Below are 144,179 nucleotides of genomic sequence, written 5' to 3'. Positions count from 1 at the left end.
AATTTATGTGAATTGTGAAACACTCGATCCCATTTCCCATGGCCAACTTTCTGCTGTCACAACTTCTACGACTGTACAGTTGCTAGTCTTAGCACTCTTAAAATTCTATTCTCGTCGTATCATGCTAGTTTGAGACTACGAACTGCCAGTGCGAGGTTGGCCAACTTTCTGCTGTCACAACTTTTACGACTGTCCAGTTGCTAGTCTGAGCGCTCTTACAACTCGTTGTGACATATTGGGCTTCAACATACAATCCATTAGTTGTTAATCTGAGCGCACTCGAAAGTTGAGAGTTGAGGAAATTATAACGAGTCCCAGGATACCCGTGAAAATGTATTATGTGAACTGTGAAACACTCGATCCCATTTTCCATCATGTAACCCCCCTCCCACCCCCAAGATGCGATCGATTATTACTGTATGCTATGATTGCCCCCTTATGTGCATTAAAGAGAAGACCATTTAAAATTTAGAGTTTTAAAAACAAAATAAGGACTGACAGAAAGATAGTTTGTTGAAATAAGGGGCGAGAGGTGACGTAACGTTTGCTCACTGGAATGCTGGTATTAAATATGAACCTAGGACCTTTTGTTTTTTTATAGTGTACAGTTGGCCATCAAACAAAAGGCGGGGTGCCTATGCCGTGCCCTCTTTCCCTCTTCTTGGGTAGGTATAGGCATAAGCGTACGAGACAGGGGGCTGGGGGAGCACAACTCCACCCCCCCCCCCCCCCAGTGCTGAAGCAAAACCTTTAATTCAGGCAAAAATTATCAAGATATTGGGGCAAAAATTGCTACCCTGAGACATTTTCGCGATGCCTTTCCATCATTCTACCCTCAAAATTAGTTGTAATCTATGTAAAAATGCGTAGTGATTCGTTTGCAACCCTATATAACTGTTTGGCAATAATGCTAATATGAAAAAAAAAAATAGTTTTCCCAATTCGGGAATTTTCGTTTAATTCGGGCAAAAACCAACCTGCGCCCCTACAAACATGGGGTTACGTACGTCTATGGGTATAGGACAGCGCGGCAAGAAGTGGGCACATGCCACATGCATATACGCAATTACGCATGCATACCTTAACACACCTTGACTGGATGTCATTGCTTGTCTGGTCATTTCTTAGCAATAATGTAGGAATATATAATATGTAAACTCAAAGATAAGAAAACGCTTTGTATGTTTAATACTTTGCTTATATATTTAGACACCATTTGCATATACTACATAAACGTTGGATGATGGGACGCCCCAGAACACAGGAAAAAGTTAAAGTTTGTATTTTTGAACGACACCACTAGAGCACATTGATTTATTGATCATCGGCTATTGGATGTCAAACATTTGGTAATTCTAACATCTAGTCTTAGTGAGGAAACCCGATATATTTTCACTTTAGTAGCAAGGGATCTCTTATATGCACCATTCCAAAGACAGGATATCACACACCACGGCCTTTGATATACCAGTCGTGGTGCACTGGCTAGAACGAGAAATAACCCAATGGGCCCACCGGCTGGGATCGATCCTAAACCGACATGTCAAGATGATACAAAACAAAGGTGCATGCTGATGCCCACTAGGATCTGTTTGAATATATCGAAGGATAAACGTTCACGTGCATATGGTAAACCATTGAGACCTCTGTAATAACATAATTTATTGTTATATTCTTTAATGGTGTTTAGTAAAGCCGTATTAGTTTTGTCTGAAAGCAAATAGTCGATGGGTATGTTTGTTCTGTGTCGTTAAACCATTTATTCATTCATCGATGGGGCGGGATTTACCTCCCGTCGGATGAGTGCTCGCCTGAGATGCTTGCGTCGCAGGATCGAACCACCTCGGTGGATTTATTCAACTGATTAGGGTGTTTTTCATATTCCAACCAGTGCACCACAACTGGTGAAAGGCAGTGGTATGTGCATATAAAAGATCCTTGCTGCTAATGGGACACGTGCTTGAACATTAAATTGATATAAGCACGTTAATTCCCGACATCTGACCTGACAGTCATTTGTGGGCATACATACATACAATGGGGAATTATAGCGATTTCCTCTAATGACTATGTGTCAAAATTACCATATGTTTGACATCCAACAGCCGATGATTAACCAATCAATGTGCTTTAATGGTGTCGTTAAACAAAAACAAACATTAAACTTTATAATTGTATACTTGGCATGGCCAACTCGTTATATCAGATTGGCGAAAAAGACGTTATTGGCAGAGTGGTTAAGGTCAAATGTCGGTGTAGTAGGTTCGAATCCTGCCAGCTGACACTTTGTGGTTTTAATAATAAATTATATGCCCATAACAGCGTGCTTCAACTTTAACTGGAGATGAGCCCGATTTAAAAAAAAAAAAAAATGAATGAAAGAAAGAAATGTTTTATTTAACAACGCACTCAACACATTTTATTTACGGTTATATGGCGTCAGACATATGGTTAAGGACCACACAGATTTTGAGAGGAAACCCGCTGTCGCCACTACATGGGCTACTCTTTCCGATTAGCAGCAAGGGATCTTTTATTTGCGCTTCCCACAGGCAGGATAGCACAAACCATGGCCTTTGTTGAACCAGTTATGGATCACTGGTCGGTGCAAGCGGTTTACACCTACCCATTAAGCCTTGCGGAGCACTCACTCAGGGTTTGGAGTCGGTATCTGGATTAAAAATCCCATGCTCCGACTGGGATCCGAACCCATTACCTACCAGCCTGTAGACAATGGCCTAACCACGACGCCACCGAGGCCGGTCAATAATGAATGAATGCATGCATGAACCGGTCTGGTTAATTACTTTCATTCGATAATTCTAAAGACGACTCCCTTTAATTTTTTTTTTTTTTTTTTTAAAGAAAAAAGAAGAACAATATTTCATTCCCATCTCAAGTTGCGCCTACCGCTCATTACACCTAAACCTGTTGGTCTACGTGTGCGGCCTGTCGATTCCTAGTCGACTTCCTGTCTTACAAGCAGTACGGAGGCAAATTATATCAAGGTTTTTTTTTATCAATGACACCACCTTCGTATCCCTGTTACATGTAATATATGAAGTTTCTTGATTGCTTCCTGTCATATCACTGCATTTCGTCGTGTAATCGTGCTGTGCAGGGTGTCGTATAATGTGATCTTTCATAACAAATTCTGTTCTGCGGAATTATAACATCTCTTTGTTATGGAGGGTTTTTTATCACTTCCTGTAAAATAATGCGTTCATGGACCCGGAACCAACGCAAGCGCTGGAAAATAAGGCAATTTCACCCCAACCGAACGAAAACACAAAATCTTTTCATTTCAGAAATTGACCGTGAACAATTAATGGAAACATGCAGAGATCGGTGCATTATCAATAATGTTTTTTCATAAAGCCCCGGACATCGATTGGTATAAAGCAAATTGCCCCGGGCAATTTCCGAACAATTGCATCAGACATTTCTAATCTCAAGTGGGAAATTTATGAACTTGACACATTAATTTGGCGCCTTTACTTGTCAGTACATTCATTCATTCTTTCATTCATTCATTCATTCATTCATTTATTCATTCATTCATTCATTCATTCATTCATTCATTCATTCATTCATTCTTTCTTTCTTTCAGTAGCTAATAAACTAATGCTGAGTTTCCTTCACCGAGCTGGGCGGGACGTAGCCCAGTGGTAAAGCGTTCACTCGATGCGCGGTCGGTCATGGATCGATCCCCATCGGTGGACCCTTTGGAATATGTTTCGTTCCAGCCAGTGCACCACAACTGTTACACCAAAGGCCGTGGTATGTACTGTCATGTCTGTGGGATGGTGCATATAAAAGATCCCTTGCTGCTATTCTAAAAGAGTAGCCCATGAAGTGGCGACAGCGGGTTTCCTCTCAATATTTGTGTGGTCCTTAACCATATGTCTGACGCCATATAACCGTAAATAAAATGTGTTGAGTGCTTCGTTAAATAAAACATTTCCCTCCCTCCCTCTTCACCGAGGTGACGTGTGTTGAAGCCCAAAATATCCCAACTGCCCAAGATTTCCTAATTATGACATATTGGGCAGTCGGGACATCTTGGGCTACTACACGTGTGCCTGTGTGCACAATTAACTTAAGAATGGTAAAATTATAAAGCGCTGCAACTAGGCGTAAACAATGGTTTCCTCAAGAATCTTTGGCGAAAAAATATATAGTGCATTGAGTGTTTTCATGACGTATCCTCTAAAATAGGAGCTAGCTCGAATTTAAGAATGAGTTGCCTACGACAATTTAAAAACAAATTGCCGTGAGTGAAACAACCCATCGATGACAATTTGAGCCTGCTACGGCATTTGGGTTTTTTTAAAGTGAGGATTCCTGCAAATAAACATGACAGAAATATTATTTGGCTGTATGCAGAATGTGTTGCTTACAAATACATTATTAACTTAATTTATATGGCAGATAACGCACAAAAGTGCTACCGACCTACGGCAATTGCCGTCGCTGCCGTCGTTAAGATCAAGTCTTCGAGACAGCTGTCAGTATAGAAATACAATCCAGATTCAAACTGTGAAGTCACGTGTTAACCTGTCGGTCACCGGGCGGGATTTAGCTCAGTCGGTTGAGTGCTTGTTTGAGGTGCTTGGGTCACAGGATCGAATCACCTGGGTGGATGCATTCAACTGATTGGGGTTTTCCTGTCCGTTGGAAATTGCATATAAAAAGACCCCTTGTTACATATGGGAAATCTAGCGGGTTTCCTGTTCACTACATGTCAGAATTACCAAATGTTTGACATCCAATAGCCGATGATTAATTAATCAATGTGCTCTAGTGGTGTCGTTCAACAACATAAACTTTAAACTGTCGGTCACCCTTATCAGGAAGGAAGGAAGGGAATGTTTCATTTAACGACGCACTCAATACATTTTATTTACTTTTAAATGGCGTTGGAAATATGGTTGTTTGAAACATATTTTATTGCATATAATATACAAAAGGATTGGGCACAAGTTATCCAAGTTACGAGGCCCTCTCCTAATTACAAATATTATAACATTATTGGCGGCTACTATTACTACAGATAATTGAAACAAAGTAAATACACAAAACATCAAGCAAGGCAAATTAACAGTGCAGATAAAGTGAAACCGGAAGAAAGACTACAATAAATATTCAGAACAAAGTTAATACAAGCAAAATAGATTTGATGTGTATCTTTCTAATCAGACGGCTCGGCTTTGACGTGGGATAGTCAATAAGTTCCGCACATTTTGATATACGTTTATCGAGCCATCATTTATTAAACCATAGTTTATTTATTGAATCTTTCTGTTTGTTTAATATATTTTTAACATAACGAAATTTTGGTTGTTTGTGTCGTCACTTAATGTGGTTCTACCGTTTAGTACTAACTGGAGGTTTATTGGTACAAATGTACTTAAAGAGTCTAATAGATGTTGTCTTTGCTGGGTATAAAGTTCACACTGAAAGAAGTAATGGAAGCTGCTCTCGTAATGATACCCACATTTGCAGGATGGGTCTGTAACTAGTACACAGCGATATAAATAATCATTTAAGATACTACAAGCGTGCCTTAATATTATATGTAAGATATTTTCCTTTCAATGTCCACATAAGTGAAACGAAGGCATCTTGTAACCTTCAGATGCAAATGGTTTTTTAAAGGTTGAAATTTGCTCACACTTTCTACTTTCTAATGGCAAGGTGTTCCACTGGTTAATAGTCGACTGAAAAAAGGACAGCTTTAATATATTAGTTCTGGCAAACGGAATAGATATATATGGTTTTGGTTTCTTAGTCTATAATGAACACGTTGTTCTACCCAAGGCGGAATGCAGTTTGTTAAAAAGTCATACTATTAAGTATTTTAAACAGAGTACATACCTTTTTTTTTTTTTTTTTTTTTTTTTTTTGCCTTTTGACGTTCAGAAAGGGTAACTAAACCAGTTTGTAAGTATAGAGCATTACGTGATACAAACAAACGTAGGCCTGTTATTATTCTTGCAGTTTCAATTTGAACTTTTTCTAGATGTTCCTCGTCTACAACAGAGCATTCGTCCCAAACTTCAGATGCATATTCAAGTACTGGACGTATAAATGCATATTTACATATTATGTTTTGAATATGATTTTTTTTTCATTTCCAATTGTTTATAAACGTTAAACCTAGATATTTCTGTGTTTGTGTTAAATCAATACGCGTGTTACCAAAATATAATTTAATTGGAAGAGGATCATTGGTATTTTTTGAGAATACAACTACGCTGGTTTTGTTAGGATTAAACGTGACAAGCCACTGAGATGACCAGTTATGGAGTTTCTGTACATTTTCGTTGAGATTAGATTCTATAATGGTCATTTAATGAAGATGTTAAACTAGTATCATCGGTAAAGAGTCTAGTTACACAATAAAGCTCATCGGCAATGTCGTTAACGTAAACTAAAAATAGGAACGGATCGAGTACTGAGCCTTGGGGTATTCCAGCCATCAGTGTACTATAATTGGACAAGGTACCATTAACAAAAACCCTTTGCTTTCTACTTGATATATAGTTTGTTATCCAATTAAGTAATCGACCTGTTATGCCGTATCGCTCCAACTTATAAATTAACCCTTTATGCCATACTCTGTCAAAGGCTTTAGACATGTCACAGAAAACTGCACAGAAATGTTTTATTTAACGACGCACTCAACACATTTTATTTACGGTTATATGGCGTCAGACATATGGTTAAGGACCACACAGATTTTGAGAGGAAACCCGCTGTCGCCACTACATAGGCTACTCTTTCCGATTAGCAGCAAGGGATCTTTTATTTGCGCTTCCCACAGGCAGGATAGCACAAACCATGACCTTTGTTGAACCAGTTATGGATCACTGGTCGGTGCAAGTGGTTTACACCTACCCATTGAGCCTTGCGGAGCACTCAGGGTTTGGTGTCGGTATCTGGATTAAAAATGTCATGCCTCGACTGGGATCCGAACCCAGTACCTACCAGCCTCTTGACCGATGGCCTAACCACGACGCCACCGAGGCCGGTCGAAACAAAAAGAAGAAGAAGTTATAAAATATAAATACAGGTGATGCGCCAGTTCCGGATCACTTCAAACAAAATTGTGAATTCTGTCAAAATGCGCGCGTATGACTTTAAAAGAAATTCTTGGTAATAAAGATAATCAACCATATAAATAAACAGTGATATAAAATGTAAATTTAGGTAAACATTTGGCACCAAAAACAGTGTTGTTCGAGCTGGCGTACTTACGCCAGTTGCGGATCACTTTGTCCAGTTCCGGATCACTTTCGAAAAATAGAGGCTTACGCCTTCAAAAACACTATTTCCAACATGTTAGCACTTTCAGCACGTTCGTGGATCCTGCCGGACATATTTTATGATCATTTGCAACTCCATAGGGTTCCCACCCACCCTGATTACGCCCCTAATTAACAATTTCTAAAAATCGATTGAAAATCAACGATGGCGTCCCATGACGTCAGATATACGGGGCGTGTGTCAAAAGTAAAGGTGCGCGATCCTTATTATTTTCGTTGTGTACTTTCATTGTTTCAACAAGTTGAATTATATTTGATTTCTGGCATTCTAGTATATAATAATAATAATAATTAATATTATTATTACTAATAATAAATAATTGTTTTTATTTATTATCGTATATATCAATAATAATAATAATAATAATAATAATAAATATTATTATTATTATTATTATTATTATTATATTGATGACTTTTAAAACTGAAAGGAACAAAGGCTTGAAAATAGAAAGAAATGACATATCAGCAAAATATCAACTTTGGGACTGTTTAGTATTTATCATAATACAGGGGCGACTTATGCTTTAGGTGGGGGTCCGAAACAATATGTAAATGTTTATAATTTGAAATTATAATTTTTACAGGTTATCTACGTGGTGGGGGTGTGGGTTTTTTTTAGCCGGATATAGGCTAATCCGTTCCTGTTTAAATATTAAAATTAAACAAATAATTTTGAAGCAGGACGGTTAGACCCCTTGTTAATAATGATACATTTTAATATAGTGACACACACTAAACAGTCACAAAAGTGGATTATTAATTATTATTTTTGACGTGTTGTTCCATTTGCCCTTTTCTGGTTAGTCTTCTCCCCCCCCCCCCCCCCCCCCCGCAAAATAATTCCTGGATCTGCTCCTGAAAACAGAATTATTTTCAACGACGGTCTAAAGGCTAGGGCTAGCTCAGATTGACCATGTGAGTACACAGATCAGTGGCCGACTGACTCTCCTGCATCAGAATGCGATTGTGTAAAACAAAAATTCCACTGAAAAAACATAATCCACCCTATAGTGGTACAGACTGTTTAAATGCGAATTATAATTAAGCCGAATAAGAGATTTTCACTTCGTTGACAAAACCAAATAGAGGACCCCTTCCCCATCTCTCCCAAAGTCGAGCAGTCGAGTAGTCGAGTATGCGAAAAGCACGTGCAATGGCACATGCGAAACAGACCACTGGCGGTGGCATGGTTTTATAAAGGTCCTCATGTCAAACTTGTGCCGATTCTTTTCTTTGTACAGTAAACTTTTTTTTTTTTTTTTTTTTATTCAATCAATCAAGCAATGGGGTGGACGGCTCTCACACTGAGGGGGGCGGGCAACATTACTGAATAGTCTTATGGGGCAAATACAAGACACGTGTGCAGCGATTTTAGCGATTCTAGACTGGCGATGTAACAGGTCACACGGGCTCCTATTTTTGTAGGGGGCAGGGCACACTAATTTTTGCCCGAATTAAACGAAAATGGAATTTTAAAAAACTACATTTGATTTATATTAGCCATATTTGTGAATGACTGCGGCTGGTATTTGTACGAATGGCTAATTACACGTAGGCCTACAAATGCAACGTGAGAGACAAGTGGACGAACACTTAAAATCGTAGTTTCAGTTTATAAAATACGTGTCTTTACATTATATACATATTGTCATTACCTGTAGAAAACAAAAATAATACAAGAAAAATAGGTGGAACTACAACGATTAATATAATATTTTGTAGAGGATGACTGTCCATGGGACGAACAGTCTAGGGCTACTATGACATGGGCCCCGAGACATACAGAGTCGAATTATTATGAACTAGTGGTTAAAATGATGAATCAAGAGAGGTTTAAGAAGAAAATAATAATAATAATAATAATAATAATAATAATAATTATTATTATTATTATCATTATCATGGAGAAAAAAAATCCACCGTGTTCAACGTTTTTGAGTCTTGAGATAAACCCTGCGTTCATCGCCCTATCTAGCGGCAATTACAACGTAAATACTTCCGTTTTGTGAGTGATCCGCAACTGGCGTATCAAGTGTGTCCCCTTTGAGGAGTTACAGTAAGTCGTTTACAGCATCACTTTTAATAAAACTAGTCATACACAATCTATATATGTTTCCCCTACTCGTACTATAAAATTTCAAAGGATATAAATAGAAAAACATCAAAAACTTCATCTCTTTTTAAAATGCCTTCTTTTTTTCATGTCGTCTGCTCGTGTAAAGTTTTAATAGTCGCCGTCCAAAATAAAACCAAGACTATATACTGTTACAGTTATTTTACGTACAATTTCAAGAAACATGTATTATTTGTTTCTTAGAATATTTGTTTAATGAAATTTACACAGAAATTACTAAAAAAATTAATATACCGACAGACTGATCGGTAACTACAGGTGATCCGGAAGTGATCCGGAACTGGCGCACCACCTGTAGTAGTCGGCATGTAAAAAAAGAAAAGAAAAAAAGTTTGTTTTGTTTAACGACACCACTGGAGCACATTGATTAATTAATCATTGGTTATTGGATGTCAAACATTTGGTAATTCTGACTCGTAGTCATCGGAGGAAACCCGCTACATTTTTCCTAATGCAACAAGTGATCTTTTATATGCACTTTCTCACGGACAGGAAAGCACATACCACGGCATCTGTCAAGTTGTGGTACATTGGTTAGAACGAGAAAAAAATAATCAGCTGAATGGATCCACTGAGGTGGTTCGATCGTACAACGCAAGCATCTCAAGCGAGCACTCAAACGACTGAGCTATATCCCGCCCCCAAATAGTAGTAAATGAATTGGGAGGGGGGGGGGGGGGGGGTTGGGGGGGGGGGGTGTCGGCATGTAATTCCGGATGTAATTGTTATATATACTGATACACAATGAAAACGCAAAACAGATATTTTTCAATATTTTGTTGTGATTAATGAAAAATATATTTATTATATTATATTATTAAAATAATAATTTATGAGAGGAAGCCATTGATTGGTACTTTTATCTGGGTTTTAATCCTGGTTTTGTTCTCGTTACACATACAATAGCAGAAACACACAAAATGGTGTGAAATGCGTTCACTACATGCTCAATCATGCTGCATGCAATGCACGTGAAGTGCCAGTATGTGGACACATAAAAGTCACGTAACGGTGTCATATTCCTCGTCACATTAAGAATGCCACAACTCCGAGAAGAACAAAGAGAGCGAGCGTTGGGCATAGTTCAAGAGGGTACTTCGCAAAGCCAAGTTGCTAGGACCTTCAGAGTCCATCCATCAACTATTGGACGACTTGTTGAACGTCATCAACAGACCGGGAGTGTCCGTGATCGACCTCGACCTGATCAACGTCCCGTTACGACCCCACGTCAAGATCGGCAGATTCGACGACACCACCTCCATGACCGGTTCAGAACTGCGACGATGACAGCAAGCAACACGATAAGACGTCGTGGAAGGCATATCCATCCGATGACGGTCATCCGTTGACTCAGAACGGCTGGACTCCGATGCAGACGCCCGTGCAACGGTAACATCATGACACCGCGACATCGTGCTGCGAGACTACAGTTTGCTCTCCAGAATGGTAATCATCCACCAGCCTTTTACCGGAGCATTGTTTTCTCAGATGAGTTCCGTTTCTCTTTCTCCTTTGCCGATGGAAGAGCACGTGTGTACATGAGACTCCATGAACGGTACGCTGACGGATGTGTGAGGAAACGTGATCGGTTTGGCGGCGGTTGTCTGATGGTATGGGGGGCAATCAACTGTGATTTTAGGAGTGATCTCATCATTGTCCACGATGCCCTTACAGCCCAGCGTTATGTTGACGTTATTCTAAGACCAGTTCTCCAGCCACTTTTGCGCCGTCACCGAAGACCAGGAGGTCCCCTTCTGTTTCAACAAGACAATGCCCGTCCACATACTGCAAGAATTACCCAGGCATTCCTGCAACAAGCCGGTATCACCGTTATGAACTGGCCCGCCGTTTCACCGGATTTGAACCCAATTGAATACGTGGGATGAGTTAGGACGTCGTGTACGTCACCGCCAGCCACCACCGCGTAACGTCGCTGAGCTTGCACAGGCGCTGCATGAGGAGTGGAGGAACATTCCTTTGGCTTATTTGAGATGTTTGTGCCAATCCTTTCCCCGTCGTGTTCACGCATGCTCACGGGCCAATGGTGGACACACCAGATACTGACCTTGATATGGGGGGGGGGGGGGGGGGGGGGGGGGGACTTTTCGATTACGAATGCAACTCGATTACTGATGATAACCGGCCATGTTTCCATGTGAATGTATCTCATGAATACCAGTCATTAATGTCATATTACATTATCTATCAATTCATTAATAGTTTGTCGTTATTTGCAATGAAAAGTAGTTTTTTTGCGTTTTCATTGTGTGTCAGTATATATTTCACAAGAGAAAAGAATACAGAGTTTTTGTCTTTATGCAACTTTGGGACTTATCCTTTTAAAAAAATAATAATAATATGCACAAGAAAACATGATTTTGTATCGATTATTGAATTGTGGTTTTGCGGTTAATACATAAAACATGGTAAAAAGGGCCATGTCACTCCAATCTCGACCTGGACGCTTTACGACACAAATGCTTCATACAGTATTTATAAACCTGCTTGTTTTTTTAAAAATGCATATGCATAATACACTCGCAGGCAGAAGTTTTTGTGCATCAAATAAAATGGTCACAAATACCAACTGAAATGTTTGTACATGTTTGAAATTTCACAAAATGATGACACGAACGTAATAAACTGTGCGAATCTTTTCATAATGTTTATGAATGATAAATAAGTACATGTTTTAAAAACGATTAGACTTTTTCTTCATTACCATCAAACGTATATCGTAATCAGTAATCGTAATCAGTAATCGTAATCGATTGTAATCGATTACATGTTTTCATGTAATCGCAATTGTAATCGATTACATTGTTTGAGAATGTCATGTAATCGCAATCGTAATCGATTACATTGCTAATGTAATCGTAATCAGCGATTACTTTCATGATTACTCATAATTATTTACTAAACTTAGCATCAACTCCAGTAACAGTGCCTATAGTACTGGTCAGTCAGTAGAACTGATCTCCCATTGTCTACTACTCTCATAGTAGAACTATTATTTGCCTTGAGAAACAGGGGATCATAACGTCTGGATTATCAAATGAATGTTACCCATGGTATTACATAATGGTATCTTTCGTGTTTACGTTTACTATAAAACCACTTGAATGGAAAAAAAAGTAAAGTTTGTTTTATTTAACGACGCCGCTAGAGCACATTGATTTTTTATGTTATCATCGGCTATTGGACGTCAAACATATGGTCATTCTGACACTGTTTTTAGAGGAAACCCGCTGTCGCCACATAGGCTACTCTTTTTACGACAGGCAGCAAGGGATCTTTTATTTGCGCTTCCCACAGGCAGGATAGCACAAACCATGGCCTTTGTTGAACCAGTTATGGATCACTGATCGGTGCAAGTGGTTTACACCTACCCACTGAGCCTTGCGGAGCACTCACTCAGGGTTTGGAGTCGGTATCTGGATTAAAAATCCCATGCCTCGACTGGGATCCGAACCCAGTACCTACCAGCCTGTAGACCGATGGCCTGCCACGACGCCACCGAGGCCGGTCCACATGTATGAATACAGTGTTCTAGCTAGCAATATATTAAAGGGCGCTGCACCATGCCCCAGTTTTGTGTCCTAATTCATTGCCGTAAAAAAATGAATAATATATATATATATATATATATATAATAAAACACTTGTGTTCCTCTGAATCCATATACAGCGTTATCACGGGTCTGAATTCAACTAAGAAACGCTTGACAATATCTCGTTTTGTCACAGGTGTGAAAGTCCACCAATGGTACCGTGGCAAACTTTCTTTTATTTTGTTAGTGGTTACGACTGCAGACGGGCAGCCAGCCAGTCGTATCAAGCTTGATTCCATGGGCAGTCATCCTCACCCTGTCGCAGACACAACCACAAATAACGTAACTAATTAAGCAAACACTCAGTTGAAAGTAGTCTATCACGATAAACCTTGGTTTATTTTCCTTTAAAATAGCTTAAAATATTAATACGTCTAATAAAAATTCCCGAAAGCTGATTTTAATAGATGTTCTACGAAACGCGGCGCTTCTAATGATACCAAAATAAATACACCCAGGCCAATATACTTGTAATTTTCACCGACACAATTGGATCCTTATAATATGGCACAAAGCAAGTACGACTGCAAATCGATTCATTAATAATAGTCATTTTTAGAATGTCAACAATTAATTGCAATGAGCAACTTGTGCACATGTATATGTATGCAGATATCAATTTAATTATTTATTTACTTGTTTGTTCTTTTCTTTCGTTCTTTATTTCTTTATTTATAGATTAAAAAAAAAAAATGATTTTAATTTGTGGATGGTATTAAATGGTATACGTTCTACAAACAATAAAAAACCAACAAGTAATAGTGATCAGACAGTTTGCAATTACTAATTATGGCTTATTTCAATAATATAACAAAAAATATATGTTATTCATTGATACAATAATTATACCTATGGTACCTTCAATAATCCAAATTTAAGAATAATAAATCTGGTTTTGGAAACTGATTCCCTCCCTGCAGTATACATAGGTTTATAAATGTTTGAAATAATTTAATAAATAATCCAAAATTATCCATTATGTCTTTCAATGAATGAAATCGGTATGGTTGTAAAATAAAGTGCATAACTTCATGGTGGTAACATTTCATTATTTGTGTAGATTTGTGGAAATGTAATCACGATTGTAATCATGATTGCTAGACAATGTATTCGCAATCGTAATCGATTACTTTCAATTATCTTGTAATCGTAATTGTAATCGTGACATCCTAAAGTAATCGTAATCATAATCGATTACTTGTGTCAAGTAATCGCCCCATCTCTGTCTTATACAATACCAGAGGCCCATGGGCTCAACTGGTATTATACTAGCTGTACCTCTGGAAAATGAACCATAGCAATAATGCCCGGACAGATGCCATTCGTCAGCCTTGGGAGGCAAGACATCTAGGAGAGGGACACTCCAAAATCAAACAAACCAACTGGACAGAATGGATTCACCAACCCTGTAAAGCAACCATGCTAAGAGAAGGGACTCTAAAATCAAACCAATGCTGCCTTGCAGGATGGCTCTAAGGGTCAAAGGCTAAGAGAGATAACTCTACAAAAATCACAGCTGAAGTCGGAAAGCCCTAGCCGAAGTGGCGCGAACAAGAAATAGGGGGCTTACGAAACACCTTTTAAATGATGATCACGGAAGAAGAAGAATTCATCACAGATGGCCGTGTGCTGACCGCTAATTGGCATTAACATAATACATGTGCATACGTATGTATTGTAACCCATATCAATAAATGATGCACTTTTATCAAAGTAAATGCCTTGGAGTTTGTAAATTCTAAATTTGCTTGTGACATAATTACGGAATAAATGAAGATGTAAACTGGTCATGGTCAGAGTCATGACAGAATCATTTGTACCAGCTTTGGTTGAAATCTACGTGGTGGAACTTGAGAACAAGTTGAAAATATCTCAGCCAATCAGAGACTAGGGCAGTCATATTAGATTTCTAATTGTCACGAAAAATAACAACAATTGGTCAGGGCCATGAGAGAATAGTTTGTACCGAATTTGGTTAAAATCTGTATGGTGAAAAACATGTCTGACATATTGGATTTTGAAAACTCCTTTTAAAAAATAACACTTGCAGGGTCACAAGACGATTATTTGAAGCAAGTTTGGTTGAAATATGCCAGGTCTAACTTCAGAAGAAGTCGATTTTTTTTTAGCCAATTAGAGGTCAAGGTGGCCATTTTGGATTTTGAATCTGTATTGTTTTCACGGAGGGGGTGTAACAGCCCTCATCTACCCTCAATACTTACGGCCCTGTGGTCGGTGTGCATATGCCTTAAGCTGGACCACTGGGTTTACTGCAGTCCGGAGGGACGTAGTAAATGTGGTTTTTACTACGTCCGGATCTTGTTACATGCACTATATATAGCCTGTATTCAAAACTTGTGGCACCATGTTTCAACCGTTTCTCAACCGAAATAGTGCAACAAATGGACATACAAACCAAAAATGTATAACCTACCGTATTCACAAAATCCCGATTGAAGTAAGCCACTTGCATCATTATTAACCAAATAAATCTTCAACAACAACCTTAAAAAATATCCCCGCCATGTTAAAGGAAAGTAGAGGGAAGCAACTAGCCGTGCACGTTAAGAAAAGTATCGACTTGAGGTTCCCCGTGCACTAGGTTTACCCATGCATTCGTGCTCGTCTGGTACTTGGTATTCAGTATCTGCTAGACTTATGCCGAGTCTAGCCAAGTCACTGCATCATCGTTTGGCTCAGAAATATTTAAATGTAGAATGAATGACTACTTATGTCAGTGTCGCGTTCAGGAGGCCGAGCGCTCGCGAACAGTTTGACTGGTACCATCGTCTTCTGGCATATCACATTCATCCAACTGTAGTCACAAAAACACATTCTAGCGAGCGACTGCGATCTCTTGATTTCCTCAACATGCCAACTAGTCGTGAGGTGTGTTCAGGAGGCCGAGCGCTCGCGAACACGTTTACTGGTACCATTGTCTTCTGTCATATCATATTCATTTAACTGTAGGCACTAAAGCCAGTCTAGTTAGCGACCGCGATCTATCGCATTCTGAACATGCGCACTATTAACTAGTTGTGTGGTGTGTTCAGCAGGCCCAGCGCTCGCGAACAGTTTAACTGGTACCACCGTCCTCTATCATACCGCGTCCATCTAACTGTAGGCACAAAAAGAGTCTAGCGAGCGACCGCGACCACTCGACCTCCTGGACATGCGCACTGTGAACTAATTGTGTGCACGTGGCGTGTTTAGTAGGCCGAGCGCTCGCAAACAGTTTGACCGGTACCACCGTCCTCTATCATATTATCACATTCCTCTAACTGTAGGCACACAAAAAAAAAAACAGTCTAGTGAGCGACCGCGATCACTTGACCTCCTGAACATTCGCACTATTAACTAGTTGTTTGTCGTGTTCAGTAGGTCGAGCGCTCGCGAACACTTTAACTGCTACCACCGTCCTCTTTCATATCACATTCATCTAATGGATGGACTCAATTTACACCTTCGGGCTTGGTAGCGAGAACATCCGTTAAAACCCAGTTTTCAAGTGCATGTAACTCAATTTATCGCCATTAACCTTGATGTAACAGGATAGATGAACCCGGGTACATTTAGTTCAAAGCCGCTGTGTTATTTTTCACATTTTTTACTAATGCATCAGGCGTTCGCATTTGGTTGTCAACAACAATATAACCTCGCCATTTTAAAATACTGTTTTTGTACTTCAATTTCCCGTTTATGTATTTTAGTTGTCCACTGCAGAAGAGAGGGGAGAGTGGTGAATTTAAAAGTAGCACAAAGGTAGGGAAATAAAAAAAAATAAAAAATGAGAAGAGCAGATTTAACTATAGCACAATCTGAGATCTCACTATATAGATGCCATATGCCTTTAAAGTGTCGTACCCTAGATTTCAAACACACGGCGTATGTTTAACTATTAAAGTAATTTTTTTGATAACTGAAATCGGACATTAGTTGGATGTTATTGTTTATATTAATCAGTTTCCTACATCTGAACTGTTTTGGTCATCCTGGTGTTTCTAATACCACGAAATACATTTTCTTTCTTCATATTTTATAAAACGCACGTACTTCTGAGAAATCACGGTTATAGAGACAAGCTCTAATCTATATCTTAAGAATATTTCTCCATTTCAATGTTTCAAACTTTTGTTGTTTCTCTGTTGTAAGGGGTGGGGGGGACGTCTGTGGAATGGTGCATATATAGGATCTCTTGCTGCTTATGAAAAAGAGTAGCACATGAAGTGACGACAGCGGGTTTCCTCTCTCAATATCTGTGTGGTCCTTAACCATGTCTGACGCCATATAACCGTAAATAAAATGTGTTGTATGCGTCGTTAAATAAAACATTTCCTTCCTTCCTCTGCTGTATATTTATCGAAATGTGTTGCATGGTTGAATATCAAACACAATTAGTCCATTTTCACAAATTTGAAACTAGGATCTGCAATTTATTCAACAACATATGCTAATTGGAGGACATGTTACATCTTTACAATGACAGCAAAGTAAAGTCGGATAGTAGCTTTAAAACATCGTGTAAAAGTGTTACTAAATCACTTTCCTCTTTCGGGTGGGTAAAGTTTGTCTCGTTTAACACCACCACTAGATCCCATTGTCGTGTTAATCATTGGCTATTAGATGTCAAACATTGGCTACTTCTGACATTTTCTAGAAGAAAACCAGCTAAAAGAAAATTCCATTAGCAGGAAGGAGTCTTTTTATTATGTACTTTCCTATTGGTAGGATAGCATATACCATAGCATTTGATATACTAGTGGTGAAGCATTGGCTGGGGGTAAAAAAAAACAGTGAAGGAAGGAATGGGTTTATTGAACATTACGGCGAGCGCGCCCCTGCGCGTGCTGTAACCTCACCGTGGTGCAGGGTGTAACATTTTCTTTGAGAATGGCCAATACAGCACAAAATTGAAGTTTTGAGTAAAATTCAGTATCCGTAAAATTCTGTGATATTTGTGTTTTTGCATGTTCTTTACACTGTTCTTTACACTGTTTTTGTTTGAACCTTGAATTTTTATATTGATGTTGATCATCACTTTATTTATTTGCATTACCATAGTTTGACACCCAATAGCCGATGTATTTTTCGTGCTGGGGTGTCGTTAAACATTCATTCATTCATTCATTCATACGGCGAGCGCTATATTCACTGAGCTCGACCGCGCCTTGATCAGTCTGGACGAACTCATTCTATAGTGTTTCTGACTTATGTTTAAACACTACTGACACTATATCGTAACGGTCAGTAATGAAGGAAACCATTTAAAATCAATGTTCGTTCCTCTATATCTCTTCACCCCGAAATACCTATTTCTTCCGACCGTCTTCTTAACATCAAATCTCTGTACAAAAGAACAAAGCTTAACCTAAGGTATTAATAGTTGCAGCAATATGGCTGCTTGTGACGTGTTTCGCGGTCAGTCGTGCCAATCCGGCCATGTTCGGCACGGTCCGGAAACACCCAATACAGGAACTAGAAGTGACGGGGTCTGGGAATAACTCAGACTGTGGCACACATTTGACCGCACGCCTACTGGACAGCCATTAATAGCACGGCATGAAATGATAGGGCTTTTGAAATAGCGTGTCTAGCTGGAAAGATGCAGGGACACAGAGGGCAAAAAAAGAGGGACCAGAGTCGTGAATAATCGTCTGGTTTTATACGTTTGCATGCATTTTTACAGATATTGGAAGTCCAAGAATTGTTTTTATGACTCTAACACTGCTAAGCGCAGTTCCGCATCTGAGGTACAATGATATTCACAACGTGTAATGCATATAGCTTCTAGATGGATAAGATCTGTCGCTTTAATATTCCAATTCTCAAGCATTAAGTTAAATATTCACGACTTTTATCATTTTGTTCCAGTCGCATAATATTATTTAAGTGTCATGTCTGTGTTCTACGATCCCCTAAACACTATTACTGATATATTACACAGGGGAGTAAGCTCTAAAACCTTACAAATACAGTGGAACCTCGTTAGTCCGGACTCCAATAGTCCGAATCCTCACCTTATGGACGTTTCTTTTGCAAAACGAAACGACCACTCAGTAAAGTTATTCATTAATCCAGATATTCAGCTTCCGGAACCGGACGGTCATAATTCTGAACTAAATGTAAAAAGTAAAGGCAAATTGCTTCGTTTGACCGGTCGCCGCTGAGTAAACGTAGAAACTTTAAACTAATAATGAATGTATATAAATAACGTACCCACTTCGTGGAAATGAACTCAACCACGTGGCCTAGATTTACAACATTAACTGGTACGACAAAACACGACTAATACAATTTAAAACTTGTCGCTAGTAATCGAACATTTTGTATCAACAATGCAACATGTCTTAAACAGTATTTCATTTTATTTAATCGCATTTTCTAACTTTAAGACAAGCACCTGGCAGTACACTACTGAATAGTAGACTGGCCTCACGGACATGCAAATAGCGCTTATTCACACCACGAGGCGGATCAACAGAACAAAACTGGTTGAAGAAATGTTTGGTTCTAAAAATCAAATGTGTCGTTTTTAATATTGTTTGTGAATCAAGGGAGGTTACTCATCACGTACATTTCAGTAATCCGGAAATTCAATAATCCGGACTTTTTTTTAATAACCATACTGTCTGGACTAATGAGGTTCCACTGTACATGAGAAATGACTAATTTTGGACGCCATTTTGAATAAATTGCAGTTCCAGATATAAAAAACATGGTTGCAGACAAAAACGTCCACTAGAATAATTATGTGAAAACAAAGCGTAAAGAGCCGGGGGGTGGGGGGGGGGGGGGGGGGGGGAGAATACAATACAATACAATACAATACAATTATCCAAATAGCAAGGTAAGTATATTTTATAATTTTGTATAAAAATCAAAATGTTTTAAAAACTTTAAAGTTAATTCTGAGTGGAATTTGAAAAGATTCCATCACATTTTTGTTTTTGTTTTGTTTTTGTTTAGTTTTTTTAGTCTGCATCGGGTGATTATACACCATCAAAATGTGACGCCCAGTCACTGAACACTGGCACTTCTCACGTTGAGGAGAGTCCTTCTTTAAAACACACGAATATAACCACAGACCACAATTATTAATGCTATATGTTTCTATATAGCGTTAATGGCTATATCACTTGGATTAATATCAGTACGCCTGTCTGAGGCCAGTGTCAGTTATACAGCTCTTTATCCTAGAATATTGCTTTATTTCATTTCATTTGAACTTATTTTCGTGCTTACATCCAATTATAGTTCAAGCACGCTGTCATGGGCACACACCTCAGCTGTCTGGGCTGTCTTTCTGTTATTGAGAGAAACCAGGGTGAAGTGGTCTTATACCTACCCAATGAGTCGTTAAAACTCGCTCTGGGTGGGAGCCGGTACCTGGCTGCGAACTCAGTACCTACAAGCCTTATGTCCGATGGCGTAACCGCGACCCCACCGAGGTCGGTATATTGGTTTAAACTAAACTGAACGGTATACACCTATTTTACACAAAAGGTACTACATTTGCATGGTCTGGAATTACGACAAAATCGTTTGTTTTGTTTAACGACACCACTAGAGCACATTGATGTATTAATCATCGGCTATTGGATGTCAAACATATGGTCATTTCGACAGTCATAGAGAGGAAACCCGCTAAATTTTTCCATCCGTAGCAAGGGATCTTTTATATGCACCATCCCACAGACAGGATAGCACATGCCACGGCCTTTGATATACCAGTCGTCATGCACTGGCTGGAACGAGAAATAGCCCAATGAGACCACCGACGGGGATCAATCCTAGACCAACCGCGCATCAGGCGTGCGCTTTACCGCTAGGCTACGTCCCGCTCCTGGAATTACGACAAAGAAGTTTTCAATGTCGACAATTTACACATGTCTGCAAACTACATGCTCTTCCCTGTTAACTTCAGTCTAATTATAGTAGTTATTTAAAAGACACGATGAAATGATCATAGTCAAACAGTAGACTACTTGCGCGGATATATTTCCGGATTTCCATATGGGGAGATAACTGTGATCGGTGGCCATGTGTTAAATGTATACAGACGACGTGAGCAAGAAAAGGGATCGGCCTGGATGGTGTCGTGTATAGTGTATAGTGTATAGGGTTCGCAGTCCGGTTCCGGCTCCCACCCAGAGCGAGTTTTAACGACTCAGTGAGTAGGTGTAAGACCACTACACCCTCTTTGTTTCTCTCTCTCTCTCTCTCTCTCTCTCTCTCTCTCTCTCTCTCTCTCTCTCTCTCTCTCTCTCTCTCTCTCTCTCTCTCTCTCTCTCTACTACTACTAACAATTAACCCACTGTCCTAGACTGACAGTTCAGATAGCTGAGGTGTACGTCCAAGACAGCGTGCTTGAACCTTAATTGGATATAAGCACAGAAATAATTTAAAAGAAAGAAGAAAAAGGGTCATTTCACTTCCTGTAGGAAGACTGCCACTCATCGAGGACTAACTGGATAGAATGAAGGAAGGTAATGTTTTATTTAACGACGCACTTTTATTACCATACAGTGTTGCTCCATCTGGCTACTAATTTGTTTAATTGGAATTTAATTAGATTCTGGTGTAAAATTGTCGTCGATGGGATTTGTTCGAAATGAACAAATGGCATGTCATTATCATGCTAAAGCTGTCTTTCTTTGAAATGGTACCTTCTTAACCCTTTTACAGTTGCATACACAATTAATCAGACAATAATTTTGTCTCACATTGCTTGGATACAGGTGAAACAGATAGAATAAACATAATATCCTTTAACAGATCGCAAACATTTTTCTTAAATTTGTTTCTCAAAATTTTGCAAAATTATTAGAAAAAAATTAGGAAGAAAATTAGAATTGATCATTATTTCAATGTTATTTACCATTAAATGTAAGAACCACATTTTCCAAATCACTAGAAAATAATTAATATATTTTTAATTTGTTGATTTGTGTGATGTATCTAGCCGGGTTTCGACTGAAACTGCAATCCAAGTCCGGGTTTTGTAACCAGTGGTGTCCGAAGTTTGTTTTTGTTAACGACACCACTAGAGCACATTGATTTATTAATCATCGATTATTGGATGTCAAACATTTGGTAATTTTGACATATAGTCTTAGAGAGGAAACAAGCTATCTTGTTTTTATTAGTAGCAAGGGATCTTTTATATGCACCATTCCACAGACAGAATAGTGCATGCCACGGCTTTTGGTATACCAGTAGTGGTGCTCTGGCTGGAACGAGAAATAACCCAATGGGCCCACCGACGGGGATCGATCTCAGAGTCGATCGCGCGTCAAGCGAGCGCTTTACCATTGGGCTACGTCTCACCTCTAGAAAAACCATAGACAAAGTAATCCTATGTTTGCAATTGGTTAGTGACAAATATGTTAGTAGTGCGTAAATTACACGCACGCACGCACGCAATTATTTAAGCTAGGTACAGACCGTAGGCCCACTGAGCTAGCCGCGAAAATAGGTTACTGTACGACCTTTTGCAGACAGATTCTTTCGTATTGTTAGACGATATTATGTCTTTTACGATCATAAAGATAATATGCATGACCCTTTTTTCCACTGACGCTGTGTTGGTCGACAAATATTCCTACCCGCACTTATTATATGCATTAGTTATTACCCCCAAATTGGTTATAACGTTTATCACAACGTCGGCGCGACGAGGCCTTGGCTTCTGGTCGTTTGCCACTTTGAACGGCGGTGTGGGCGGCCTCCTCGGGGAATAATCGCTCAATGAAAAGTGCTTGGATGTCAGGCGACGTTGACGTTAATTCAAGAACCCTATCACCATAATCTTATATTATGACATTTAAGTTAAAAAGCAGACAGGAGTTCGCTCCCTTGCGATCCTGTAGGGCTGCAAGGAATCGATCAGAACTGAGAGAGAAAACCACTATTTCCGGTTAACTTATACTGTGTTTTGAACATTAGACAAATAAAAGTTGGTTTTGTTTAACGACACCACTAGAGCACATTAATCATCGGCTATTGGATGTCAAACAGTTGGTGATTATGACTCGTAGCATCAGAGAAAAACTGCTACATTATTTTCTAATGCGGCAAGAGGTGTTTTATATGCACTTCCCCACAGACAGGACAAGACATACCATGGCCTTTGTCCAGTTGTGGTGCATTGGTTAGAACGAGTAAAACCCAACCAGCTGTACAGTATGGATCCACCGAGATGGTTCGATCCTGTGACGCAAGCACCTCAAGCGAGCACTCCACGGACTGAGCTAAATCTCGCCCCTAGACAATTGTTGTTAGTCTTGTTAAGTTAAGGCTGAGCAGTGCATTGTCATTAACCTTGTTGACTATTGCTGAACTGATTTTAATACAATTTACAGAATCAAAATTGCCCCTGCGCGTGCTGTAACCTCACCGTGGTGCAGGGGTGTAACATTCTCTTTGAGAATGGCCAATACAGCACAAACTTAAATTTTGAGTAAAAGTCAGTATCTATCTGTGATATTTGCATTTTTGCACAGTTCTTTACATTGTTTTTATTTAAATCTTGAATTTTTATATTGATGTTGATCATCACCTTATTTGTTTGCATTACCATAGTCTGACACCCAATAGCCGATATATGTTTCGTGCTGGGGTGTCGTTAAACATTCATTCATTCATTGATTCAGAATCATAATTGAGAGGTAAAGACCACTCATTTGGTAACATTTTCCCATTAATAGCAAGATATATTTTATATGCACCATCCCATACACATGATATCTTATACCACGTCCTTTGCCAGTCGTGGTGCACTGGCTGGAATGAGAAATAGCCCAATGGGCCCACCGACGGGGATCGTAGACTTGTTAAGTAAAGGCTATGCAGTGGTAAAACTGTGTTTACCTATTAGAAACATACAAAGGAATATTTGCTTGACGAATGAATGATTGAATGAATGAATGAATGAATGAATGAATGAATGAATGAATAATTGAATGAATGAATGAGCAAGCAAACGAACGAACGAATGGCACAACAAACCAAAAATAAAATCATCAAAAAGACCAAAAAAACACATTATTGTTGTGGTCAGACAAAGTAACAATGTTTAACGACCCCACTAGATCACATGGGTAAAGTGTATGGAGCTGTGGTAAACATGATATAGAATTGAAAAACATTATTATTGATGCTCATAGAACTTGTTCGGAAATATTTAAGAGACACTAATGGCTCATATAGACTTAATGCGGCGTGTGCGTGGTGCGGTCCGGCTAATAAAATTCGAAATACGTTAGTTTCAACGAGAGCGTGCGATGCGTGCGTCTGCAAAACGCGTGACACCAGCCGCAATGAAATAATCGTGTATATGGTATATATGCCCAAAACGCGTGACACCAGCCGCAATGAAATAATCGTGTATATGGTATATATGCCCAAAACGCGTGACACCAGCCGCAATGAAATAATCGTGTATATGGTATATATGCCCAAAACGCAAGCCGCAGACGCACCAGACGCAACGGTCGGACCGCACGCATTCACAGCATTCAGTGTGTATGAGCCTTTAGTCTTATTTATGTCTGCTGTATTAGCGACTTTCAAGAAAAATCCACTGGAATGTTGCCACCCCTGCACGTCGTCGTTTGTTTGTTTGTTTGTTTGTTTGTTTATGTTTTTGTTTTTGAATTGAATTTGTTTATTCTTATTATTACATACATGTATATTATTATTATTATTATTATTATTATTATTATTATTATTATAAACACTACAGCTATTTGGTGTCTTACTCATGCTTATGTTGATGCTTGATCTAGATAGAGTGAGAAATCCGCGGCCGTACCCTCCGGGGGGCGGGAGGTGCAATTGCTCCCCTGAGAATCTCACCTTTTTTTTTTCTCTTTTTTTTTACTCCAGAAAATAGCATACACATCTGAGGGTTTAATTTGTATAGTGTTTCATTTGTTTATAAAAAGTAGTGCCCCCACCCTACCCCCGGATTTTGATCAAGGTACGGCCCTGCCGCCAATTGATTTTATATGTATTTCCAAATATATTGGACAGCACATACCACGACGTTTGATATACTGTCGCAGGACACTGGTTGGGACAGGGAGATACCTTAGCAGGTCAAATGAGGATGATCAAGCTTATGACCTATTGCACCTCTAGGGGCGGGGCGTAGGCCAGTGGTAAAGCGCTCGCTCGATGCACGGTCGGTGTGGGATCGATCCCCGTCGGTGGGCCCATTGGGCTATTTCTCGTTTCAGCCAGTGCACCACGACTGGTATACCAAAAGCCGTGATATGTATTACTCTGTTTACGGAATGGTGCATATAAAAGATCCCTTGCTGCTAATCGAAAAGAGTAGCCCATGAAGTGGCGACAGCAGGTTTCCTCTTTCAATATCTGTGTGGTCCTTAACCATATGTCTGACGCTATATAACCGTAGATAACATGTGTTGAGTGCGTCGTTAAATAAAACATTTCTTTGTTGCACCTCTAGCGAGCGCTCTACCACCACCACCCCCCCCCCCCCACCCCCCGAACCCCACCATCACCACCTTACATTTCTGTGTAAATAGCCAGTCCTCATTAACCGAGGCTATAGCCACTTCTAGGCAAAGATGGCCGCGTCCACTGATGTTTCATTTATGGAATTCATCTGTGTACGTAGTATTTAGGACGATATGTGTAGGGTAGCCAAATGGACCTGAGCGCAAAAATATCCTTACGAAATGAAACATCAGGTAATTACATAAAAGGCAGTCCGCAGTGCAAATCAAATGAGAATAAGCGATCAGAACAATCGGAAAAAGTCATGTTTATTATATTATGGATAATATTGTCGTGTTTATGGCCACTTTCATCTCGGACGTTGATTATGCACTGATTAACTGATTTGTTGTTATACAAAGGTTCAATGACCGTTAGTCCGATATATCTCCTGTCAACTGAAAATTATACTTCAAGTTTGACGACAGATATATTGGACTAAACGACCATGTTTAGTATTCATTATAACGTTATAATATCTGGGTTAACACATGCCGGGAATTGAGTGTCCTTGATACGTGAAAATAGCCTGTCAACTTTGTTCATCAACAGACTCATCCCATTTGTCATTTTCTGTAAAATCATGTTCAGTTCCAGTGCCAATATTTAAAGGTGCAATCTCGCATCCCCACCCTACGTCGTTTAGTAATGCAAAATACTTACACCAGTACATTTTTGTAATTAATGGATATGCGTTTGTTTTGTTTTAACGACACCACTAGAGCACATTGATTTATTAATCATCTGTTATTGGATGTCAAACATTTGGGGTGTTTTTTACATATAGTCTTAGAGAGGAAACCCGCTACATTTTTTCCATTAGTAGCAAGAGTTATTTTATATGCACTTTCCAACAGACAGGAAGGCACATACCATGGCAAAGGACAGTACATATCACGGCCTTTGATATACCAGTCGTATTGTCATATGGCAACTCACAATATAATTAGGATTGAAATTGCTATTTCAAAACTGCAAAATGGCGGCTTCCCTTTAAAATTATTTATTAACTTTTTCTTTGAAATGTGACCTATAATCAACTATATACCCATACAACATTATAAATAAATAATCTAATTAATAGTAGTAAAACAAAATATTTGAGATTCTTTAGTAGACGGAAGCCAGAATTAGACGCGTTCAGCTGAGGCAAACACTCTGGTAACGCTATGCCAGAATGATGTTGCCGTCAAATATGCTGTCTTCGTGCCACGATTCTGTTTCTGACGATTCTGTCCATTGTCTGTTTTTAGTCATCTAATAGAACAAAAAAGTATCTCAAGGCCTGAAATCATTTATTATTATTGTTATCATTATTATAATAATTATTGTTGTTATTATTATTATTATCATTATCATTATCATTATTATTAATACTATTATTATTATTATTATCATCATTATTATCATCATCATTATCATCATCATCATCATCATCATCATTATTATTATTATTATCATTATCATTTTATCATCATTGTTATTATCATTATCTTTATTATTATTGTTGTTATATTTTTTTTTTTTTTTTTTTTTTTTTTTTACTCTGATTATTCGTCCGATTTTACCGGCCTCGGTGGAGTCGTGGTTAGGCCATCGGTCTACAGGCTAGTAGGTACTGGGTTCGGATCCCAGTTGAGGCATGGGATTTTTAATCCAGATACAGACTCCAAACCCTGAGTGAGTGCTCCGCAAGGCTCAATGGGTAGGTGTAAAACCATTTGCACCGACCAGTGATCCATAACTGGTTCAACAAAGACCAGGGTTTGTGCTATCCTGCCTGTGGGAAGCACAAATAAAAGATCTCTTGCTGCCTGTCGTAAAAGAGTAGCCTATGTGGCGACAGCGGGTTTCCTCTAACAAAACAGTGTCAGAATGACCATATGTTTGACGTCCAATAGCCGATGATAAGATAAAAAAATCAATGTGCTCTAGTGGCGTCGTTAAATAAAAACAACCTTTACTTTACTTTCGACCGATTTTGTTAAAACCTATCAGGTTTGAGATATTTTGTTTAAAGAGTTTTAATGTGGCATGACCAGGGGCGTAGAGTTGTCTGGACCGGGGGGGGGGGGGGGGGGGGGGGGGGGGGGTGAATATGACCCTAGCAGCCCCTTTTGTTTACATTTTCCCAGAACGCCTATATCAATAACCTAAAAATGCACTGTTTCAGTTTCGCACCGGCCTCGGTGGCGTCGTGGTTAGGCCATCGGTCTACAGGCTGGTAGGTACTGGGTTCGGATCCCAGTCGAGGCATGGGATTTTTAATCCAGTTACCGACTCCAAACCCTGAGTGAGTGCTCCGCAAGGCTCAATGGGTAGGTGTAAACCACTTGCACCGACCAGTGATCCATAACTGGTTCAACAAAGGCCATGGTTTGTGCTATCCTGCCTGTGGGAAGCGCAAATAAAAGATCCCTTGCTGCTAATCGGAAGAGTAGCCCATGTAGTGGCGACAGCGGGTTTCCTCTCAAAATCTGTGTGGTCCTTAACCATATGTCTGACGCCATATAACCGTAAATAAAATGTGTTGAGTGTGTCGTTAAATAAAACATTTCTTTCTTTGTTTTAGTTTCCGCGGGGGGGGGGGGGGGATTCATCCAACCCCCGAACCCACCCATCCCACCCACCCCCAACCTGAATCCACCAACCTACGTCTCTGATAATAAGATTAGTTCTAGTGACACTTTGATTATTACCGAACTGACGTTAATAACATTTACAGAATATATACAGCAGATGCCATCATCTCAGGAAGAACTAGATGAATTTACTTTAAGGATTTGCCCGAAGGAAATGTCACCAATACGCCAACGCCGAAGTTTGGACAAATTCACTTTGGCAGGTCCACAGCACTCATCCAATTATGTCTGCACATGCGCGAGTTCTGTGTTGCAGGCGTGAGGACATCTGTACCACCCCCACCCCACCCCACCCCCCACCCCACCCCCCAACCCCCTTCTATTATGTTTGAAAAATTTACTTATCCAGTGATTAGAAATGCATCAATTTAAGCACGGTAGCTATAGAGTGTTCGCCTGAGTCAGGGCTTACAACATTTTGGTTCAGCCTGTTTTTAGATATGTACAGAATATCCTTGGAAATTATTAAAATATGGTTAATTGAAGGAGAATTGTATTAGCCAAAGACTAAATGTTGTACCTACTAAATAGAAATTACCAGCTGGCTAATTTGGCTATCGACAGGATGAGCCTTGCTGACGTACTGGCGTCGTAAAGTTAATGTTTGTTTTGTTTGACGACATCACTAGATCACATTGATTAATTAATTAACATTTGGTAATTCAGACATAGTCTTAGAAAGGAAACCCGCTACATTTTTCCATTAGTAGTAAGGGATCTTTTATATGCACTTTCCAACATACAGGAAAGCACATACCACGGCTTTTGACCAGTTGTGGTGCACTGGTTGGAACGAGAGAAAAATCTAATTTGTTTAATGGATCCACTGAGGTGGTTCGATCCTGTGACGCAAGCTAAATCCCGTCGTACCTGCGTCGTAGGATTCAACCACCTCAGACGACCCATTCTCGGGTGTTTTTTGTTGGGTGGGGTTTTTTTTATTATTCTCTATCCCACCCAGCGCACCAAGACCGTGGTATGTGTTGTCCTGTCTGTGGGATCTTGTATATAACATACCTTTGTTGCGAATAACCTTTGGAAAAAAATGTAGCATGATTACCTCTGAAGACGACATGCCGAAATTACCAAATGTTTGACATTCCAATAGCCGATGATTAATTAATCAATCTGCTCTAGTGGTGTCGTTAAACAAAACAAGCATAATCTGTGAACATAAGACAACTACATCTGCCACAAGCTACAACAACTAATAATTAATGCCCTTTCGTGCCCAAATAATCAGTCAATCAGTGGATCAACCATTTATACCATAGATAAATCATATGAAAATACATAACATATAAATATACATCTTGTGTAATATGTAGGAAATAATTATCATTAATACTATAATAGGAAACACCCCTCTCTCTCTCTCTCTCTCTCTCTCTCTCTCTCTCTCTCTCTCTCTCTCTCTCTCTCTCTCTCTCTCTCTCTCTCTCTCTCTCTGTGTCTCAAGTCTCTTTCTTTCTTTCTTTCTCTGTCTCAGTATTTGTCTCAGTCTCTTTCTCTTTCTCTTTTTTTTTCTCTCTCAGTCTCTCTCTCTCTCTCTCTCTCTCTCTCTCTCTCTCTCTCTCTCTCTCTCTCTCTCTCTCTCTCTCTCTCTCTCTGTGTGTGTGTGTGTGTGTGTGTTTCTCTTTCTATCTCTCTCTTTATATCTTCTCTCTGTCTCTTTGTCTTTCTTTCTTTCTCTCAATCTCTCTCTCTCTCTCTCTCTCTCTCTCTCTCTCTCTCTCTTCCTCTCTCTCTCTCTCTCTCTCTCTCTCTCTCTCTCTCTCTCTTAATGGCGCAATATGATTTGGGCAAATGAGTGAATGAACTTTAATGGTTGAGTGGGTTGCTGGGTGGGTGAATGAGTGGGTGTCTGGGTGGGTGAATGAGTGAGTGGCTGGGTGAGTGAGTGGGTAGGTGTTGGAAAGATGGATGTGCATGTGAGAATACGACAAACACACAATAGTGACGTGCTCCATGTTTGCCATACGAGGACTCAAGCTTTATAGTCATTTTGCGTTGATCCCACACTGACAACAAAATTAAATAATTCGGAGTTTAAGCGACAGTGAAAAAAGCTCAAATGTCTCAAATCTTTTTTCTCTAAATCTGATAATTTCTAAGACAACTCTTTGTTAGATTCTAATATAGATTATTAAAGTCGGAAGTCATTAGAATTGAATCCCGTAGTTTTTTTTCCCTGTCCCAACCAGTGCCCCACCACTGATGCACCAAAGGCCGTATTATGTGCCCTCCTGTCTGTCGGAACAGGTATATTATATAAAAGATCCCTTGTTGCTAATGTAGCGGGTTTCCTTTGACTATGTGTGACAATAACCAAAGGTTTTACATCCAATTAGCCATGATTAATAAATCAATGAGCTCTGGTGGTGTCGTTAGACAAAACAAGGGGTAAGACATAGCTCAGTGGTAAACAGATCCTTGATGCGCGGTCGGTCTAGGATCGATCCCAGTCGTTGGTCACATTGGGCTATTTTTCGTTCCAGGCAGTGTACCTCGACTGGTATATAGCCGATGATTAATAAATCAATGAGCTCTAGTGGTATCGTTAAACAAAACAAATTTTGAACTTTAATATTGTATACATACAATGGTTGCCATAAAAATTGTATTGTATTGTATTGCATTGCATTGTGTTGTATTGTATTGTGTTGTGTTGTGTTGTGTTGTGTTGTGCTGTGTTGTGTTGTGTTGTATTGTATTGTATTGTGTTGTGTTGCGTTGTATTGTATTGTATCGCATTGCATTGTATTGTATCGAAATGTATCAAACTACCGGCAGTGGTAATAACTTAGTTATTACTCAGGGGAAATTTGTAAACTCATTTTGGTATTGGTTTACCGTTAATTCCACGGCGTGGTGCAGTGGTTAACCAGACATCGTTGGTGATTAAATCACAACCTCCAGACACAACCTGCGTACAGCTATCATGTCTGGCTGTCTGGCTGGCAGTAATCGGACACCTCGGGGGTCCATGTAGTCTTGTAAGTGGCCGAGAGAGCGCCGCACAGAACAGAGATGTAACTCTTTGATAATTTACTTTTATCAAATTAATTTTATTAAAATCAAAGTTGAGCACAGACATGATATTGGGTTTTTTCTGGGGCGAGACGGAGCCCAGCGGTAAAGCGCTCGCTTAATGCGAGGTCGGTTTAATATCGATCGCCCGTCGGTGGGCTTTTTGTCGTTCCAGCTAGTGCACCGCGACTGGAGTATCAGAGGTCATGGTATGTGCTAACCTGTCTGTAGGATGGTGCATATAAATTAGAGCACATTGATTTATTAATCATCGGCTACTGAATGTCAAACATTTGGTGATTTTGATTCGTAGTCATCAGAGGAAACCCGCTATATTTTTTTATTAGCAGCAAGGGATCTTTTATATGCACTTTCCCACAGACAGGAAAGCACATACCACGGCCTTTGACTAGTTGTGGTGCACTGGTCCGCTAATGGATGTCAAACATTTGGTAATTCTGACATTGAGTCTTTGAGAGGAAACCCGCTATACTTTTTTCTGTTATTAGCAAGGCATCTTTTATATATGTACCATCCCACAGACAGAATAGCACAAACCTCGGCCTTTTAACAAACTGTGAACAGCAGACTATAGTGTAATCATAAACGCAATGCGCATAGGCACTAGTAATGAATGAATGTATGTGAAACCCCTGATAAACTAACCCTCAGTAAACTGGAATCCCCTCCAATCCGGACGTTTGTAACGGTCCCTTTTTAAATATCAATACAGAATTGAACCCCTGTAAATCAGATACCCCTAAAAACCGAACATTTTACATGGTCTAATGGGTGTCCGGTTTAGAAGTGTTTTATTATATATTCGTGTTTCGTTTTGGGTTTTTTGTTCAGTATTCATACATTCTTTTATGTTTTATGTTTTGATACTAACTTCTAGTTAAAATATCTACGTCCAGGACTTCCTTAAACAAACTTTGATATATCGACTTTAGACAAATGTTCTGGTACTAATAGAAGTTAAACTGTCTACCCCTGGACTTGCTTAGCCCAACTCTGTTACATCGACTTTAGAAAATTGTTCTGACACTAATACAAGTTGAACTGTCTATTTCCTGCATTTGCCTAGCCCAACTCTGATATATCGACTTTTGACAATTGTTCTGACACTAATACAAGTTAAAATATCTACGTCTAGGACCGACACCTCTTTTCCCAACTTGCTCATGATCAGCCCAAACTCTGATATATCGACTTCAGAAAATTGTTCTGGTACTAATAGAAGTTAAACTGACAACTCTATATACTTGCTTAGCCCAACTCTGATATATCGACTTTAGACCATTGTTCTGGTACTAATTAGAGCTGGGCGGTATACCGTATATACCGTTCGGTATCGATATTATGTCAATACTGATTTACTAAACCGAGCAAATTTCAAAATACCGAAATTCCGGTAATGAAAAATATTTCCCGGAAAGCACTAATAATATATCTGACGAACGCAAAATGGGTTGGCATAAATCAGACGAGAGCCTTGTGTATGGAATTTAATTGTATTTGGATAAAATTAGCGGGTGAACCTTAACACAGGCATGCATTTAAAGCCGATTATACCGAAAATAGCGCTCGATATCGGTATCGTGTCAATACCGAATACCGTACCGATACCGAGGTAAATCACCTCAAAAATACCGATATCGATACCGAACCTCAGATTTCAATACCTACCAGCTCTAGTACTAATACAAGTTAAAATATCTACACCCAGGACCCATACCTCTTTTTTCTAACTTTACTCAGTCCAAAAACTCTGATATATCGACTTGAGAAAATTGCGTTTGCGTTTCTGCATCGTCTCGGCCAGTATACTGGCGATTATGGTTTTTCTACTTGTAACTTTTCTCAAATGTCGGTTCCTATTGACCACTGGGCGGCTTGCTTGTATGTTTGCCTCTTACAGTTTATTGCTTTCATTCTGTGAAGTTCAAACCCGAGTGACCCCCGCCAGCGTCACGGCTGGACAAGACTGTTGCCCGTTACGTATGAGTCATATTTGTCTGTCACTGTGGAAAAAGGATACTCCTCGCGCCCATCGATTTCTGGCCGTTCCGACAAATGTTTGTATATGACCAAACACTGGGCGCTTCTACTACATATAAATACTTATCGGTGATAAATGCCCGATTGGCTTCCGTATCGACCCAGACAGAAGCGTTTCTAAGTCAGAGTGCGCATAAAACAACCTTGGGAGGAAAAATCGTTTTCAAAATTCTTGGCTTGTGATTGTAAAAAAAACACAAATTAAAATAAAAATAAATAAAAATCTAGATTTAAAACAAACTTAAATAGATCCAATGGGAATGGGAATGGGGATGGGGATGGGGCTGGGGATGGGGATGAGGATCAGGGAGCAGGGGGAAGAGGGACGATCGAGGTTACCATGACCCTTTATGCGTCAGACAACCTTGGAAAAAAAACCTCCTTGTAAATCTGAAATCGTGTCTTGAATCAAGGCTAAAACAAACTTAAGAGTCCGACATCGTTAGATTCACTGGGGCCTGGTGGGAGTGGGGAGGTGGGGGAGAAGGGAGTGGCGGGTTAAAATCTATTACACTTTACATACCAGACAATCTTGCAAGAAGGGTAGTTTCAAAAGCTCGTTATTGGTTTGTTAATAGCAAAACACATTTTATGAGTCCAAATTTGAAAACGTTGTTAGATCATATGGGTCCGGGTAGATATGGGACGAAAATTGTGTCTTGAAGACTCTATAATCTTGGAAGAAAAATCGTTTCACAACTTGTCCGAACTGAGATCAAACGTAATGTCCCAGGTTTGCTGAAACAGGCAGGTGTAAGATGATGGGAAAGAAATGTTTTATTTAACGACGCACTCAACGGTTATATGGCGTCAGACATATGGTTAAGAACCACACAGATATTGAGAGAGGAAACCCGCTGTCGCCACTTCATGGGCTACTCTTTTCGATTAGCAAAAAGGGATCGTTAATATGTACCATCCCACAGACAGGGTAGTACGTACCATGGCCTTTGATATACGAGTTGTGGTGCACTGGCTGGAACGGTGATGATAGGAAGATGGGAGGTAATGATTATTAACTTCTGCATATCAAACAATATTGGAAGAACCTTTTTCAGAACTTCTAGACCAGTGCTTCTGAACTGAGATCAATCTTAACATTCCAGGTTTGCTGAAACAAATGGGTGTGGGGTTATGGGATGATGGGAGGGTTGAAGATCATTAACTTCTGCTTATCAAACAACCTGAGAAGAAGAGTCTGTTTTTTTTCTTCTGAACTTCACGGCCCATGATTTCAAAAAGTCAAAGAGTGTCAATTCTGTAATAGTAAAAGTTACATTTCAAAGCAAAGGTTAATAATTAATTTTAGCAGGAAGTTGTCACTATGCAACTTATGATAATAGAACCTGCAGAAAAACGAAGAATAGTTGGTGCCGATGAGGAAAGATTTGCGGATTGGGCCCCATGATCATCTACACAAACCGATCTTAGTGCTAAGATCACCTTAAGTGCATAAGATAGCTCTTCTTTCATTTTATTTTAACTTTATACAGCTGTGCCGAAACTCTGTTATGCGGCTTAAATCTGTACAACCTTGAACGAAAAAAATTTTATGTTAAAGAAAAGTATTGGTGGTCCATACGCCGGGTTGTTAAAGTTTATTTTGTTTATCGATGCCACTAGAGCACATTGATTAATAAATTATCAGCTATTGTGTGTCTAACACACGGTAATTGTGACACGCAGAATATATTCTGTGACAAATGCAACATTGAGAAGAACATGTGACTAATGAATGAATGAATGTTTAACGACACCCTAGCACGAAAAATACATCGGCTATTTGGTGTTAAACTATGGTAATGGAAAAACAAAGTGGAACATGTGACTACTAGTTTTAGGGAGTACTATCGCTTAATAACTACCATGCGAAAAATCAACTCTTGTTGACCACGAACATTTTCAGTTGGTGATCCTCATGCCAGAGCACAGCCTCGTGTTGCTGTTGTGCATATCATAGTATATCACCAGGGCCGTAGCTAGCGGGGGGAGGGGCAAGCGAAAAAATCCGGAAAGCATTATAGAAACTTAAAGAAAATTCTCTTCTTAACCGTTTAAGGAGTTTTAGACTATTAACTACTCAGATGCCTCCTCCCCAAATAAAAAACAAATTCTCGCTACGGCCCTGGCCACTTGAACAATTGTCATTCGTGAGTACTAAATATTACAAATAACATCAAAGCAATGGGCAGGGAACATTGTGTTCACAATCACGTCGCGATTTGCTACGCAAGTTTTAGAGATCGTTTTAGAGTAATTACTAATCAATTTTCAATTGACTAGAAATATCACTAATCAAAATAAAATTCAGTTTGCAGGTAACGGTTCAAAGCATATTTCATACTGCAACTACTAATTCTGACCCTACTGATTATGAATATTAAAGGATGCAAGAATTTATTTGCCATTTAAAACGAGATATTGGCGTTTAAAGTTTGTAAAGAGAAAATGGTCCGCGCGGCCACCCATAGACTTTTGACGTAAGCGGTGCTTGTTTTGAACGTAAGTTTACCTGGAATGACGACAGTTTATTCCATACTTTCGATGAATCTACCAACTAAAAAGACTGTGGTGTGCATTCTATTTTAGCAGGTTAAATATTACAGCTTTGTAACATGGTAAATGCAGTACTACTAATAATAAGACCAGCCGGGAAGAAAACAACACAAAAAAATGTCACTCGATACGATGTGTTTCCGGTCGGTTCGAACTTGCCTATGAAACTGAACTTTGTTCATTGTTTCGCTAACTGGAACTTAATTATACTTCTGTATTTATTTATTTATTTATTTCATGTTTTATCCATGTCAGTTATTTTATTTACACTAAATTATGCCGGAATTAGTGGTAACTGGGCAAAATTAAGATGTTTATCTGAGGTGTAAATCTATGGCATACCGTTAGTGTCAAAAATCCACCGTTTTGTTGTTTCTTTGTAAATGTGCAATGCATACATTTTAAATAGACGTTCTTTGGTGAATAAAAACAAGAAGGAAATTGTGTGCGTGTAGTAAGCATTGTGTGTCTGTGTACGTGTGTGAAAATTCATTTGGGGGGGGGGGGGGGGGGGGGCAATGACATTTGCCGAACAAACATTCCCGAAGGGTTCTCTAACGTAGAAAATGGAGAAAAAAATTGAAACATTTACGGGAGGTGTGTGGGGGGGGGGGCTCTTGGGGACCTCTTATATCCGCCACTGCGTGTGTGTGTGCGCGCGCGTCCGTGTGTGCGTGCGTGCGTGTGTGTCAGTGTGCGTGTGTGTATCAGTGTGAGTGTGTATGTGTGCGCACATGTCGGTTAATTCCCCTGAAGAGGTTACTCTGCTTTTGATAAAAGTGGAAGAAAAAACACTTCTGTATAACGTTTTCCATTTGCCTATCTCCTTTTACAGATACCATGAAAAGAGCATATTGTGTTCTACACCCCTCTAATGATCCTTCCGCCGTGCATCAGACATCTTTATCAGCTTCCTTTAGAGATGTAGATTGGAATATATGTATTATCTGTCAGGAAAAATCTAATGAAAAACTAGTTTCCCCAACACAGGGTGGACATGGAGGGTCTGGGTATCAGTTTGTGGGAGAAAAACTTCAAAATTTTCTTGAACTGGGCCATCGGTTTTCTGATGTTGATTTTTCAAAATTGGATGATGGACAAGGTATTGTTGAAACATTTCGAAAACGTGGTGCTGTGTGGCATAAAATGTGCAGAAACAAACTTAGTTCCAGAAATTTGGAAAGAGCAAAACAAAGGCATCAGAGAAGAGATATTCCAAGTCCCGCAAAGACGAGGAGAAGATCTGTCCAGCATGAGACAGATTGCTGCTTTTTTTGTGGGGGTCCCGCTTGTACTGACCCTCTTCATAAAGTGTTAACACTGACATTAGACCAAAAGGTCAGGCAATGTGCAACTGTTCTTCAAGATCAAAATCTCTTGAAAAAGCTCGCAGCCGGAGATATGATAGCCACAGACTCTGTATACCATAACAAATGTCTCCAAATGCTGTACAAACGTGCATCAAAAGCAGAGGTATGCCAAACTGATCATGCTGCAGACGACAATAAAGAAACTTTAAAAGGTATTGCCTTTGCAGAGCTTGTATCATATTTACAAAGTTTTGCAAACAATGAATCAACAGCTCCAGTTTTTCATATGACGAGCCTCATCAACTTATATCAATCTCGCTTGGATGCACTGGGTGTGAATACTTCTATCCATTCAACAAGACTTCGACAGAAAATTTTGGCAGCTTGCCCCATACTACAAGACTGCAGTGCTGGAAAGGGAAAAGACATAAAACTAATATTCAAACGAGATGTGGAAGGGGCTTTCCAGAAAGCTGTCGACCATGACTCCGAGGCTCTGCTAATAGCTCAAGTAGCCAAAATTGTACGTCGAGAAATGTTTAAAACTCAACAAAATTTCACAGGATCATTTGAAGATCATGCACAAAAGCAATCAGTCCCACATGTTCTTAATGCTTTGATTACTATGATTTTGGATGGACCAGGCTCTAATTTAAAGGATAGTCCAAACGCAGTACACACCGATACAGGAAGAAGGTCGAACTCAGGCAGCCTTGACTCTGTCTCAGCTCATAATATTCAACAGCAGAAAACGGATTCACACAAAGACTCCTCAAACCAGGCGTCATCATACAAAGAGCAAAGAAACACCGGTTCCTGTTTACCTGGGATTAAAGATACACGCTGAAACAAGGAAGAAGGAGCTATTTGAATGTCTGTACCAGCTTGGATTGTCTATTTCCTACGAAAGAGTGATGGGAATTTCTACAGACATTGCCAACACCATCTGTACTAAATTTGAAAGGGAAGGTGTTGTTGTTCCACCAGGACTAACATCAAACGTGTTCACTATTGGAATGATGGATAATATCGATCACAATCCAAGTTCTACTACTGCAAGTGACTCTTTCCATGGGACAAGTATTTCGATGGTACAACAGCCAGCCATTTCTGATTCAAGGCCACTGAACTTTGTGATCACCCCTGAGGTCCAAGGGAACAAATGTGTCCAACCACTGCCAAATGCCTATACACTTGTTTCACAAGTTGAAAGAAAGAAGGAAGTTATGGTACCAGCTGTTTTGGGGCCTTGTCACTCTGATGTCAGCCAGGAGGTTGCAAACAATACAACACAACACAATTGGCTCAAAACTGTTCACTCTACGGTCGCTTTGCAAAAACCTGATACTCAAAGTGTATCAATTTCATGGGGCGCTTTCCACGCATCCAATCAAAAGCATCAACATGACAGGGAGGCACAGATATCTCTATTACCACTCTTACAGGACAACGCCCACTCTCCATCCTTGGTTAAACATGCAATGCATATAATCAAAGCTGGTACTGAACACGTCAACCCTGGGCAAGTTCCAGTAATCGCGATGGACCAGCCATTATATGCTATAGCTAAGGAGATTCAGTGGTCTTGGCCAGAGGAACTTGGTGAAGACTCTTTTGTAGTAATGCTTGGGGGACTTCACATTGAAATGTCTGCATTACGTGTCCTAGGCGATTGGCTAGATGGAAGCGGTTGGACCAGCATACTGGATTCTGCTGGAGTCATCAGAGGTGGTGTTGCAGACTCCCTGCTGAAGGTTTCACATGTGACAAGGACAAGACTTGCTCATGAGATTACTGTAGCAGCACTCCATATATTAAAAGAAGCCGCTTTCAGCAAGAGACAAAACAAGGATGAAATGTTTGAGGCATGGTGCAAGACTCAGACTGAGAAGCAGCCGACGTTTGCTTACTGGAGCCGGGTTCTGCAGTTAGAGCTGAGTGTACTTCAGTTTGTCCATTCAATCCGTGCTGGCGACTTTGAACAGTTTGTGCACTCACTGACCTGGTTAATGCCCTGGTTTTTCGCCCTGGACCATGTTCACTATGCACGTTGGCTTTCTGTGCATTTGCGTGACCTGTGCCAACTCATCAGAAAACATCCATCTGTGCATCAAGCTTTTTGTCGTGGTGCCTTTGTTGTGAACAAAACTCGACGGCCATTTTCTGCAATAGCACTTGATCATGCACACGAGCAGTGCAATGCCATGGTAAAAGGTGATGGAGGTGCAGTTGGACTGACAACCAACCCAGCAGCACTTCGCAGATGGATGGTGGCAGGACCAGAAATTGCACATCTTCTGCGTAACTTTGAACACCAAACATCACATTCACAGTCAACAAAGCAAGAACACCATGAGCAATCAACAGCAGTTCAAAAGGCGTTTAAAAGAGATGTGCTGTTGCTTGTCACTGCTTTTGAGGAAGTAGGAAATCCATTTGATGATGATAGTGGTATTCTGTTTGCCATGGACACCAAAATCGTGGTGGATACCTCAGCAGTAACCACAGTCAATGACATTGTCACCATTGGAAAGAAACAATATGATGATTTTGTGTGAGAGCGACTTGTGCTAAGAACCACACCGGTAACCTCACCCCTGTCACGCAACAAGATGCGAGTCTTTGTGCAGAAGAAAGACACACAGAAGGCATGTATCACCTTCCTGCGGAATGACTGCTTTTTGTTCTCCAGACTGTATATTGCCTGCCAAACTAGAAACGGTGATCTTCCTGAATTTTTCAGGCATGAAAATCAGCCAACACCTCCGTCTCTCAGCAAAAATGGAGACATGAGGTCAGGGACAAAGTCAGATCTACTCCGATGTTTTGAGCGCCTCAGTCTCACTTATACCTTACCCACAATCTAATTAAAATTAGCTCCACTATTACATGTGGATCTAAAGACAGCCAGTTGGAGCTCATGTCCACCAATCAAAACCTTACTTGCAGAATCCTGCCAGTGATTTAAAACTAACAACACTGCGTAGTCCCCAATGTCCAGGTAACATTTCGTCTGTAAATAATAATTTAAATATTGACCAATCACACTTCGCCTTTTATAACGTTATTTGGGAGCATACAAATTCTAAAAATATCGGGCGAGTCTATTTTAGTGGCCGCAGTACAGCGAACCATACCAATAAGTACGGGGTGGGTTATCAGTCTTCAATTTTACATTAAAAATTATTTATTTATTTATAAAATTTAAAAAAAACTAAATCAGTCTTCAGTTTTACATTACAAATTATTTATTTTATAAAATAAAACATGTTTTAAGGCATTCGTAATTCACACGAAACATGTCGTATACCCTCAGGATAATTCGGAATGTTTTCAAATTATTTTTAAATCACTGGCAGGATTCTGCAAGTAAGGTTTTGATTGGTGGACATGAGCTCCAACTGGCTGTCTTTAGATCCACATGTAATAGTGGAGCTAATTTTAATTAGATTGACCTTACCCACTGAAGAAATGAGTCCAGAACATTTTGATGATATAATATCTAATACAGATGAAGCAGACGTCATAGATGTGCCACATGTTGATGATGAGGAAAACTTGATATCAGCATGCTCATCCAGCTCCACAAGAGAAACTAGTGACACTGCACAGAACGGCCCTCCAGATGTTGATGTCAAGATACTTGACGGTGCCTTTATTGTTCAACTCCTTTCACCGAAGACATCGCGCACATTTAAAGAGTATGCAGATTTCGTCTTCATACCATATATTGTTAATCAATTAAAAACTGTGTCAAGACGGGATGTAGTTTGGGATGTTTATCTTGCAAACAGCTTGAAATCCTCAACACAACAAAAACGTGGCCATGGTCAAAGACGGAGTGACTTCAACTTCTCCAATTCCATCAAACTGGAAGGGCTTCTTGCGAAATGATGGCAACAAGGAAGATTTGTTTTGCTTTTTGGCTAAAGAATTGGTGCTTCATGAAAGTCCTGGAAAAGTACTCATCGCCACATGTCGTGAAACAGTCATCTGCTCATCATCTGTAGTTGATGTGTCTAACATTAATGAATGTAAACATGAAGAAGCAGACACAAGGTCATAGTAAAATATGTATTAGAACAGCAGACACTGACGTCGTAGTCCTCGCCATCCATTATGCCATGAAGATACCAGTTGAGGAGTTGTGGATTGCATTTGGTTCAGGGAAATATTTTCACTATATCCCGGCACACATAATAGCTGCAAACCTTCCACCCGACCGTGTCCAGTCTCTACCATTGTTCCATTCTCTGACGGGATGCGACACCGTATCTTTTTTATCTGGAAAGGGAAAAATAACGGCATGGGAAACGTGGACAGTATTCCTAGACGTGACTGCTGCTTTTCTGGAACTTGCCTCTGGTAGTGAACAACTGTCCGATGAGTGCTTCAGTTTAATAGAAAGATTCATTGTTCTAATGTATGAGAAGAACAGTACAATGACTACAGTAAACGAAGCACGGCAAAGACTCTTCTCCCAGCAGTGCAGATCCATTGAGCACATTCCCCCGACATCAGACGCATTACACCAACATGTGCTTCGTGCAGCCTACCAGGGAGGATTTGTTTGGGGACAGTGTCTGCAAAAAGTACCTTCTCTTCCATCCCCCCAAAATTGGGGTTGGACATTCAATAATCGTGATGAATGGAAACCCTTGTGGACAACCTTACGTCAGGCAGAGGACTCATGTTACGAGTTGATCCGCTGTGGGTGTAAGAAAGGCTGTAAGGCAAGGTGCAAGTGCGTCACAGCCAGTCTTCAGTGTACTGCCCTTTGTCACTGTGGAGGGGACTGTGATCAATGATATTAAATGGATATATGTGAAGAAATCCGGTTGCCGGTTGAGGAAAACAGGTATTCCAAAAAACCCAGATTCATGTCACGTGACATAACTCTGACAGATCAGAATCCGATTAATATCACTAGAAAATCTTGCATCCTTTAAAAAATGTAATCTACATGCTTTCTCCTATATTTGGACAAAAGGAATCGCTTTGAACCGAAAGTGCATAATTTGGGTTAATAATGTTGCTTAACAACTACACTATGATGGGATATTTAAATACTACTGGAGTCAGCCTATTTGTAATCATCAAGCAAAGATTTTAAAAGGCTTATGAGAATTTTGTGTTAATTTTTATGAGGAACTATTTTTTAAACTGGACTACAAGTAACGATACAGCAAATGGTAGTGTAGTGTCTGTAGTATGTTACACACAACAACTGCGTTCAATGACAGCGATCGACGTTAACGTTCGCGAACTCTTTTTCTGCTTCCCGGTGTTGTTAATTGGTATAACGTGAAGCATATAAACCAGTCTAGCGAACGTGTACTTGTGTCATGTGCAGGAGGGAGACAGGAAGGAAGTGTTTTAGTAAACGACGCACTCAACACATTTTATTTACGGTTATATGGCGTCGGAAGATGATGGTCGCTAGCTACACTGTTATGTTGTGGGTTTTTTGGTGCCAAAACGTTAGATGAGCGTGATGTTACAGAAGATGATGGTATCAGTCAAACTGTCCGCGAGCGCTCGACTTCCTGAACGCAGATCATAATGCTCCAATTTCAAATGTGCATGGGTGTCGATTAAATAAGCCTTAGGGCCTACTCTCTTGACGTTTAAAGAGACAACACGTTGTTATGAAAACCGCCTTGTTTGGTGATTTACTCTTACTGACGTATCTCCATTAGTAACCTGAAACCGCGTCAATCAATGTTCGTTCTCTTTGCTACCTATCCAAATCACCATTAACAGACAATATGTTTGCTAGACCTCTTGCAAAAAAAAAGAAAAGATAAAAAAGAAAGAAAGAAAAAAGAAAGAAAGAAAGAAAGAAAAAAGAAGAAATTAATAAAAGACGACAACAGGACATCTTTAACACCGGTTCTTTGCGGCATTTGAACCGTATAAACGATTCAGTTTTCCCCTGCATAGATGTCGTCAGTTTTTTTCATGCAATGTATTTTGTCATGTTAGTTCCGTGGTTGGGTATTTCCACTGTGTGCACACACACACACACACACACACACACACACACACACACACACACACACACACACACAAACACACACACAACAACAAAAATACTGGTGCGAGACCAGGAATGTTGCTGCGCACGTAACCCTCCAAAAAGGACAGTGTAGTATTTATATTTAAACAGTCGATTGCGTGACTGGCACTCACTATTCGTCTTCCTATCAGTTCTGGGTGGGTTGTTCCCAATACATCAAAGGGGGAGCAGCTCCTGCAGATTGAAGCATGCTTACATACTGTAAGAGTACACATTTTTAAAACTCAATTTTGGACATTGTTGTGGCTGTCGGCTTCTTATGCAAAACATGAGATTCTGAGCCTCTTTAAACTGCACGTCTCTGGTATATTATTAACATTTTCGCACTTTAGATAGATCATTAAGGTGTGTTGTGTGACGAATGATGACAAGATGCGAGTTACGGGTGGCAGTCTACCAAATAGCATCTTCTTCTGGGTCAAAGTTCAAAGTGCACCACTTTTAATTTGATCCAGTGTTTAATACTAGTGCTGCGAATGTATGTTTAACGACACTCCAGCACGAAACATATATAGTTTGTTTGTTTTGTAATTAATCATCGGCTATTGGATGTCAAACATTTGACTCATTGTCATCAGAGGAAACCCGCTAGATTTTCCTAATGAAGCAAGGGATCTTTTATATGCACTTTCCCACAGACAGGAAAGCACATACCACGGTCTGTGTCCAGTTGTGGTGTACTGGTTGCAATGAGAGAAAAAGAAAACTAGCTGAATGGATCCACCGAGGTGGTTCGATCCTGCGACGCAAGCACCTCAATCGAGCACTCAACTGACTGAGCTAAATCAAGCCCCCGAAATATATACAATGTATAGTCTTTCAGTGACATCATATTGGTGACATATATGTTGTTCTAAAGTGTTGTTTTAAATACCTGGGCCCCGTTCCGCGAAGCGATCTTAACGCTAAGATCACCTTAGTACACAAGGTAGCTATGTACTTTAGGCGATCTTAGGGCTAAGATCGCTTCGAGGAACGGGACCCTAACCAATATATTCTTTGAACAAGTGTTGATAGTGTACCAGGTACTATGGTGCTTTAACGATATGTGGTACGCCATCACAATAAGCTTGCTATTTTTTTCTGCGGGACTGGAGTTGTCAAGGACGCCTTTTGTTTTCTTGGAAACTAACAACTTGTCCAACCTCCCTCAATTTCTGTGATTTATCTGAAGGGTGAAATGTAGTAATTATAGGAGATTAAACGAGCTTCCATTTCGTATCATGTTTTTGTCCCGAGTAAAATAAGTTTCAGTTGTCACGAGCTTTCGCAAGTACGAAATAGTAGTGACTTTAATATCGTATTTATTATCCATAATCGATCTTAATTTATATCGCACAACTCGTTTGGCTGACGTTCCTGCAAGGTTGTAGTGCGACAATCGATGACGTCACGAAGTATTACGTCCCACTTGGCGCTCTAGTGGGACGTTACGTATCACTTTGATATGTACCAGTCTATTTGTAACCATATGGGTAATAATTATATTTGCGTGCTGTTTATGTTGATTCAAACGTTGCATGTAGTCATGTAGCAGTTACAGCCGCATATGCTGCTATGATAGTCTATATGATTTTATTTGGTATTATACACCCTGTATATAGGCCTATAGGCAGTTATTGATACATATTGAAGAGAGAAAAAATAAACGACTTCTGTTTGCATAATACCGAGTGTCTAATTCGGAGCCTTTCCGAATGAACGCGGAACATAACGAAACGTTTTGAAATGTACCGATAAATGTTCATTTTGCCTGTTTTTATCAGACTTCTTCGCTTTGTTCTGGGAAGGGAAACGTAATTTCTCTGATTTTTTTTCAGTTCCAGATTAACACCTGTGTATTTTGTCATGAGTAAAATATATAGAACATAGAAGGAGGGAAGAAATAGTTTATTTAACGACGCACGCAATCAATACTTTGTATGTATGGTTATATGGGGTCAAGCATACATGGTTTAGGAAGGAAAGATTTTATTTAACGACGCACTCAGCACATTTTATTTACGGTTATATGGCGTCAGACATCTGGTTAAGGACCACACAGATATTGAGAGAGGAAACCCGCTGTCGCCACTTCACGGGCTACTCTTTTGGATTAGCAGTACGGGATCTTTTGTATGCACCATCCCACAGACAGGATAGCACACACCACGGCCTTTAATATACCGGTCCTGGTGCATTGGCTAGAGCGAGAAGTAACCTAATGGGGCCCACCAACGGGAATCGATCCTAGACCGACCGCACATCAAGCGAGCGCTTTACCACTGGGCTACGTCCCGTCCATTATGGTGTCAACGCATATACGGTTTAGAAGGACAAAAATAATGAGAGAGGAAACCTGCTGCCGCCTCTTCATGGGCTACTCTTTTCGATTGGCAGCAAGACTTGTTTTATATGCACCATCGCAAAGACAGGGTGGTACGTATGGCGGCCTTTGTTACACTGGTTCTGAAGCACTGGCTGGAACGAGAAATAACCAATGGCTCCACCGAGCACCAATGGGGATCGATCCTAGATAGATAGCGCATCGGGCGATCGTTTTGACCACTGGTTACGTCCCATCCCTAATTGCAACAGCGGGTTTCCTCTGTCAATATATGTGTGGTCCTTAACCATATGTCTGACGCAATATAACCGTAAATAAAATGTGTTGAGTGTGTCGTTAAATAAAACATTTCATTCAGTTGTAAAAGAAGAAGCTGGTTTTGTTTAATGACACCACTAGAGCACATTGATTTATTAATCATCGGCTATTGGATGTCAAACATATTATGGTCATTTTGAAACAGTTATAGAGAGGAAATCCGCTACAGTTTTGTTCATTAATAGCAAGGGATCTTTTTTTATATGTACCATCCCACAGACAGGGTTCAGTTGTAACAAGACGTGATGTTTCTGGGGAATTGAGAAACATGGAGCGATGTTTGAAGGAACTGTTCATCATTGTGACCTATGTCCACTAGCTGCCTTGTTTACGTGGATATTATATCTGTGCCGAGTTAGAGCAATGTTATATTGTAATAACAATAATTTGCATAACAAACAGCCGAGTATGGTGTACGTGACATTTGGCATGACCGATCTGATGGCTGACCCGTCGAGAACTTTATCAGACCAGTCAGTGGTGCGTCGAAGGGGTGGGAGGCTGGGGGTTTAAATTTCCCTTTAGCTGCCAAGTAAATTAATGAGTTTACTCTATGTCACCACTATGTCAGGCCTGAAATTATGAAGTTAATTATGTATATGGCCAAGTAGTAATTGTAATGTAATACGTTTACTAATTTTCAACTGCAATACAAGGTATTAGAAAGTGAGTTTACATTCATATCAATGAAAAGTACATTTTATTGCAGAAAAATGTATTTTTAATGTTTTGCTTTTTATCCACTGAAAACACACACATAAACACACACACACAGACACACACACACACACACACACAGAGAGAGAGAGAGAGAGAGAGAGAGAGAGAGAGAGAGAGAGAGAGAGAGAGAGAGAGAGAGAGAGAGAGAGAGAGAGAGATGAGATGAGATGAGATGTGATGTGTTGTGTTGCAGAATCGACTACCCTCTATGAACTCCCGTCTTCCTGTCCCAAACCAGTGCCCCACGACTTGTACATCAAAGGCCATGTTATGTACTGTCTTAATATCAAATAGGCAGACAGACAGACAGACAGACAGACAGACGTATATGTGATACCCAACCCCCCCCCCCTCCCCTTCTCAAAATCTTAGATCTACCCCTGCCATTTATTTGTAAAACAAGGACCGGCTTTTTACTTATTAAGCCGTTGAACACACGGTTGGGTTCGCATCTCGGTACTGGCTTCCACCTTATACCGTATTCTGAATTAGTTATACGGACGTTACCCGAGTCTGCCGCGCTATTGTAAATTGTTTCTGACTAATAAGGCCTTTTTAACGACTAAAATTACTCTTTTTTTAAATACCGTGTATATTGTCTTGTTTAGAACATCAGTGTCTCTATATCCAGTGCCCATTGGGCTATTTCTCGTTCCAGCCAGTGCTCCACGACTGGTATATCAAAGGCCGTGGTATGTGTTATCCTGTTTGTGCGATGGTTCATATAAAAGATCTCTTGCTTGGTAATGGAAAAATGTAGCGGGTTTCCTCTCTAAGACTATATGTCAAAATTACCAAATAGAGGAAGTTTAATAAATCACTGTGCTCTAGTGATGTCGTTAAACAAAACAAACATACTATATCCAGTGTGTTTCTGATCGTCCTAATGTTAGTAGTAGCTAACACGTCTCTATGTTTCCTAACATATTGTTTTCATACGTACTAGTTCAATTGGGAGATAATCTGGAGTTAGTTTGGATTACTATATAAATATTATCTTATTAACGACCAGAAACATCTTGAATACACAAAGACATCGAAATCGAAAACAAGAAAATACATCGTGTATGTATTGTTAGTGGTTACAAAGACTGCTAATCGAAAACATGTTACTATAGCAATCTCAGGAAAGTCTCTTTAACAAATGTTAATTATTAAATAAATATACTACGGCTTATTTATATCCAATTACAATATTTATAGTACAGTTATTTATATTAAGAAATTAAAGTGAAGTTACAAGTACAGTACACGAAAATGTAACCAGTAATTGAAATATTCAAGACATCAGTTATTGGTACATTTATTACACTTTGTGTTTTAATTATATCATTTCAAATCATCACGTGCCACAGTTCTCGAACCTTATTTTTACCTTGGTTGTGACTTTGATTATGCATTCAAACTGTATTATTAAACCTGTTATATACACAAAACTGTTGAACTTCACTGCAGAGTTGTCTTCAAGTTCGAGTACAGCAATACCCCAACTCTAAGGTCACCAAAAGGTCTTCATTTAATGTACCGCGGTATCTGTGTATCCATTAGAACTAACAGCGCGTTACACTCTCCAAACATACATCGTGGTGAGTTCCAAGTAATGATAGCATAATCCACACCTTATTGTCATGTCCTCCAGTACAATCAGCATGGATTTATACTGAGAACATATCAGACTTTGGCTCCCTTATAGATTCATGGGTGCGTAACTCGTTTTAGTTTACGTTGACAGATTTATGGCTGGCCGTTCACGTCGCCAAGAATTGAGGTGGATTTGGATTCCATTTTCAATCGTTTGATCGTTCATCTCTTAATGCATTTTGATTGAAAACGGAATCATCGTATAAAATCGACTCATAAATTTAGAATGCATTACCTGTTTATTTACCAGGTACAACCCAAAAAAAAAATGTACCTAGTTTATGATGCAAGTTCATTATCCTCTAGCAGTCACGTTTTAAGAGATGGGCACAAGTCCGTCTTTTAGCATAACCGCATAGAGCTTGAAACAGATGGGTGGATGAGACGTGGCAGTACAAAAAACAACATCAAACACAGGAGGGTCTTCTCCACCTAGATAAATAGGTAACATTTAATCTAAAAGTACATCTTTTCTTATTCTTGGAGGGCCAAATTTAGGCGAGTGTGCAGGAAATTATGATGAGGGGTAGCGGGGGTCTAGACTGTAAGGAGAAAATTTTTAGGGGTGATCGGGTATGTTCCTTTGAAAAATGCAATGAAAAAACAGTAGTTTGGAGTAATGGTGGTGGGGTCTTATTTTTGGAGGGCCAAATACAGGGTCGTGTACAGGAAATAGTGCAGGTAGGGTGGGGTGTCTAGACTGTCACGAGAACATTTTTAGGAATGATCGGGTCAGGCTCCTCCGAAAAATACATCGAAAAACAAGAGAAGAAAAGTCGCTTTGGAATACAGGGTGATTTTGACCCCCAACCCCACCCTGCACGCGCGTCTGAAATGTTTGACATCAAATATCCATTTATTTATTAACCAATGTTCTTTAATGGTGTCTTTAAACAAACCTAAACTTTACTCCCTTTTTTCTGTATGTAGGAATTCCAAGCGAAGCTCACCAGGGGAACTATGCATGAGGTTGTTTTCTGTTAAATTCAAAGCTAATTTAAGCAGGCGGAACAATTCAGTTAAATGGATTCAAATATAACGCGTCTAGGTAATATAATATTAGTAACTATGTCCGGTATTTCACTGAATGAATTATTTGATAACAATCTTAGTTCAAATCGTGTTGACACGGGTCATATACGCACGCGCGTATTTCCTTACAACTAAAAATTGTTTGAACTATTTGAAAGAAGCACACATTAATTTAGCTTAACTGACCGACGAAATGAAATGTCCTATTCATCACTTTTTAAAATATTTACTGACTGGCCAAATGTAGGCTAAACCTACCAATTAGTAACAAGTAATCTTTTATAGCCAGCAAACCGGTTAGCGCGTACCTTGTCCTACCTTGACGACGTGAAAAAAGTTAAATTTAAAGTTTGTTTTGTTTAACGACACCACTAGAGTACATTGATTTATTAATCATCGGCTATTTGGGAACCCGCTACATTTTTCCATTGGAAGCAAGGGGTCTTTTATGTGCATTATGGCAGAAATATCCCACTGGGTCCACTGACAGGGATCGATCCTAGACCGACAATGCACCAAGCTGCCTCGCCCTAATTCTGACATATAGTGTTAGAGGAAACCCGCTACATTATTCCATTAGTAGCAAAGGATCTTTTATATGTACCATCCCACAGACAAGGTTTCCTACAGACAGCCTTTGTAATACCAGTCGTGGTGCACTGGCTGGAACAAGAAATAGCCCAATGGGCCCACAGACAGGGATCGATTTCAAACCGACCGCGCATCAGGCGAGCGCTTTACCACTGAGCCACGTCCTACCCCCTGACGGCGTTAACCATTGATATTTGTACCGGCCTCGGTGGTGTCGTGGTTAAACCATCGGACATAAGGATAGGAGCAGTTTCACAGTCGCATAATGACCAAACATATTTATTTATTTTTGTCATGAAATGTAAATATTATACCTTTAATAATGTCAACAAACAAATACACTCATTTCCCCTCGTTAATACCATTTTATATATTTATATTATTTTAAAATTCAACAAGGATGCCCGACAAGTTAACACGTGACGTCATAATTCGCATCTGAATTGCATTTTCATAGTGACAAAGAAAGAACTGGCTGATATTTTAATAGTTACACGATGAATATTTTGCATGTACTTAATATTTTTCGAAAAGGATTCAGTGGCGGATCTAAGCGGGGGACTAGCTGCCCCCCCCCCCCCCCCCCACACACACACACACAAACACTAAAGTTTGCTCTTCTTTTCTTTTTTTTAAATTATGTTGTAGAATCCGAGGAATCCCTTCGTCATTGGGGCCTTCCTAAATGGATTTTCTGGATCCGCCACTGGGATTCTTGTGGAAACCTCTGTTTACTGCCGTATAGATAGCCAACCCAGGAAGGCAGAATGCTTAGGAGAGAGAGAGAGAGAGAGAGAGAGAGAGAGAGAGAGAGAGAGAGAGAGAGAGAGAGAGAGAGAGAGAGAGAGAGAGAGAGAGAGAGAGACAGACAGACAGACAGACAGACGGACACACAGAGAGAGACAGACACAGAGCGAGAGAGAGAGACAGAGAGACAGAGAGATAGACAGACAGACAGAAAGAAACAGAGAGAGAGAGAGAGAGAGAGAGAGAGAGAGAGAGAGAGAGAGAGAGAGAGAGAGAGAGAGAGAGAGAGAGAGAGAGAGAGATAGAGCCGGAACGCGACTAACATAACAGAGCAAAAGTATTGAAATCCCCGGGAAACATTAAATATGAACGTTTATCTCAATATCGTGAGTCATGCACAGAGAAGATTAATTGAGAAAGATAAGTGAAAAGTTCCTGCGAGCACCTTGCAGGATTTGAAATGCTGTTTTCAAACTGAGAGTCCCAAGTTTGCCTATAAATCAAATCAAAAGTAAAACCATCTCGTATCTCTGCGCAAAGCAAAGTCCAAATGAAATTTTGATATTAATAACTGTCAGTAGCTTCCTTTAATAAAGTCGAGGCACTCTCCATGGTGATACGTTATTATCCTTCTTATTTTATCTTCAGGAGGTCTACATTATCTCGTAAGAATCTTTTAAAATTTGCATTTTCTTTTAATCCACACAATTTTTTTTTTAAACTCTCTATATAAAATGCACAATAGAATAAGCCCGTCATCCAACACTTCGCATCTGTAATATAATCACTCATGCATTTAAGTATGTGTATATATATATAAATAAATAAAAATCTATTAAACTAATTTAGCAATAATGTTATGTCTTGTGTATTTAACACGCAACTGACACTAAATTAGCAATATAATAATAATATACTTACATATTTATGTTGTTGTTCGTCGTCGTTCACCGAAGAAGAAGGAGCGTTCTCCCGAGTCCAACTATTAAACGGTCCCGTTGTTACACACATCAGTGGTTAACCCAGGAGTCCGGCAGTTCTTGGCTGGAAGACGAAAAGCTCGGAGGCAGGAGGCTGGCGATAGTTGGATGGGTCATCCGCGTTGAATTGATTGTCTGGGAGACATTGTAAGCGAGCAAAGCGTATCAAATGTGCGTAAAGCGAAGATCACCGCACGTTTTAACAAGAGATCATAAAACGGCCGATTGCACATAGACAATTCGTATAATTCAATTTACGAAATATCCCCACCTTCTGAAAACAGATAGCTAACGAGGATGGATTCATTTGTAATATAAAACTAAAAAAAAAAAAGGACTCTTTTTTTTTATGTTACTTTTAGCCCTTCGCTCGTTTATTTCGTTTGGGTACACTTGAGCGCTTGGCGTCATTGGTAAAATTGCCTCTGTCGTTACTTATATTGAGATGGGGGATAAATAGGCCCGGATATTTCATTCATTGTTACTTTAAATTTGTATTATCATTTTTATATTTAATTCTTCTTAAAGAGCAGAGTGTAACACCGTTGTAAAAACTGTTCAAAGCGATGCAGGACTGTTCATAGTACAAAATCACGGGAAAGGAAAGGGGGTGGGCGGGGGGAGAGGGGGTATGGGGCAGTAAAAAGAATCAGGACAGAATAACATCAGGCGCGGCGTGTGAAGTCTGAGGGGCGGATTGGGGGTCGACCCACCCTCTCCCCCGTTCCAAGAACATTTTCAAGTTTAAAGTATTTTGGGACGAGCATGACCCGATTTAGACCCTCGCTCCCCCCCCCCCCCCCGCCCCCCCCGACACACACACACACATACACACCTCTGCACTATTTCCTGCTCACTCGCTGGACATTCGGGTTTCCTCAGACAAAAAGAGTACTTTTAAACTAAATATTACACCTTTTATATTATTCTTGTGGGGACATCTGGCCGTCGACTTGTCTCGGTACGGCTATGAATAGTCGTGGCAATCATCGTACTAGATTTTTTGCCCGTTCCAACCAGTGGTCCACGTCTGGTACGTTAATGGCTATGATATGTGCGTGTGTATGTATGCGTGTATGTGTGTGTGTGTGTGTGTGTGCGTATGTGATGTGTGTGTGTGTGCGAGTCGAATGCGTGTGCGTGTGTGTGTGTTCGTGTGTGTGTGTCTGTGATATGTGTATGTGTGAGTCGTACGTGTGTGTGTGTTCGAGTCGTGTGTGTGTGTGTGTGTGTGTGTGTGTGTGTGTGTGTTCGAGTCGTGTGTGTGTGTGTGTATGTGTGCGAGTCGTGTGTGTGTGTGTCTGTGTGCGAGTCGTGTGTGTGTGTGTGTCTGTGTGTGAGTCGTGTGTGTGTGTGTATGTGTCTGTGTGAGTCATGTGTGTGTGTGTCTGTGTGAGTCGTGTGTGTATGTGTGTGTGTGTGTCTGTGTGAGTCGTGTGTGTATGTGTGTGTGTGTGCGCGCGTTGTGTCTGTGTGTGTCGTGTGTGTGTGTGTGTGTGTGTGTGTGTGTGTGTGAGTCGTGTGTGTGTGTGTGTGCGTGTCTGTGGGAGTCGTGTGTGTGTGTGTGTGTGTGTGTGTGTGTGTGTGTGCGTGTATCTGTGGGAGTCGTGTGTGTGTGTGTGTGTGTGTGTGTGTGTGTGTGTGTAATGGAGAAGGTGCGAGATATAGTACAATCCGTTAATTAAAAACAAATTAAAAGGTGCTCGTCTAGTGTGTTCGGGTCATAGGATCGAATCTTCTCGGTAGACGATGTTTTCCCCTGTCCCATCCACTGTCTCATGACAAAGAGCCTGGTATGTACTGCCCTGTTTTGGAAAGTGCATATAAAGGAGCCCTTGCTGCTAATAAAAACCCAATGTACCAGGTTTCCTCCAAATGTTTGACATCTGGTACACGATGATGAATAACTCAATATTCTCCAGTGGTGTCGTTAAAACAAAATAAACTTCACCTTTTAACTTTTTTTTAACAACGAACACCCAATTAATAATACTGGTAACCTGACTAAACGTGTGTTGAGTTGATGTAAACATATATTCCTGTTTTCTTGTTTCTCTGTCTCGGTCAGTAAACGCACACCCTAGATTGCATGTCCGTGACTGCGTTTGTGAATTTTAACTCAGTATGACTAAGCTGATTTCGTATAAACAGTGAAAAGAAAGGACGATATAATTACACAGCCATATCCAGTCATCCAGCTATTCACGATATTTATTATCTACTATACAGTTCAGTTTATTTTCAGGGTTGAAGTATATATAAACACAAATAAGTGGAGAAAGAAGGGTTTTGTTTACATTTTAATGTTAAGTAAAAGGAACTTAATGTCGATATTTTGTCTTTAAATCATCTTTGATTCGGCTTACAGTTCACTAATTCACACGCACATATATACACACGCGCACGCACACACACTCACATTTACACACATATAGAGATATAAACGCGCAAACACACACACACACACACACACACACGTGCGCGCACACACACACACACACACACACACACACACACATATATACATACATACATACACATATATAAACGTACAGACACAAACACATACATATACACACGGACACCCACACATAGACATAAACACATACATACACACACACACACACACACGCACACACACACACAGAGAAACACACAGAGACACATACATACACACACAGACACACACAGACACACACACACATACACACACAGAGACACACACAGACAGACACCCACATAAAGAAAGAGAGAGACAGACACACAGCCACACAAACACACACATACAGAGAGAGAGAGAGAGAGAGAGAGAGAGAGAGAGAGAGAGAGAGAGAGAGAGAGAGAGAGAGAGAGAGAGAGAGAGAGAGAGAGACAGACAGAACAGACAGAAAGACACACACACACACACACACACACACACGTTCACATACACATAGCCTTACTCCACACCTTTAATTCAAAGTCTGTATTGAATGTTATACGGATAATTTGTATCCTGTTAAAACAATGATACATCTAAAACAAATTGAAACTTTCTTCTTTCTTCTGGCAGCATCTTCCGTATTCCTCCACCCCATTCGAATAATACACTGGAACATGCAAATATACAGCATAGTTTCGACCATTAACTTTATATAGGTTCTCGCTTCAAAAATATCTGAATTCGATGACGTTCAACAACTAGCATACATTGGGGATGGGGACCAATGCATGAATGTTTAACGACACCCCAGCAAAAAAACACCCTACAATTTGGCTATTAGGTGTCAAACTTAAAGTTTGTTTTGTTTAACGACACCACTAAAAAAAAAAAAAATTATCACCGGACATTGGATGCCAAACATTTGCTAATTTTGACATATATTCTTAGAGAGAAAACCCGCTACATTAGTAGCAAGGGACCTTTTATATGCACCATCCTACAGACAGGACAGCACATACCACGGCCTTTGATATACCAGTTATGGTGCACTAGGCGTAACAAGAAATAGCGCAATGGGCTCACTGACGGGGATTGACCCTAGCCTGACTGCGCACCAGGCTTTAATTCTTCTTCTCCTTCTTGGGTTTTGTTTTTTTTCAGCCGACCTCAATATACCACATCTTGAACTTACCCCTGTATTCAGCTTGGGACGTTTATGGTTATCCGTCTGTGCGTATTTCTAAATATTTACTTTTAGATATTGTCTCCCACTGATAATACCACGTTTTGAAAGATATTTATGGTGCATATCGAGACATGCAACGTATTAATGCTAGTAACTTGCGAGGATTTGTAAACACATATATTTTAAAGGATAAACCACTAATTGCATGTCACGACAAAACGAGTAAAACATCAGTGGCGTAACAAGGTGCCAAAACGTGGGGGGCACACTTTTATATTTACACACTTTTACACTATTATAAAGCAAATATAAAGCAAAATATTTTGTTACAGTGATGAATGATATTCATCAAGTCCCTATCCAAACAATTTATAAAATCTATAAATGATTATATGATAGTATGAAATGAATATGAAATTGAAACATGAATTTACATCCAATGTATCTACTTTTTCAGTTGATATTTCGTCTTGTGCGTTCAGTATGAACACAAAGCCATGTGATAACGTTTGACATACTCCGACAATAAAACTGGACAGCAAGCAAAGCGTTACGTGTCTTTTGCTCCATAAAACGTTGGTGGCAGAACCTAGCTCAATGAGGTGCTTGCATCGTAGGATCGAACCACCTCGTTGGACCCATTCTCTGAGCGCATCACGACTGATATATCAAAGGATGTGGTATGTGCTGTCCTGTTTGTGGTAAAATGCATATAAAAGATACCTTGCTACTAATGGGGAAAAAAAACCTGGTTTCCTCTAAAACTACGAGTCAAAAATTACCAAATGTTTGATATCCAATAGTCAATGATTAATACATCAATTTGTTCTAGTGGTGTCGTTAAACAGGGACATATGAGTTGCACAAAAACAGCAGACTTGTCGGCTACATTAATTTGGCATAGCGTAACTGAGTGTTCGCTTCAACCGATTGCGCCCATTTTCTCTAAAGATTTTCGAATTAAAATAATTTCTACTAGAAAATTAAATTATTTGGTTGTAGGGGTGGGATTTGGCTCAGTTGATCGAACCACCTCGGTGGATCCATTCAACTGACTGTTTTTTCTCATTCCAACCAGTGCACCATAACTGATCAAAAGCCGTGGTATGTGCTTTCCTGTCTGTGGGAAAGTGCATATAAAAGATCCCTTGCTGCTAATGCAAAAAATGTGGCGGGTTTCTTCTGATGACTATGAGCCAGAATTACCAAATGTTTGACATCCAATAGCCGATGATTAATTAATCAATGTGCTGTAGTGGTGTCGTTAAACAAAACCAAACTTTATGTTTTTAAAAGACATATCTGAGCGTTGGAAAACATAGGTAAGTGGTATTTGATTACATCTCAAAGACAAAGGTGAAACTATGAATATGTTCGCTCTGCCACAAAACTTACAAGATAAAACAATTAATCATTTAAAGGGACATTCCTGAGTTTGCTGCAATTTTAAAGATATTATCGAGTAACAAAGACTTTTTAACGATTGCAATTACATATCAAATATATTTTCTGCATACAATATTAGTGGTTGTATATTAAACGTGTTTCTGATCGTTTTAATACTTGTACTAGGTTACATTTAAAAAAAAATCCTAAAATATTGTTTTTCTGTACGTACGAAATTATTTGAAGACAAAATCCAGTTTGGGCTTCGTACAAATATTAAGACGACCAGAAACACATTGAATATACAGACACTGATATTCTAAACAAGAAAATGTATTTAATATGTAAGTTTAATCGTAGAAATATTTTATTAGTCGGAAACATCTTACAATGCAGCAAACTCAGGAATGTCCCTTTAAGAATCATAAAGCTCTTTTACAAACTTATAACGGGTCACTACATATAACGGACACCTTTTTGTACCGTCCGCAACACTATGAGTATTCCAAATAAGTTTAAAACTAAAACGAACGATCCAATCTTGTGTAACTTAGTCATTATTTTTTGCTAAGAGCTATTTGTGTACAGTTGGGTTTTGTTTTGGGTTTTTTGTTGTTGTATTTTTTATTTATTTTTTGTTTGTTTGTTGGAGTGGTGGGGGGGTGGTGGTTGTAATCTTCTGAAATGTTTTAATTATTTGCTTTAAACAGTGTGTTCCGGACGAGACAAAAAGAAGATCCTGAGATGACTTTAAAGTTTTGTCCACCATGTAACACTTTGATATATTTTATGTGGAAGAATGACTCGCCAAACTCCCCACCCGCACCCCACCCCATAAAAACTTCCCTCAAAACAGTCTAGACCCACCCCCACCCCCGTCCTGCTTAAATGTCTGCACATGCGCCTTCCTATCTGTGATCTGAACTGGACACAAAATGCTCGTTTCAGCCAGTGCACTACGACTGGCATATCAAAGGCTGTGGTATGTGTTATCGTATCTATGGGATGATGCATATAAAAGATACCTTGCTACTAATGAACAAATATAGCGGGTTTCCTCTCTAACACTAAATGTCAAAATTACCAAATGCTTGACATCCAATAGACGATGTTTAATAAATCAATGCCCTTGAGTGGTGTCGTTAAACTAAACAAACTTTTAACGATGGACACAAGATGATTCGTTTGTACAAAAATACCACACAAGCCGAGTTCAGACGTAACCAACAACTCTACACAAATTGAGTCACTGAAAGGTGGGGGGAAAAGACGTGTCGCGATAGCCCACACTCGCGTTAACATAACATGGATATTCTTAAGTAAGTAAGTACTAGTGTGTGAAATATTGTTATATCTATTGTCCCTAACTAAAAGCATGACATGCTATATTTTTCAGACAATCAAATAGTATATTAGGTCTGTCTGACCCGTACATGTAGGCTTAAGTCTACGCCCCCCAGTGAATTATGTTGTTAATAACTGTATACAAAGTTCATTGCGTTGATATACAGAAAATTATCAATCAAGTTGATTATTGATATCCGAAGTAATAATATTAATATATTTAATATGTTATTTCGAATAAGTTATTTTTGCTTCATCAATGGTGTCAATAATGTTATTACTGGACTTTGTCCGTGTAAATCAAGTCGCCCTAGATGGGGAATTACCCGTTAACAACCATACTTATTAATGTTCAGTACACAGCGAATTGTAAACAGGTGGACTTAGATACCACTTTATTACATCGAGTTGTTTCAAAACGTATCTAACGAGTGAATGCCAGTTGGGTAGTTTTTAAACGAGTTGTAAAATAAATGGTATTTAACGGATATTGAATTTCTTACATATCCTGAAAAAAACCCAGGTTTAAAACAAATTAAAAAGTTTTTTTAGTTTTTTAAAAACTAAAACTCACGTTTGTATGTGAACCGTCAGATCAAAATTCTGAATTTAACGTGCTTATATTAATGTAATGTTCAAACACGCAGCATTGGGGACACAAGCTGACCTGTGTCTGCATATCTGTCCCAAAATGAGAAAAGAGAGGGGGGGGGGGGTAAAAAGAGGCATCTGAAATTTGGAGAACAAAAATTATTAATGTGGTCTGAAACTTATTTATAGCGCTTGTGCTTAAAGGAACAAACCCTGGGTTCAGCCCATGAAAATGCACACTAAGTTTAGTTAATCTACAAACCTGTAACACATTTGGATAAAGTTACAAGTGAGTGAAACATGAGTCTTTGACTTTAAAATGGTCAAATGCCCTCTAAAAATAGACTAAAACTCGACTCCATAACTGTTACTTCTCAGACGCACGTGCGTTTTTAAAAATATGAGAAATGCATTTTGTGATATTGAAAACACCAGGAAAGTATTTTTCAGATATCAAAAATGGCTCTAATAGTAATATGCCTTAGTGTTTAAAAACTAGGGTATGTCCATTTAAGGCATCAACGAGCAATCAGTTCCAGGTTAACTTATACGTCTGTAAGGTAGTGATATGAGGGCCCCATCCCGGACACTACCATATACGAGCAATCAGTTCCAGGTTAACTTATACGTCTGTAAGGTAGTGATATGAGGGCCCCATCCCGGACACTACCATATACGAGCAATCAGTTCCAGGTTAACTTATACGTCTGTAAGGTAGTGATATGAGGGCCCCATCCCGGACACTACCATATACGAGCAATCAGTTCCAGGTTAACTTATACGTCTGTAAGGTAGTGATATGAGGGTCCCAACCCGGACACTACCATATATGTTTCTGGGGTTAATAAACTATTTAAACTATTTTTGAAACAAAACAAAACGAACAAACGTATACGTCACAGAGCTATCAATTTCGACGGTGCTTATTTGAATGGATGGTATGACTGTGTGTACTGGGTTATCGCCAAGGAGAAACCAACTGATTTCATACATATGTGTTATTGGTGTGTTTATGTGTCATCATAAATAACAAATTAAATGATGTTCTCACCAAAAGGTGTGTAAGAAATGTTATATCTGCCTTGCAGTGTCTTGGCTATGTTTGTGCATCCAACTGTCCCTTTTCTGCATTTCAACTGTTCCTTAACCCACTCTTCGTATCCTTGGTTTGGGATGGGGTACGTTTTACTATTTCGTTGCAGTCTGCTTGTTAAATTGGACCATATATCTCCACCCAGTCCCTTCCCCTCCCTGCCCTCTGTCTTGTACGCTTATGTAGGTGTATTAAACTTTGCCTTCACAATATAGATTTATTTACATATCAGAAATGCAGACTACTATTATAATAAGTATTGCAGTTTATATATTATGTTCATTTTTCGTTTTGCAGGTGTTTCGTTGGAGCATTAATCTTTACTAGTCTTGGGACTTTTTGTTCGACGAAAATAGGTAAAGTATTACAACATAATTTTAGTGAATTACTAACTAAAGTCTGTTCCATAACTGATCACGATGAATAAAAGGACATTTGATTAGATTTATTTTCATGTCAGTATAAAATATAACCCAATTTCGCCAACCTTTAAAGTGTATTATTTTCTGTAACCTGACGAATTCATTTAGGAGTATTCACATAACTCTCATCACTATCAGTGGTTGCAAAACAAGGCGTCGCGCGTCGCATGCGACGTTTACTACCCTCATTTCCGACGTCTATTTTCGCCACAGTTGCTCAGACTCCAGTTCATATTTTCTTGGTTTTTGTCTGAATGTATAGCTCGGCTTCTATGGGTTAATTTCTTAGGAAAACTTTGAGTTTCCCACGAATACAGCGTCCATAACTGCTCATTGCCTTTGTTTTTAAAATATATTTTGTTTTGATATATGAGCACACTAGACCCAGTGATTTTCCGCGGAATTCCCATTGTGAAACGGAATTTACATTTGGAAACGGAATTGCGCGATTTTCCGCGAAGTTAAAAAAATTAATACTATTTTACTATTGCCACACGCTGTGAAACTGGCGATTGACCCGTGCGCAGTACTATTGGCAAACGCTAGACTGTATTATGCGCTTCACGGTAAACCAAATGGTCACATTAGGAGCCAATCAAATACTTCGCGAACGTTAAGCTACTGTCACATCTTGATAGATAGCGTTAACGGACGTCCGACGAGGCGAAAGAAAATTATCCGGTGGTGAAAGTCGTCTCCGTTTCTGCTCGAGGCCCTTCGAACAGAAGAACACCCGAAATTTAGCGGATAAAACGCACAATGACCGCACAATCATCGGACAAGTACAGGACAATTACCGGCCACTGTAACGGACATTACCGTACGAGTAACGGACAAGATCCGATCAAAACGAAAGCGGAACGCATGAGAAACTGACAAAACGTTCTTCGAACGTATTTATACAGGTCACGTGACGGACAAAACGGGTCTAAATTGTCCGGTGAATTGAACAATTCAAAACCTATATGTAGCTGTCTACCTTTCTCATTTCGAACGACCATCAAAATTGCGCCAAATTTCCTTCACTAAAATGCGCACCATTTCTCTTTGGTTTAATCCTACGGGACATTCCAAATCACATAGCACTATATCACCCTCCGCCTGTCACCAACCTGATTGGATTGCTGGTACTCCCTTGCACCTTCCAGTGCACCGGACATCAACGAATGCGAACTGACAAGTACAGGACGAGGAACACACGAACCTTGCCTGACAAGGAACGCATTCGCCGGACGACAAACGGACAGGAAACGCATGTGAACGGAGAAGAACGGATTGAAAATTCTGCTCTCCGTCGGACGTCCGTTAACGCCATCGGGCAAGGTGTGACAGTAGCTTTAGCGAAACGTTTGCTGGCTGAACTTGGGGCTGGTTTACTGCTTAGTCTGTTGCGCCTGCGCAGATGGGACAGGTTTTTTTTCCAGGAGTAAGTTTAGCCAGCGGTTTGTCGCTAACGCTAGTCTTGGAAGACAGATTTTTACGCTACATATTAAACCGAATGACCATTTCGGGAACTACCAGTCAAAATATGTTTGCAAACGTTTAGCAAAAAACGGCTGGCTGAACGTTGCAATGTTACATTATTTCCGCTGTGTCATGCGCATACTTCAATTTGCAGACGACGTTAGACTGTCAAAGAGATGATAAAATAAATGTTTACGTTTTGTGAACCCTAAGCCCCGTTGAATAAAGCAGTGCACTTAATTGTTGGACAATCAGGCTTTATGTAGTTATCATAATTGTAGCCTTTGCGCCTGATGTGATTTATCGCTAATAATATGTAGGCTTATTTTGATTTCATGACAAATAGCGACGCATGTCGACGCCATTCAATTTTCGGACCCTTTAATTTGTTACAACTTGTTCTATTCTTAGTCCAACAATTTCACCAACTATATGCATTACAAGTGGACTACATTGCACATTACTGTGGTAACAGACTCCGGTCCATCGAGCCGTCCCCCCCCCCCCCCCCCCCCCATTTCTGACTGTCTGTAGCTCTCGATAAACCCCCAACTCCTACTCTGTCAGTTATAACGCCTACTAGTACTTCGTTTTGCAACCGCTGCACTATCTTCCATTACTTCTTTTAATCTCGATTTACTTTTTTCTTTTAAATACAATAAGAAAATATGCAAAAGGTTTGCATTTATTTCATGAGTTCTTAAATAAATTCTACGGGTTTTTTTTCATAATAAAACAGCTGGGAAAGGAACCAGTTATGTCAATGAATTCTTTTTTATTAAAGTGCCGCATTATCATTTAAATATACCCAACCTTAATAGTCACGGACAATTTGCATTAGGCGATGTGGTACCCTGACGACAAGCTTATCCTAAATTGTCAGTCATCAAATCGAAGAGTCTACTATCTCGCTTCACCATCCACTCACTCCTAGCCCCACCCTCATCGGTCGAAAGGGGGGGGGGGGGTAATAGACACTGGCTAAAACCCGACGATCAAGTTCATTATATAAATGATGATGGTTGCAGATCATTTCTGGAAATTTGTACCAAGAATGGTATATCAAAGGCCGTAGTGTGTGTTTTATTCTGTCTGGGATTGTGCATATAAAAGATCCCTTGGTATCAATGGGAAAAAATGTAGTGGGTTTTCTCTCTAACACTAAATGTCAAAATTACCAGTAGCTTCCAGTAGCCGAGGATTAATAAATCAATGTGCTCTAGTGGTGTCGTTAAATAAAACAAACTAACCTTTTTCTGGCAATTTGTGGCGTCAATCGTTGCCTCTAATTGCCAAAAATAAATTCGTCTTTATGTGTTTTTTGTTGTTAGAAAATGGAGGCAAGAATATCGTCTGCTACTATCATCAGACGTTATATTTCCCGCCAAGCGAAGTTCCGCATCAGCTTTGCACGCACATCGTCTACGCATTCGCAAGTATATCTAACGACACGATCGTACCAGATCGGCCTGGAGACACAGAAACGTACGATGTTCTCGTGGGATTCAAAGCTTCGAACCCCAAACTCAAAGTGATGTTGAGTCTGCAGCTTGGATTCAACAATGTTGTAACCGACCCGGACACAATGAAGAAGTTTGTTTATACTTTATTTTCCTGCTTATATCCAATCAAGGTTCAGGCACGGTGTCCTGGGCACACACACACACACACACACACACACACACACACACACACACACTCATCAGATTTCTGGGCTGCCTGTCCAGGGCAGTGGGTTAGTGGTTAGTTTGTTAGTGGTTAGTGAAGAGGTTTATAGCATGTATAGGCTTCTATTCGGCAGGGTCGAAGGGTGGAAGTGCGAAATGTTTTTTTTTTAGATAACATTTCATCCTTGAATGTGATAAAATAATGTGTCACCTTATTCCTGGGTATGGACCTTTTATAGTATCGTAGTTTAAGCTGTATTAGGCCTAATGAAATTCAGAGTGGAAAGTATTGAATGATGGCTTATCTTTCTTTTCCACCTAATCACGTAACACAAAAGATAAATAGATATGTTTTGTTTTCTTAGCACATCATAAGCATATTAAAATGATGATAAATGAGATCAGTAATAGTTGTAAAAATTATCTTACTCTGTATGAGACTATGTTTTGTTTTCTCAGCACAGCATAAACATATTAAGATGGTGATATTATAGAGACTAACTTCTCATGGCTATGCTCCACTCCTCAGATTCCATTCATCTATGTGTTAGTCCTCGTTTTAAAATCGGGGCGGGACGTAGCCCAGTGGTAAAGTGTTCGCTTGATGAATTGGTCGGTTTGGGATCGATCCCCGTCGGTGGGCCCATTGGGCTATTTCTCATTCCAGCCAGTGCCCCACGACCAGTATATCAAAGGCCGTGGTATGTGCTATTCTGTCTGTGGGATGGTGCATATAAACGATCTCTTGCTACTAATGAAAACAAATGTAGCGGGTTTCCTCTCTGAGACTATATGTCTTAATGACCAAATGTTTAACATCCAATAGCCGATGATGAATAAATCAATGTGCTCTAGTGGTATCGTTAAACAAAACAAAGCTTCTTGTTCTTCGTTTTAAAAATCAATTTCAGATTCGCCATCAACGCAATTGGATTTTTGCGTCATTATGGTTTTGATGGTATCGATTTTGATTGGGAATTCCCCAAAGCCTCACAAAAAAATAGATATATGCAGTTTATCCAGGTAAGAATTAATATGTTTTAAGCAGGCTTTAGATCTGGATTACTGTATCCCTGCTGTTAAATTCTTAAATGCTCAATGTGCTATTGTGTGCAAATGATTCACCACATTTCAGGTTCACTAAACAACAATAAAAATTAAAAATCACTGATCGATTTTTGAGAGGACTTAACTTATTAAAGAGATCACGAGATGAAAAACATGAAATTTTCTATTTATTATGCAACTTTTGGCAATTTACCTTTATTTTTAAAATGCCAACAGCAAAATAGTTCCGGCTTTCTTACAGTGAAGATAACACTTTCTACAGTGACGATAACACATTTTAGAGTGAAATAGTGAAATTTTCACTCTCAAAGGTGTTATCGTCACTGAGAGGAATAACATTTTTATTTCACTGATATTTTAAGATATTTCACTAAATGTTATATAATAATGTGTTTTATCTGGACAATAAATATATGCAATTTTATTTTATCCAGTGTCACTGTCAAAAAACCTTTGCGCCTGAAACACGTATGGTACACCCGTAAACCTAAGTAGATATGTATTGCAACTCAATCTCTGCAACTGAAAGAAAATGTTCATGGCAAAAAGCATGCCGTGGAAAAAAAGTATATAGTCCACAGTAAAAAAAAAAAAAAAAAAAAAAAAAAAAACTCCGAGGCAATCTCTTCGGCATTGTTTACTGCATGGGCAATTCAAGGGTTGGTTGTTGATGCGAACATATTATTACCAGTCATAGATACGATATCGTAACCACTATAACACAGAGGCAGATTAATAGTTGTAGTGTATGGGGTATGGTCCTGTTGTCCATTACACTTCAAAATACGCTCTACCACAGAGCTGATAATTTTTTCTCTCAGTTCCTGCTTACTTTTATTTTACACAGATATTTCGAGCACAAACATCGCTTGACTCCAGACTCGGCAACCAGACAGCTCTACTGATCTCCATGGCTCTGCCGAACAACAACCACCAAGCATCCATCTTGTACGACTACACCATATTAAACAAGTGAGTAACGTTTCCTTTTGAAATGTTTAACGGTTACTAGCATAGTGGTGGGTTGGGGTCGGGCGGGAGGCTCTCTGATCCTGGCTACTCCAACAGCTAACGTTGAGACCTCGCCACCCGTCCTAAAAGTTAAAGTGTGGTTTGTTTAACGACACCACTAGAGAACATTCATTCATTTATTAATCATTGGTTATTGGATGTCAAACATTTGATAATTCTGACATATAGTCTAAGAGAGGAAACCTGCTACATTTTTCCATTAGTAGCAATGAATCTTTTATATGTACCATCCAACAGACAGGATAGCAAACACCACGGTCTTTGATATACCAGTCGCGGTGCACTGGCTGGAATGAGAAATAGCCCAATGGGCCCACCGACAGAGACGATTGTGCATAAAGCGATCGCTTTCACCACTGGACTACGTCCCGTCCCCCTGAACTGTTTAAAGTCATTGCCATAACAGGGGATGGGGGGTGGGGTGGGGGGTGGGGGGTGTCAGCCTGTCACGTGTATAATTCTGGCTACTACAATGGCTAAAGTTCACTTCGCCATCTGTCCTATTTTATATATTTCATGACTGCAAATTTAATTTAAAGTTGGTTCCAAACCACTAGGGCGTATTGCTTAACTTATCACTGGATATTGAATGTCAAGCATTTGGTCGTTCTGATATGTGATCTTCAAAGGAAATCCAAGTTGTATTTATCATTATCAGGTCACAGGGTTTTAGAGAACGCTAATTCCATTAGTAGTAAAGTAGTACATCGAAAATACGAAACAAAAAACCAAACTGTTTAGAAATGCTCTCCATCGAAATTAAGAAGAATTTTTTTTTTAGTATAGAAATGCTATTTTTTGTCTAGCTGACGAGGTCCTTGTATTACTGGGTTCTGGAGGGGGGGGAGGGGGGAGGGGAGGGGGATTTAGCTCAGTCGATTGAGTGTTCGCTTGAGGTCCTTGCGTCGCAGGATTGAACCACCTCAATGGATCCATTCAACTGATTGGGGTTTTTTTCTCTCGTTCAAGCCAATGCAACACAACTGGTCAAAGGCCGCGATATGTGCTTTTCTGTCTGTGGGAAAGAAAGTACATATAAAAGATCCCTTGCTGCATTAGGGCAAATGTAGCGGGTTTCCTCAGATTTATCAAATGTTTGACGTCCTATAGCCGATGATTAATTAATCAATGTGCTCTAGTGGTGTCGTTAAACAAAACACACTTTAACTTTGGTTATTCCGACATAAAGAAAGAAATGTGTTATTTAACGACGCACTCAACACATTTTATTTACGGTTATATGGCGTCAGACATATGGTTAAGGACCACACAGATATTGAGAGAGGAAACCCGCTGTCGCCACTTCATGGGCTACTCTTTTCGATTAGCAGCAAGGGATCCTTTATATGCACCATCCCAGAAACAGGGTAGTACATACCACGGCCTTTGATATACCAGTCGTGGTGCACTGGCTGGAACGAGAAATAGCCCAATGGGCCCACCGACGGGGATCGATCCCAAACTGACCGCGCATAGAGCGAGCGTTTCATCACTGGGTTACACCCGCCCCTCATTCTGACATGTACTCTTCAGAGGAAATCCACTATATTTTCCATTAGTAGCAAAGGATCTTTTAAAACTGCATTCCCTGGAATAATTTTATTATTTAAAGGGACATTCCCGAGTTTGCTGCATTGTAAGATGTTTCCGACTTGTAAAATAGTTCTACGATTAAACTTACATATTAAATATATTTTCTTGTTTAGAATATCAGTGTCTGTATATTCAATGTGTTTCTGGTAGTCTTAATATTTGTAAGAAGCCCAAAATGGATTTTGTCTTCAGATAATTTCGTACGTACGAAAAAACAAATTTTTGGAAATAAAATGAAATTTAACCTAGTACAAATATTAGAACGATCAGAAACACGTTTAATATACAGCCACTAATACGATATTGAGAAAAATATATTTGATATGTAATTACAATCGTTAAAAAGTCTCTGTTAGTCGATAACATCTTTAAAAATTGCAACAAACTCAGGAATGTCCCTTTAAGCATATAAAACAGAACATCCAATATAAGTTGTAGAAGCATCACGAGGGGTATATGGCTTTTTATGTACCCTCTGTGTGTTCTTTTACCCCGAGCCGAAGGCGAGGGGGTAAAAGAGCACACAGAGGGTACATAAAAAGCCATATACCCCGAGAGATGCTTCTACAACGAATTTATCTTGCCGACATGTTAAACCATATAGCCAAATAATAAAAATAACGCCAGAAAATAATTGTTAACAATTTATTAACGGAGCCGTACCACGCGGACGCGAACGAAACCACTTGCCAGTGACGAAAAATAGTTCCGTCGATAAACGAGTTTTTAACTTCAAATGTTTGTAATATGAAATTGTCTGAAACAGATATTAATAACAAAAATAAAAAACACTTTTTTTTTATTAGAAATGTATGTAGTAAAAAAATAAAAATATTAAAAAAACAACAAAAAAGCAACAACTGTTGCTAATCGCGCATTAATACAATAACACCACGACCGTAATTAGGTGGCCGAGTTCAACATTGCAGCTTTTAAAAGTATTGAAATAGTGTATTTTATAGTAAAAATAAAATTAATTATGTATACTTGGTTGATTATCAATGTTATTTATAATCTAATTATTGCTTTAGCATTAACTGGGGCGGCTGGAAACTGTTGGAAATTACAGACGGGGTATAAGAGAATTTGGCTCCGCCCACAGGGGGATAAGGGATTTGTCCAACGGCAAACAACCAATGGGATTAAAGAATTTTACATGAAGGCGAGATAATTACGTTTGGTGCATATATGACGCCGCACTCCGCATTGGTTTCACTACGCTGGCTTATCCAGGTCAAAAACAAAGCCATGATTTTGAAAGTGGAACACTTTTGACGGGCTCGTACCGATCTCGGTTTTCATTGGCTTATCACAAATATAGAATTCCCCAACAAGAGATCACGTGAGATTTCGCAATTTTTGAACAAATTTAACTGCCTTGATTGAGGGGTTGTCTCATATCTCCAAAACGTTTATATCCATAGAGGTATAGTACAACGCCTTTCCAGGGGTCGGTGAGTGGGGGATTTGCCTTGAAATTTTGACAGTGGCCAGCTGTTGGCATATGCGTTACATGTAAGGGGGTGTTACTAATTACGTAACGCTCTAGGGGTAGAGGAAGAGGGTACTGTGTTCGATTTACGTAAAAAAATTTAAGACTATATGTTATTTTTATTCATTACTTAGACCTAAAAAGGTGTTTTTTGGAAATGCGCGGTCAGTCTAGGATCGATCCCCATCGGCGGGTATACAAAAAGACCATGGTATGTGATATCCTGTCTGTGGGATGGTACATATAAACAATCCCTTGCTAAAAAAAAAATGTAGCGGGTTACCAAGGCGCGTGTGCAGGGATTTCAGCGGGGTTGGGGTTATAGACTGTGTTAAGCGAAGTTTATATGGGGCCATGCTCCCCCAAAAAATACATTTCAATTTTTTTTAAGCTTGGGCAAGTAAGGGTTTTGACCTCCAATACCCTCTCCCTGCACAGGCACCCGATTCCTCTCTAAGATTATATGTCAAAATTACCAAATGTTAGACATCCAACAGCAGATGGAAGGAAGGATAGGATATGTTTTATTTAACGACGCACTCAACACATTTTATTTACGGTTGTATGGGGTCGGATGATTATTAAATCAATATGCTTTATCTTTGATGTCGTTAAACAACACCCCCCCCCCCCCGCCCCAACTTTACCCTTTCCAAACGAAATAATATTTATTTGAATTTGTCGATTTTAACACGTAAAATTAAGAAGTGAAAACGTTCATTGTCTACTTTAGTATATTTTATTTTTAAAATATATACATGATTAATGTGTTACTAGTACAAACTAAACTTTGAAAGTTCTACTAACACTTTATAAAATATCAATTCTGAAATAGGAAGGTACGACTGTCGATAATATGTTGTCAAGATCAAACCGGTTTTATCTAAAGACTCTAGTACCGTATCCTCAACCGAACGTTCTTCGTACAGCGCAAGATTTCTCTTTTAATTTTTTGAGACGAACCCTACAATTTGAAATCGGCAAACGCACGTGTTAACTGAAACCAACAACAGGCTGTCGTTTGTGCTTTGCCGAGCTATGGCGGTACAGGCGACGAATCAAGCGTATACGTTTGACGATATCCGTTCATAGCGAACACACACGACTTTTTTAAAAGTGCATTTGAGCTTGTATTTCACATTTGTACATGAGGTTATAATATGGTAACCAGAGAATGTAATTTAATATACTCCAACAAAAATACGAAAACCACCAAACTGTTTAGAAATGCTTTTCATCAAAAATAAGTAGAAAATTCTTGTATTACTGAATTCTGTCTGTTTTCTACTCTCTCCCTCTCACACGCACACACACATATACACACATAGACACACATAGACATACACGCACACACACACACACATAGACACGCACACACACACATGCACGCACAGACACGCACACACACCTCAGTTACTTTAGGCTACGTCTGAACCTGGTTTAACAATATAATTTTTTTTTAAGCAATATCGACTTTGCTACACTAATGGCTTACGATTTCCACATGTACATACCAAACGTGGAAAACATCACCGGCTACAACAGCCCACTGGTGGCTCCTATAGGAGAGAATCCGAACAGTTCAACAGTAAGTACGTAAAGTAAACAACTGTTTATTTAAAGAAACACCAGCACATTTGTAAATTATCGACTGGTAGGTGTTAATTTGAGTAAATTTATTTATATTTTAACATGCATTGAGATGAAAATCTATGAATACAACCATTAGGAACACTAAATCTGTTTTGCGATTTGTCTAGAAAATTAGAAGGATAAAACCGCTTTCGTCACACGATCAATTAAATATACTTTTCCAGACAGAACAGCTAGCGTTTACCACGGCCTTTGAAATACCAGTTATTTTGTTGTGTTTTTTTGTGTTTAACAACACCTCTAGAGCACATTGATTTATTAATTATCTGGTATTGGTAATTTTGACATATATTCTAAAAGAAGAAACCCGCAAGGGATCTTTTATGTGCACCGTCCTGGTATACCAGGCTATGTCCTGCCCTAGGGGGAAGCCGTCACTGTGCAACTTTGAGATAACACTTGCAAAAAAAACACCTAAAAACTTTAGGTTATAGTGTTTTTTCGTCGTTAATGTCTTGCTGGTGTTGGTGTCGTTGTTTGTTTTGGGGCTTTTGGTATTTTTTGGTCTTCCGAGGAGACCTTTTCCCCGGTCAAGACTCCTCTAGGACTTCCACTGAGCTACACCCCACTGATAATGTACATAAGTTAATTTATAGTCAAATGCTGAGCCATTTTAAGGAAGTATTGTTTTCTATTATATTATATATCTGCGTTTTGGATGTACGTGGACCACATACATTGTCATACTCATATACCATAATATGTCATACCCATTGTCATACCCATATACCCACATAAATTGTCATACCCACATACCCAGGTAAATTCAGCAGTATATGCTGAATGATACAACACTTTAATTTTAGCGATACAGATGTTGATTTCCCTGAAACAGTTTCATTTATGTTCAAGCACGCTGTCCTGGACACACATCCTCTAACCAAAAACGCCCGTTATAAATAGGTTATTGCAATACAAGATGCATGTTCTTACAAGTTCCATTATATATTGAACCTAATTTTACCATGTGTATTTTAATCAAACCTGTCTATAACGACCAACTGTCTATTGCCACCATTCTTTGTACTATGTATGTGTTTCAGTCCGGCCTTATCGCGATATACCTGGGACTGGGTCTAACTCCCGAAAAAGCTCTGGCTGGTATTCCAACATACGGGCGATCGTACACCTTGGCGAACGTCAAACAACATGGACTGCACTCCCCGGCGATTGAACCCGGAGACCCGGGTCCCGTTAGACACCTCCGAGGAGTTTACACGTTTACTGACGTAAGTACTGCACATACTATACTAGTCATGACAAGTTAAGGACCAGCATCAAATGTTACCTTGCTTTTTTCAACAACAAAAAACAAAACAATTTATATATATATATATATAACGCCAGATGCGGTGATAGGTAATGAAAAGTTGGTTACATACTTGAATAATTTAAAGCATTTCAGATTGTATGTACATGAGCCTTTTATTCACAGCTTATTTAGTTGCCGGTAGAAAGCGTATGGCAAATGCATAACAAAATCCAAGAATGTTTGACTTTTTAAAACTTTTTTTCTGACTAAGCAGGGTACCTGACTGAAAACTGTACGGTACACGTGAATCTCCTTTTTTTTATGTTAACACGTTTCATGTTTGATTACAGTTGAGAGGGTATAAATTTCTTTGCAATTTGGCTTCGGATAACCATGCCACCAAAACGTTAACTGGGTATACTGGACAGTCTCGAGCCCTGCCATGTCTGAATGATGGCTTATCCATGAGACAAATAGTGAGATGCCTGTAAGTGAGCCATTCCATCATCCATTAACAGCAAGAGTTTTTCCATACGACTGGCACAACGAGTGGGCTACCCTTCGCATACGTAGTGTCCCTTAACGTATTGTGCCTAGTATAGTTTTTAAGAATAAAGAGGACACACTGTAAAGTCATGAGCTGAATATATTCGCCATTGAAATCATGACAGGCGCAGATCCAACTGGTGGGGGCTGGGGGTGAAAACCTCGAAGTGACCCCCCCCCCCCCCACACACACACACACCTCCCCCAAATCCAATGTTCTTTGGTTGAATAATTGTAGTTTCTTTCCCACTGGGTTGAAAATACTGACATATATTCTTACAGAGGATACCCGCTACATTGTTCAATTTGTTAAATATTATTGAAATTTTCAACTTATTTTCGTGCTTATATCCAATTAAGGTTCAAGCACGCTGTCCTGGGCACACACTTCAGCTATCTGGGCTGTTTGTCCAGAACAGTGGGTTAGGTGTTAGTAAATTGTTAGTGATTAGTGAGAAAGAAGAATGTGTAGTGTTCTTGCACCTAACCATTGAGTCGCAAAAATTCGCTCTGGGTGGGAGCCGGTACCGGGCTGCATCCCAGTACCTACCAGCCTTATGTCCGATGGCTTAACCACGACACCACCGAGGCCGGTTCCATTAGTAGCAAGGGGTATTTTATATTCACCATTATGGTCTTTGATAAACCAGTCGTGGTGATCGACCTTTGACCGACCGCGCATCAAGCCAGCGCTTTACCACTGGGCTAGAGACCGCACCCTAAACATACATACATACATACATACATATATACATACATGCATGCATACAGGGGAGTTAATTTAAATGTCTTACATACATGTATCTATATTCCGTTATATTTCTAGACCTGCGCAGCTCTGAAACTTGGCGGCACCTCGGTGTGGGACCCTGTGTCTCTAGTCCCTTACCTGTACTGGGGAAAGAGCTGGGTGTCTTACGCCAGTGAGAAAAGTGTCGCAGGGAAGGTAAATCTGTTTTCTTTAATATTTAACAATTTCCTCTTTTTATTTAATTTTATTTAAAGTTACTTATTGTAATGTATATTGTGTTACTGTCGATATCAGTGTAGAAACTATGATCATTTAGAAACTATTACCGGAGGTAGTATAACAATAGGTGCCGTAGAGCATCTTGGGAATGGGATGACCAGCCAAAATTCGAAATAAAATTACTTTGTATTTTTATTCCAAAGTTTGTTGTTGTGTCAGAACATTACATATAATCTCATATTATTTCCTTTTATAATATAATGGTTTATTCTTATATTTTATTTTGACTGTTATTTGTTTTAATTAAAATTGCAAATTCCATAGCTTTCCTATCCACACCATCACTGTGTCTTTTCCAGAAGAAATCGAAAAATGTGTTAGTCAGACTTGCTTTGTCATGTGCCACGTGCCAAATGGTTGACTGGTAAATGTTATTACATACCCATTTAATCTTACTATAATACATGTAATACTAATAACAACAACAACAATAATAATAATAATAATAATAATAATAATAATAATAATAATCTTATTATAATAATAATAATAATAATAACTATTCTGACCGTACAATAAAAAAATATATATGTTTTACTGAACATATGTGTATCTAACTAGTTGTTCCATTGTGATGACACGGATTTTATTTATAATTAAAATAAATTTATAAAAATTATTATTTTATTTTATTCTGTAGGTTCGATGGGCTGTGTCTAAGGGACTCGGTGGTGTTGGTGTTTGGGCGATCCATCTAGATGACCTGACCGGGGAATGTCCTGGTCCCAAACTGCCTCTTATCAATGCTATCCACTCAGCTATGAAATCCACCAGGAACCATTGTCTATAGTAACTGCAATCAATCCAGGAAAATTATTATTACTGCCCCAGTATATTGAGCTTGACAATATTTAAAAGACAACTAAGCTATTGTTGTTGTTGACCATTTGTTTTTTGTCCTTTTAATAAATAAATGTGCAATTTTGTCGTTGTTGTTGTTGTCGTTGTTGTCGTTGTTGTTGTTGTCGTTGTTGTTGTCGTCGTTGTTGTTGTCGTCGTTGTTGTCGTTGTTGTCGTCGTTGTCGTTGTTGCTGTAAAAATGTAGTAGGTTTCTTCTGAAGACTGTGTCAGAATTATTAATAAATGTTTGACAAACTTATTGCGGATGATGAATAAATCAATTTGTTCTAGTGGTGTCATTAAACAAAACAAACTTTGGTATTAAAAGACAGTTTAATAAGACAGATAATTAAAGGGACATACCCTAGTTTCATGAAAATACACACTAAGTTTAGTTAATCTACAAACCTGTAACACATTTGGATAAAGTTACAATTGAGTGAAACATAAGTTTGTGACTTTGAAATGGTGAAATACCCTCTAAAAATAGACTAAAACTTTACTCCATAACTGTTACTTCTCAGACACGCGCGTTTTTAAAAATATGAGAAATGCATTTTATGATATTAAAAACACCAGGATCACCAAAAACACTTCGAATGTACGGAAATGGATAATATAAACAATAAAATCTAAGTAAAGTATGATTTCAGTTATCAAAAACGGCTCTAATAGTAAATAATATGTCTTAGTGTTTAAAAACTAGGGTATGTCCCTTTAAGTTTTCAACCCATACTAACTCGCATAATCACTTTTAATTTTAATGTAAAACAAATTATCAGCAAATTACATATTTAGGTTAAAATTCTTCTCTTTTTTCTTTTTTTCTTTTTTCTTTTTTTGATACAGATATGAAGACAGCTGTAAATGTTTTGTTTTGTCTTGTGAGTTTACCAGTGTAGTATCAGCTCGATTGTCCTCTAACATTATTACTTTTATTCTCACCTAATAAACTGTAATAACGCTAGAGAATACTCGGCTTATGTAGTACAGGTTGGACTATACCAGTTCAAATCCCATAGGCGACCATGTTAACGTTTGTGTTTAAAAACACTATATGCAATATATCAACCAAACTGTGACCCATAAATATCAGTACTACAACCCCTACCTCAAAGTATTAACTGCAGAAAATGGTACCTTTCATGGCTCATTTTCGATATAACCAGATGTTTCTGCAACACCCCTAGTTTCGCACAAAATTTGAGTACTTTTTTTTACAGGTACCCCATACATGTTCCAAGCACACGGCTACTTGACACGGTGGTACTACATCAAATAAAATTGCATACATTTTTAGCCCAGATGAAACTAATTTTTTTTGCAACCAACACACTCACATTTATAACCAATCACAGGACTTGTGGTGTTAACTTCTCTATCAAAAGTTAGGTACACCTCGAACTTCGACCCAGCCGGAAATTAATTGGTATAGTGCAACCTATATGTGCGAGGTGTGAACAAATAAACTACACAGACCATGTCGTTGATAGACGTGAACCAATGACCTACACAGACTGAGTCACAGGCAGGAAGAAGGGATAATAATGGTAATTTAATAGTTGGTTTAAAACCAGGAAGTCTAGTCATCTAAACGTGACAGGTAGAACGGCGGTGAAGGCGCACGCTCGTGTTTATCATGGGAACTTTTAAGTAAGTGTATGACATGGTTTTTTTTTTGTTTCTGTTATTATTATTAACTACAACGACAGGACATGCTACAATACTAATAGTAATACCGTGACTATCGTTAGGCTCGTGTTATAACCGCATTGTCGTACATTCTACGAAACAGGTTATAATATACATGTATATACTTACAGAAAAGTTAATTTAACAATTTCAAGTTAAGTCCATCCTTTATACCTGGAATATAAATTGATATTTTATTCTAAATAAGTGATTAATATTTTTTAAAGTATTATTTCTCTAAAAATGTCAACAATTCTATTGTTGGAGTTTGTTGATCAAGGAGGCGGGGAACCCCTTTATACTACTACCAGCTTGAATGCGTTCCGTCTATTTCACATCCTCATTGAAGTTCCTTGTGTGGTTGTGGCTATACGGTCTTCCACTGTCAATTACAATGGGCGTAACTAAAAAGGTGTTATCAGGGGCGGATCTAGGGGGCCAGGCCCTTAATTTTGCGACAGTTATAATTTTATTATATATTAATTTTCATTTTTTACGATCCCCCTCCAAACCTCTACCAGAGTTCCCTTGGCATTCCACCTCATGGCATTGCCCCCCCCCCCCCCCAATGGATTTTCTGGATCCGCCACTGGTATCGTCTGCTTGCCCCTTGTTATACATAAGACCCTTTCCCTTCCTGGGATCGATGCCCGTCGGTGGGCCCATTGGACTATTTCTCGTTCCAGCCAGTGCACAACGACTGGTATATCAAAGGCCGTGGTATGTACTACCTTGTCTGTGCGATGGTGCATATAAAAAATACCTTGCTGCTAATCAAAAAGAGCAGCCCATGAAGTGGCGACAGAGGGTTTCCTCTCTCAATATCTGTGTGGTCCTTATCCATATGTCTGACGCCATATAACCGTTAATAAAATGTGTTGAGTGCGTTGTTAAATAAACCATGTCCTTCTTCCTTATTGTCCTGTCTGGGTAAATAAAATATCGCTTGCTACTAATGAAAAAAATTAAAGGGACATTCCCGAGTTTGCTACATTGTAAGATGTTTCCGACTAATCAAATATTTCTACGATTAAACTTACATATTAAATATATTTTCTTGTTTAGAATATCAGTGTCTGTATATTTAATGTGTTTCTGGTCGTCTTAATATTTGTAAGAAGCCCAAACTGGATTTTGTCTTCAAATAATTTCGTACGTACGAAAAAAATCTTTTTTAGGAAATAAAATGAAATTTAACCTAGTACAAATATTAGAACGATCAGAAACACTTTTAATATACAGCCACTAATATTTTATGCAGAAAAATACATTTGATATGTAATTGCAGTCGTCAAAAAGTCTCTGTTAGTCGATAACATCTTTAAAATTGCAGCAAACTCAGGAATGTCCCTTTAACGATTTTCTCTGAAGACCAGAATTACCAAATGTTTGACAACCTACGGCCGATGATTTATAAATCATCTGCTGTTGTCTTTTCATTTTGTTTTTCACCTTCTACAGGTGTTTCGTCGGAGCATTGATCTTTACCTGCCTGGTGACTATTTGCTCTACATCAATAGGTAAGATTTAATTTGATAAATTACTGAATGAGCGTTATTACTGTCTGACGGCTGTTCCCCTACGGATTATAGTGACGTTAAGAGAGGATATATTTGGGGGTTTTCAAATTCCTATCCAAGTACGGAAAAAGAAAGAAGTGTTTTATTTAACGACGCACTCAACACATTTTATTTACGGTTATATGGCGTCAGACATATGGTTAAGGACCACACACATTTTTTTTAGAGGAAACCCGCTGTCGCCACATAGGCTACTCTTTTTACGACAGGCAGCAAGGGATCTTTTATTTGCGCTCCCCACAGGCAGGATAGCACAAACCATGGCCTTTGTTGAACCAGTTATGGATCACTGGTCGGTGCAAGTGGTTTACACCTACCCATTGAGCCTTGCGGAGCACTCACTCAGGGTTTGGAGTCGGTATCTGGATTAAAAATCCCATGCCTCGACTGGGATCCGAACCCAGTACCTACCAGCCTGTAGACCGATGGCCTGCCACGACGCCACCGAGGCCGGTATATCCAAGTACGGAATAAAGCAATGACATAAATTTGATTGGTTTTATTGGGAAAACTCCAGTGATTATATTATTGTGCATTAGGAATAGGAAAATATGTAGCGGGTTTCCTCTGTTGACTTTTGGTCATAATTACCACACGTTTGACATCCAATAGGCCGTGATTAATTAATTACTGTGCTCCAGTGGTGTCGTTAAAGAAAATAAATAAACACTTATTTTCCTTTCATATCACCATTTTTGGAAGAACCCGAATCTTCTTTTGCTGTTACCGTTTTCAGCAGGGTAGATTTAACGCTTTTAATAGCTATTTAACATTTGTTTTAGGGCGGATCTGGAGGTGTTTTTTTTTTTTTGGGGGGGGGGGGTGGGTGTTGGTGTGTTTTTTGTTGTTGCGGTTTGGGGGGTATTTTGGGGAGTTTTTTGTTTGTTTGTTGTTTTGGGAGGGTTATTATTATTGTTTGGCGTGTTGTTTGTTTTTGTTTTGAGGGGCTTTTGTGCTCTAAATCTGCCCCTACAAAATATAGGTAGCAAACATCTCTAATTTGTCATCTTGTTAGGTTACAGCAAACCCAAACTGTTTCATTTCTTAAACACCTTAACCCCAGCTACCTTAAATTACCCTTTGATTTATCAGAAAATGGAGGCGGGAATATCGTCTGCTATTACCACAACACGTCATACTTCCCGCCAAGTGAAGTTCCTTATCGGCTGTGCACGCACGTCATCTATGCGTTCGGGAGTATATCTAACGACACGATCGTCCCCGAAAAGCCCGGAGACTTGGCCATCTACGATGTTCTAGTGGGCTTCAAAAAATGGAACCCCAAACTGAAGGTGTTGCTGAGTCTGCAGCATGGGTTCCCTAGCGTGGTTACAGACACGGACACAATGAAGAGGTCAGTAATATATTTTAAAGATCCGTTTTGTGGACATTTCACCCACCACATGACCACATTCCATTCCAATATTTATTTACATGCTCATATACCACTAAGGTTTCAAGCATGTCTGTCACGGGCCCATCCTCTGGATAGCCAGCAGGAGTGGTCCGGGACAGAAATATAGGGGCAATTTTGAAATTTAAGCCAAAATTATTAGGGGACATTACAATATTTATTTGTGCATTCCAAATATAAAGTACCTATTTCTTAAAGAAAATTTTTTTTGCACAATTTTGGCCGGGTGATCTAAACTTAAAATGTCTCTAGGTCTATATGTACTTATTTAACCCTAGGGGAATTGGAGGTGAGGTTCTTATACTGGGCGAGTCCGCCTCACAGGAAGTTTCGTTGTTTATGGGAGGTGCCACGTCGGTATTGGGAATCTAAGTGTGGCAGACAAGAGGGGGCCGAGGCCCAGGGGAGGGGACATGACCACAATCAAGGCTCCACCCATTAACTAGGGATAGGGCAGTAAACAACGATAACCGGAGGAGAGGGGGTAGGGGGGATTTGCACAGAAAATAGATTATTCTTCAGCTAGGCAAAAAGAGTACTTTTATATTTTGGTGGTGGGGGCATACCTGGGAATGTTATGATAGTAATTGTTTAGGCATTTTATTCCTGGGCAAATCTGTTACATTGGAGTTTATACTATAGGAATTCGGATTGAAGACTATGTAATACAGTATCAGAAAGTCAGGATTATGATAAAGATCGGCACCGGCAGAATTTACCCGATTATATATTTAAAGACTTTCGGTTTTTTATTACAAACTATAACCATTAGAATTTTACTAAGAAGGCCTATTACGGATAATGGAAACCCCCACAGAACATTTATTACGAATTCTTAACATTATTGACATATATCACTAAAATATTACTTGGTTTGCAGTTTTTAACGTATAATTATTTGTTTCACTGTTCACAGTTTTGTCTTATCAATTTCAGATTTGCGACCAATGCAATTGGATTTTTACGACATTATCACTTTGATGGTGTCGATTTTGATTGGGAATTCCCCAAACTCTCACAAAAATCAAAATTTATGCAATTTATCCAGGTAAGGGTTTCTAGAATATTTTAAATACAATTCAGGGTACGATTTTCTTCTCTCTTCTTTTAGATTAAATATTAAAATTTCAATTTTAAAAAACGTATATTATAATGTCCAAAAGATTCACCATATAGAAACTTATAACCAATATAAACGTTTAAATACAAAGTCCTATACAGTCGTTTGACAATAAAACATGTACATCGCAAAATATTCGGGTTATGTATGTCGTTAAAAATGCATTTAAAAAGTATTGAATTTTATTTGTAGAATGCAGGAATTGCATTTGAGGACATATAGTTTTCACAATTTTCCTTTGAAGCATACCTCTAGACCACCTAAAACCTCTGCCTGCCATTGTCTAGACACCCCCCCCCCCCCCCCCCCGCCGCCCCCGCCCCCCCCGCCCCCTTCATTATGCCCGTACGTATTGATATGTTTCGCGGTACGGCGGTCGCATAGTCTCGTCAGCTAATTTTAAAATATCTATGCTCCTAAATCACGTTATAAAAGGCGAAGTGTGATTGGTCGATATTTAAATTATTATTTACAGACGAAATGTCATCTGGACATGGGAGTCCACGCAGTGCTGTTAGATCTACTGGTAGACCAGCTGAGCTAATTTTAATCAGATTGATATTCAACAATATTTAATGCACATTATTGCTTACACTATAATTATCTTTAATTAATAAAACGGTGATGATATGGGTTGACTAAACAGTGTGGGGCGACTGCTGGGGCGAGTTGATAGGGGACAATTTGGTTTAGGGGCAAGTTGACCTGCTCTCATTTCTATGACTGCAGATATTTCGAGACATGTCTTCTCGTGATGCCAAACTCCGTAGCGCGGACCTTCTTCTGATTTCGATGGCTTTGGGTAACAACAAATACCAAGCATCCACCTTATACGACTACACCATACTTAACAAGTGGGTAAAAAAATTTCTTGTGAAAACTTTAAAGCTTACTTGTTTTGTCACCTCTTGGTGCATTTCTCAAATTTCCAAGGACCATATTTCACGATTTGTTTATATTTATTTTAATAAATAAGTATAAATTAATAAATATTACATATAATTTTTGCATAATTAATGTGAGAATATATAATTTGTAATGTGTTTGTAAATATAAGGGTATTATATATGTATATGTGCATGTATGTGTGTGTGTGTGTTTGTGTGTGTGTGTGTGTGTGTAGGTGGGTGGGTGTGTGTGCGTGTATGTGTGTGTGTGAGTGTCTGTCTCTGTCTCTCTCTGTGTGTGTGTGTGCATGCGTGCATGTGTTTATGTGGATGGATGGTTGGATGGATATATCCATTTGTCAATCTGATTAAAATTAGCTCTACTGGTGGAGCTAATTTTAATTAGATTGATCCATTTGCATGCATGTACTTATGCTGGGCGTTTTTCTTATCTTTAAGAAATATCGACTTTGCTACAATAATGGCTTACGATTTCCACATGTACATACCAAACGTGGACAACATCACCGGCTACAACAGCGCACTAGTGGCTCCTAAAGGAGAGAGTCCATATTATTCAACAGTAAGTACCTCAAGATAGTGTTTGACTGTTCCTTTTAGTGGGACGTAGCCCAGTGCTAAAGCCATAGCCTGATGTGCAGTCGGACTAGGATCGAACCCTGTCGGTAGACCCATTGGGCTATTTCTCGTTCCAGCCAGTGCATTATGACTGGTATATCAAAGGCCGTGGTATGTGTTATCCTGTTTGTGGGATGGTGCATATAAATGATTCCTTGCTACTAATGGAAAAATGTAGCGGGTTTCCTCTCTAAGACTAAAATGTCAAAATTACCAAATGTTTGACATCCAATAGACGATGGTTAATAAATCAATGTGCTCTATTGGTGTCGTTCCACTGACCCGATCAGGAACTCACTACCAACTGCTCAATCCATCATCTTATCGCTGTGCAATTAATATATATATATATATATATATATATATATATATATAATCTGATCATATTATTTCAGTCTGGCCTTGTGAAGGTGTATCTGGCACTGGGTCTAGCTCCAGAAAAAACCTTGGTTGGTATTCCAACATACGGGCGGTCTTACACCCTGGCCAATGCGAAACAACATGGACTTCACGCCCCGGCGGTCGCAAAAGGCGATCCGGGTCCGGTCAGGCGACTCAGAGGAGTTTACACGTACACCGATGTAAGTATGAAGAGTTACACGTACACTGAATGTAAGTATGAAGAGTTACACGTACATTGAATGTAAGTATGAAGAGTTACATGAGTTACACGTACACTGAATGTAAGTATGAAGAGTTACAGAACATTGAATGTAAGTATGAAGAGTTACATGTACATTGAATGTAAGTATGAAGAGTTCACATACATTGAATGTAAGTATGAAGAGTTACACGTACACTGAATGTAAGTATGAAGAGTTACACATACACTGAATGTAAGTATGAAGAGTTACACGTACAATGAATGTAAGTATGAAGAGTTACATGCACATTGAATGTAAGTATGAAGAGTTACACGTACATTGAATGTAAGTATGAAGAGTTACATGCACATTGAATGTAAGTATGAAGAGTTACATGCACATTGAATGTAAGTATGAAGAGTTACATTTACATTGAATGTAAGTATGAAGAGTTACATGCATATTGAATGTAAGTATGAAGAGTTACATGCACATTGAATGTAAGTATGAAGAGTTACATTTACATTGAATGTAAGTATGAAGAGTTACATGCACATTGAATGTAAGTATGAAGAGTTACATGTACATTGAATGTAAGTATGAAGAGTTATATGCACATTGAATGTAAGTAAGTTTAAAGTGGACGGAATTTGGAATAAAGCCATTTAGTAATGATGATGATAACTAGTTTAACGTGCCCATATACCACTAGGGTTTCGAACACGCCCATCCCGAGTCCGACCTCGGATAAGATTGGTGGCCTGACTCGGGATGGACGGGGGGGGGGGGGGGGGGGGGGGGGGTAAAATGGGCAGAATTTTGAAAATATCAATTAGTAAAAAAGTTAATAGAATAAATAAAAGAAAAAGAAAAAGGTTACAAGCCAAAAATAAAAAGAATTGACTGCTCGGCCGAATATTTATATAATTTGGAGCATTTTAGAAGGACAGTCCAAAATTAAATAAGAGAAAGAAGAGAGGATCGGACTATTTAATAATATTTTTTTTTTAAAAGAAGTAATTTCGACATAAAATTTTGAAAGCAGATCTAAAAGTTTAAAGTCTGATCGATATGTCCACGTGAGTGGCCTCGTTAAGGCCGTTTGGGTGCACAGCTTAAAGGGACGAGATGGGTTGCATCCGGTCAAGAAAACCCCTAGATTGACAGTCAATAGACGTTGAAGGTGTAGTGCTGTGCTGAAATACAGATCTTGAGAAGCCGGATCCGTCTGAACGAGAGAGAGTATCAGACTAGGGTATAGTCTAGTCGTCATGGGTTGGTATAGTGGTGCGGACGGGCCCGACTCCGGAGGATACGAGATGGTATCACTATAAAGCAAGGTAAAGTCTAGAAAAAGAGTAGTAGGGGCCGACCCCGCTTCCTATTTCTTCTTAGAGTGGGGCGGTCAATCTTCCAGTGCTGCTAGGACAGGCTCGGACATGTAGAGACTAAACGCGAACAACCGTGGCGTTCTGCAGAATGGCCGTCATACAAGTCACGAAAAAACCAAGTCGACAGTCAGACGGAGAAATGACGTGGAGGCAAGGAATCTCGCTAAAAAAAGAATCCAATCTGGTGGTGCAGGCTGTCGAAACGAGAAGCGTTCCGGCGTTCAATCAGTTCCAATGGCCGCATACATCCCAGTAGAAAACTTCATTTCGCTGACAAAAACTACGAAATGAAGGACCCCCAAGTCGAGCACACGAAAGCACGTGCAGTGTGCACAAGCGAAACAAACACGTCTTGCCGCGTGGAGCTCCAGACTGGGGATCCCATTTAGTAAAGGTCCAGCGACTGCGCGGACCGACTAGTAGACACCAAGTAAAGGCCATGCTGTAATTGGCTGAAGTTCGATTCCTTGGTTCTACGGAGAATAACTGCATCCCAATCATGTCCGGACTAAGAAATTAAATGCAAAAGTAATTTTGACTGCTCGGCCTAAAAGGTTTTAAGGTGATTTGAGCTATTGAACGGGCGCCAAAATGAAGTGTGTTGGACTATTTATAAAAAAAAAAAAAAATATACGAATTTTGAAGCTCGGCCAAATTATTTTAAAGTCAAACTAAGCCCAAAAAGGAGGTTACCTGTCCTAGATAAGGTTGCGCCTCGGGACTCATGGCGAGGTGATGGACTGCTCAGGTCTGAAGTTGGGGAGTGCTCCAGTCAGGTAATCTTTGTTCCGTTCTACGACTCCTTGGTAAATGTCTTGAAGCACCAGCTTGAGAATACGATGTAAAGTCGTATTATCCATGACTGGATTAAGGAGTCCCTGCCTGAACAGTCCGTCCCGTTCCGCGGTCACGTAGAGCTTGTCTGAGCTTTTGGTCCCCTGTATCTGGTACTTCCCTTGTCCAGTTGGAAGTTGGCGCCAAAGTTTGTCGCTCCACGGACCCCTGATTTGCGTGTTACAGGTGAAGTCGCCCTCTACTGCCTGTATGTACTTCGCTGGCAGCTTGTCACAGACGAGAGTCCACTCGGTTCGGTCGGATGTCTTCGGTATGGGAGCCGCTGACATCTTCCTCCTCTTGGGCTCCCGCTGGACCGCCGCTGGGGCAACAACAACCGGAGGCGCTGGTGGGCTCGCAGGCGGGTCATTAATGACCACATGCCCGGTCATTAATGACCACATGCCCGGTGTCCATCTGCGTTGGAACTAAAGCAAGAGGGGCCGCCACTGGCGAGTGCTTCGGTCGAGTAGATGGGGGCGGCGACGCAGAAGGACCCGCCACCGGTGGTTGAGCCACCGGCTTTGGATCCCCCGGAACCGACCCTGTCGGTCTCGTCCTCTTCGGAACAGGAGGGACCGCCTCTGGCGGTTGAGCCGCCAGGTTAGCGCCCCCCCCCCCCCCGGGTAGTCTTAGGTCGCCTCCTCCTTCTTCCATTCGTTGTGCGATGCGGTACTTGGACAAAGGACCAAGTACACGCAGCACAGCCCCCAGGGGGGGGGGGGTGGGGGAGAGACATCAGCACGTTCTCACAGCACATCTGCATCCTTCGAGAGTCAGCTTGGAAGTGATCCCGGCGGTGGGCCCATTGGGCTATTTCTCGTTCCAGCCAGTGCACCACGACTAGTATATCAAAGGCCGTGGTATGTGTTATCCTGTCTGTGGGATGGTGCATGTAAAAGATCACTTGCTGCTAATCGTAAAGAGTAGCCCATGAAGTGGCGACATCGGGTTTTTCACTTTCAATATCTGTGTGGTCCTTAACCACATGTCTGACGACATATAACCATAAATAAAATGTGTTGAGTGCGCCGTTAAATAACACATTTCCTTCCTTCATTTCACATTGGTTAAGCCATCGCACTGTATGCTAGTATAGGTGCTGGATTAATATTCCAGAATTACACCGGTGTCCGTAGGACTTCAGTTCCTATTAAAAATAGTCCTATCAGATCTCCATTTTCTATGAACAGTAGTACTACCCAGACTTTCAAAACTGGTGTATTTCTATGTTTTGTTTACGTTTTAGGACTTGTATTCCTAGAAGATGGAGTCCTATGGACTTGCATTCCATTTACACCGACTCTAGCCCAAAGGGAGTAAACAATTTGGTGTAGAGTTTTAAAGGCACTATCTCGAGTTTGCTGTAATTGTAACCATGGTTACTATATAGGAAGCAATTTTGATTACTAAAATTACATATAAACGATAGTTTCTTGTTTAGAATATCAGTGTCCGTATAACAAAGGTGTTTGTTGTCGTTCTAATGCTTGTAGTTATCTAAACCGGATTTTATCTTCTAAACATTTTTAAACATTGGAAAAATGTATATATCACTAAGTAAAATGAAAACTGCCTACTACAAACATTATCATACGGTCGCAAATACACTGGATATACAGATACTGGTATTCTAAACAAGAAAATGTATTCAATATGTAGTTTTAGTTGCCAAAAAGGCTTTATTAGTCGAAAACATCTTACAATGGCCGCCAAACTCAGGATACTTCAGTTAATATCACAGATCCACTGACCATGGACTGAGGCGTGTGTCCAGACAGTGTACTTGAACCTTAAGTTGGATTTGTCAATCATTGATAATGAATGTGTTTTCTTTTATTACCAGAGCTGCGCAGCTTTAAAACTTGGCGCCGTCTCGGTGTGGGATTCAACTTCCGGGGTTCCTTACCTGTACAAAGGAAAGACATGGGTTTCTTACGCCAACGAGAAAAGTGTTGCAGAAAAGGTAAATAAAATTTATATATACTGTTCAACAGTGTTTAGCATACCTCCCCCAATAAATAAACAAACAAATCAATTAATTTTAATGAATGAATGAATTAATCGCAAACAAATCCTATCCCCTTGAGCCCTTCATACTTATTAAAAAATAGTTTCTGGGCTGAACTTAGTCTGAAATGTTTTGAAAAAAAAATTAAATTAGGAGTATAGGGTCTTAACCAACTCAACACAAACGGGCACCAATAAATTAACAGGGGCACATTTCATATTTTTGTTCGGTGGGTGGAGTGAAAGTTAAATCGTTTTAAGGTCTTTATATTTAATGCAATTTCTATGCATATATGAATTATGTATGGTTTATTTTATTTTATTTTTCTATCCATATAATGTATTTTAATGTATTAATGTATTGCTTTGGAAGCGCTAAAGCGCTCCCCACCATTATCCAGTATTGTAAATTTATTTAATTATACCTGCTCTATTACTACAATAATTGCACATGCTGTATTACTATAAAGCTAGTAAGCTAAACAATTTAAAGCAATAAAGAACTTGAAAACTTTATTTCCACAACCATTCTACACATCTTTAATTTAGTTGTGCGTAATTAAACAGTTTGAATTCGAAAACAAAAGGGTTAACGTAAAGAACCTTCTATAAACGTCCTTTGTTTACAGGTTCCTGCTGATCCAGTTTAATATTCCTTTCTTCCGTAGGTTCGCTGGGCTGTGTCTAAGGGACTCGGTGGTGTCGGTGTTTGGGCGACCCATCTAGATGACCTAACCGGGGAATGCCCTGGTCCCAAACTGCCTCTTATCAATGCCATCCACTCAGCTATGAAATCCACCAGCAACCATGAACTATAATACTGACTCATTGTCAATGCCATCAATTCAGCAATGAAGTTCGCCAGGAACCAGTAATAATGAGTCAGGTATATCGTTCAACTATATTCCTGACTCATTGTCAATGCCATCCATTAAGCAATGAAGTTGGCCAGGAACCATGTAGTATATTATTGACTCATTGTCAATGCTATCCATTCAGCAATGAAGGTCGCCAGGAACTAGGAACTATATTTCTGACTCGTTATCACTGCTATCCATTCAACAATGAAGTTCACCAGGAACCATGTACTATAATTACTATATTATCATCTACAAGGGAATGGGGTTTGTGTCAGGGTGGAGGGGATGCTAACAATGAAGTTCACCAGGAACCATGTACTATAATTACTATATTATCATCTACAAGGGAATAGGGTTTGTGTCAGGGTGGAGGGGAGGCTAACAATGAAGTTCACCAGGAACCATGTACTATAATTACTATATTATCATCTACAAGGGAATGGGGTTTGTGTCAGGGTGGAAGGGATGCTAACAATGAAGTTCACCAGGAACCATGTACTATAATTACTATATTATCATTTACAAGGGAATGGGGTTTGTGTCAGGGTGGAGAGGGGATAAGCCATGAAGTTCGCCAGGAATCATGTACTGTATTAGTGACTCAATTATCATCGACAAGGGAATGGGGGGGATGTCAGGTTGGGGGAGGGGTATGTAAATTGTTTGGTTTGGTGTTTTACAAATATGTCATAAATCTTCCTAAAGGGAAGTAGATTTTGAAAATTTAAAATAAACAAATAAACACATTTTAATTTACGTTTTCGCCCACAAAGTCATTTATTAACAAAGGGTTAGAAATCTCATAGAACTAAGTTATAGCCATTCTTGCTGATGTGTGCAAATTAAACAATTTTAAAAGACTATCCAATACAAATACATTTGTCAAATAATCAGAAATATATTCAATATATACACTGTTTCATACACTTCTTTTTAGTGGACAGCTTTCGTTTGTGCTTTCTGGCTTTCACCGGAATAAACTCAATTCGATATGACTCCTGTTGTGTCGGGTTACTGTTGACGTACATGTACTGGCGTAGGAAGCGGAGGAGGGGGCAAGGGGGCATGTCCCCCACTTTGTAGTAGCGGCGGTGGATTATATATATTTATACATGTATTTATATATATGTGTGTGTGTGTGTGTGTGTGTGTGTGTGTGTGTGTGTGTGTGTGCCCCTCCCTACACTTTTTGGCACCTTCCTACATCCGTGCGTACATGTAACATGGCATCTGTCGCAACATGTAGCTGGTGGGCGCCAGTACGTCACTGCGTGTTCGTATATCTGTCGCTGTCTATTAGTGTTCGTCACAGCTTGTGTAATCGTATACGTTAAGCGTGATATTCGTGTACGTCGCCATCGATTTCGTCAGCTGGGCGAACTGTTGAACCTTCTGATGAAAAAAAAAGAGTAAAAGTAAAGATATATATATATATATATATATATATATATATATATATATATATATATATATATATATATATATATATACACATGTATATATATTTGTTTGTGGTACATTAATACAAATTTATTTGAAAATGCCACGTGGTAATCATTCGAACCCATAAAACCTTTGAATTATTACTTCGTAGCATTTTCAAATAAATTTGTACTAATGTACCACAAACAAATTAAATTGGTTTACGAATGTCCTCGTGTATAACAAAATATAGCATCCAACATGTCGCTTTAATAAAACGTGTAATGCATTATTGTTCTTTTTTTCTGTTGTTCTTTTATTGTGTTTTTGTTTGTTTGTTTGTTGTTGTTTTGTTTTTTTGTTGTTTGTTGTTGTTGTTGGGGTGTTTTTAGGGGTGTCGAAGAACACATTTGACGTGGTTAAAGGTCCAGTTATTTTTATTTTTGTTTGATTTATTAAACTGTAAATGTTTACATTTTGATTTGCGTAAAATTGGCACTTTTACGCAGCTTGAAGGGCATAGTGCTAAAACAAATGCCTTATGCTCGGCGCAGACGAACGTTTTTTAACGCATGCGTCTGCGTTAAAAAACGTAGACTCAACGCAGACGGATGCGTCTCGTGTGCGCCTACCTGCGATGCGTTCCTGCGATCCACTGACGATTTCTTTTATTAATTAATTTATTTATACTTTACTCTACGAAAAATAACAAAGATTAAATGTAATTTATTAATACATTTTAAAACATAATAAACTTTATTTAAAACATTATGTACAATATACTATTACGATATAAATCTTTCTTATTTCACAATTGTTTGTTTTAATTATTATTATTAGGCATAGTACAATGAATGCAATAATTTATATTTTTTAATTTTATCTATTTAGAAATGTCATTAATTACACATGCCTAGTCTTTGTTTCAAAGATGAGCAGCTGGAAATTATTTGTGTTGAAACATTTGTATGTGTATGTATGTATGTATGTATGTATGCCCACAAATGACTGTCAGGTCAGATGTCGGGAATTAACGTGCTTATATCAATTTAATGTTCAAGTACGCTCGTTGCGAGCACGATTTCTGACTAGGGCCAGAAACTGTGCTCACAACGAGAGGGGTGGGGAGAGTGTTAGTAAAAAAAATTAAAAAAAATTAAACAAAAATAATAATAATAATAATTAAAAACGTTTATAAAAATGATTAGATAAAAAATACTAATTAATGGTTAAATAAACTTTATTTACAAGGAAGTTAAAAAGTGTTTATACAAAGGGTTAAAAAGGGTTTCTACAAATGATTACGTAAAAAGTAGAATATTGACAATAAAATATGTCTGGTTAATCTGGTATTTATGTCGGAGGAGAGTAGACGGGAAGGTCTGCCCCATTTTTAATTCATTTCCCTTGGCCGTCCCATCCACCACCTCCACCATAATGGAAATGTTAAGAATTGGGAAGTGGTGAAACATTTACATGTTAGTCATTTATAATGGTCGGGTCTGTTTTCACAGTTCTATTCAGCTGGAGAGGCCATTTCGAAAGGCATGTTACTGAATAGACAGATGATTGGTCAATATGTGTTTTTAGACGGATGCGGCAGGAGACTAATGCGTTTGTGCGTCTAAAATGATAGTTGTGGTCAGCGGGTTAGACCTTACGAATGTAGCCAATTTTGCATTTAATACCCGTTCCATACCTGTTTTCTTTATATACGCATGAAAACGAGCCTAAATTGAATAGATTTCTTATAACAATAACAATAATTTATTTGTCAAAAAAACCAACTTATTTTACAATAGAAAACATTGTTTTTGAAATATTTGACAAAATTTTACAACAAACTACAAATGAGTAAAACATTTAACAAAATTAATATTAAAGTACTACTACTAATAATAATAATAATATAAGTGTTATATGTCTCATCATTTAGCCCCATGTTTGTCTTTACAGAGGTTTTAGTTGTTGATAGCGAATGAACCGAGGCTATTTTATTAATCCCTAGACTAGAACTTTTCGCACGAGATTTGTCATGTAAGTCTAGCGGAACATTTCAGTAAGAAATTGTGTATGTGTGTGTGTATATATATATATACTCTTCAAAAGAAGAAACGCAAAACCACATTGTCGTAACATTTGGAGAATTGATTTAATTATTGAATGGTGAGTCCGATAATTACCAAATGTTGCAGGATTGTTCACAATTCACTCTAGTCCATTGTAAGTGATAGGACACACCACCAAGGTCAAGGTCATCTGGAGTCAATACCGGGTGTGGCCTCCGCGTGTGTTGACAACTGCCTGGCACCGCCTGCCCATTGAAGCAACCAGAGTACGGATGACGTCCCGGGGGATGGTGGCCCACTCGGCCTGCAAGGCTGCTGCCAGCTCGGGCAGGGTCTGGGGCTGTGGTTGTCGCTGTCGGAGGCGTCGGTCCAACTCGTCCCATAGATGCTCAATTGGGTTCAAATCCGGTGATATCGATGGCCAAGGAAGGACATTAATGTTGTTGTTCTGTAGGAAAGCCGTTGTGAGACGTGCTGTGTGAGGCCTGGCGTTGTCATGTTGGAACACTGCGTTGGCGTTGGCCATAACTGGAACGATGTGTGGCCGGAGGATCTGGTCAATGTAGCCCTGTGCATTCAGGTTGCCCTGCACGTGGACCAGGTCAGTTCTGCCAGTGTGTGAGATGGCTGGCCACACCATGACACTACCCCCGCCGAATCTGTCCACTTCCTGCACGCAGTTTGCCGCATAACGTTCACCACGACGCCTATACACGGACATCTTCCATCATGACGTCGGAGCAGAAATCGGAACTCGTCACTGAACCACACCTGTCTCCATCGCAGTTGAGGCCATTGTCGATGAATCTGGCACCACTGCAGTCGGAGTCGACGGTGTTGTGGTGTTAAGATGACACCTCGAACTGGACGTCTGGCACGAATTCCTACCTCACGTAGGCGGTTCCGTACGGTCTGGTCGGATATCCTGCGCAAACCTGGTATTGCTGCGGCTGTGGCTGCGGCTGTGGAGGTGGCAGTAGTCAATCGTTCCCGAAGGTGGCGTACCCGGATGTAGCGGTCCTGCCCGGGGGTAGTGACCCGTGGTCGACCGGATCTAGGGAGGTCACGTGTTGATCCATGTTGCTGGTAACGGTCCCACAGTCTGGAAATGGTGCTTGGGGACACATGGAATGCCCTGACAACGGCCGTTCTGGATTCGCCTGTGTCTAGTCGGCCGATGGCATTGTTTCTCTGCGGTTCACTGAGACATGGCATGTCCTGGATTGTCAACTGTCGGCCAGATACAGAGACCAGGCAAGCGAACACCCTGCACTTTTATACTGTCGGTGTTCATGTTGCACGTGCAGACAACGCACGTGCAGTGGTGACATGGTTTGCATGTGGCTGCGTTTTTGCGAATATTCACATTTTGGAACTTTATTGCACAGTAGCTGCGTTTTATCGAATGTAACCGTGGGAATGTGTTTGGGACATGCAATGACCTTATATTCACAAAGCATGAACCGGTAGGAAACATAAAATCGGAGTTATAACCCATTTGTACCCTTTTGCGTTTCTTTTTTTGAAGAGTATATATATATATATATATATATATATATATATATATATATATATATATTCAAGTCGCTTAAAGTTAAAACAAATATACATCGAACTTGTTGGACGATTAGGTGGCGGGACGTATCCCAGTGATAAAGCGTTCGCTTGATGCGCGGTCGGTCTAGGATCGATCCTCATCGGTGGACCCATTGGGCTATTTCTCGTTCCAGTCAGTGCTCTACAACTGGCGTAATTACGGCCGTGGTATGTACTATCCTGTCTCTGGCATGGTGCATGTAAAAGATCCCTTGCTGCTAAGCGAAAAGAGTAGCCCATGAAGTGGCGACAGCGGGTTTCCTCTCTCAATATCTGTGTGGTTCTTAACCATATGTCTGACGCCATATAACCGTAAATAAAATGTGTTTAGTGCGTCGTTAAATAAAACATTTCCTTCCTTCTTGTTAGACGATTAGCAATACTGTATGAAAACTGCGGGGACTGGGGTTTATTTAAATGCGTACCTCGAAAAAACGGACACTGAATAGGTAGGTATTAAAGGTAAAACTAGAGAGTTTGTATTTACCACAGTCGTTCAGCATTATTTCTTCCGCTTCGTCTTTGATAACACCTTCGTCAGACCAGTGGTAGCCCACGCTAAACTTTTTTAACTAATGAATTAATTAATTAATCGCAAACAAATCCTATCCCCTTGAGCCCTTCATACTTATTAAAAAATAGTTTCTGGGCTGATCTTAGTCTGAAATGAAGTTTTGAAAACAAAATTAAATTAGGAGTATAGGGTCTCAACCAACTCAACAAAAACGGGCACTACTAAATTAACAGGGGCACCTTTCATATTTTTGTTCGGTGGGTGGTGTGAAAGTTAAATCGTTTTAAGGTCTTTATATTTAATGCAATTTCTATGCATATATGAATTATGTATGGTTTATTTTATTTTTCTATCCATATAAGCTGAACAATTTAAAGCAATGAAGAACTTGAAAACTTTATTTCCACAACCATTCTACACAGCTTTAATTTAGTTGTGCTTAATTAAACAGTTTGAATTCGAAAACAAAAGGGTTAACGTAAAGAACCTTCTATAAACGTCCTTTGTTTACAGGTTCCTGCTGATCCAGTTTAATATTCCTTTCTTCCGTAGGTTCGCTGGGCTGTGTCTAAGGGACTCGGTGGTGTCGGTGTTTGGGCGATCCATCTAGATGACCTAACCGGGGAATGCCCTGGTCCTAAACTGCCTCTTATCAATGCCATCCACTCAGCTTTTGTTTGTGCTTTCTAGCTTTCACCGGAATAAACTCCATTCGATATGACTCCTGTTGTGTCGGGTACATGCACTGGCGTAGGAAGCGGGCAAGGGGGCGTGTCTCCCACTTTGTAGTAGCAGCGATGGTTTATATACATGTATATATTTATACATGTATTTGTGTGTGTGTGTGTGTGTGTGTGTGTGTGTGTGTGTGTGTGTGTGTGTGTGTGTGTGTGTGTGTGTGTGCCCCTCCCCAACACTTTTTGGCACCTTCCTACGTCCGTGCGTACATGTAACATGGCATCTGTCGCAACATGTAGCTCGTGGACGTCAGTACGTCACTGCGTGTTCGTACATCTGTCTCTGTCTATTCGTGTTCGTCACTGCTCGTGTAATCGTATGCGTTAAGCGTGATATTCGTGTTCGTCACTTCTCGTGTAATCGTATGCGTTAAGCGTGATATTCGTGTTCGTCACTTCTCGTGTAATCGTATGCGTTAAGCGTGATATTCGTCTTCGTCACTTCTCGTGTAATCGTATGCGTTAAGCGTGATATTCGTCTTCGTCACTTCTCGTATAATCGTATGCGTTAAGCGTGATATTCGTGTACGTCGCCATCGATTTCATCAGCTGGGCGAACAGTTGAACCTTCTGATGAAAAAAAGATAGAAAAAGTAACGATATATGTACATGTATATCTGGTCCGCGTTCCACGAAGCGATCTTAGCCATAAGATCACCGTAACTGCACAGCTGACATATGCACTTAAGGTGATCTTAGCGCTAAGATCGCTTTGTGGAACGGGGCCCAGGGCCGTAGTTAGCGGGGGAAAAGTGCTATTTGCTAGTAAGTAATTATTAGTGCACCACGCTAAAGGTTTTATGGTTTCCAATCCATTACCACGTAGCATTTTCAAATAAATTTGTGTTAATGTACCACAAACAAATTGGTGTCCTCGTGTATAACAAAATATAGCATCCAACATGTCGCTTTAATAAAACGTGTAATGCCTTATTGTTCTTTTTTTCTATTGTTCTTTTATTGTGTTTTTGTTTGTTTGTTGTTGTTTTGTTGTTGTTGTTGTTGTTGGGATTTTTTAGGGGTTTCGAAGAATACATTTTACGTGGTTAAAGGTCCAGTTATTTTCATTTCTATTTGATTTATTACTAGGTAAATGTTTACATTTTGATTTACGTAAAATTGGCACTTTTATGCAGCTTGAAGGGCATAGTGCTAAATCAAATGCCTTAAACTGTTAATTATAGTTGTGTTCAGCGGGTTAGACCTTACGAATTTAGCCAATTTTACATTTAATACCCGTTCCATACCTGTTTTCTTTATATACGCATGAAAACGAGTCTAAATTCTAATAGATTTCTTATATCAATAACAATAATTTATTTGTCAAAATAAAACTTATTTTACAATAGAAAACATTGGTTTTGAAATACATGTATTTGACAAAATCTACAACAAACTACAAATGAATAAAACATTTAACAAAATTAATATTAAAGTACTACTACTAATAATAATCATATAAGTGTTATATCACCTAGCCCCATGTTTGTCTTTACAGAGGTTTTAGTTGTTGATAGCGAATGAACCGAGGCTATTTTATTAATCCCTAGACTAGAACGTTTCGCACGAGATTTGTCTTGTAAGGTAAGTCTAGCGGAACATTTCACTAAGAAATTGTGTGTGTGTGTGTGTGTGTGTGTGTGTGTGTGTGTGTGTGTATTCAAGTGGCTTAAAATTAAAACAAATATACATCGAACCAGTGATAAAGCGTTCGCTTGATGTGCGATCGTTCAAGGATCGCTCCCCGTCGGTGGACCCATTGGGCTATTTCTCGTTCCAGCCAGTGCTCTACAACTGGCGTAACTAAGGCCGTGGTATGTACTATCCTGTCTTTGACATGTTGCATGTAAAAGATCCCTTGCTGCTAAGCGAAAAGAGTAACCCATGAAGTGGCGACAGCGGGTTTCCTCTCAATATCTGTGTGGTCCTTAACCATATGTCTGACGCCATATAACCGTAAATAAAATGTGTAGAGTGCGTCGTTGAATAAAACATTTCCTTCCTTCTTGTTAGACGATTAGCAATACTGTATGAAAACCGCGGGGACTGGCGTTTATTTAAATGCGTACCTCGAGAAAACGGAAAACTGAATAGGTAGGTATTAAAGGTAAAACTAGAGAGTTTGTATTTACCACAGTCGTTCAGCATTATTTCTTCCGCTTCGTCTTTGATAACACCTTCGTCAGGCCAGTGGTAGCCCACGCAAAACTTGTATATAAAACAGCCGAGTATCGCGCCAATGTGTGGACCCATTACAGGCACCCAGAAATAGTTGAAATTGCGATACCTGAAAAATAATAAATAAGCAAACTAATAAATAAATAAATAAATAAATAAATAAATAAAATATTGTATATATATATATATATATATATATATATATATTTGAAATATGGTTCCTGCACCGCCTGTAGGTGGACTGTCACCTCTCTGGGACATCCGTAACAGGATGTTCCAGCCCTGCTGCACCGCCTTTAGGAGGACTGCCATTGCCAGAGCCATCCGTAACAGGATGTTCCAGCCATCCTTCACCGCCTGTAAGAGGACTGTCATTGCCCTGGGACATCCGTAACAGGATGTTCCAGCCCTCCTGCACCGCGTTTAGAAGTATTGCCACTGTCCGGGACATCCGTAACAGGATGTTTCAGCCCTCCTGCACCGCCTGTAGGAGGACTGTCACTCCCCTGGGTCATCCGTAACAGAATGTTCCAGCCTTCCTGCATCGCCTCTAAGAGGATTGTCACTGCCAAGAAAACCCAAACTTGCACAAGATAGAGCTCTATGGAATATGTACAGCTGTGATGGCATGCACTCACGAATCACTGCTGACGTAAAATATTAATTGTAATACTTTATTCTATTTCAATTGATATGTTTTGTAAAGTCAGTCACGGTCAATTAAATGGTCACCAATGACCACCTATCGACGTCTGACCAATTCTATTTCAATATTGGACCAGCTGATATATTATAAACCTAACGATGAGAATTGCAAAGATACAAAAGTGACGAAAACACATTTTATGCCATTTAAACTGATATTTTTGAAACGTCAGTCACTCTCAATTAAATAGTCACCAAATACTTTGTTTTCATATCTGTGGTAGTCTGATAACGTCTACTTCAGCAGATTATGATCATCTGATATAAACCTAACGACAAGACAGGGTTTCTGCCAGAGGGTAAAATGGGTATGGCGCCATACCTTACTCTTATCATAACTGTATAATTTTCTTAACCCTAACCCTAAACTTAACCCATTTTCTTTCTGGGGGAGGCCTCCCATACCTCCTGTTGACTGTGGTTGCATTCAATTTCATAGCGCCATACCCAAATATTTCTTTCTGTCAGAAACACTGCAAGAATTGCCAGGATGCAACAGTGACAGAAATTCATGGTATCTCGTTCCAGCCAGTGCACAAAGAATGGTTTATCAAAGACCGTGGTATGTGATACCATGTCTGTAGGATCGCGTATATAAAGGATCCCTTGCTACTAATGGAACAAAATGTAGCGAGTGCCGTCTCTAAGACTATATGTCAAAATTAACATTATATTCGACATCCAATGGCCGATGATTAATAAATCAATCTGCTCTAGTGGTGTCGTTAAACAAAATAAACGTTAACAAACTTTCCATGGAGGTATTCAATGTTTAACAACTAACTGAAATTGTAACGTTAGTAACCATAGAGTAAATAGAAAATAGAACTGAAATACGTACGAAAATACGCCGGTACCCCATCCAGCCATCAAGGTGAAGATTCGCGGAGCCAGGTCACGTGCAGGGTTTATGGCGTAACCACAGTTGTGACCAAACGTCATGCCTATGACGAACACCACGAAACCGATACTGATTGGAGCGAGACCGGATGCTGGCGCCATGTTTTTCTTATCGGTGATTGCCATGATGCATATGAGAAGAATGCCAGTAGAAAATACCTGAAAGAAATTTTCTGTTATGTTATAAAAATTAATTTACAAGAAGAAAATTCCTTTGTATGGTGCAAAACGTACATAATATATTCAGGACCTTTTTATCTATTGAAAGAGTGTTACTTTTGATCAATTCAAATGTGTGTATGTGTGTGTGTGTGTGTGTGTGTGTATGGGCGTGTGTGTGTATATATGTGTGTGTGTATATATGTGTGTGTGTGTGTGTGTGTGTGTATAAGTGTGTGTGTGTGTGTGTGTGTCTTGAGCAATTCAAATGTGTGTGTGTGTGTGTGTGTGTCGAGCAATTTAAATGTGTGTGTCTTGAGCAATTCAAATGTGTGTGTGTGTGTGTGTGTGTGCGTGCGTTCACTTCGTTACTTTAAATAAAAGAAGAACAAAACATGTTTTAATTACGTTATATGACGATGGACATGGGTTCAATGGGTTGTTTATATATTAACGACAAAGAGGTCAACCTACTTCAAATAATCAAAGAAAATGCATTTCAGTAGGCCTATTTTAAATATCAAAAAATAATAAATAAACCGGTCTATATTAAGCTGCTACAAGAAGTAACACGGCATATGGTGGTCTTTTGTCCCGTGTAAAAATTAAAAAACATTAAAGTATGGACTGTTGGATCATGTTAACTGACATTGCTTTGCAAATAATATGACATTTAATCTTAAACAAGTTATTGGAAGTTTGAAAATGTGTCATTCTGAACCTGCCATTGCTTTTTTTGCTTTTCATTTTTTGTTGTTGCTTTTTTGCTCTTTTTTTTCTTCTTCTTTTTTTTTTGGGGGGGGGGGGGTGGGGGGAAGGTATTATTAGTGCTATTGTCGCTGTTGTTATTGTAACAACGTTGCCCATCGGTGGTTCATTGGGCTATTTTGTCTCGTTCCAGCCAGTGCACCTCGAATGGAATATCAAAGGGCGTGGCATGTGTTATCCTGTCTGTGGGAAGGTGCACATAAAAGATCCCTTTCCTACTAATTGAAACGTGTAGCGAGTTTACTCTCTACGATATGTCAGAATTACCAAGTGTTTGATGATTAACAAATCAATGTGCTCTAGTGGTGTTGTTAAAAGAAACAGTCTTCAACTTCTTTTTTTCAAAGTTTTTATCATGAAACCAACTACATTACGTCGAGTGACAACATATTACAATTTTGATATTCATGAGACAATTATTATGCAAATGTTATATATAGGCTCAATTAATTTGTTTTTGCTTATCATTTTTAAATACACAACAGCATGTGAAACATATATTTAATCAAGCATTGTAAAAATAGTACCTGGTCACCAAAACAATTCCAAGTGGATACCTCGGGTCGAGGGAATGTACACCAGATTCCGGCAGTTCCAGTAGGGGGGTCCACCGTCCTAACCCCGCCGTCAAACGCATTTAACGCATCTAGGAGAGAATAGAAGCAGGGAGAAAGAGAGACAAGAAAAAAGGAGCAAATTTATCTTCATTCAATAAAAAAGAAAGGAAGGAAATGTTTTATTTAACGACGCACTCAACACATTTTAATTACGGTTAAACTGCGTCAGACATATGGTTAAGGACCACTCAGATATGAGAGAAAAAACCCGCTGCGGCCACGCAATGGGCTACTCTTTCCGATTAGAAGCAAGGGATTTTTTATATGCACCATCCTACAGAAAGGGTAGCACATACCACGGCCTTTGATATACCAGTTGTGGTACACTGGCTGGAACGAGAAATAGCCCTATGGGCACACTGACGGGGATCGATCCCAGACCGACCGCGCACCAAGCGATCGCTTTACCACTGGGCGACGTCCAGCTCCCTAGGAGGCAACAGAAACAGGAAGAAAGAGAGACAAGAAGAAAAAGGAGCAAATTTATATTCATTCGATAAAGAGGCCCTCCATACCCCTAAAAAAACAAATGAACGGCCCCTAGAAGTAATAAAGACTAAGGTCCGGACTTGGTGGGGTGTGCGGTGCAGGACGTAGTCCACTGGTAAAGTGTTCGCCTGATGCGCGGTCGATCTGAGATCGATCCCCGTCGGTAGGCCCTTTGGGCTATTTCTCGTTCCAGGCAGTGCATCACAACTGGTATGTGTTCTCCTGTAAAAGACCCCTTGCTACTAATGGTAAAATGTAGCGGGTTTTCGATCTTAAGACTATACATAAAAATTACCAAATGTTTGACATCCAGTAGCCGATGATAAATACTAAATCAATGTGCTATAGTGGTGTCGTTAAACAAAAGAAATATTTTTGGTGAGGTGTGCGGTGTGAGCGTCCACCATTTTCTGCAAATGTTGCTGTTTAAAGGGACATACCGTAGTTTTTAAACACTAAGGCATATTTGTTTTACTATTATAGATGTTTTTGATAACTGAAATCATACTTTACTTAGATTTTATGGTTTAGATTATCAATTTCCGTACATTCGAAGTGTGTTTGGTCATCATGGTATTTTTAATATCACAAAATTCATTTCTCCTATTTTTAAAAACGCACGTGCGTCTGAGATGTAACAGTTATGGAGTCGAGTTTTTAGAGGCTATTTCACCATTTCAAAGTCACAGACTCATGTTTCACTCAGTTGTAACTATATCAAAATGTCTCACAGGTTTGTAGATTAACTAAACTTAGTGTTAATTTTCACGGGTTGAAACTAGGGTCTGTCCCTTTAACTAAACTTAGTGTTAATTTTCACGGGTTGAAACTAGGGTCTGTCCCTTTAACTAAACTTAGTGTTAATTTTCACGGGTTGAAACTAGGGTCTGTCCCTTTAACTAAACTTAGTGTTAATTTTCACGGGTTGAAACTAGGGTCTGTCCCTTTAACTAAACTTAGTGTTAATTTTCACGGGTTGAAACTAGGGTCTGTCCCTTTAAGACAGAGGTCAGGGATTTCTCGAGACGCTACCAGTCGTAGACTTCATTTGCATATAAAATACACGTAGGGCCTACCATTGAATACACCAGATGTCGAAAAAAATTAAAAGTTTGTAATCCATGTAAAAATTTAGTAGTGATTCGTTTGTAACCCTATATAAATGTTTAGCAGTAATGCTAATTAATATGAATAAATGTTGTTATCCAGATTCGGGTATTTTCGTTTAATTTTGGCAAAACTCAGTCTCCCTATAAAAATGGGAGTCTACGTATTTGGTGGCTTTAATATCATCAAAGACGATCATGGAATATATATATATATATATATATATATATATATATATATATATATATATATATGTCTGTGTGTGTGTGTGTGTGTGTGTGTGTGTGTGTGTGTGTGTGTGTACAGTGTGTGTGTGTGTGTGTGTGTGTGTGTGTGTGTGTGTGTGTGTGTGTGTGTATAAAAGCAAATACCTGTATACACGAGATAAACACAAAGAGAACCAAGGAAGCTGCCGACATATTGTGCAATAATGTAGACTGGAACCTTTATCCAGTAGAGTCGACCGAGGAACGCCTGGGCTATCGTAACAGCGGGATTTAAATGGCCGCCTAAAAAATTGAGGAAACTGAATTCATTAAAAATAATAATAATAATAATGTTTTGGGGGTTTTCTTATCTTACTGTAGACCAAGTATGTATGCATGTATAGTCGTAACACGTGTTAAAATATTAATTTAATATATTTTGTTTGTTTCTCTATCTCTGTGTGTGTGTGTGTGTGTGTATGTGTGTGTGTGTATATGTGTGTGTATGTGTGTGTGTGTGTATGTGTGTGTATGTGTGTGTAGGTAGGTAGGTAGTGTGTGTGTGTGTGTGTGCGTGTGTGTGTGTGTGTGTCTGTGTAGGTAAGTATAGGTAGGAGTGTGTGTAGGTAGGTAGGTAGACGTTTGTGTGTGGTGTATGTGTAGGTATGTATGTAGGTAGGTAGGAGTGTGTGTGTAGGCAGGTAGGTAGGTAGGTAAGTAGATAGGTAGGAGTGTGCATGTGTGTGTAGGTAGGTAGGTAGGTAGGTAGGTAGGTATGCATGTATCTGTATATATTCTCGATTTAATTAAGCAAAGATGCCTACATGAGTAACTGATTCATTTGAGAATATATAGAGAATAATACATGAGTGGCCATTAGATACAATTTATCTTACAACGAGTTGTAAGATAAATGGTATCTAACGGTCACGAATGTATTATTCTATTTCTTACATATCCTCAAAACTAGATTTTAAGCAAATTTTAACATCTTTTTCGACTAAAAGTTATTTACAGTCCTTGCACTTACGCATCACAGACAAATCATTGTCAGGTTAACTAACGTTTAATCGATTTCGACCGTGCTGTTTTTTCATCGGATGTATGGCATTGGAACCTGGTCATCACCTAGGAGCTGCCAGTCGTATGTCTTGAAATTGTTAACACATATATGTGTAAACAAGTATGTGTCATCAAAAATAACGAATGATTTTCTCATCAACGGGTGTGTAAGAAATGTAGTTATTTGTCCGAATTAATGTAAAAAAAATAATATATATATATATATATAATATATATATATATATATATATATATATATATATATATATATATATATATATATATATATATACCTGAGATTCCACCGGCGACATAGACTCCCATCATTACGCCGATCCCCCAGGACCAGTGGATTGACATCATCGATCCCGATTGGCCGCCACTGAGCACGAACTGAGCCACGGAACCCTGCCCGAACACCTGGCAATTAGAAAAGAAACTAAATCCTGAGGCATTTTTATTATTTAAAAAAAAAATAAACAAAAATAAACAAAAACAAAACAAACAAAAACCGGCACGCACGCACACACACACACACACACACACACACACACACACACACACACACAAGGACGCGCGCAGCCACACGCACGCACATACATAAAAATAACAGATAACATCATACAAGGACGTTTGCCTACCTATATAAAGATAACATCATAAATTTTGCCCCCTCACCGCGGTGGCGTCGTGGTTAGGTCATCGGTCTACAGGCTGGTAGGTACTGGGTTCGGATCCCAGTCGACGCATGGGGTTTTTAATCCAGATACCGGCTCTCTTTTCCTCTCTCGCTCCCTCTCTCTCTCTCTCTCTCTCTCTCTCTCTCTCTCTCTCTCTCTCTCTCTCTCTCTCTCTCTCTCGCTCCCTCTCTCTCTCTCTCTCTCTCTCTCTCTCTCTCTCTCTCCTCTCTCTCTCTCTCTCTCTCTCTCTCTCTCTCTCTCTCTCTCTCTCTCTCTCTCTCTCTCTCTCTCTCTCTCTCTGTGTCGGGCTAATAGTAGCTGTGTTTAGATTAACATAGGCGTAGGAAGATAACAGCAGCTGGGGTTTAGGGTTACCGCAAGTTATATATTAATTCGTCTTTTAACGAGGTGGGGGCAGTGTATATCTTCAGATGAGGGGCAAGTGTCCCTTGCCTCCCACCCCCTTCCAACATCTAGTGTATGGTGAAGAATTATACTAGTCAGCATTTAACTACAGAAGTGCTGATATTAATAGAGCCTAAAATGCACTGCGGGGGGGGGGGGGGGGGAGGAGGAGGGTAGCAGTACAACAATATATAGGATTTTAATTCTCCAGCTAGTCACAAAGGATCTTGGGAACTTTTTCGTATATTTTGCATTCACTCCCCCCCCCCCCCCCCCCCAAACCCCCACCCACCCACCCACCCCCGCTAGGCACGGCCCTGGATATCTATTGGAAAAACTTGCTTACCAACAAGATGAAGGTTCCCAGAGCTTCTGCCAGGAAGTCCCGGACGAGTGGATATTCGTGAAGATTTCTTTTTCTTTCGCAGCATACCTCTCTTAATTTAGTCGACATTGTCGGTTACTATAACACTAACAGCTAGCTGTTTTACTGATCAAGGCACGCAACATAAATGGGTCGTCCACTGAAACTAATACTAGGTGCATGCTAGCGGAAAAGCGATTATTCGTAAAACTGTTTGCACTGGTTACGTCGATGCGGCGCTAGTACTACCACAGATTTACTTTAAGGACTGGCTTCTGCAACGCTTCACTGGAGCTCGCGAGGTTCTGTTTCGCATTATTGTGGTCGTACCTCAGTGACCTGGATAAGGTGTGGGGAGGAGCAGTCCTGTCCAAAGGGTGCAGGATTTACAATGTAGTCTGTGTTAGCAATCTGAACATATGAATCGCGTAGCTTACTGGATACACCATGTAAAATCTTCAGCATTATTATATTTAGGATCTGAAGATGTATGGTTTAATATCAAGCTCGTAGCTGGGAGAGGGGAAGAGACAGACAGATAAACAGACAGACAGACAGACAGATAAACAGACAGAGAGAGACAGAAAGAAAGAAAGAAAGAAAGAAAGAAAGAAAGAAAAAAAAAAAAAAAATCTTTTATTTAACGACGCACTCAACACATTTTATTTACGGTTATATTGCGAACGACAGAGACAGGGAGAGACAGACAGACAAAGAGATAAATATATAGAGAGTGTGAGACAGCGCAAGATAGAAAGAAAGAAAGAAGTGTTTTTTATTTAACGACGCACTCAACACATTTTATTTACGGTTATATGGCGTCAGACATATGGTTAAGGACCACACAGATTTTTTTAGAGGAAACCCGCTGTCGCCACATAGGCTACTCTTTTACGACAGGCAGCAAGGGATCTTTTATTTGCGCTTCCCACAGGCAGGATAACACAAACCATGGTCTTTGTTGAACCAGTTGTGGATCACTGGTCGGTGCAAGTGGTTTACACCTACCCATTGAGCCTTGCGGAGCACTCACTCAGGGTTTGGAGTCGGTATCTGGATTAAAAATTCCATGCCTCGACTGGGATCCGAACCCAGTACCTACCAGCCTGTAGACCGATGGCCTGCCACAACGCCACCGAAGCCGGTCGCGCGAGAGAGAGATTAATGTGTACATTGGTAAAGCGCTCGCTTGATACGCGGTGGGTTTGGGATCGAAGGAAGGAAGGAAATGTTTCATTTAACAACGCACCCAACACATTTTATTTACGGTTATATGGCGTCGGACATATGATTAAGGACCACACAGATATTGAGATAGAAAACCCGCTGTCGCCACTTCATGCGCTCTTCTTTTCCATTAGCAGCAAAAGATATTTTATATGCACCATCCCACAGATAGGATTGTACATACCACGGCCTTTGTTACACCAGTTGTGGAGCACTGGCTGGAACGAGAAATAGCTCAATGGGCCAACCAACAGGAATCGATCCTAGATCGATCGCACATCACATACACACATACATACACACAGACACACACACAGACACACACATACAAACACATACACACACACATACACACACATACACACACACACAGACACACACACAAACACATACACACACATACACACACACATACACATATACACACACACATATATACACATACACATACACATATATACACACACACAGACACACACATACACACATATACACACAGACACACACACACATACACACACACACACACACACACACACACACACATACACACACACATACACACACACATACACATATACACACACACACATACACACACAGACAAACACATACACACACATGCATATATACACACACACATACACACATATACACACACACAGACACACACATACACACACACACATACACACACAGACACACACATACACATACACACACACATACACACAAACACATACATATACATACACACACACACACAACACACACACAACACACACACACACACACACACACACACACACACACACACATACATACATACATACATACATACATTTTTTATGGATGCTTCGATAGCTCATAGCGCATCGTGGTTAGTCTTGCAAAGTTGCGGGCGATTCGGTGCCATAGGTTCGAGTCCCAGCAACGGCACGGGACAATTTGTGAGGCTAGAAAGGATTTAATTATCCCCTGTGCCAGTGCGTTAATATCTATGTATGTAACAGTCAACCTCGACATACATACAATACATCAATACATACATCAATACATACATACATACATACATACATACATACATACATACATACATACATACATACATAACCCACTATGAGTCTTAAATGTTCTCAATTATGGAGTATTTAGAGACCGCACCGTTCTAACATTTGCTAAATCTTTGATTCTGCTCACACCACGTCTAGGTCGGGAATTGCTGGAATCCAGTCGGAACTGAATTATACGTCACTTGTTTCCGATTCTGATTACTAGAATTGCCAAACGAATGTGCCTTATCTTTCGTCGTATGGATTACCAGTGCAACAAATAACCGAAAGAGACGATAAAGAATTCAAAGGAATATATTCAGAATTATTGTGCCTTACTTAAATTTGTTTAGTGTTCAAGTGCAGTCGTTAAACAAAACAAACTTTAACTTTTACATGTATATGTTTTCACATTAATACAGATCCGGAATATTTGAGGGTTAGAACCCCTCCCGGCCAAAACCCCTCCAGTCAAAACCCCTTTTAAAAAAATGTTTTTCAAAACGTTATATCTAGATGCAATGACTTTTGTTGTTGTTGTTATTGTTGTTTATTCTTATGTTCGTGCTTATACCCAAATAAGGTTTATACGTTAAATCGAGGTAATTTTCTCAATTTATTCCTGTTTTAAAAACAAAAATCTAAATGATTGATATTGACTAATTTTATGATAGGATTACAACATATCCAGAATCGTGCGCACAGACTCGCATCTTAACCTCTTTTTTTTCAGCCAGTGCACAACGATTGGTATATCAAAGGCCGTGGTATGTGCTATCCTGTCTGTGGGATAGTGCATATAAAAGATCCCTTGTACTAATGGAAAAATGTAGCGGGTTTCCTCTCTAAGACTATAATGTCAAAATTGCCATTGTTTGACATTCAGTAGCCAATGATTCATAAATCAATGTGCTCTAGTGGTGTCGTTAAACAAAATAAACTTTAAATAAACTTAAACTTTCGTCTCGCTTCCCTCAGTAAGATCTAAACCGTTTTTGGAAACAATGGGGATGCTATCCACTGTAAAAGAAGCTGATATTTACGTCTATAATAAAATGGCCTCAACTACAACAGGATCCCCAAGATATTGTCTTTAAAACCTGTGACATGTTTCGACCCTGACGTTCATTTTTGTGCCATCGAAGCCTGATATTTCACATATTTATCTGAGAAACATTAATGTTATGTAGATTATGTATCCATTCATGTCAAATGGCTGCAACGTTTGAACGAAATACTCTGGAAAATAGATTTTTTTTACAAAGTACCACAAATGAAACGTGGTATATCGTAATGCTTGGAAGTACTAGTTATGGGGTGTTGTTGGGGTTTTTTTGTTGGGTTTTTTTTTTTTGGGGGGGGGGGGCTGTTGTTGTTGTTGTTATAGTTGTTGTTGTTGTTTTATTTAACGACGCATTCAATACATTTTGTTACGGTTATATGGCGTCAGACATATGGTTAAGGACCACACAGATATTGTGATATGAAACCCACTGTCACCACTTCATAGGCTACTCTTTACGATTAGCAGCAAGAGATCTTTTATATGCGCCATTCCACAGATAGGATAACACATACCACAGCCTTTGATATACCAGTCGTGGTGCACTGGCTGGAGCGAGAAATAGCCCAATGGTGCCACCGATGTGGATCGATCCTAGACCGACCACGCATCAAGCGAGTGCTCTACCACTGGGCTATGCACCGCTCCCCTATTAGTTATGAGTAACAAGGTTGCCTATTGGAGAAAATTTTGAGTTGATGGTGCCAAATTTAGAACCGGCTGTGGTGTGATGTATGGCATATATATAAATAACGTAATAAAAATTAAATTATGCGTGTGAATTTATTAGGTGTTTCCCCCCCCCCCCCCCATGTTAACATGAGTGCCAGGAATGGCGTGGGGGAGGGGGTTAAGAAAGAAAAAAACCTGTCAGGACTGTATTTACCAAATACAAATAATAAAAAATATATATAAAAGTATAGAATTAAATGATATAGTATAACGTGTTCATCACAAAAATCACCAGCACATAAAAACAACAACTGAGATTACATATACAGTATAACCTCGATTTAACGCCCACTAATGTAATTTTGGCGATATATTGAGTTCTACCATTAAAAAAAGTCCCTTTAACTTTCGAAATTACTTGAACATTCCAGAAATAATGTCTTCTGTACTGACAAACCATGTTCTGGCTTATAACCAATATTAAAGTACAACATAAGTATCCATCCACATCGTTTACTAGTTTGTTGTTGAGGCGTTTTAATAAAACAACCACTAAATAGTTTCTTTCCCAGTCATGGGCTACTCTTTTCGGTTAGCAGCAAAGGTTCTTTTATATGTACCATCCCACAAGTACATACCACGATCTTTGATATACCAGTCGCAGTGCACTGGCTGGAACGAGAAATAGCCCAATGAGCCCACCGACGGGGATCGATCCCAGACCGACCGCGCATCAAGCGAGCGCTTTACCACTGGGCTACGTTCTGCCCCTCATTCCAGACAGTGCGCCACAACTGGTTAAAGGCCGTGGTATGTGCTTTCCTGTCTGTGGAAAAGTGCATATAAAAGATCACTTGCTGTTAATGGAAAAATGTTCCTAGGATGACTACGAATTATAATTACCGCATGTTTCACATCCAATAGCCGAAAATTAATTAATCAATGTGCTCTAGTAGTGTCGTTAAACAAAACAAACTTTATACGTCTCTTCCCCAGCCAATAGAACTGAAGAGGTTAATCAGAATATCACATCGTCCGCGTGTCTTATTGACTTAACCATTTTACAGAATCGAAAAATAAATTGAAACCAATATTTTCCCTTGGACGTTTTTGCTCTTTTAGAAGATAAAAGAACTTTAAGAATGCATTTTTTAAAACAATGTATCTCGTGTTTCAAGTTTAGATAAAACCTCTGGTAATATGTGAATTAAATTATTTCAAATCTTCACCACTATCAGTTGTCTGTTTTAAAATATGTTAAAGAATACAAATATTTAGGAATTACTTTTAGTAAATTAAATAACTTCCGAACCACCAAGAACAGGATAATCAAAGGAATATACTATAGTCTATCAACCGAATGCAAACTTTAAATGTTCGACTCGATGATCCTTCCAATCTTGTTATATGGGTGCGAAATTAAGGGTCACGAGAAAAATTATATATTTAACTCTGTACAAATCAACTTCTTTAGACATATTTTATCTGTTAAAAAAGCAATATCATTTCCCATGTTATAAGAAGAGCTAGGAAGAGGTACTTAATGAAAAGAAGAATGACATGTTACTGGGCACGGCTTATATCAGGAACAGAATCAAAATTGTCTTTTTTATTATACAAAAGTTATGTTAAATGATCATCTTACTAACGGAACTAATTATAATTGGATCATCGCTATCAAAAACATTTTGGATAATTTAGGAATTATCAATCTATGGATATCTCAAATTGTAGTATATCAGTAAACTGTCTCTCACAACAAACCAAAGGCAATATACGATTAATATTTATAAACATGGAGAAATAATTTATCACAATCATCGAGAGGCAAACGTTACAAGTTATGTAAAGAAAAAATACTTTTTAAAAATTATTTTAGTATTCTTCCTGAAAAGCTGTGGTCAGTTATCATTAAAATTATAACTTCTAACAATTGCTTGCCTGTTGAAACTGGTCGTTGGAGTAACATACTTATAGACCTCGCCTTCTTGGACATGCCACAGAAATTCCTACCGCCTATTCACAGAGCTATATAATATAGGCTAGTTCTTTATAACGACATGCTTAGAATTCTAGGCCTAATGTTGTGTTTTTATTTATAATTATATGTTGTTTTATTTGACAAAGCAGTTATATATTTGATTTTATTAGAAAACAACAAAGTTTTATTGGAATGGGGGATACATTTTCGGTGGGTTGAACTGTTTGTTGTAGTTGTTGTTGTTGTGGGGTTGGTTTTGGGGTTTTTTTTTAATTGAAAGTAAATATTTACCCCCCCCCCCCCCTACCCACCCCACCAATACCCCCACCCTCCACCAAAACAAAACATGATTTGGGACACAGCCAGTTCTAGTTATCCCCATCATGCCGGTAGTCTATAATTTATCCGGTTTTCGTTTCGTTTAGTTTATTTTCGGTATATTTCGGTAATTCATTGAGCCGTTGATATCCGTTAACCATAAAGAACTTCCGTTAACTTACTTGTGCAGTAGATTTGTCGCACGTTTTTTGTTCTTCTCGTTTTAACATACGATATTTTTAAAGTTGTTTTATTTCTAAATATATTTGGAAAATATGCCTAAAGTTAAAGTTTGTGTCCAAGAATCTGATGATACAAAAAAGGTAAATAGCAGAAAGATATCGAGCAGTTAATTTTAAAAGCAATTCTGTATGACACTGAGTGAACTGTGAAAACATTTGTCTACACTACAGTCACAGTGCCGTATGGGATGGGATGGGAAGTCTATTTACGTGCCCATAACCACAGAGGTTCAGGCACGCCCACCCCGGACTTAGCCCCTGACTTCGCCAGTGACCGTGCCGTATGGGTACTGCATACGCGTTTAGTTATAATCATAATGCATTTGTTTTAGTATTGTAAAATACTGGGCATGAGTTCGACCTGTAGCCACCTATCAATGGTTAGGGTTACTCTTTAGAAATTAAGAGCCTTTGATATAGATAATAGAGGGGTAGGTGTCGAACTTTCCTAAAAAGAAAACAAATTCAGGTAACCTATTTAATTTTTATGTAACCCGTCACAACATTGTAAATGATTAGGGGTTTCCCCAGAGGCAAACAGCGTAGCGGGCCACTACATCTTAGTAGGCCCGGCCAAAAGTAATCGTCCACTTTTTTAAAGTGATTCCCTAATCAGGCTAATGTTAAATGTGGGATAATATGTTTCTCTTCTCTGTTTATTTCCATCTTCATCGAATGAATCAATCGCATTGATATCACTAGCTGATAAATAGAGGATTTGGCACAAGTATTTTTTAAATATCTTAATATGCAAAATATGGCTTGCGGTGAACTCGTATATGGAAATCCACAAGTGAACTCGTATGGAAGACTTACTCGTATGGGGGAAAATGCAGTGAACTCGTATGGAAATTACAAACTGATATATCCAATACTGTATACTATATAGCAACTTCAAGAACTTGTGTGTAGTTTTTATGCAGAGTTCGACAAATCCGCTAGCCCGCTATTTATTATTCATTGGATGCTTGTTACAGAATAAATTAAACATGATTGAACATACTTTGAACATACGGGTGACACAAAAATAGGTGACTGTCGTTGACGCACAAACTGGGGTTGACAAGCAAATAGTTGACTGATGGTGACATAAATAAGAAGCATGTATACAAAACAAGTGTCAAAATACACATTTAAGAGAAATATCAAAGTATATCTGCATATCCATACATCCCCATACGAGTTCACCGTTATTTTTTACATACAAGTTCGTTTTCCATACGAGTTTTCCGTTCATACGAGTTAGTTTCCATACAAGTTCACCGCATCCCCAAAATATCAACCAATTCTATGTTAATTGGTATTTGTTGAGGCTCTGCCAAGACAAATACCCATTAACTAGATGAGGTTGATATTTTACACATTAAAAAACATGAGTAGCAAATTCTGTTTATCCTATAACACTTCTAAAATAATATTTTAATTAAAGTTTTAGTAAAACACAATACTAAAGTTGCACCATCGGTAATATGATGTCATCACGATTAGCACAAATTACTTTGACGTCACACATTTTAACTAAATCTTTGAAAACGTTACGCTCAGGTATAAAGGTCTTGTTGGCTTGTACGCAAATGACCCATCCACAGCAACACATTGGAGACCTTGCAAATTTGCATATACCATTATTAACTGGGTTAATACACTAAATTATCACATGGGTTTATGACATGGATATCATGTGTAAGTTATGGAATAAATAATTTAGTTTTTGTAAAGGCAGTGCATATATTATTTGGCACTGAAGATAAATTATTTTAATGATAAATACTACCACATCCGTTGTTTTTATAAGTGGCAATATCCCCCCCCCCCCCCCCCCCCCCCCCCCCCCCCCCCCAAAAAAAAGAAGACAGAAAAAGGTTTCTAATATTTTGTAAAGTATTACTAAACAAATGACAGTAAGTACCCGGTAAAAAATCATCAGGTACGACCTATTAAATCTGCAGTTGAGGACAAAATATCAGATGAGAGTTAATGGACACAAAAACACAGAATGACCGTCCTGACCATGTGACAAACTTGGCACCAAATAAGTGGTATTTCAGTTGGAGATTGCTGAAAGGATAACAAAATTCAATGCTCAAATAAAATAAATTTTATTGTGTGTATCAAACATACAAATGGATACTGGAATGGGACACAATTTAGAGGCTGTTAAATTACGTTACAGTAACTGTCATAAGCTACTGAAGTTTTGTGTCCTTTGATGTCTAGTGTGCAGACTGATAAATGTTAGGTCGGTGTGTGAAAAAGTGTGCTGGGTGCTGTAAAATATAGGAGGATACAGGAAAATAAAGAGGGCAGCAGAACGTGAAAGGGGGTCGGCAAAATGCAATAGCAGAGCAGGCCTCCCGCTTAAATGGATCAGCGAGAACACTGAACATAATTATTGAAAAGCTGTGCTATCTGGTTTCTTATACATGTAATTTGTGTATTACTGATTAATAAGTAAAAACAGTTTTTAAACAAAATGTAAAAGTATTAATGTTAAACCTAGCTGTATTAGAGTGGGAATCATTGACTACCGTGTGGTAGGCAGAGATTGTGCAGTATTGATTTAGATTACTCATATTGTTATGGACCACACAGATATTGAGAGAGGAAACCCGCTGTCACCACTTCATGGGCTACTCTTTCCGATTAGCAGCAAGAGCTCTTTTATATGCATCATCCCACAGACAGGGTAGTACATACCACAGCCTTTGATATACCAGTCGTGGTGCACTGGTTGGAACGAGAAATAGCCCAGTGGGTCCACCGATGAGGATCGATCCTAGACCGACAGCGCATCAAGTGAATGCTGTACCATTAGGCTATGTCCCACCCCCTTACTGTCGGAATACTCTGGCTACTTTACAGGTATTTCTGGCTAAAAGAACGATCATATCTGGCCAAATATCCATCTAGCTGTCAAACGGCAGATTACTCTGGCTACATTCAAGTGTTCCATACTCATAATTATCGTTTCGACCAATTTCCAACTTAAGAATATGTTGCATTTGAGTGTGCTCATAATTATTGTTACGGCAACTTCTGACTTAAAAGTAGTGTCCAATATTATCTGGAACTCAGGGTCATATTTTCAACTTTGAATATTCGGAAGAAAAAAAGTACCAGCTCAACATTCATCTTTTGAAATTAGAATTAAAATAGTGATAACATATTTTGCTGTACTCCATTTTGATGATAAAATTAAAACATACACATGCAGGGCTCAACTGAATTATTTTTTTCAAATACATAATGTGTGTAGTGTATTTGCTTGAAAATTATTCAAACTTAATTAATTTAATATGGAATATCAGAGCTAGCTCTGGCACTCACCAAATTTGCAAATTTGATTTTAATTTTGCGAAATAATTTCATGAAATAAATGAAGTTTTTGTGGAAAATAACGGGTTTCTGCTGTTTTTGAAGTAGGATTGAAAATAACCGGGTTTCTGCAGTTTTTGAAGTAGGATTGAAAATAACCGGGTTTCTGCTGTTTTTGAAGTAGGATTGAAAATAACCGGGTTTCTGCTGTTTTTGAAGTAGGATTGAAAATAACCGGGTTTCTGCAGTTTTTGAAGTAGGATTGAAAATAACCGGATTTCTGCTGTTTTTGAAGTAGGATTGAAAATTTTGGCGAAATGTTCTGTTGACCCAGAGCTAACTGAATATTTTATTAGCTAAAGACTAGATGTTGTAGCCACTTTGTATAAAAATTGGCTAATTAAGTAGAAATTTGGCAATGCAAGGGGTAAGCCCTGTATACACATTAATTGTTAAGTGCAAAAATGGTGGGAGACATTTTAATGCTACCCCATTGCAATTGAAAAAAAATTATATTATCAATACATCAAAACATTTCAAACATTCGAGTCACTAAAATAGCAAAATTTGTAGCAACAAAAATTAGTTTTTTTGTTTTTTTAAAGATACATTGTACATGTAGTTTGTTCTGTTAGTAAAATAGCTAAATTTATCAGTGATACATGTCTACATACATTGTTGTTGACTATTTTGATTACATACATCTTCAAAAGTATAATCCTTAAGTTTTATGCGAGTACATGTAATTGTCTTTGCTCTTGGTCATTTTTCAAATTTTATTTGGTTCACCGTTCCGTTTATTCACAAGACCGTATACAACTTACAAGTATACTAACCTGCGCTAAAATAAGCTATTTTTATTTGAAAAACTAAGGACAAAACTACATTATGTAAATATTTGTCTTGAAAACCCCCCCCAAAAAACCACACCTTGATTGAAGGTGTAGCAAAATTGTTTCTAAAGTTTTATTTATTTATATAAATTTTAGGTTTTTTTTAAAAGATTCTATGTTTTCCTAGTCCTCTACCAGTCCAACTGGAGGGGACTATAGGTTTCATCGCCGTCCTTGTTTGTCTGTCCGTCTGACCTACATATAGTTTTCCAGAAGTTTTTTCGCACTGTCGGGAAATATTGAACTCATATTTTTGTGTATAGATTTATCATCTACTGTTACAGATCAAGATTGACTTTCATTGCAATTTACCCATTTTTGACAGAGTTATGGCCCTTGAACTTGGGAGATACAACAATTTGTTTTCTTGACTATTTGTTTTTGCAATATTATTTTTAAATATTGATGTACTGTAGAGAATCACTGGAGGAAAAAATTCTGATTGCAAGTTTCGTAACTTGATTCATGATGAAAATGTGATTAGTATAGGATATGATAGAAGCCGTTGACATTGTTCGCAAACGTTCATCCTTCAGAACACCCAAATGCTTTCATCAAATATAAAAATTAAATATTTTTTTAATAATGTTGATGTAATTTTACAGCTGCATATTTTATTTTATTTTATTTTGTTCACAGGTTGCTGAATTTATTGAGAAATGCAAGCGAGATGTAAGTAGCTTTGTCTTCATCTAATGTTTTATACAATTTAATATATAATTTTATAATTGTCTTCATTTTTCTTCAAATGGTAAATATATAGGGAATAACTGGTTACTGTCTTAAGATATCGGCTTTATCCTGTGACGGTTAGAATGGCGAATGCAGCAAGGTACTGCCGAGCTGCATTCGCCATTCTATCTGAGCAGAATAAAGCCGATATCTTAAAACACTAACCAGTTATTTCTTTTATCCTGTAATCCTACAGAAATATTTGGAAAATCATTATTTATTCCAGTTTTGTGTATGCAAGTAGAGTATTGTCAACCTAGCAAGGCTTTTGCCGTATGACGTCGTACATGGTGCATGACGTCATTATTGTAAGACGCTAGCTACATTTTGTCACATTAAAAAAACGTTTCTATTATATAAATAAATATACAATTTTTGTATTGTTATTGCAAAACTAAAAGTTTTTTGTATTTACTGTACTTCACCAAATGATTTAAAGAGTATGTTTATTGAAAATCTTCTTTGAAATACTCGAGTCTAGTCGAGTCGGGCCTATGTCACGTGACCTATTTTTTTGGTCAGTGATCGAAAATATAGAGGTTTATCTTGTCATCATATCTTACCAGTGATTGCTGGATAAAAAATCGGCTAATAGTGTTCCAGTGATCAATGAGAAAAAGTTGATCAATTGAGTTCTCCCGATGTGATTATTGATCATAACATAGATATCTTTAACTGATTGTCACAGGAAATGATAACTGTCAGTGTTCCTAAGGTTTGCATGATGGAATTTATGAAAATATGCTATGGTTTGGTTTTATTTTCATATTTACATTAACTGTCCTTTACATCTGACTCTGAGGTGTGTGGTCGCATGCTCAAGTGCACCTTAATTTCATCTCTAGAATGTTTTGGGGTTTTGTTATCATCCATTTACATGTACATGGACATATGGTATTGTAATAGTGTGGTGGTTGTTTGAACATAATCTGGTTTAACCCCAGCCAGTTCCAGTATTTGATAACCCTTTATTTTTAGTAAATTACATACTTGTAAATCCCCTGGAATTGAAATCTTGGGGAAAACACTGATTGCGTATAATGCAGCCTACATGTACATTTATTATTGATATAATAATTTTCTTTTTCATCTTAGGCTGAAGGGCTTGTGAGAGAAGTGTTCCCTAAGAAGATATTGGAACTTGAAGCCATTCACAAGGTGCATGTAGTTCATTGTTGTCTTTTCAAAGCATCATACACATATATACTGAACAAAATAAGAAACTTCCGCTAACTTTGCTTGAACATAACTTGATGAAAACAAACCGGGGGAATAATTGTTATATATGATGCATCGTTTGGTGCAAAAATCATGGCCATAGGTTAACAGAAACTGGGAGAAATTTTGACCAGGTGTGGTAGGGGTTAAAAAAAAAACACCCACTTAATAACGGTATGACCACCTCTTGAATTGACCACTGCAGTGCATCGCAGGCGCATAGAATTGACTAAAGTGTTGATTTCTGCCTGTGGAATATTGTTCCATTCCTGAATGAGCGCTTGACGAAGTTCGTTGACGTTAGCGGGTGGGTTGGGACGACGCCTCAATCGTCTGTCCAGACTATCCCAGACATGCTCGATGGGGTTGAGATCAGGACCCATATTCACAAAATATCGTAAGCCTAGTTTTACACGTAAACGTAAATCTACGACTGAAGAGCTATTCACGAAACAACGAAAACGTAAGTTACGTGTAAAGTTGGACGTAAATATAAGAGTGCCTCAGGTTGCAACTAACGCTGCACGTAAGTTGTGTACATATAATAAATCAAGCACGATCGCCGTTATTTACTATTATTTACGGAAACTAGCAGCATTTCCAATAAATGAAGCAGTTTGCTATGGCGAACGCCCACGGATTGAACATATTTTTGTTCGTGATCGAATGGATGTTTTCGACTTGGCCAATTTCTCCTGAGTTATCTTTTCCTTTTTAAGAAATGTCCTCAAGTTCGTACCAAAACGCGGATCCCCACCAATACCAAAATGCCATGGTTCACTGTTCGCAATGTTATTGTTAGCAGACGACAAACAAAATTGCGTTTTGCGCATTTGTTATTTACCCGGTAGCCATCGTTTCTAATGTGTTTTTATTAATTACTCCAGTGAGAATGATAAATCGTAGATTTACGTCCAACTAAGTTACGTTTACATTTACAACCATCTTTGAGAATAAGGTGCTTCTTGCACGTAAACGTAAATCTACGGCACACGTAAGTGCTAGTCGTAGACGTAAATTTACACTTTTTTGTGAATATGGGTCCTGGACTTTTAGCGGGCCAGTCATCAATGAAATCAATGTTATTTGTCCTAAGAAAATTTACAGTTTCTCTAGCTGTATGAGAGGTGGCATTATCATGCTAAAAAATTGAGATGTTGGCGTTGTTATGGAACAGAGGAATGACGTGATGAGCGAGAATGTCATCGCGGTAACGTTGAGCATTTAAATTGCCATCAATGACGACTAGTGGTGAACGATAACCATGGGCAGTGGCTGCCCAGACCATGACACAACCCCCACCCCCGAAACGATCTCGTTCAAGAACACAACAGTCAGCATAACGTTCATTTCTCCTACGGTAGACGCGCACCCTGCCATTACCACGTTGTAAAGAAAATCTGGATTCATCCAAAAAAAGAACGGTATTCCAGCGTCGCCGTATCCAACGAGTGTGTACACGTGCCCAGTTAAGACGATTTAGACGATGACGTTGCGTTAAAACACATCCGATGTAAGGATGTCGTGCATGTAAACCGTTCTCCCGCAGACGATTACGAACAGTTTGCCCACTGATTCGGTTATTATGAAGCTCAGGTGTGTTAGCAGCAGTAGCAATGGCAGTTTGGAATCGATTGCACAAATGCGTGTTCATGATATAACGGTCTTGACCACGCGTTGTAACACTCGGACGTCCACGACGTGGCAAGTCGTTGGTGCTTCCTGTTGTTCGAAATCTTACGCGAAGATTTCGTATCACTCGACTAGAACTCCCAACATGCCTTGCAACGTCTTCTGTCGACATGCCAGCATCAAGCATGCCAATCACCCGTTTGCATAAATTATTGGGTATTCTTGGCATACTTAAAATGCTACAATGTAAAAAACGTTAATTGTTTTACAAATTTTGAGACGTGACAATAATGTCAGTAAGACAAGTAAAACAAATTGACCGAATGCTACACGTTGTCGATGATTAACAGTGCAAAAATAATTGATAAAATTCATGAATCCTGATAATACAGCTCACGGCTAAAACTACCTATATAATTTCATTACACAATGAATTCTTTAACACAACAAATACTATATGTACAAATCGGAAGTTTCTTTTTTTGTTCAGTATATATTGTTCACCTATCGTTGTTGCACCCAGTCTGTCTCGTTGGTAGATCACTTGTTTGAGGTTTGGTGGGTAGTAGGATTGATATTCATCAGTATATAACACATTTTAGGGCAGTGTTTGAAATAAGCACTTATCCGTTTGTCCTGACAAGTGACAATCTGCTGGGACAAGCAAAATGTACCTTAGTGGTTGTCCAGTGGACAAGTAAAAATTTATTATGCTGTTTCATTTTAAATAATCAAGAACATTGTCCTTGCTCTTGAATAAAACTAACAACTTATTTGGACAAGTAAAAATAATGATGGACAAGTAGATTTGTAGATGTACTTGTCCGGTGGACTAGTGAAGAATTCTGCTTATTGCTATCACTGTAGGGGACACTATTTCACAGTCTTTGGTCACCAGAAGTACGTTTAATTAGAAGCAGGGTTTCTGCCAGAGGGTTAAATGGGTATGGTGTCATACCTAAATGTTTTGCAGATTATTATTTTTCTTTAAATTAAACTTTTGACAAAATTAATGACTCTTATCATTACTCTATGATTTTCTTAAACCTAACCCATTTTCTTTCTGGGGGAGAGGGACGAGGTGTAGCCCAGTGGTACAGCGCTTGCTTGATGCGCTGTCAGTGGGCCAATTGCGCTATTTCTCGCTCCAGCCAGTGCACCACGACTGGTACATCAAAGGCTATGGTATGTGCTATCCTGTCTATGGGATGGTGCATATAAAAGATCCCTTACTGCTAATCGAAAAGAGTAGCCCATGAAGTGGCGACAGCAGGTTTCCTCTCTCAATATCTGTGTGGTCCTTAACCATATGTCTGACGCCATATAACCATAAATAAAATGTGTTGAGTGCGACGTTAAATAAAAAAATTCCTTCCTTCTGGGGGAGATCCCCATAACCCCTATCACATTCAGCACACACACTGAAAATATTCAATTTGAAAGCGCCATACCCAAAAAGTTCTTTATGGGCAGAAACACTGAAAAGGTAACTGATTGTTCTGTTTACAGTTTCAGCTATGTGAATTATCAGTTTTAATAACGGTTCACGACTCGCCCTGTACATTGCCAGTGTTCGAGATTAAAATTTTTGGTTAGAATCCCAGTTGGATACTAACATTTCAAAATCTGGTATCCCACCTGAGAATTTAGTAGTATATGGTATCCCGGTGGGATACTGGGTTCTTTAAGACTGTTATCCAAAATTAAATTCTGGTATCCCCGGGATATCGGGATACCATTAATCTCGAACACTGATTGCCAAATTAGCCAATCACTACTTTTATATAAAGTGGCTACAGTACATATATTTGGCTAATAAAATTTTATTAAAATTAGCCACTTTTAAATAATTTTCAAGCAAATACTGTACATAATATGTAAAAGTTAGCTCAAACTAAATTATTTCCAATGTGAGCACTGAGGTTTTGTACTGCATTTAAATATCAGAAAATTAGAACATTTTTTGAATCTGTGGATTTCTTGGGAATGGGTGAACAAACTTCCAAGGATGCTGAAGTTTCAACTTACCGTTGATTTTTTTTAACGTAAAACACCACCTAACTAATTGGAAGTTCATGTGAATTTAAAGTTGTATAATCACATGTAATTGTAAACAGAAGAACAGTTCACAGGAAATATTACCAATACGAAAAACAGCATATATAGGTACATGTATATTACACATTTTTGTCTGATATAATGAAACAGCCTTTCTTTTTGTTTTCAGGAGTTGGCAGAAAAAGATTTTTGCAAATTGACTTGCGACTTAAATATTCCGATTCCTGAACCAATCAAAGATGAAGAGGTACAGCCAATTGCTATAGCTGTGTGTAGCTTCTGTGATGATCATAACATAGATCAATTACAATTTAACATCATCCCATTGGTCCAGTCGTAGCATTGCCAGTTTGTTAATTTCTCAATGAATGTAAAAATAACATTGTCAGGGAACGTCATATCTGATGATGTCACTTTATATTGCTAGTTTGTCTCATTGAGCATTATTGTTGAAGAACAATTTTTTTTTATTCCACATAAAATATGCACTTTTAGTGTTACTGTAGTAAGTATGTTTGAAATTTAATTATAAATATTGTCTATTATTACTATTACGTTCATCTGGGTATGAACTGAAAAATATGACTGCAAACTTTTGTGAGACACAGCTTGTATGGAGTGGTTAGGTTATGGGTACTGTTGGAAGTTGTTCCGTAACTGGTGGATGTGTTAGTGGTCATAATATACACCTGTTTTTCCAAGGTCATTGTTATCCCTGATTTAGCATAAAAGTGTTGGGGACTTTGATGCTTTATGAGGTTGTTTTTTCTTTCCATTTTAGCCTGATAAAAAGAAGAGGAAAGTAGAACATTCGGCTGTCAATGGAGAATATGTGAAGGGTGAGCTTTGATGATTTCTTTACACAAACCTGGGACATTGCTTTCACTCGTTAACCAGTTCTATGAGATGAATCCATCTAACATTGTAGCAGATCCATGTGGCTATTTCCCATTTCAGCAGTTGTTCAAGGACATTTACATTGATTTTAGTGTACATGTTGTATCATTTGCTGGTAAAAGAGTAGCCTTTAACAGCAGTTGTTTTTCACTCTTACCCTAGACCAAATTCAGTTACATGTACTACAGGTTTGACATCTATCACACGGATACTGATGTGAAGAAGTATCATTAATAGTGTCATAATGAACAAAAGAATTATCGCTTAGTCACTTAATGTATGGTGTAGGATATTAGGACCTTTTGGAATCGTAGATTACTATTATGTTGTTAATAACATTGTTGAACCAGCACAATAGATCAGTCAGTCGAGACCAGTTACAGGCTTTCTCCCAGAAAATAATTTGAGGATACATAATAAAAATAAAACGATCATAACTGGCCCTACTAGATAGTTAACAGTGTGCGATTTTGAGGAGAGTCCGGGATCCCAAGTCTCGCAAAAATCATATAGGACTCTCTAGCTTGGCTAGCATACGAGCCTAAGAAGTATTTGTACAAATTACATTGATTCTTTGAAATGACAGTCAACATATATCTCAAAATCATAGGAAAACATAGTCTTGAATAGCGATCTTTTCCACGGTTTCATGCAAAACATTTAGTGTATCTTCTATTCTACTGGAGACACGTGGTAGGGTTCGCTGGATTGGTGGCGGGATCTAAAGATATCCTTATGACATTTAAATGTTTTAAACCAAAATTGCACACTGGTTAAAGAGTTGGAATCTTTTGAAATTGGACAATGCATTTCATGCATTTTTGCTAAATATTAAACAGCAGGACCCATATTCACAAAACATCGTAAGCCTAGTTTTACACGTAAATGTAAATCTACGATTGAAGAGCTATTCACGAAACAACGAAAACGTAAGCTACGTGTAAAGTTAGACGTAAATATAAGAGTGCCTCCAGTTAAAACAAACCCTGCACATAAGTCATGTAAATATAATAAATTCAAGCACAATCGCCGTTATTTACTATTATTTATGGAAACTAGCAGCAATAATTGAAGCAGTTTGCGATAGCTAACGCCCACGGATTGAACATATTTTTGTTGGTGATCGAATGGATGTTTTCGACTCTGCCAATTTCTCCTGAGTTATCTTTTCCTTTTTAAGAAATGTCCTCAAGTTCGTACCAAAACGCGGATCCTAACCAATACCAAAATGCCATGGTTCGCCGTTCGCAATGTTATTGTTAGCAGAGGATAAACAAAATTGCGTTTTGCACATTTGTTATTTATCCGGTAGCCATCGTTTCTAATGGGGTTTTTTTAATTATTTCCCGGTGAGAGTGTTAAATCATAAATTTACGTCCAACTAAGTTACGTTTACATTTACGACCGTCTTTGAAAATAAGGTGCTTCTTGCACGTAAACGTAAATCTACAACAGACGTAAGGGCTAGCCGTAGACGTAAATTTACACCTTTTTTGTGAATATGGGTCCTATAATCTGTCGAAAAATTGTAAAAATGTATCCATTAATTTCCAAGATTTTAGGGGATGTAATTTTACCCTCCGTACCCCGAGTTACACAATGAATTATGTGTAAATGGCCTTGTGCCTGTTTTTAAATGCTTATTGTATAGATCACACTGATTGGTTGTATTGGCAGGTACGGCCGTGATAGTGTTTCCAAATGGGTTGTCACCATGCAACCGATCTTTACGGAAACTCTGCGACAAGATGAAGCCCTTGATAAGAGGTCTTATAGAACATTCCAACAAGGTATGTACAGACACAATCACTTCAGTTCAAGCAGCTATGACTTTAGGTACATACATTTTTATAATTCATTTAAACACATTATTAGGGCAGGACGTAGCCCAGTTGTAAAGCGTTCGCTTGATGCATGGTCCGACCAGGATCGATCCCCATTGGGCTATTTCTCGTTCCAGCCAGTGCTCCACAACTGGTGTAACAACGGCTATGGTATGTACTAACCTGTCTGTGGGATGGTGCATATAAAAGATCTCTTGCTCAGGGTATGACAAATGTTTTTAGAAGTCACTAGCCACAGGGCTAGTGGGTTTGTAAATTCCACTAACCCACCAAAATAAAGCACTAGCCCAAATTTCTGATCAATTACAACACACTTTATATAAGGCTGAAAAACAATGTTTCAAGGACCTATAGTAAGCCTACCTAAAACAAATGGCTGACCGGTTTTCTTCTTTTTTATGTACATAGTATACATTTTTCTATTTTTTTTAGTCGTATTAGTATTATTTAGTGAAAATGTATCTCGACCTGTAGAGGTGAATGAAGTTTCAAAAATAAATTCATAATATAGTTGTTGGTTTTTTTAAACTGCATGACCTACCCTATTTTGTCATGTTTGATCCTAAACCAATGTTCCGTTTTCGCTTTTGCACCACCCCCCTTCATCCGGAGTAGGTAAGTAATTTAACCAACTCCTCTCTCTAACCACCCAAAACAAAAGAATTTAATGCACAATACAATGCAACACGATAATGCATGGTCTTGTTCAGTGTATTCGGTAGTGAATTGTCACCAGAACGATGATGTCAGTTGCTCGAGTAGCCTACAGGCCAATATATCCATTGTCAGACAGATATCAACATATATATTGGTAAGATTTAACTCGTTAATTGATAGACATAAAAAAAAAAGCATTATCTTGTACAGACGTGAAACGTTATCCAAACTGCTACACAAATTAAACAGGTCAAGCTGGCTCTGTTATTGCGTTCCCCGACTGCCAACATCCCTATCGCTAGTAAGCGAGGCATTAAATTAGAAGACAATAGATACATAAGACAAACACAGTAATTCTAAACATGACTGGGGTTGTAGTTCAGTTATACTAGCCTTTTAATTAATTGGGACTGGCTATTCACACTTTTGTTACCTTGTTGACATGATAGTGCCAGATTTTACAACCACGTGACTTGTACAACCAGTCAAAACACATGTTTTATTACGGTTGTTTCCTGTCCATGAAACTTTAAAGTGAAACTTTAAAGGAAACTTGTTACTGCATTTTATAGAAATTTAGTTAGTTGAATATTAATATATACTTACTGATTTGTTGAAATTATGCGATGACCAATGTCAGAATAACATTTACCAAATGTACGTCAGTGGAGGAAAAACATTGTGAATTAGCGGTGGGTTTTTTTTTTTTTTTTTTTTTTTTTTTTTTTTTTTTTTTAAAGCCACTAGCCCATCGGGGTATTGGTTTTGCATTTGTCACTAGCCCTGTGTTAAAAAGCACTAGCGTCAGGCTAGCGGATTTGTCGAACTCTGCCTTGCTGCTAATCAAAAAGAGTAGCCTATGAAGTGGCAACAGCAGGTTTCCTCTCAATATATGTGTGGTCCTTAACCATATGTCGACCGGCCTCGGTGACGTCATGGTTAGGCCATCGGCCAACTGGCTGGTAGGTACTGGATTCAGATCCCAGTCGAGGCATGGGATTTTTAATCCAGATACCGACTCCAAATCCTGAGTGAGTGCTCCGCAAGGCTCAATGGGTAGGTGTAAACCACTTGCACCGACCAGTGATCCATAACTGGTTCAACAAAGGCCATGGTTTGTGCTGTCCTGCCTGTGGGAAGCACAAATAAAATATCCCTTGCTGCTAATCGGAAAGAGACCATGTAGTGGCAACAGCGGGTTTCCTCTCAAAATCTGTGTGGTCCTTAGCCATATGTCTGACGCCATATAACCGTAAATAAAATGTGTTGAGTGTGTTGTTAAATAAAACATTTCTTTCTTTCGTTTTTTAACCATATGTCTGATGCCATATAATCCGTAAATAAAATGTGTTGAGTGCGTTGTTAAATAAAACATTGCTTTCTTTCTTTTTTAACCATATGTCTGATGCCATATAATCCATAAATAAAATGTGTTGAGTGCGTTGTTAAATAAAACATTTCAAATTATTATACAGTGATGTGAGATTTCTGAGTTTTCGTGGAATTCCGCGTTTTCATGACCCAAATTCCGCATTTTTATATTTTTTTCCGCAAATAAATAAAAATATAAATTTAATGGTTTGTCCGACTTTTAAACTTTTTACCGGTATTTCCGTCTTTTAATCAACACGGAAGTCATTCGACTTATCTCCCTTCCCGCACCGAACAGTAACGAGGTTTGCCGAGGTTTTCTGTTGTTAGGCGACATTTCATTGGTTCGTTTTCGTCAACCGTGTATAGCGTTAGACAATTAGCCCGCATTTTGTGAAGCGGCAATGGAAACACGGCGCAAAGATATGAAGAAATCAGATAAATTAAAACTTGACGTAAACAAAAAATCCCTGGCGATGGGAATGGCTAGAGAAACAGGTGGACGGTGTTCAGTTAGAAAGCGTTTTTGAGAAACCGTCGGCAAGTGGAAAAGCCTATTGCAAAATTTGTCAGAAGGAACTCAAATACGCCAACCGGGGTCTTAACAAGTGATTTAACACACTTCATAAATTTGTTGTTAAGTACCATTACATGACCATTTTTGTGATCTTAATAGGGAAAATAGCTCCTCCTTCAGGGGGGCGTTGCACCCCTGATCCCCCCACCAGGGTGTTGCCCCTGGACCCTAGTCGGGGCCTATCGGCCCCAGACACCACCGAGTTTTTGACATTTGGTCACTCACATCCCTGATTATAACTTTCTTCTGTTATACGATTTACTAGATTCTGATTGGATCACATTACTTAAAAACAATGTATGTTATCCTCTGATAAAATGCATAATGTAACATTATTACAGAATATAAATCATGATGAAGACTATAGAAGCTGATTTTCTGTTTGAAAGTGTATATTATTTGTGTTTTTGAAAAAAAAATTAAAAAGAAAATTGAAATTTATCAATGTTATAACAGTTACAAATTTAGTCAAATTTGCTACGTTATTAAATTTTATACAGTGTGACTGTTGTACATCATTAAATTAAACCAAAAGAAACACCACACATGTAGATTAAAAATAGATTCTGTCCATTAAACATTTGTGAAGAGAAAACGTGTTGAAAAAAAATGAGTATAAAGATAATAAATGTATATTCAAATGCATTTTTATTGCAAATAGTGTGTATTTTTTATTATTATTATTATTAATTAAAATTTATTTTCTGTTTCAGATTAAGATGTGGATAAGCTTTTTAATACCCAAAATAGAAGATGGCAACAACTTTGGTGTGTCTATACAGGTAAGCCCAGTCTTAATTTTAAAGTTAGTCTCTGGTCACCATATTATAACATCCTGTACAAATGTGAAATACAAGCTCAAATGCACTTTTAAAAAGCATGTGTGTGTTTGCTATGAGCGGAGATCGTCAAAAGTATATGCTCGATTCATCGCCTGTGCCACCATTGCTCGGCAAAGCACAAATGACAGCCTGTTGTCAGTTTCAGTTAACACGTGCGTTTGCGGATTTGAAATTGTATGGTTCGTCTCAAAAAATTAAATGAAAAATCTTGCGCTATACGAAGATCGTTTGGTTGAGGATGAAAACGGTTTGATCTTGACAATGTATTATCGACAATCATACCTTCCTACTTCAGAATTAATATTTTATAAAGTGTTAGTAGAACTTTCAAAGTTTAGTTTGTATACTAATAACACATTGATCATGTATATATTTTTTAATAAAATATACTAAAGTAGACAATGAATGTTTTCACTTCTTAATTTTATGTGTGTTAAAATCGACAAATTCAAATAACTATTCATTCGTTTGGAAAGGGTAAAGTTAGATTGTTTTGTTTAACGATATCAATGTTAGAGCATATTGATTTAATAATCATCTGCTATTGGATGTCAAACATTTGGTAATTCTGACATAGAATCTTAGAGAGGAAACGTGTGCATGTGCAGGGGGAGGGTATTGGGGATCAAAACCCTTACCTGCCCAAGCTTAAAAAACATGAAATATATTTTCCTGGGGAGCATAGCCCATATAAACTACGCTCAACACATTATACAACCCCCAACCCCGCTGAAATCTCTGCACACGTGCCTTGGAAACCCGCTACATTTTTTTTTAGCAAGGGATCATTTATATGTACCATCCCACAGACAGGATATCACATACTATGGCCTTTTATATATCCGCCGGTGGGGATCGATCCTAGACTGACCGTATATTTCCAAAAAAAACCTTTTTGCATAAAAACAACATAGTTTTGAAAAATTTTAGTTACGTAAATCGAACACAACACCCCTTAGAGCGTTACGTAATTATTAACACCCCCTTACATGTAAAACGTATGCCAACAGCTGGCCACTGTCAAAATTTCATGGCAAATACCCCACCGACCCCTGGAAAGGTGTTGTACCATAAACATGTTTTAGAGATATGAGACGACCCCTCAATCAAGACAGTTAAATTTGTTTAAAATCACGTGAGAAGCTCAGCACCTGCACAAATCACGTAAAGTCCCAGTTCTATTGGCGTCCCGCTAAATGAAGAAAAACAAGCTGGTCATTGCATTTATAGTTGACCTAGATAAATTAGATAAGCGAGCATTGTGAAACTATAGCGATGTGGTGGACCTTTTATGTACCAAACAGAACTGGATGATCTATTCTATATGCTTTAATAATAAAAAATATTCCAGGGACTGCAGCTTTAATATGCTTTTCCATCACATTCAGGTGTGCATTGTCCAGGTTTGTGGGTTGGTTTTATATCCGGGTTGGTTGTAGGTGCTGGGCAAAAATATTGTTTTGTATAATGACACCACTAGAGCACATTGATTTATTAATCATCGGCTATTGGATGTCAAACATATGGTTTTAGAAGGGAAACCGCTACATTTTTCCATTTGCAGCAAGGGATCTTTTATATGCACCATCCCACAGACAGGATAGCACATGCCTCAGCCTTTGATATAGCAGTCTTGGTGCATTGGCTGGAACAAGAAATAGCCCAATGGTCCCACTGACCAGTATCGATCCCAAACAGTCCACTGGGCAAGTGATCACATTTACGTCATTTCACTGTGCACTTATAAATTGATTGTTTTCCATTATAAAACAGATTTCCACTTTTTAAATATTCTGTTACCGATTTTTATTTTCCACATATATTATAATTTTTAACGAGTGGCCATCTCTCAGTCTGCATCAACATCATTATGTTTGAGTAAAATCACTTTTTGGGGGGGGGGGGGGGGGGGGGGTAGGGTGTACAATCATGTCTGATATTAAATACATTTCTTTGTTTAGAATTCAAGTATCTGTATATCCAGTTTGTTTGCTGATATTTGTAGCTGTCATTTTTTATTATTCTTCGTAATGTTTTGTTTGGTTTTTGTTTTGGTTTTTTCGATCATACAAAATTATTGGGAGGTAAACATCAGTTCGGGTTACTATAAACATTAGAATGGAAACAAACACCTTGTTTATACAGACATTGACATTCTAAGAAAATATATTTAATATGTAATTTTAGTTGCCATTTTAGTCAAAAATATCTTACGATGGTTGTAAACTCAGAACAGTCCCTTTAAAACACATGGCGTTAGCCTGCATATTCCATTGTGCATCAGCTGTATGGTTTGTTGATGGGAGGTTTTGGGGGGGTTACTGAGCAAATAATTTGAATCTGTGTTCAGTAGCATTTATTTTACCTTTTCCTTAAGTTAAAGTTTGTTTTGTTTAACAACACCACTAGAGCAAATTGATTTTAAATCATCGGCTATTGGATGTCAAACATTTGGTAATTTTTAGATAGTCTTAGAGGAAATCTACATTTTTGCATTAGTAGCAAGGGATCTTTTATATGTGTCATTCCACAGACATGATAGCACATACCACAGGATTTGATATTTTAGTTGTGGTGCACTGGCTCGAACAAGAAATAACCCAATGGGTCTAGTGATGGGGATTGAGCATAGACCGACCACGCATCAAGCGAGCACTTTACCTCTGAGCTACGTCCCGCCAATTTCCCTAAAAGTTAATTTAAAAAAAACAAAAAAAACATTTGAATGGTTTATCGTAGGCGAGACATTTGATACTGTAGAATTCTTGTTTTATTTAGGCCTTAAAACACTGAAGTACTTGATTATTTTTTCAGGAGGATACCATGGCAGAAGCGAGGCAAGTGGAGAGTGAGGCTGCCACATATCTCGACCAAATTTCACGATACTACATCACAAGAGCGAAAATAGTTTCCCGCGTTGCCAAATATCCACACGTGGTATGTTTGTATTGAAATAACTTAACATGTAAACGAGTAGTGGTTTTTGTGTTCTTCTGTGATTAACATTGAAAGTACTGATGTTGGGTACTCTTCATGTGACACATTGACATTTGACTGCTAGGTCTTAACCTTTAGACTACTGGATTAATTTTTGACAAAAACCACGTAGAGTGGGTACAAGTTTATATTTTTACTCACGTATATTCACTTAAATAATTTATAAATACATAAATAATGTTCATATTTGAATCGGTAAGTGTTATTTTCGTGGGTTTTTATAATTTTTTTGATATTTTAGATCAGTTAATGTTGACTAAAATTAGGCAAAAAATTTGAAAAAGTTGCATTTACTTACCGCAATTTGTGGCCAGCTGTCCAGTATTTATGTCTATTATTCTCGATAACAGTGGTTTTCTGACCATAATTCTTTTTTTATAACGAACTACGATTCATGTCCCAATATATGGTGACTTTTGTTGGTAAAACGATCAAATTTATTATCAAATTAGCTGTCACAATTAGCTATCGACTGCGACATGCCTCCATTGTTGTGAAGCGAAAATACTTGCCGAAAACCACTTATTCTATTCAAAATTACAAGTTATTTTCCAAAGAAAAACAAAACCTAAAGATACATGAAGCTGGGTCGACTTCTGTTTCCTGTTATACAAGTCTTTCTGGTGAGTGTCGTGTGCAAAATGGTGGAAAATATGAATTGAGGAATGCACTGTATACAGTGTACAGTATGTCGATGGCATGACATCGGGCGAAATATCTCGCTTGCAGTAGTCAGAAGGTTAAAGTTAAAATGTTTGATTACATAGGCATTGGAAGTGGAGAACGGGTCCAGGGGGAGAATAAAGCATTACCCCAACAATCTGTTAGAAAGTGAACTAATACAGTAGTTGACCCCCTCTGTTGATTTTAAAGTTTGTTTTGTTTAACGACACCATAGAGCACATTGATTGATTAATTAATCATTGGCTATTGGATGTCAGAGATTTGGTAACATGCTACATTTTTCCATTAGTATCAAGGGATCTTTTATATATGCATCATCCAACTTACAGGATATCACATACCACAGCCTTTGGTATACCAGTTGTTGTGCAATGCCTGGACCCTCAGCTGATGGGTTATAAGAGTATACCATTGTTTCATTAGTGTTGAAACACATTGATACAAGTGTTGATGGTGCCAGTTTGGCAGTTAAATCCCACAATGTGTTACGGTGTCATTAAAAAAACATATTTCAGTGTATATCATTGAGGTTTTGTAGTGTTGCATGAAACCTTTACAAGGCTCGAAATAGTGGCCTGTGAAAAGCAGTCCATTGTATTTAGTCACCTGCTAAAACCACCAACAAATCACTAGTGATTTTTCAAGACACAGATGTATGTAGGATTATCTTATCTGCTATTTAGCTTGTGGCTCTGTTATATTTTAATTCCATGATGCCTTAAAATACATCTCAGAGGTCATAATATTTTCACACTGTTGTAAATTCTCCCATCACCCTTGCTCTCAGATTTCTAGCAGGCCATTTATTTTTTTCTTAATGGGACATATTTCTTTTGGCTTGTTGTGTTTATAAAAATAATAGTAACATACCATATTGTACTTTTTATTTTGAGTCTTGCTCTATTGAAATACACTTTTCAGTTTGCTATTGGTTATAAATTTAATACATGTATGGGTTTTTTTTTAGATTTTTCATTATCTTCCAGTAATATAGTCTATAATGTTTTTTTATAACGACACAATGACTGAGGGTTTTTTCTTTTCTTACAGGAGGACTATCGGCAAGCAGTTAAGGAGTTGGATGAAAAGGAGTTTGTTTGTTTGAGGCTGACATGCTGTGAGCTTCGCAACCATTATGTAAGTAAAGTGTACACAACTGTGCTGTTTGTATATATTATATAGTCTAGTTAAGTGGAGTATTCACGATGAATGACTATTACACAGCATCAGGAATATATTTTTAAAAAAACAAGGTTTTCCTTGGAGTGAAAAAGTTTATTTTGGTTAAATAGAACACATTGGGTATTGGATGTCAGATATTTGATACACTTTTTCATCAGCAGCAACGGATCTTTTGTATGCATTTTCCCATAAACAGGACAACACATATCATGGCCCTCGATATATCTGTCATGGGATAGAATAAACAAAATGGGTTCAGTGAGGAGGTTCTATGAGAAGGAATCATGCCTTTGAACAGAGTATTAAATTGTTTTTCGATTCAGTCCTTTCCTTGCATCTTTGAAGTATGCTATAGCAGAAATGAAAAATCAAATATTTTTCATGAGATCCGTTAAGTATTATACTAGTATATTAATTTTCAAAAATACAGGTATAAGAGATATTTGTGCTGGGGTATCATGAAACATTAGACACTGTTGAGTTAATTCATTCTGACAGTTGTGTAAACATCACTTAATGTTTGCCACCTACCAGCAGCTGTTTACATCAGTTGTAGTACTTGTAACCATTGTGTTTGGGCTTCACTTTGCTTTTTCCTGTCTTGTTTTAACGTATCGTATTATTTTGTGTTTCAGGCTAGCCTTCATGATATTATACACAAAAACATGGACAAGATAAAGAAACCACGGAACGCTAACAGTGAGAACTTGTATTGACACCTGTGAAGGGCGACATCAAAGTGATTGACTGCATGATAACACGAATAACAAGAAGCAGGAGAAATATATTTACTGTCACATCTAACTGTAATAAGTGGTTAACAGGCTTTCAAGTATGCCTGTAACTCTTTATATGGAAAGAGGTCCTCATTTTTAAAACTTTCTTATTTCAGCAAAAAAACAAAGGCAAGACATACAACAACTGTTATAGGAAATAGAAAATTTAAAAAAAACGGACTTAAGGGAAAGCATTGTTTAATATTTACAACATTTTCTTGTAAATTTTTGTTTTCTTTAAGATGATCTTTAAAAGTATAATGGTTATTGAATGTTCATTTTAAAAGGCCCTCAATTTTTATTTAAACAGTGTTAGCAAAATTGTTATTGTGGGGTTTTTGTTTGTACCATAGATAAGATGTTGATTTCAGGAAGTGACAGGAAAGCTACAGTAGTCCTGCTAAATCGGTTTCCAAAATTTGGAAATGATGGTTTAGGGTATCAAAATAAAGAAAGAAAGGTTATTTTCGAATTGTTGGGGGTTTTTTTTTCAAAAAAATATTGGTGCAATTTTGTTTCAGTTGATATTGTGCTTGATAGCTTGTGGTCAGTGGCCTGCTTAAAAGAATTGCCTAGTGGTCACTCTGTCTTTGACCATTTTTTCCCCACAAAATAAGGTGCTGGCAATTGCCATTAATACTGTTATTAAATAGTGAAGAAAGAAACATTTGTGAAGACCACAGATGAATACTGTCGCATGGTTCTTTGGTGATGCAGTCTGTAGAATGTTGCCTCTTTTAATCAAATGTGTAAATATGTGTCATCTGTTTTCAGCCTCACTGTGCCGGTATAATCCATTTACATGTTATCTTCATTTCATTTAAGGTCGTAGGAAAATTGTTTACTCTAATCTGAACTGTTAATAAAAGTTGCCCTACTAGTTTTCTTTTTTCAGTCATTCATTTTCTTTAAAGAATTCTCAGATGAAATCATTAAAGGTGCATATTGACTACCCCTGGGTTAAAATGTAGGTTACGGCAAATCATAGTTCTTTTACACATATATCCGTGTTTGTTTTATTTACAACTTGTAACATACTTATACAGTTATAGGATATTAAACGAGCTTTCATTTCATATCATGTTTACATGTATGTTCCAAGTGAAATAAAATTCAGTTGTCGCGAGCTTTAGCGAGTGACAATGAAAATTATTTCACATGGGACATAAACATGATACCAAATAGTAGAGAGTTTAATATCCTATTTATTACCCATAATTAATCTTAATTTGTATCACTCGACTTGTTTGGTTGGCGTTCCTGTACGGTTGTAGTGCGCCAATTGATGTCACCAAGTGTTACATCCCACTTGGCGTATCACTTTGGTACATGTATGTACATAAATATTTTTAACCATATGGGTCATAATTCTTTCTATCTTTTTCTGATTACTCATTTCTAAGAAATGTTTTTCAGCATTCAAAATGTTCTGCTATCAATACGAATCTGTAACTGGATATTCAAATGTTTGTTAATTCTGATGAGAATATCTTTGTTAATAAATAATGTTAAGATTATTATATAACAGAACATGTTAAGTAGATAAGTGGCTTGAAGAATATTGGAAAAGCTTATTATTACAGTAATACTGTTAATATTACAACTGGCATTGTGTGAATGAGGCATGTTGATAGCTTTTCAATTAATATTTTGGTGTTAGCAAGTTAAAACAGAAAGAAATTTCAAAATATAACCCCATACGTTACTATTAATAACTAACCTTATTACTTGTAAATCATTACCAAAACTAAAAATATTAATAAAATTCTGAAAACACCTTTGCATGTAGTTCATTTACTTGTACCAAAACAATAAACCACTAAAAGATGAATAAGTAGTTAGTTAACCACCTTCATTTCAGACATCATTTGTCATGGTGCTGCTGTTCAATTATATCAAATATGTTTGTATAAGGTCCATCCTGGTCAATAGTGTATCTGTATTTCATTGCCTTGTAACCTTATGTCCTCATGTTCTTTTTCTTTATTTTCCTTTGTTTTTCTGACTCAAACCTCTACAGTGCTTCCTGGATTTACATTTTGTGTGAAAAGTTTTCTGATGGACTTGTCTATGATAAATCATTCTAAAATCTGTATCAAAAGATATCCATGGGTTTTTAATCTACAGTTCTTCCTGAATTTACATTTTGTGTGAAAAGATTTCTGATGGACTGACATTTAGGTCTATAATAAATAATTCTAAAATCTGTATCAAAAGATATCACTGGGTTTTTAATCTATCCTGTTGTATAATAGCATTGCTACTAACTGCTAACTGTGTACAAAGCCTGAACTTCACAACCAGGAGCCCTATGTGATTACATTTTATTCATCTTTCAGAAATGATTCTTTAATTATCTTTTACATTTTATTTTGCTTACATCAGTTAGTTTTACTTAACACTGAATATGGTTTAGCATGTCAGTCCACAGTAATCTTGTTTCACTCATTAAGACTACAACAATAAACGGGAATTAGTTTCTTGTGTATTGAATCGTATCACGCACATGTATAGACTAAGTAATTTCGTTTCTGGGTCTGTCGCAACACATAGTGAAAGAAAAGGAATGTGTGTTTACCTGGAAACATTGTTTTGGTCCATTTTCCATATGTACAGTTTTTGACACAGTACAGGTGTAGTTCCCAAAACCCAGGCTGATCATATGAAACCAATGCTAGAATCCATTTTAGGATGCATCCATTTTCTAAGTTCTGTGCTCACACAAGAAAAGTTAGAAGTTTGTTTTCGTTTAACGACACCACTAGAACACATTGATTTATTAATCATCGGCTATTGGATGTCGAACATTTGGTAATTTTAAAGAGGAAATCCACTAGTTTTTCATTCACGGCATCTTTTATATGCACCCTCCCACAGACAGAATAGCACATACCACAGCCTTTGATGATACCAGTCGTGGGTGCTGATAAGAAAAACTGCTTCTGGAAAATAGCCATTGAAGTGTGAGGTGTAATGCTACTACCGCATAGATTATTTATATCTGTTATTATCATCTAATATGTTCAGATACAGGCACATTATATACCAGAACATGTTGCAAGGCAAACATGGAGTGGTGGATGGAATGGGATATAACCTAATTAAGGGGGATCGATCCAGTTACCTACTGCACTTGTACACCACTCTACCACACGCTCCATCAACGTTTCTAGGTCTTAATTTTTTTCTGAATAATAAGACATTAAATAACAATGCTAAACTGATATATGTAGATATATGTTTTTTTAAAATGATGTTAGAGTCAGCACTATGTGTTGGGCAGGTTCCTAAAATTACTCTCTTTTTTTTATTGTTTAGGTTCTGGTTTCTTTGAATATAAATTAGTGGTTGTTCAATGGTACTGTATTGTTATCATCATTATCAACCAGTCATCACATTGTTTATCACATCTTGTATGTCTTTTCATGTATAGTAAAATGAGAGACTTGTTCATGGATTTTGTTTTAAATTGTTTTCATACAAGGAGCTGATTTCAGTATTATGAGATTCCTAAATCAGTAACTTGTCTCATTCTGACTTGGCTGTGGGGCTTCACGATAATTCTGCTGTTAAGCGTACCAACATGTCTGTCACGTGTGATTTACAATCATTCCCATTTAGGTGTTCTCACAGTACAGTTTGATTGCTTGCGACAAATAGGTGAAACTAATTGCATAATGAGAAAGCCCCTTTAGGTGTATACTACCAAATTAAATCCCATAGACGACAATAGTAACATATGCGGCTAAAACTCCTACCTGCAACGTATCAACCGACATAAACGCCACGGATATAAATACTACCACCCCTTACACTTGAAGTGAATCAGAAAAAAATGGGGGTCAAGCTGCTCGTTTCTGAGATAACGGGTAGCGTCTATGACTACCCTAGTTTCGCACAAAATTTGAGTACTTTTTTTTTACAGGTACCCCATACATGTTTCAAGCACAAGGCTACTTGACACATTGGTACTAGATGAAATAAAATTGCACATTTATTTTACCCAGATGAAACTATTATTTTTTACAACCAACACACTCACATTTATAACCAATCACAGGACTTGTGGTGTTCACTTCTCTATCAAAAGTTCGGTGCACCTCGAACTTTGACCCAGCCGGAAGTTATTTGGTATAGTACTACCTATTTAGTATAATAAGGAAGGAAGGAAGGAAATGTTTTATTTAGCACCGCATTCAACACATTTTATATACGGTTATATGGTTAAGGACCACAGATATAGAGAGAGGAAACCCGCTGTCGCCACTTCATAGGTTACTCTTTCCGATTAGCAGCAAGGAATCTCTTATATGCATCATACCAGAGACAGGATAGTACATACCACAGTCTTTGTTACACCAGTTGTGGAGCACTGGCTGGGACGAGAAATAGCCCAATGGGGCCACCAACGGCGATCGATCCTAAACCGACCGCGCATCAAGTGAGCACTTTACCACTCGGCTACGTTTTAGTTTAGTATATGTCTTGTTTCTCATATGTGCATTAATAAATGAGAACACACAACTACCGCAATCACATCACATAAATACATGTATAGCCAATTTTGTTTTTTTAATATAGATACACTAGTAAATTTAAAATATAAATATTGCACAGAAAAGAGGTTGGGTATTTTGGTAAGATGAACCTTGAATGTGTCCTTCCACCACTATTGAAGAATATTTTATATTTACGTTCATTTCATAATGCTCAGTTTCTAACAACCATAAATCCTAGACAACGTTTGGAATTGGGAGTGGACCGTAGACCAGTAGTACAGCGTTTGTCTGATTTAGGATCGACATCCGTCGGTAGGCTCGTTGGGCTATTTCTTGTTCCAGTCGGTGCTTCACAATTGGTGCAACAAAGATCGTGATATGTACTACCATCTTTGGGATTGTGCATATAAAAGATCTCTTGCTGCTAATCGAAAAGAGTAGCCAATCAGTTAGTGGCAGCAGGTTTCCTCTTAGAATCTGCATGGTTCTTAAATATATGTCCTTCGTCATATATCACTGAAATTAAAAGGTGTTAAGTGCATCATTAAAGCATTTTTTCCTTTCTTAATTTCTACAAGTGCCTTAATAAGACAGCAGCATACAACGAAATTACAATCAATTTACCGAACAGAAGAGCAACAACAAAATTCGAAAGCAACTATATTTTTACCTATGATGGCCAAGCGAATCTTGATAGAATGATACATTTATCTACATGTATTTATCAGTTATGAAGCAAATTTCAAAAGGAGAATCAAAGAGGAAACAAATATATTATATACATACATAATAACATGATTTAACTGTCATTGTAGTCGGGGGAAATGAATACACCACTAGAATGTTTGAGAGGAGGGATGTAGCTTCGTGATGGCAGGACCACTCGTAGATCATACCGTGTGTTAGAACTTCTGAGATTTCCCATTCCAAGCACTTCTGTGACTGACATGTTTTCGGTCTGTGGGGAAGTGCATATGAAGAATCCCATGCTACACCCCAAAAGGAGTAGGCTACATATATGTGGCAACGGACGATTTCTCAATCTGTAAGCCTGTAGAGAAATGCCATGTTTCTAAGAGTCTTACGTTTTTTCCTTTTCTTTGCTGATTTTGTTTAGAGGACATTCTTCAGACCTTGAAGTAAAGGTACCAAAAAACAAGGGGTCTCATTCTGAGCTTAGTTTGACACCCAATAGCCATGTATTTTTCGTGCTGGGGTGTTTATTAAATATCCATTCGTTCATTCTGAGCTGTTCTGCTATCAAATAATGCCAAAGTCATCGATTTCGTTGTTTTACGTTGTCAGGTTTCGGAGTATTTATTTCTTTACAAACTACCACCATCAGCTATTCTTAGATGTTGGGGATATATTAATTAGCCTTGAATCTTGAGAGTTGGGGTAGAAGCCGTGTCCTTCCTGGTCCCGTCCCTGCTTTCGATACCTATGCTATCTCGTGGTCCATTCCTTGACGTGGTGAGGTAGCTTGCATATCCCAATGATTCCGAGAGCTATGCCAGCTGGAGCATCAGCGCTTGGTAGGGTCACCCACGCTGGCTGGTCACGGGTAGAGACTAGACTAATATGGAGGAGAAAGCTTAAGTATTTTAATTAAAATTTACAAATTAACAAAAGATTATCACATTAATAGAGGAAAAAGGGGCACTTGGATATTTTATGGGAGGCCAGGTCCCTTCCCCTTAGATCCGCCTCTGCCGCAATTGCCGTGTTAGCAGCAATGGTTCTTAAATACGATCTTTTCGCGACTGGACAACACCTATCGTAGCCTTCGATATGTCAGTCGTACGAACTGATATTAGTGATATGGACATACCTAAATGCAACTATATTTGGAACTTACAGTTTGTGAGAAAAGGAGCTAGACGCGAAATGTTCAATGGTGGAGCCAAACGCAACGTTGACCACGTCGCTTCCGCTACCGATGGAATAATAATAATGGCCATCATTCTAAATATTAGTGCTACCTGTACGGAGTTAAGATTCTAGATTCCATGTTTGAGCCCATGCTTAAGGCAGATTTTTTTTTTTTTTTTTTTTAACATCAACATGGTGACACCCGGAGTGGGCCTATATTAGAATGACTGTTTTGCGGATGCACAATATCCCGGCGTCTTAGGAACAGGTTGCGTGGTCTGTTGAAGTTCTGGGTAGGTAGACAACTGCTGGTAAGGTGGTGGTGGGCCTAGAGGTGCTGGCGTTGGATTGAACATGCCCGGATGTGCTGGATACATATGTGGCTGGATCATGTACTGAGTTGTTACTGAAAACAAAAAGAATCAAGATTAAAACATACGTTTTGACCACAGACATCCTAGTAAAGAACGTTCAGGTCTGTTTATCAACACACCGAAACACGTTCCATAGTTTGCACATGCATCACGCAGTTGCCCCGTACGTGTACGTGCGTGGGGTGTCATTCTCGATTTTGGACCATTTCCAGGAAGGTTCATTAATCACTGTGGAACATTATTTCTGTCAATCTTTTTCATTCTGTTGATCATACAGTTTTAGTCATTTTTATTGTTTGAATGTGTGATTTACTGATATAAAAAAAACCCGTCAACTTTCAAATTTCACTTCTGACCCCAATCGTCCATCAAGATCTTTGGTGGTCATAAAACCTATTGTAATACTAAACTACCGGTTGTAATGTTTGCCCAATTAATTCACTATTATATAACCATTCCCCATAGCTAATATACCTTCAATTTTGGCAATTGTAAATTCTTATTAGAGTTCCCCTACTTTTTTGAAGTATATATATATATATATATATATATATCAGGGCTTCTAGAATTTGTATAAAATCCACCAGCCATGGGATCAGTGATTTAAAACATTTAATAGGCTCGATTAAAAATTCACTAGCCCTACTGTACTTTAAGTTAATACAATCTTACTAAATAATAGTAATAATCCGATATGTCACTTAAAGAGGGAGATACAGCTTAAAAACACTTAACATTGGTGGGTTGGGGTGAGGGCAGGATATTCGTATTTACAAAATAGACAACTGCAAGATTTGACTTCTTCTTTTTTCACTAGTCGTTGGACATGGCGATAATATATATATATATATATATATGCCATATTTACTGGACCGCATTTTGCATTATATATTTTGTTGTAGAAATAATTGCCGCCATCTGGAAACCGAAAACGGTTAGGTAGTGTGAAACTCGTGTCAAGCAGACACTTCGTTGAGTGAGAAATTTAACCTTATGTACAAAATTAACGTGGTGAAAAAGTGACCAAAAATTAGAAGTAGGGGAAATAAAAGTTGACATATCTTGGCAAAATATCAGTATATCATAGTATTTTACACACCAAAATGAAGCTTGTAATTTCCCCTATAAAATAAAATAAAGACACGTAAGTCCATCCAACACTGATACCCTGATGTTACCTGTTTCAGAAGATGTCCGTCCCGTTATAAGACAGAGGTCCAACACTGGTATCCTGATGTTACCTGTTTTAACAGACGTCCCGTTATATGATCACGGTCCAACACTGATATCCTGATCTTACCTGTTTCAACAGACGTCCCGGTATAAGACCAAGGTCCAACACTGGTATCCTGATCTTACCTGTTTCAACAGACGTCCCGTTATAAGACCAAGGTCCAACACTGGTATCCTGATGTTACCTGGTTCAACAGACGTCCCGTTATAAGACCAAGGTCCAACACTGGTATCCTGATGTTACTTGTTTCAACAGACGTCCCGTTATAAGACTAAGGTCCAACACTGGTATCCTGATGTTATCTGGTTCAATAGACGTCCCGTTATAAGACCAAGGTCCAACACTGGTATCCTGATGTTACTTGTTTCAACAGACGTCCCGGTATAAGACCAAGGTCCAACACTGGTATCCTGATCTTACCTGTTTCAACAGACGTCCCGGTATAAGACCAAGGTCCAACACTGGTTTCCTGATGTTACCTGTTTCAACAGACGTCCCGTTATAAGACCAAGGTCCAACACTGGTATCCTGATCTTACCTGTTTCAACAGACGTCCCGTTTTAAGACCAAGGTCCAACACTGGTATCCTGATCTTACCTGTTTCAACAGACATCCCGTTATAAGATCACGGTCCAACACTGGTATCCTGATCTTACCTGTTTCAGTAGACATCCCGTTATAAGACCAAGGTCCAACATTGATATCCTGATGTTACCTGTTTCAACAGACATCCCGTTATATGATCAATGTCCAACATTGGTATCCTGATCTTACCTGTTTCAGTCGACATCCCGTTATAAGACCAAGGTCCACACTGGTTTCCCGATCTTACCTGTTTCAACAGACGTTCCGTTATAAGACCAAGGTCCAACACTGGTATCCTGGTGTTACCTGTTTCAACAGACGTCCCGTTTTAAGACCAAGGTCCAACACTGGTATCCTGATGTTACCTGTTTCGACAGACATCCCGTTATAAGACCAAGGTCCAACACTGGTATCCTGATCTTACCTGTTTCAGTAGACATCCCGTTATAAGACCAAGGTCCAACACTGATATCCTGATGTTACCTGTTTCAACAGACATCCCGTTATATGATCAAGGTCCAACACTGGTATCCTGACCTTACCGGTTTCAGTCGACATCCCGTTATAAGACCAAGGTCCACACTGGTATCCCGATGTTACCTGTTTCAACAGACGTCCCGTTATATGATCAAGGTCCAACACTGATATCCTGATCTTACCTGTTTCAACAGACATCCCGTTATAAGACCAAGGTCCAACACTGGTATCCCGGTGTTACCTGTTTCAACAGACGTTCCGTTATAAGACCAAGGTCCAACACTGGTATCCTGATGTTACCTGTTTCAACAGACGTCCCGTTATAAGACCAAGGTCCAACACCGGTATTCTGATGTTACCTGTTTATCAGACATCCCGTTATAAGACCAAGGTCCAACACTGGTATCCTGGTGATACCTGTTTCAACAGATGTCCCGTTATAAGACCAAGGTCCTACACTGGTATCCTGGTGTTACCTGTTTCAACAGACATCCCGTTATAAGACCAAGGTCCAACACTGATATCCTGGTGTTACCTGTTTCAGTAGACATCCCGTTATAAGACCAAGGTCCAACACTGATATCCTGGTGTTACCTGTTTCAACAGACGTCCCGTTATAAGACCAAGGTCCAACACTGATGACGCGACCTTGTTGTTTCTTCTTGTACCAGGTGTAGGATATCGTTATGAAAACCAGAGTGAGGATAAGCAAACCTATCCTAAAACAATGAAAACATTCGCTGATGTGGGGCAAATAGTAGCCTACCTAGCCTACAGTAATTGGGGAGGGCGTTAAAATGAAATAAACCACAGTCTCCTCTAGTTACAGAAAAAGTGTAAACATAGAAGGGCATTTTTTTTCTTTCTTTTTTAATAAATGTTTATTGCCCCAGAAAAACAATAGATAATGTCAGGGTTGGGGCCCCGAATCATTACCGTACATAGCAATTATACATAGCAAAGAAAGAAAGGGAAAAAAAGCTGAAATAAGTATTTCCTCCAAACCAGCAACATTGTAAAACAAACAACCATAGTCTGTTTTTTTATATAAAAACAAAGGCTGGCCGTTTAAATATTTTCCAAAAATCTTAACCAACATTCCCAGTTTTTGTCAAATTCTTTATGTAAACAATTCTTGTAATACATATATTTTTTTCTAATAATAGCTTATCTTCAAATAGAAGGGCACTTTTATCTTTTCTTCATTTTTTTTCTCTTTTTTTTTCTTTTTTTTTTGGTCAATTCACAGAAAGATTCCGTCAAGTTAAGTCATAGGGTTTAACGTGCACATTCAGAGCACGCTGTTTTAGCGCACACCTCCGTCCATATCCAGGACAGGAAGGTTCTGTTTTGAATGCATGTTACTTATTCATATGCATAGAATGACGATGTGAGCTGTAAGCCAATAATCGCGACACAATAACATGGGGCCTTCGTCGTGGAGCAGCTGTACAATGGGGCAAATGTTGACAGACAAGGGTATCACCGTTTGTTGTCATTCTTTTATTAAGATGCCGAGGGTGTGTTGGATGCCGAGTGTGTGTTCGATGCCGAGGGTGTGTTCGATGCCGAGCGTGTGTTGGATGCCGAGCGTGTGTTCGATGCCGAGGGTGTGTTCGATGCCGAGGGTGTGTTCGATGCCGAGGGTGTGTTGGATGCCGAGTGTGTGTTCGATGCCGAGGGTGTGTTCGATGCCGAGGGTGTGTTGGATGCCGAGCGTGTGTTGGATGCCGAGGGTGTGTTGGATGCCGAGGGTGTGTTCGATGCCGAGGGTGTGTTCGATGCCGAGGGTGTGTTCGATGCCGAGCGTGTGTTGGATGCCGAGGGTGTGTTGGATGCCGAGGGTGTGTTGGATGCCGAGCGTGTGTTCGATGCCGAGGGTGTGTTCGGTGCCGAGGGTGTGTTCGATGCCGAGCGTGTGTTGGATGCCGAGGGTGTGTTGGATGCCGAGGGTGTGTTGGATGCCGAGCGTGTGTTCGATGCCGAGGGTGTGTTCGATGCCGAGCGTGTGTTGGATGCCGAGGGTGTGTTGGATGCCGAGGGTGTGTTGGATGCCGAGGGTGTGTTCGGTGCCGAGGGTGTGTTCGATGCCGGGTGTGTTCGATGCCGAGGGTGTGTTCGATGCCGAGCGTGTGTTGGATGCCGAGGGTGTGTTGGATGCCGAGGGTGTGTTCGATGCCGAGGGTGTGTTCGGTGCCGAGGGTGTGTTCGATGCCGAGCGTGTGTTGGATGCCGAGGGTGTGTTGGATGCCGAGGGTGTGTTCGATGCCGAGGGTGTGTTCGATGCCGAGCGTGTGTTGGATGCCGAGGGTGTGTTGGATGCCGAGGGTGTGTTCGATGCCGAGGGTGTGTTGGATGCCGAGGGTGTGTTCGATGCCGAGGGTGTGTTGGATGCCGAGTGTGTGTTCGATGCCGAGGGTGTGTTCGGTGCCGAGGGTGTGTTCGATGCCGAGCGTGTGTTGGATGCCGAGGGTGTGTTGGATGCCGAGGGTGTGTTGGATGCCGAGGGTGTGTTCGGTGCCGAGGGTGTGTTCGATGCCGAGGGTGTGTTGGTTCGATGCCGAGGGTGTGTTGGATGCCGAGGGTGTGTTGGATGCCGAGGGTGTGTTCGATGCCGAGGGTGTGTTCGATGCCGAGGGTGTGTTGGATGCCGAGGGTGTGTTCGGTGCCGAGGGTGTGTTCGATGCCGGGTGTGTTGGATGCCGAGGGTGTGTTGGAACACTTTGATATGTTTGTAGAGGATTCGTACGAGTCGTGGAAATACCGGAAAGTGACGGAATTTGCAACGGTTATTTCCCAGGCCTGGAATGTCATGGTGATATTTTGCAACCCTATATAGTCGTTTGACAGTAATGCAAAAGGTGAATTTATAACTTTTGTTATTGATGTTCAGTCATTTTCGTTTAAAACTTCTAAATTCGGACAAAACTCAACCTCCCCCCCCCCCCCCCCCCCCCCCCCCCCCCCCCCCAAAAAAAAAAAAAAAAAAAAAAAAGCCCGTACGTCTATGCACTAATTATAAAAATAATAATAAAAAAAAAAAAAAAAAAAAATCTTTACCAGCATTATCGTTCCAACCAGTGCACCACAACTGGTCATAGGCTGTGGTATGTACGTTCCTGTCTGTGGGAAAGTGCATATAAAAGATCCCATGCTGTATTAGGAAAATGTAGCGGGGTTTTTTCTGTTTGACTACGAGTCAGAATTACCAAATGTTTGACATTCAATAGCCGATGATTAATTAATCAATGTGCTCTAGTGGTGCCGTTAAACAAAACAAACTTCTTCTTATTCTTTCTTACCAGAAGTACCACAAGCGATAAACATCCATCGTAGTCCGGCAACAGGCATCCGCGCAACAATACTCCCAGTCATCACAACTGAAAGTAAAATGTCATCCGTCATCATACTCGTAATAAAATAGCTATAGTCATCACAGTTAAAAAAAAAAAAACCCAGGCTTTAATGTTGTTGTTGTTGTTGTTGTTGTTTATTTTGACTTTAATTTTTATATCATGTGTAGTATATGCCTAGTAGAAATGTGGTACCTTATAACATATGGCCGCTTCAGTCGATATGGCGGGGGGGGGGGGGGGGGGGGGGGGTATTTCCAGAACAAAACCAAAACTACAACAACATACAGAATAGAATAAAATAAAATAATATTTGAACGAACAAACGAAAGAACGAACGAACGAATGAACGAACGAACGAACGAACGAACGAACGAACGAACACAAAAACATTTATTTAATTATAACAGTATATAGTCCGTTAAGATCAGTGATGAACCATTGCACTGCCATATTGTAACTATATAACGAACAATGTCAAAACTCGTATAAAACATATCTAAAATGAACTTACATAATATTGAAATGAAATAAAAATAAAAATAAAAAAGGTGTCTTAACGTATTACCATCAAATTATATACATTACGTCTTATTTCTAATACAGGTGGGAAAAGCACTGCTGGAACATTCCACGGGCATAATTGCACGTGCAATTTGTTTACTCTGGATGTTCCAGCAGTTTACTTGTATCATAAAGGAGATTTAACTTACCGAATGAATGAATGAATGCCTGTTTCATAAAGGAGATTTAACTTACCGAATGAATGAATGAATGTATATCGACACCCCAGCACGAACAATACATCGGCTATTGAGCGTCACACATAGGTAAATGCGAAAATTAAGTATT

At 38.9% G+C, this 144,179-nt stretch overlaps 5 protein-coding genes across 6 annotated transcripts in view; 3 read left to right on the top strand and 2 right to left on the bottom strand.

Annotated features, from left to right (window-relative positions):
• The first annotated feature begins 57,890 nt into the window (after positions 1-57,890).
• On the top strand, positions 57,891-73,798 carry LOC121382337 (acidic mammalian chitinase-like). 2 transcript variants are annotated; one of them, XM_041511922.1, is made up of 10 exons: positions 57,891-57,946; positions 59,953-60,011; positions 62,873-63,134; positions 64,120-64,231; positions 65,124-65,248; positions 69,858-69,981; positions 71,090-71,275; positions 72,671-72,790; positions 73,174-73,238; positions 73,515-73,798. In XM_041511922.1, the coding sequence occupies exons 1-10, from the start codon at positions 57,933-57,935 to the stop codon at positions 73,570-73,572; spliced, it is 1,125 nt and encodes a 374-aa protein (XP_041367856.1). In that variant the 5' UTR covers positions 57,891-57,932; the 3' UTR covers positions 73,573-73,798. The 2 variants fall into 2 exon arrangements, with proteins under 2 accessions (XP_041367856.1, XP_041367855.1); XM_041511921.1 differs by lacking the exon at positions 73,174-73,238.
• Positions 73,799-75,223: 1,425 nt separating this feature from the next.
• LOC121381321 (acidic mammalian chitinase-like) lies at positions 75,224-88,439 on the top strand. Its single transcript, XM_041510581.1, has 9 exons — positions 75,224-75,367; positions 76,868-76,926; positions 78,079-78,340; positions 79,337-79,448; positions 80,250-80,374; positions 80,867-80,990; positions 81,442-81,627; positions 85,702-85,821; positions 86,534-88,439. Exons 1-9 carry the CDS (start codon positions 75,354-75,356, stop codon positions 86,681-86,683), a joined length of 1,152 nt encoding a protein of 383 aa, XP_041366515.1. The 5' UTR covers positions 75,224-75,353; the 3' UTR covers positions 86,684-88,439.
• Positions 88,440-92,708: 4,269 nt separating this feature from the next.
• Positions 92,709-102,959, bottom strand: LOC121381107 (aquaporin-10-like). Its single transcript, XM_041510225.1, has 7 exons — positions 102,686-102,959; positions 101,548-101,674; positions 100,358-100,495; positions 98,301-98,419; positions 96,788-97,005; positions 95,196-95,350; positions 92,709-93,633 (listed from the first exon to the last, which is right to left on the bottom strand). The coding sequence occupies exons 1-7, from the start codon at positions 102,791-102,793 to the stop codon at positions 93,572-93,574; spliced, it is 927 nt and encodes a 308-aa protein (XP_041366159.1). The 5' UTR covers positions 102,794-102,959; the 3' UTR covers positions 92,709-93,571.
• Positions 102,960-109,176: 6,217 nt separating this feature from the next.
• On the top strand, positions 109,177-134,384 carry LOC121380522 (proteasome activator complex subunit 3-like). The gene is made up of 10 exons (XM_041509365.1): positions 109,177-109,339; positions 114,106-114,138; positions 115,294-115,356; positions 119,276-119,353; positions 119,888-119,945; positions 121,681-121,793; positions 125,166-125,234; positions 128,109-128,231; positions 130,026-130,112; positions 130,793-134,384. Exons 1-10 carry the CDS (start codon positions 109,292-109,294, stop codon positions 130,871-130,873), a joined length of 753 nt encoding a protein of 250 aa, XP_041365299.1. The 5' UTR covers positions 109,177-109,291; the 3' UTR covers positions 130,874-134,384.
• Positions 134,385-136,079: 1,695 nt separating this feature from the next.
• Positions 136,080-144,179, bottom strand: part of LOC121381322 (vesicular, overexpressed in cancer, prosurvival protein 1-like) — a 17,318-nt gene continuing 9,218 nt past the window's right edge. Inside the window, exons 3-5 of the mRNA XM_041510582.1 lie at positions 143,277-143,354; positions 140,569-140,693; positions 136,080-137,710 (exon numbers count right to left, since the gene is read on the bottom strand). Coding sequence (XP_041366516.1) covers positions 137,523-137,710; positions 140,569-140,693; positions 143,277-143,354 — 391 coding nt within the window. The 3' untranslated portion in view covers positions 136,080-137,522. The remainder of the gene's footprint in view (positions 137,711-140,568; positions 140,694-143,276; positions 143,355-144,179) is intronic.

Source organism: Gigantopelta aegis, chromosome 9 (assembly GCF_016097555.1).
Source record: "Gigantopelta aegis isolate Gae_Host chromosome 9, Gae_host_genome, whole genome shotgun sequence".
NCBI lineage: Eukaryota > Metazoa > Mollusca > Gastropoda > Neomphalida > Peltospiridae > Gigantopelta > Gigantopelta aegis.
This window is presented reverse-complemented; position numbering and strand designations above follow the sequence as displayed.

Coding starts and splice junctions, on each gene's coding strand:
- LOC121382337 (XM_041511921.1), top strand. Junction 69,982..71,089: donor AGAATCCGAACAGTTCAACA/GTAAGTACGTAA, acceptor TATGTGTTTCAG/TCCGGCCTTATCGCGATATA. Junction 71,276..72,670: donor GAGTTTACACGTTTACTGAC/GTAAGTACTGCA, acceptor TTATATTTCTAG/ACCTGCGCAGCTCTGAAACT.
- LOC121380522 (XM_041509365.1), top strand. CDS start 109,292: ATGCCTAAAGTTAAAGTTTGTGTCCAAGAATCTGATGATACAAAAAAG. Junction 128,232..130,025: donor TTGCCAAATATCCACACGTG/GTATGTTTGTAT, acceptor CTTTTCTTACAG/GAGGACTATCGGCAAGCAGT. Junction 130,113..130,792: donor GTGAGCTTCGCAACCATTAT/GTAAGTAAAGTG, acceptor TTTGTGTTTCAG/GCTAGCCTTCATGATATTAT.
- LOC121381321 (XM_041510581.1), top strand. Junction 80,375..80,866: donor GACTACACCATACTTAACAA/GTGGGTAAAAAA, acceptor CTTATCTTTAAG/AAATATCGACTTTGCTACAA. Junction 81,628..85,701: donor GAGTTTACACGTACACCGAT/GTAAGTATGAAG, acceptor TTTTATTACCAG/AGCTGCGCAGCTTTAAAACT.
- LOC121381107 (XM_041510225.1), bottom strand. CDS start 102,793: ATGTCGACTAAATTAAGAGAGGTATGCTGCGAAAGAAAAAGAAATCTT. Junction 101,675..102,685: donor TGGGAACCTTCATCTTGTTG/GTAAGCAAGTTT, acceptor TCTAATTGCCAG/GTGTTCGGGCAGGGTTCCGT. Junction 93,634..95,195: donor AATAATGCTGAACGACTGTG/GTAAATACAAAC, acceptor TTTTTTCATCAG/AAGGTTCAACTGTTCGCCCA.